The sequence below is a fragment of the Anolis carolinensis genome, chromosome 6 (assembly GCF_035594765.1).
Source record: "Anolis carolinensis isolate JA03-04 chromosome 6, rAnoCar3.1.pri, whole genome shotgun sequence".
NCBI lineage: Eukaryota > Metazoa > Chordata > Lepidosauria > Squamata > Dactyloidae > Anolis > Anolis carolinensis.
Genome location: NC_085846.1, coordinates 74787793 through 74931971, shown reverse-complemented (window position 1 = coordinate 74931971; position 144179 = coordinate 74787793). Strand labels below are relative to the sequence as shown.

Genomic DNA, 144179 nt, shown 5'->3' with positions numbered 1-144179 from the left:
TGGGTGTCACTGTTTCTTTTAATTTCCTATCATTTTGTTGAAGTAGCCTATCTTACTCTTTTTTATTGCCCATTTTCTAGTTAATATATCAGTTCATGTGCTTCAGATAGGGAAAGTTATGGCCAAATTGCCCTAGAGGTCACTATTGTTGGTATATAGGTACTCAGTATATATGCGAGGGAGAAAAGTCAAGACCAACACCAGTTAAATTCTAGACACTGACCTCATTAGGCACTTATGGTTTTGAAGGAGCTGGTCATAAATATCCCAGCAGTTCTCTTTCAATCCTAGTCCTGATATCTGTCTTATCTAGTTACTTGGCAGTACTCTCTTATGTTCCTGTTTTGTCTTGACCTTGGACAGGCTAGGCTACATTTTGAACTACCCTGCTTACTCTCTGCTCAATTTTGTACCTGGTCTTTTGGACTAGCTATCTCTTGTTTCATCCTGCATCTTGTCACTGACCAAGACTGGACTGACTACTCAACAGTTACTACACACTGCTTGCTTCCTTGGGCACTTGTTGACTCGTGTTCAGGTTAGACTAAAACAAACAGAATTAGGCCTAGATCAACAAATCAGGCTCTGATCCAGTTCAGAGGACCTGTGTAGTGTGCACAGGTCATGTATATTTCTGTTTAAATTATAGTATTTTCCATATACACAGTGTTCCCTCACTACTTTGTGGTTCACTTTTCGCGGATTCGCTGTTTTGCGGTTTTTCAATAAACAATAAAGGACTATTATAAATCATAAAAAATTACAATTTACAGCCTAACACACGATTGGTTGATAAAGACTTAAAATAGTGTATAACTAAAATAATGCATGAATATTAAAATATAGTGTCCCTACTCTGCGGATTTTCACTTATTGCGGTGGTCCTGGAACCTAACCCCCATGATAAGTGAGGGAACACTCTGTTTGTTTGTGTGTGTGTATGAAAAACAAACTACAAAGTCTTGCACAGCTTATGTGTGTGTGTATCTTGAAGGTTCGAATCTGGGGAACGGAGTGAGTTCCTGCTGTTAGCTCCAGCTTCTGCCAACCTAGCAGTTCCAAAACATGCAAATGTGTGTAGATCAATAGGTACAGCTCCGGTGGGAAGATAATGGCACTTCATGCAGTCATGCTGGCCACGTGACCTTGGAGGTGTCTACAGACAATGCCGGCTCTTCAGCTTAGAAATGGAGATGAGCACCAACCCCCAGAGTCGCACACGACTAGACTTAATGTCAGGGGAAAACCTTTACCTTTACCTATCCTTGAAGTGACTGGCTTGACCTTGAAGGAGCTGGGGGTGGCAAAGGCCAACATGGAGTTCTGGCATGGGTTGATCCATGAGGTCATGAAGAGTCAGAAGCAACTGGATGAATAAACAACAACAAAATATACATGCATACCCAAATGTTGTGCAAATTGGTGCATTCTCTGACATTAAGCGGTCACTTTAGGTAGATGTGAGCAGAAACAATGAGAAATTCCGAGATGTGGATATGGATATGCTCCCTTTGTATGGGTATTGGAACTAGATGTGATGAAAATACATAAGTATTACCTTGACTTGAGACACAAAGCGTAACCAACTGTATCAGAGTTGGCATTGGCTGAGACCTCAGGGAATTGCTGTCCTTCTTTGTGTTTCCCGGCAGCCAGATAAAGCTCAAGGTGAGCAGCACTGGAGGAAGAGAAGTTTTGATGTTTTTGTGCAAGCAAACTATAAAGCTTGAGCACCCATTTCTGCCCATTCCAGCTAAACCCGGGGCCAGTGCAAAGATGTTTGCTTAAGCATTGCACTTATGCAACATTGGTGCACTAAAAAGCCAGGAATGGGGGAAGTGGATTGGGGTAGAAAACGAAAATGCACGCTCTTGCCCAGTACTACAATTGGGAGTAACACAGGGAAATGAGTGCTATAAATGTGAGCTTTCTTATTATATACTAGCTTGGGGACCCGTTAGTGCCCAGGTTATTAGAAGAAGATATTATTTGCTTTGGGATGTTAGGTAACATCACTGAAGTTTGGTCCAGATCTGTCTAGATAAGGGTGAACTACAACTCCCAGATTCCCTGGGCAATCACTCGCAAACCCTGCCAGTATTCACACTTGGTCATGTTGGGTCTGTGTGCCAAGTTTAGTCTAAACCCATTGTCAGCTGGGTTCAGGGTTTTCTGGATAAGGGTGAACTACAACTCCCAGATCTGAGGTCAATCACCCCCAAACCAGGCCTGTATGCACAGTGGCCATGTTAGGTCTGTGTACCATGATTGGTCCAGATTTGATGTCAGCTGGGCTCAAGTGCTTTCTGGATGCAGATAAACTACAACTCCCAAAATCAAGGTCCATTCCCCTAAACTCTTGCAGTATGTTCAGCTGGTCATTGGGCTTCCCTGTGTCAAGTGTGGTCCCAGTCCATTGTTGGTGGGGGTCACTGTTTCTCTGGATGGAGGTGATCTACAACTCCCAGAATCAAGGTCCATTCCTCCAAACCCCTGCATTATGTTCAGTTGCTCATGGGGCTTCTCTATGCCAAGTTTGGTCCCAGTCCATTGTCAGTGGGGGTCACAGTATCAGTGAAGGTACTGCAAGTCCCATTATCTGTGACAAGTTTGGTCCAGATCCATTGTTGGTTGAGTTAACAGTACTCTCTGGATGTAGGTCAAGTACAACTCTTGTAAATCATGGTGAATTCTCCCAAAACCTCTTGTTCAGTTGATGATCAGTTCCTATGATAACTGTGTGCCATAGGAAAGGGTAGGAAAGGGTTAAGGTAGAGGCAGTGGGCAAAGTCATGCAAATTAAGGAACCCTGGGATGTCCATTCTTGTCAGGGGTTCCTCTTCTTCAGAAGAGGAAGGGGAGCAGGAAAGTGTTCATGAATATAAGGGTGAGTTGGAATCTGAGGAGGAGACTTTGCTAGCACCCTCATTCCAGGAAAGGCGAAAGGAAACAGAGCAGAGATGTCGTTCAGCTAGATTAGCTGCCAGAAATGCAGCTGAGTAATTCGGAACTGCCCTAGCAGCTGTGTGGAGATCTAGGGCTATAAAAGCCAAAGCAGGTGCAGCCAGCTTTTGCTGGTAACAAACTGACTCTAATGCCTTCACTCTCTGTGTGCCTGCTCCAAGTCTGCATCTGGATTTATGCCTGTTTCTTAGTCTGAAGTAAGACTTGCTGGCTTTCTTTTGCATTATTTCACTGAGTGTACTGTACTTTATGTTTTGCTGAAGTAAAGCAGTTTTCATTTACTTACCACAGTGTCTTAAGGCTGTTCTTGAAAAACAAAACAGGACAATTCTGGAGGAAAAACGGAATATCTAGGATGTAATTGTCCCACATGAAAGCCTTTACTTGGGTGGGGGCTAGAATGGTGTTTGTGGAGAATACTGGCAGGATTTGGGTTACATGTTCATGGCGCTCACTATAACCTGCATATCAATGGAGGGAGGGCCATTGGTGCCTCCTGTTCAGAACTAGAGCTGTTTGTGGAGGCAGGAGGCTGTCTGTGTGAGTGGACACCTCCTCCACATACACACATACACACTTTTATTATGTGTATAGATAATATATAAACTCTGGTAACAGCTACACAAATTCTCCAAGGGCTGACTGTGAACTTTCCTGAAGTTTCAGACCACAAAGCATGAAAAGCAAAGGAACAATCAATCTCATTAAAAAAAAGTTGAACAACAAGCAACAAATGATTGCTTATCTACAAGCCGTGGCAGATCAGATTTCCCTGCTTGCAAAATGTCTACCCTTGCTTCATGAAATCTATTCTTCTGCCTGAAAATCTTAGGAGACCACAGGCTTAAGATGAACAAACATACTACTTTAAGTACATATAAGGCCTTCCCATTTGCAAACACCTTTTGGATTTAGAAAAACCATCACTCATACATTTATGCAGCATAGTTTTAATCGGATTTGCACATATGACAATCTGCCCAAGATATTTCTCTGTGGAAAAAGAGCGAAGTGGTCCATAAAGGCTAGTTTTTTGCTTTATCCAGTTACTGCAAATGCATATATAAAAATTCAGGTTTATTTTAAATGCCTGTCAAGTAAACCTCCAGTGTGCTTTGTGCTACTACATCCTTTCCCATGCAGTCTGTGATTTACAGCTCATTCTGTTGAAATCTTTGCTCGCCTCATCGAGGAAATGAACAGGCAGCTTTCTTAACAGCATTAGCAAAAGGTCATTGTTTAATTACAATAAAAGATGGGCCCAACGGTAATGCCTGCCAGCTCAGTTGTCTCGGGGGAACATACATTTTCCTTTTATTCTCATGACTTATTGCTGTTTTTTTTATGCTGGCCAGTTAAAGGAAAAGCCTTATTCCCAACTCAGCTGGTTTGAGATGACCAAATCCCTTATTAGACCCAATAATCTCATGTTTTTTTGGGCTTGGTTGCAAAATAAGCTCTTTGGTGATTTCATTAGAAAGAAAACAGTGAACAAGTAAATACCTTGTTTGAATGTCTTGCTGCATTAAGCTCTGCTTAAGCCTGAAACATGGTGATTCTTTTGCCTTCCCCTGCTGTTCTTTCTGGCAGCCATGAAGGGACCTGGCCTGGGTTCAGGTTTCTGTTTATTGAATCATAATCAGGATAATGATTCCCCTTTGAAAACCTGTTACAAATTAAAAGCAGAATAGATTTCCTTTGCTCTGCTATTAAGCTACAGCTATTGCAGTATTGATAGAGTGCTGTGAAAAGAGCACAGCAGTAAATTAGTCCCCTTTGCTAGCAAGCTGCCTAACATAGCCTCCTTCTCACGTAAACAAAGCTTGGAAATACACCTTCAGTATCATTTGAAAACCATTAGCTGCCAGTATCAGCAGCTAGAGCAGAAATGCTGGATAAAGTTTCATGTGTTTACAAGTGGGATTTTAGGTGATCAGTTCTGCTGGCCAGGCTGAGCCCAGACATTCTTTTCATTGACTGAGCATGGCATTCTCCACATATTCAATAGGTGGCATCAAATGTGCATTCCCAACAACTGTGTTCATGTCAATGGGAGCTGGTGGCTTCCATGTCAATAGGCTAGATAATCCATTCCACAGTTTGGTTTGAACTTTAAAGAAATATCCAAAAAAAGCCAAAGCTATGGGAGTTAAGGTTCTGGTCCTGTAGTCTAGACCAATGGGAACCAATATTTGGTCTGGCAGATCTTTTAGACTTCAGTTCTCAGAATTCTTAACAGCGTTGGGGAGATGAAGCCATAAATACATGGAAGACCAAAGGTTGGAAACTATTGCTCTGGACCAGTGGTTCCCCAGGTGTTTTGGCCTTCAACTCCCAGAAACCCCAGCCAGTCTACCAGATGTTATTATTTCTGGGAGTTGAAGGCCAAAACGTCTGGGGACCCACAGGTTGAGAACCACTGCTCTAGACTAATATTTGAGATGAATTGAGTGTCCCTCAAACACAGAAGACATCATCCACCACTCAGGGTTTCCCACTCCTTACTTTCTTCTGAATGCGGTAGAGATCAGGGGTGTAACCAAGAGATATTGGGTTGTTGTTGTTGTTATTGTTATTTTATTCATTTATATCCAAACTTCCCCCAATACTGGGACTCAAGATGGCTTCATGTGAAAAACAAACAAAAACATTGGTAAAACATGTATAAATATATTTTAAAACTAAAAAATGAATCAATAATTTGTATAAAGTTATTAAAAATAAACAGAACAGTTGAAATGTGACCTCAAGTATATAGACAATGTCTGAAAAAATCTGACCTTGCTATGAAATATAAACCTGGTTTTTCTCTATGCGATGGGACCCTTAGTTCGGTCTACGTCTCGTAGTTCAATTTAAGTCTTCCTTGCGTGCTTAAGCTTCCTTCCTCATAAGGTGTTTATCAGATGGTTTTTCTGTTTTTGTTTTCATACTATAATAGACTAAAATACCTCTCTAAAGGTTAGTTAGTTAAATTAAGAAGGTTGAACTAAAATGTGGTAATATTTTGGGCTCTGTTTTTTCTTCTTGGGTTATAGTCCCCAAGATCTTTTGGCACTTGAGCTCACAAAGATTTCCCATCCTTACAGCAGCATCTACCTAGAACTGCCTCTTCCTTTATGTTTTGAGGTGATGTAACGACTGGAGTGTGGTCTACAGATCTAAGATATTGGAGTTTTGACTGCTAATTGGGAGATCATGTTTTAAAAAATGCCTCATCAGAAGAAAAATGAAAACTATGACAACAGGGAATGTGTTGAAGTAGAATATATCTCTCTAGTGTGTAATTTTTACTTGCAAGGAATTTGCTGTTGGATTGGGGCTTCAATTCAAAAGTGTTCTCTCTGCCTGTAGTGTAAAATTATAGAATTCCCTCTACAAGCACAGGTATCTTACCATCTTGTTCAATTTTGGGGACAGTTTTTCATTTTATATAACAAAAAGGAAGACAGAAATAGCATTGCATGAGTCCATTTGCTTCTGCAGCTAAAACTTCATACCCATGCAGTAGGGAAAAAACAACAGTAGCCATATTGATCCCTGTGTGTTTTCTTCCATGGAACAAACAGCAGCTTCTTGGGGGATTTTATTGAGGAAAATAGAACGGGAACAGCAGGTGTACATCAGAACTGGCCTTACTAGATCTAGCCCTGCTATTGGGGTAAATATAAAAAAAAAATCTGCTACTATAACCATGCAAGGGGCCTGCTAGTATAGATAGCAAACATTTCATTTTATTAAAAAGTATAAAATTCTTAGTTATCCATTTTTTTTCTTCCAGGAATGGACAGAACTTTGAAAGCTAGATTTTTCAATTGGCTAGAGCAGGGGTCCCCAAACTAAGGCCCGGGGGCCGGATGCGGCCCTCCAATGTCATTTACCTGGCCCCCGAACTCAGTTTTATAATATAATATTTTTATATCAGTTTTAATAATATAATATATTGTATATACATATAGTATTGATAAAAATATTATAATGTTATACAATATAATACCATATAATAATATTAATTATATGTTATATATTACATATAATATTACAGTATAGTGGTATAGGTCAATCTAGTAATATATAATGCTAATATTGTGCTATGCTAATAATATAATATATTGTATGTACATACAGCTGCTCTGAGTCCCCTTCGGGGTGAGAAGGGTGGGATATAAATGTAGTAAATAACGTAGTAAATAAATAATTAATTTTAGACTTAGGCTCGCCCAAAGTCTGAAATGACTTGAAGGCACACAACAACAACAACAACAATCATAATTAACTTGACTATCTCATTGGCCAGTAGCAGGCCCACATTTTCCATTGAAATCCTGATAGGTTTATGTTGGTTAAAATTGTTTTCATTTATTGTATTGTTCTTTAATTGTTATTGTTGTATTGCACTACAAATAAGACATATGCAGTGTGCATAGGAATTTGTTCGTATTTTTTTTCAAATGATAATTCGGCCCCTCAACAGTCTGAAGGATTGTGGCCCGGCCCTCTGCTTCAAAAGTTTGGGGACCCCTGGGCTAGAGGATTCTGGCAACTGTAGTCAAAAGGAAGCTTTTATAAGCTCAGGATAGGAAGAGGTGCTCGCTTGAATAATCTGCTTCAGGTGCAAAATGCCTTAGTCGAGCTTAGGTGTTATATGGCTTGACCTTGACTTTGGGAGCAAGGAGATAATTTAATATTTTACCTCAAGGGAGTTCCCTCTCTGGTTGTGACCAGCTCACTGACTGTCTCTATCGATTTTGACTTTTGTTTTAAATCAAAAGTCAATCTGAAGTCCCATCTGATTTAGCACACAGACAACATTACCAGAAAGTCACAACAGCTTATTTCTGTCATTACTAATAATTTACTATAGACTAAGTAATAGCAAGGATCTGAACCATTTTCTTATAGCAGTAAAGCAGCTGTTATGGCTTAGTTGGGCATGTTATCTGCTTCTGTATAAAACAAAGCATTAAGTTTGTAGTTTTTAGCTCTGCTTGGCTTAGCATAGCTCAGAGCTGGTAGGGCATAGAAGGTGGCTGTTTTGTTGCTGGGAGCTGACATGCGGCTTTTGGAAGCTGGAAACAGAAGCTGAAGTCAACACCAAGAAAGACTACTTATCTGCATGGCAAGTCAAGGACATCTTATTTTCGACAAAGTAGACAAAAAGAGAACGATTTACTACATTTCTTTCCTGTTGTAGAAGAACGAAGACTCATTGAAGAAAGTGTTTATTGTTATACTTTGGTGAGATCAACTATTCCGATTTGCTTTGTATCATTATTGAACTAAAGTGAATGAACTATTTTCTTTTCTGCTTGAAGCCACAACTGGCTCATGTGTATTTTTGAGTTCAGGGTCACACTACATTAAAAGGGGCTGGAATATCTTTCACAGGATATGGGCATGCTTCCGCATACTACTATCACCAGTCTGGCAATTTCCTGGTGGGTGGGTCCTAGTACAACCAATCAAAGGACATTGTGCAGCCATTCTTTCTTTCCGCTTTTTAATGGATATTTGAGTTATAAAAAGTGATGGGAGAAGTGAAAGGAAAACATCAAAGAGTGACCAATAGAAAACAAAGGTATCTAGAATTCCCATTCACTGTCCCATATATGAAGCAGGATGCTTAGGTTTCCTATATTATATACATCCTGATCTATAAAATAGCTTAGTGAATCCCAAGGGAAAACTGCTTGTTCACTCTCTTTTGAAAAAAATTTATCTATAGTATCTAATTATCATAACCAATTCAATGCCATGACCAAGATGAGCAATACTTCTCATGCATCTTTTAAAAAATGTAGGCAGGCACTCTTATAAACAGAACAGACATGAATGATAGTGTCTGAATCACTGCTATATAATATATGTTAGCATTAGCCTTCATGTAATTTAAGTTGTTGTTCCTAGAAGCAAATTTATAAGCAGCAACATCTTTCTTTGTCTATGATAGCCCCTACAACATTATCAGACATGTTGCTGTTAAATCTCTATATACAACACTGGAACAAGGAATGCAGTAAATCTTCAACAATACCATTACCACAGGTATAGACTCTTAAATTATGTGGGAGGTTTTTTCACCCTGTAGGCAATCTTGAACCAAGTGTGGTCATTTATAAGGTGTCATCAAGGTGAATAGCTGGGAGAGCTACATTTATAGATAGTTGTAGATAGTAGGTTTATAAATAGTCACTTACAACAGGACACATAACATGTGTGGTAACACAGGGACAAGATCCTTCCAAAAATCCAGAACTCTGTCCCCATGTCTACTCTGGCAGCAATATTACAGGGAGCAATATCATCATCCACATCAGAGGAGCATTTACTCTCTCTTCCTCCAATGTGATATATGCCATCCTATGCCAGCAATGTCCATTTTTGCTCTACATTGGACAAACCTATCAGTCTTTATGCAAGAAGATTAAGGGTCTGTAATCTTCATTTTGAGCAATATGATTGAAAAGGCAATTGCCTCCAATTTCAGGCAGTCTTGAATGACACATACTTCCTTGACCCAGTTCAAACCAGTTTCAGAGCATGATACAGAGATGAAACTGCTGTAGTTGCCTTAGTGGATGATCTCCACCTTAACACTGACAAGCGATGTATCTCTCTGTTGATGTTTTTAGACCTCTCAGTGGTTTTCATTACCATTAACAAATCTGACATTAAAATGGCAATATCTAAAAAACAGCTACAAAATATTTCAACCTTATTTTCCTTTTTTGGGTTTTTCACCCACTTACATTGCCAAACAAAGCATTGCATGGCATCTACTTTCAGGTCTGGAAACTCTGGAAGGATTGACTAAGCTTCATCTCAGAAACTACCTCAAACAATGCAAAGATGCCTGACTGAAATCAAGCTTCCAGCCATGTCCAAATCTAATACATATTACTATGTGCAAAGCTTCATGCTGTTTGTAGTCTCAAAAGAGTGCCATTTCTTTCCAGGAGATAATTTGAGACCTATTCACAAACAGCATGTCCGAAATCTACTGTGCTATTCCTAACTTTACAAATACATTTGACATAAAGCTACCCTAGTCACCATCTTGGACTGAGTATGTATAGTAGGCAACTCATTTTCTCAAAATGCCAGCTTAATGCATGCCTAAATAATTTTTTGTGTGTGTCAGGAGTGACTTGAGAAACTGCAAGTCGCATCTGGTGTGAGAGAATTGGCCATATGCAAGGACGTTGCCCAGAGGACGCCCGGATGTGTTGATGTTTTTACCATCCTTGTGGGAGGCTTCTCTCATGTCCCCGCATGGAGCTAGAGCTGATAGAGGGAGCTCATCTGCACTCTCCCCGGGTGGGATTCGAACCTGGCAGCTTTCAGATCAGCAACCCAACCTTCATTTCACAAGGCTTTAATCCACTACACCACCAGGGGCTCCAATAACAACAATAATAATAACAATAATAACTACTACTACTACTACTACTACTTTGTTCTTATACCTCACCACCATCTTCCAAACAGACTTGGGGCAGCTTACATATGGAACAAAATGTCCATGGACACAAATACAAACAATCCATCAAAGCAAAACACAAGGTTAAAGTAAAAACATCATTAAAAATATCAAAACAATTAAAAACACAAATTCAATAAAACATAATATAAAATGACTGTGTAACAATACTCAGCAAAACTAGTTGCTGTAGTACAATGGGTGTGATCAGGATATACAAGGGCTGGGCATGGGATAGTTCAAGTAGCATAGATAGGGCCAGGTATTGGATAAAGTGAAGAGAATAGTATATTCTGTGGAACCTAGGGACTGGGCATTTGTGACTAGGGACTAAGTGTTGTCAAAAGCAAAAGCTTGTCTAATTTCCTGAGCAAGGGAGTTCCAAAGCCAGGGAGCCACCACTGAAAAGGCCTTCTCTCTCTCACCCCCACCCACCGTGCTTGTGACAGTGGTGGGAGCGAGAGGAAGACTTCTCCGGCATATTTTAGAGCCCATGCCAGTTCATAGGGGGAGATGCGTTCTCGAAGATAAGCAGTACCCAAACCGTTTAAGACTTTATAGGTCACAACCTGCACTTATCATGGCACTGCAAGAACAGTGTGTAGATAAATATGTAAATATAAATATATTTGATAGCCATCTTCCTTAATATCTAAAAATTTGACAGTGATCTGCTAATGGACATTTTAGGAAGATAGGAAGCTGCCTTAAACCAGGGTCTCTTTTACATGACACAATCAGAGTGCTATGATTCCCACCTTAATGAACTGCCATGGCAACATTTTATGGACTTCTATGATTCATTGTTTGCTAAGGCAGTAGAGGTATATAACTGAGAATTCGAAATATCCCTCCCTAAATTGCATCCTATGGAAACCCCAGGATTCCATAGGATGCTACCATGGCAGTAAAAGAAGAATCATAGCACTGTAATTGTATAGTGTGATAGGGTCCAAGTTCTGATTATTTGTTTATCTGGTTTTACTATTATCTGTACTGGCAGTACCAATATGTTTAGTAATGTCCAGCCCAGACATTTTCCCAGTTGTACCTGGAGGTGCCAGAAACTGAACTTGGAACCTCCTCCATACAAAGCACGTGCTCAGCAGTGAATTCTGTTCCACTCCTTAGCAAAACGATTCCTAATTTCGTAAACAAAATTAAGCAGAACACTAGGGGGAGCAACATTATCATTGTGACAGGTGTACCTATGAATTACATTTCCCTATGTTATATCAGAGAGCAGAAAAAAACCCTAAGATTAAATTGCATCTGCAAAATGTATAGTGGTGACTTTGGTGGTATTATGCAAATTGGCTTATATTTAGGATTTGATATATACACTTTTCACACAAAGGTTTTTAAGCATTTATCTTACTAACAACATAGGAGCAAATTGATTGTACAACATGGTGTGAGCACTGTTCCCATAGCAACAGCTTCACTGGAAACTAACTTGTGCACAGTAAGAAAATAGCTCTTGAGTCAGGCGGACAAGCTCAGTTTCCCAGAGTATCTTCCATCCCACCATGAACTGAGTCTAAACCAGTTTAGCTTCAGCCAGGGTGCTTCATAGCAGGATCCTGCAAAGATTTAAATGACTGAAGTGGGCCTCTTAGCCACAGCATACCAGCATGGAGTCTTTCTTTATAAGTTTCCTCTCTTTGTAAGTTCTCAGAAAAGAGATAATGTGGTTTTTCTGCTGCAGTTGGTGCAAAGGCCTGGGACATAGCTGTAATTATAAGGAAACAGGAGATACTTAGCTGCTAACCTTAGAGAAGAGGTGACATGATGAGAAGATGCAACTTCAAGTTTTCGTACTTCTAGAAATTTGCTTGTGGTGCAAATCTATCTAATTTGATATAAATCCAAATTATCTGGCTATCAGGCATCTTTCACAGCCTTAAAATGTTGGAAGTTGTTGGAAGTTGTGATAGTCACTATTTCTGACTCACTTGTGAGATAACTTAATGAAGAGCTCTGCCTTCCTTGGTGGAATCTACTTCTTTTGATGTCTTTAAAATAGAGACTGGATGACCGTATGTCAACAGTGCTTTGATGGAATATTTGTGCATGACTGGATGGGGTTGGACTGGATGATTCTTGTGGTTTCTTCCAATTTATACAACTCTATGATCTCAAAATTCTTGTTTAAATCTCTAGATTTCATGGGTCACCTCCAGGTAAGTGGCAGAAATTCATCTTCTCCAGCTTTTATGCAGTCACCTCCAAACAAGAGGCAAAGGCTATAGGCCGGTGGTTCTCAACCTGTGGATCCCCAGATGTTTTGGCCTTCAACTCCCAGAAATCCTAACAGCTGGTAAACTAGCTGGAATTCCTGGGAGTTGTAGGTTAAAACACCTGGGGACCCACAGGTTGAGAAACACTACTATAGGCAAATCTTCTGATGAGAGCTCTCTGCCCATCATGAGCCTATGTTTATCTTTCCTTGGAAAATATAAACACTTTTATCTGCTTGTGTAGTTTACTTTAGTTTGTGAACCCTAACTGATTTCAATGAATTTGTTGCAACTTACAAAACTTAATTTTATGCCACCCCATAACATTGGCAGGAACCATTTCAGCATTTGACACAGCATTTGACACAGTCGATCATAATCTTTTGACCCACCGCCTTGACGTTGTTGGAGTCAGGGGGACAGCTTTAAATTGGCTGGTCTCCTTTCTTCACAACTGTGGACAGCGAGTGGAGAGGGGAGGCCTGGTCTCTGAAAGGTCCCCTCTACATTGTGGGGTTCCTCAGGGGGCCATTCTCTCCCCTCTGTTGTTTAACATCTATATGCGACCACTTGCTCAGTTGGTCCGAGATTTCGGGCTCGAGTGTTATCAATATGCTGACGACACTCAGCTTGTGTTAAAGATGGAAGGCCGACCGGATTCTGTACCCGACAATTTTCATCAGTGCCTCAAGGCCATTATTGGATGGTTACGTTCCAGTAGGTTAAGGGTGAATCCAGCAAAGACGGAGATCCTATGGCTGGGCCGACCGGGCAGTGGGGATATCCAGTTGCCAATCCTGGATGGTGAAGCGCTATGCCCATCTTCACTAGTAAAGAGTCTGGGAGTCCTCTTGGACCCTTCACTGACGATGGAGGCCCAGGTCTCTGCCGTTAGCAAAACCGCCTTTTTTCATCTTCGGCAGGCTAGACGGCTAGCCCCCTATCTGTCTAGGGACAACCTGGCTACGGTGATCCAGGCTACGGTCATCTCGAGACTGGACTACTGTAATGCCCTTTACATCGGCCTTCCTGTGTCAGTGATCCGGAAGCTCAAATTGGTGCAAAATGCAGCTGCCTGGCTCCTTGCGGGAGTCCCGATGAGATGCCACATAACACCAATCTTACGGCAGCTGCACTGGTTACCAATTGAGCACTGGATCACTTTCAAAGTGATGGTACTTACCTTTAAGGCCTTACATGGTCTAGGGCCGATGTAACTGAGGGACCGCCTCACTCCCTACAAACCCCAGAGATCCCTCCGTTCTGAGGACCAAGACCTGTTGGAAGTCCCCAGTTTTAAGACCTTGCGTCTAACAACAACCAGACGCAGAGCCTTTTCAGTAGTGGCGCCATCTCTCTGGAACACCTTGCCACCTGAAGTCCGTGCCTTGCGGGACTTGTCGGTTTTCCGCAGGGCATGTAAGACACACCTGTTTCGGCAGGCCTTTGAGTTCTGTTAGATGTTTTAAAAGGTGCTTTTAGGATGTTTTTAAGATATTTTTAAAGATGTTTTAAAGATGTTTTAAGATGTTTTTAAATTGTTGATTTTAGCCGGTTCTTGTAAGCCGCCCCGAGCCCTAGGGGAGTAGCGGCATATAAGTTTGAAAAATAAATAAATAAATAAATTTCCACTTCTTATGTTTGGGCCAGGAGATCTCAGGGTATGGGATTATTCTGACCTGACAATCCTAAATCTGAATCAAAAGGGGTCAGTTAAAGTAATCTTCATGCAGAGGTTGGATTCTTAAAAATAATATTTGCTTTTTCTGCAGTACAAGATAGCTGAGAAATACTATGTACAGGCAGTCCCTGAGTTCCAGACATCTGACTTACAAATGACTCATAGTTAAGAACAAGAGTGAGACAACAGGAAGTGTGAGAAATCTACCCCTCGGAAGAGAAATTCACTCCTGAAAGAGTTATCATGGGGAACAGGTGTCTCAACTGAAGCTTTATCACCAATCCTTGTTTCTGCAACAAGACTATTTTTTCAAAATCCAATTATCACAAGGACAGAAAGTGAGGTAAAATCTTCTGAACAGGGATGCAGACAGTAAAACAAAAACTTCAGGGGTGTTATACTTTTAAGCTTTGGATAGCTTAGGGAAGGGCTATCTTTTTTGGCTGGAGTTACACTTAAAAAATGTCCCTGTTCTGACTTACAAACAAATTCAACTTAATAACACACCTATATAACCTACCTTGAACTGATTCTGTATATAGTAATTGATTGATAGTAGTGATAACTCTTCCACCCATGTGGAGATTTGAACCACTGAGATGAGCAATTATTTGTCATCTATGTTGGCAAGTGAAACAGTTTTTAAAATAGATCAACTATCTAAAGTGTAAAAATAAGCATCTTGAAAAACCTAGCATTTCTTTCGGATTTTCTTCTTGTACAAACCAATGAGAATCTTGGAATAGCAACGGATATTAGTTTATTATGACAACTGAATAACCAAAATGGAGCTAATAAGAAGAAAGAGGTGCAGAGGTCGGCATGCTTAGGGAAACACCATGCTCTGTAAAAGATGCCAAAATGTATGTAGAGAGAAAAAGATCATTAGCTGATGTGGACAAGCTACTGGGGCAAGTAAGAAAGGCAAACTGCTTTCTTGGTCCCTGCTCCTCTTGGCTGGTCGTTGGGGGGGGGAGGGGGGAGGAGAAGCAATTCAGTCTCAAATACAACATGTATATCTCAGGGAAGGGAATTTTCCATCCTGCTTAAAAGAAGCAGGAGTTAGACCACTGCTAAAAAAGCCCTCCCTGGATACCCGGACTTTAATAATTACAGACCAGTCTCTAACCTTCATTTTTGGGCAATATGATTGAGAAAGCAGTTGCCCTCCAATTTCAGGCAGTCTTGGCCCTTTTCAAACTATCTTCAAAGCAGAATATGGAGTTGAGACTGCTATAGTCACCTTAGTGCAGTGGTTCTCAACCTGTGGGTCCCCAGATGGGTCCCCAGATGTTTTGGCCTTCATCCACCAGAAATCCTAACAGCTGGTAAAGTGTCTGGGATTTCTAGGAATTGTAGGCCAAAACACCTGGGGACTCACAGGTTAAGAACCACTGCCTAAGTGAATGATCTCTGCCTTAACGCCAACAAGCGATGTGTGTCTCTGTTGATGCTTCTAGACCTCTCAGTGGCTTTCTTTATCATTAACCATGGTATCCTTCTGGAACATCTGGAGGGGTTGGGAATTGGAGGCACTGTCTTGCAGTGGTTCTGGTCGTACCTCTCAGGCAGGCTCCAGCTGTTCTATCCCCAATGTTTTTTTAATATTTACATGACACCACTGGGAGAGATCACCCCGAGGCATGGGATGCCTCAGTATGCTGATGACACCCTAATATAGTTCTTGATGCCTTTAAAAACAGCTTCAGCTAAAAGTAGTGTGTCTCCTCTGAATGAATGCCTGGAAGAGGTAATGGACTGGATGAGAAAAAACAAACTGAAACTCAATCCAGACAAACAAAGGTGCTTGTCATCAAGGATCCTAATCTGGAAATGGAGGTATGTCAATCAGTCCTGGATGGGGTTACACTCCTCCTGAAAGACTGCAGCTTGGGAGTGCTCCTGGATCCGTCTCTCCAAATGTCAGCCCAGGTAGATGTGACGGTCAGGAGTGCTAAATAATATCAACTTCGGCTGATATGCCAGCTGCTCCCCTTCCTAGATTTGGAGACATAAAGATGGTAGTGCATGCAGTGGTAACCTCAAGGTTGGACTTCTGCAATGCACTTTACATGGGGCTAACTTTGTACCAAGTTTGGAAACTCCAGTTGGTTCAAAATATGGCAGCCAGATTGGTTACAGGAACATCCAGAGGGAACATATTACACCCATACTAAAGACACTCCACTGGCTGCCAATTAGTTTCCAAGCAAAGTGCAAAGTGTTGGCTTTGATCTTTAAAGCCCTACATGGTGTGGGTCCAGTTTACTTGAAGGATTGCCTTCTTCTGTACAATATGCCCCAAACACTTAAGTCCTCTGGGGGATGACTACTTCAACCAGCCAGAACCCGACTGATGACTGTTACCCAGAGGATCTTTTCACCGGCCACCCCAAGACTGTGGAATGACCCGCCGTAAGAGCTCCTAAAGCTAAATGAGCTATAGAAATGAAAAATACATTTGAAAACCTATCTCTTCTGACAAGTCTACCCAACCAGTTTTAATCACAAATTCTAAACTTGCATCTTATATTTAATCTTTGTTCTATGTATTTTAATATATATTTTGTAGAAATACATTTTGATATGTGTATTTTATTGAATGCGTTTAGGTGATTCTGTGTTTTGAGTAATGTTTGTAACCCACTATGAGGATTACATACCTAAGGTAGATTCATTCATTTGAAGTGTGTTGAAGTCTGTATCAACTTGTAACATACAAATTTGCATCTATACACCTCCTTTAAAGTATGTAATTATTTTGCAAATCTCTGTCCTATTTAATTTGCCTAGTTTTGCGGTGATGCATTTTTAAAGCACAGTTCAAGCAATCATTCTATGAGAAGATAGATATACCAGACCAGAAGCAAACAAGCCCAATGGAATGTGTGTATTATCTGTGTTTCATTCTAGGATTTGTTTACACTTCAAGAAAAGAGAAAGCTCCCTACCTCAGATGTATTTCCTCTTCACTATGCTGCATGATTTTGAACCTAATACACACTGCATTTCGGAGAGAATGGATGAGATTATATTGAAGTTACTACTCCAATTCTTAATACTTTTTTTTGCTTGAAGGGGGCTCATGAATAGGCAGAACACCCTACAGCAGAGCTTTCCAAACTGTATGTCACAACACATTAGTATATTGACTGCAGTGTGCGTGGCATGAACGTAACAAGAAATCTCTGAATCTATGTGAAATAAGCAGTAAATCATATTAAAAATATGAATTTTTTTCTTGAGATGTGTTGCATCCCCACACATTTGATTTATGTCTGTGTCCATATCTCTTATAAGGGGTTGGTTTGACCTCCAGTTTGCTAGTCAAATTGAATTACTGTGTCACAAAATGATGTATGTCTAAAAAGTGTATTACCAACATGAAATGTTTGGAAAATTCAGTTCTATGGGTAGGCAGTAGGCCTCCTAATGGCAACTATTGACCCCCTGATGCTAGCCTTTGTCACAATTCTTATTGCATATCTTATAATTGTCTAATTTGGCAGGAATCATTCGCCATTACTTCTCTGCAGCCTACCTCTCTTCTTCTCCCTCTGTCTTTGGCTTTGTTTTACTCTTGCAAAATGAGTTCAAAGTTAAAATAGTTTGCACCCAATTAACTCAGCAAGAGGACAGGAGAGGGTGGAATAAAGCTATGCTTCAGCTAATGAACTAGATATGTTCCCGGGTATTATTTCTTTAATAGAAAAATTGGTACCAGTGGCAGAAATAAAAGTGAAAGATTGGGGATATGTTCTTACTCCACAAATAAGAAAAGCAGTTCAATATGTTCCAGCAAACATTTTGCTCAAAATACACTCATGTGGAAACAAACAGGTCAAGATTGCCATGATTAAATAAAAATAAGAACATATTGAACCTTCTAGAGATTACTTGAAAGTTTCTTCTAAAACCCATCCAGAGATATTTTTTTTCACTTTCACCAACTTCCATTTTGCCTATGACTTCCATTTTGATAGCCAAACTTATAAACATATGCTTTTGGGACATGCTGGGGGAAGCTAGTAAGATAGGTTTATTCATATTTCATAGTTTCTTTCTTTTGGTGTTAATGAATGTCCAGTAAGAAATTCTGGAAGCAGTTGCTGTTTTCATTCCCTGTTGTAAGCAGGCACCCACAACTATAGTGGGATTGGTTACAAAATAATCCCTCAACCAAGTACAAGCTTTATGGCATTGATTACTGATACATTTCTGCAACATGGCACTGAAAGTTTCTGATCCCCCTGCCCTCCTTTGCCATTCTCCTCATGCTAAAGAAGAAAACTTTCAAAAGTGGGGTTAGGGAATGGACAAGCAGTAAAAGCCTTTGTAAAAAGGAGATATCTGTGTCAAGGTAAAGGTAAAGGTTTCCCCTAACATTAAGTCTCGTCGTGTCCGATTCTGGGGGTTGGTGCTTATCTCCATTTCTAAACCAAAGAGCCAGCGTTGTCTGTAGACGCCTCCAAGGTCATGTAGCTGGCATGACTGCATGAGCGCTGTTACCTTTCCACCAAAGCGGTACCTATTTTTTAAAAAAATTATTTGATACATCCCGACAATTAACAAACTTTTGCCATAAAGGACTTATTTCAGCATACATTATTCCAAAAGTAAATATTCCTTAAATGACATTTTAAACGTTCCATAGATATATACATGGTTCCCAGGTCCCAGGTTCAAATCCCGGGAGTGGCGTGAGCGGCCGATGTTAGCTCCAGCTCCTGCCAACCTAGCAGTTCGAAAACATACCAATGTGAGTAGATCAATAGGTACCGCTCTGGCGGGAAGGTAATGGCGCTCCATGCAGTCATGCCAGCCACATGACCTTGGAGGTGTCTACGGACAATGCCGGCTCTTCGGCTTAGAAATTGAGATGAGCACCAACCCCCAGAGTCAGACATGACTGGACTTAACGTTAGGGGAAACCTTTACCTTTTACCTTAGATATGTATCACCCCCCACCCCCGCCCTCCCCCCCATTCCCCCCACCCCCGCCCTCCCCCCCATTCCCCCCCACCCCCTGGAACAGCAATTCTAAATCTTGTCATTGCAGCAGTTTAACCATGTGGAAAGCCTGGTTCAAGGTACTGTATCTGTTGTCTCTGTCTGTTTTGTCAATTATCCTTTGATTGATGAAGTCATTAGTTATATATTCTGATATATAAGCCCACCAAGTTTCTAAATCCCACTTTTTATCATCTCTCCATCCTCGGGCTATCACGGCTTGTATTGCAGCTGTCATATATTTTAGGATCTCTGTCCAAGTATTGTTACCTATTGATCTATTCACATTTGCATGTTTTCGAACTGCTAGGCTGGCAGAAGCTGTGGCTAACAACAGGAGCTCACCCCGTTCCTCGAATTCGAATCACCGACCATTTGGTCAGCAAGTTCAGCAGCTCAGCAGTTTAACCCGCTGCACCAGTGGGGGCTTCCCGTGTCAAAAGGCATCACTAATGAAGGCATGCCTGTATTGCCTTTTCCAATAGATTCAGACAAAAGCAAACTACTGCAGCCTCTCCTAGCCTGTATGTTCTTCCTCATTAATAACTTTTACCTTCTTGTCCATATTCTGATGTTGGTGGGCACCATGTACTCCAGTTTTCATTTGTGAAACATTGGATAGTAAGCTATTGACTCATTTATCTTTCCTTTAATTTTCATTTAATTAAAAAGCCTTTGATTTCTAATTAATAGAGCATACTTGTTTTGCTTTTGATGGCACTAAGTTACCATAATTAAATTGAAAATCTGTTATTAGATCATTTGTTTTTTAAAATCCCAAACAAATGGCCAAAATCCAGCAGATAGTCTTTACTAGAACAGATGTGTTGACTCAGTGGAATTTACAAGTTTGTTGACTGCCAAGTTTGCAATGAATGTAGTCAGACCTAGGTTTACGCCTGAATATAAGAAAAGCAAGTTGGCCCCAGCTATTTAAGACTTATTCTTACAGGCATATCCCAGATATAAATAACCCTTACAAAACTGCTTTTAATTAGAAAGTAAAAACATGTGTGGAAGATCCTGGGATCTTTTATTTTTCCTCTAAAAATGAATAAGAGGTATAGGGGTAGAGTATAGGAGAAAGATGGAAAGGATCAAGCATTCAGTGTCCATGTGTCTTTTCTGTTTTCTGACTGTAACCTTCCTGGGTTATTGTTGTTATTTCTTTATATCTCTCTTCTTCAGATTGGCTAATGATCTACACAAAAGGTACAGCAGGACTTCCACTGTCACAGAACTGAGGTGTAAAACTCCAATAAAAGTGGAAGAACCACAAATTTAAAAACAATTAAAAAAAATAGAACACTTCTCTAGGAATCTTCAGATCTTCCAGAGCAACTCTGCAATTAGCTTCCATCAAAATATGATTACAAAATCACACTGAGGGACCTAGAGGTTCTTAGAGATGTGCTCTCTCTATTAATCTCTATAGACCGCATCACATGAAAGTGGGGAAAGTGGGGGAAAGCAGAGGAAATTGTCTTCTTTTGTTCCCTACCATCAGGTCCCATAACTTTCCATGTTCAGGAATGGCAGCCAGCCATCCCATGTCCCTTCCTGGCTTCTTCCTGACTTCTCCTGTTGGGAGTTGGGTAGCACCCGACTCCTGAAAATGCAGTCTTCCCTCTGTTTCTCTGTGCTGCTGCAACAGAGTCCCATGGCCAACCACGGGAAGTGGCCTTCTGTCATGTGATGGCTACCATGGGATTCCATTTCAGCAGCACGGAGAAACAGAGAAAAGACTGCATCTGATGGGGTCTGTGGTCCTCAGGGGAAACCTGTGGTCTCTCTGGTCAGCAGCCAGCAAACATCATGCTGGAGGACCTAGAGATCCCCAGACAGAAAATACTAATCAAATCTGCAAAAGTTAAACCTGCAAATGTGGCATGCCAACAATACAGTCAAAATGAATATCTAAAATAATAACAAAATTAGTGCCAGCAAAGAGCAATAGATGACAAATCAAACATTTATTCCATGAAAGCTTGTACCAATAGATAAGTTTTGAGGTGGTGCCTGAGGGAAAAAAAGACTGTGACGGGGGACCAACAAGGGGCAGTTTATCGAACGGGGTAATTTAAGCATCCTAGGATGCTTCCATCCTGACTTGGAAACGGAGCCCCATGCTATGTGACTTCCGGTGGAGGCCCCACCCCAACTGAGGTGGAAGCATCCTTGGATGCTTCCCACGCAACATGAGAACCTGCTCGTGTTTTGCTGGCTCCAATGGAGACATCACGGGTCTTTGCCTGGAGGGAGATGCTCCCCACATCTGATGTAGGAAGCATCGCCTCAAGGGAGTGGTGAGTGGGGTGACAGATTTGCCCCTCTGCTCCCTCTGTCCGGCGGTGAAGTGGGATTATTTGCCTGACCTTTGCGATGAGGTGGTAGATCTTAATGAAAGGAAATTCCTTAACACATGGCATGTGTTTAAGTCATAACAGGATACTGCAAGCAGGGCCTGGAAATGCTTTTTCCTTCCTCTGTTTTTTCTTTCTCCTAATAATAATAATAATAATAATAATAATAATAATAATAATAATAATAATAATAATTTTATTTTTATACCTTGCCCCATCTCCCCGGCGGGACTCGGAGAGGCTTACATGGGGCCATGCCCGACATAAAAATACAATAACAGCGATAAAACAGTAAAAACAATTTTACACATCAATAAGACATCAACATCAGTAAAACAGTCATAAAAATCAATATACTGCATAAAATATTAAAAAACTGGAGGCTAAAAACAGATCTGGGCCAAACTCCTTCTCTTCTTCATCCTCCTTCTCCACTGCCACATTCTCTGCCTTTTCTTCCTTCTTATTCTGAAGGAATATTAATTCTTATCAATTCTCTACTGCAAGTCTCCTCAGGTGATTTCAGCAAGCTGAAATCAGAATTTTCAAGATCTCTTCACAGAGCTGTGGGGAGCATCTTGGAACTGCATCCAGAAACAAAGAATGGCTAAGGGCAGGTCAAATTTTTGAAGCTTTGTTTCTTCCCTTATCTCCTAATTTTTTATGCCATCATGTCTGAATTTTGGAAAACACCATAGCTTGCTCCACCAACATTTTATTGGCTTGAATAAAAGGTACTGTTCATTTAGCATCCTCTCATCCTTTGCCCCCTTACAAGACCACATATATCTTTCTTTTTTTTTCCATTTTTCAAAGTCATTTGATATGGATTACCCTGCAGCACATACTGGGGAAACTTTTCCTATTGTTGGATTTCATTTGTCTGCCAAACAAACTCCCAGAAGAGATGCTGAAAAGGGGCTGTTGCTTGAAACAATCAACTCATTTGACAAGAAGCCCTGCCAAATAGGCTGCCAGCAACAGGCCTCTGCTATCCTGGGAGTGTGAACTGATCTGTTGATGCTTTTTTTTTTTTTTTACTATTTGTTTCAAAAATTTCAGGAGGCAGATTTGTATGAATAACACATAAAGGAAGAAGGAGCAAGTAAGCTGCTTGTTATGTTTTCTTTCCTACAGAACTTAATACAATGGATTTCATTCAATGAAAAGGCATTGGCAAAATGAGACATAGCAGAAGACGCTTAAGGGAAAACTATTGTATGCATTATGCAAAATAAGACGGAAAATTGAGGCTACGGTATGACTATTCCTAACACATTATACAGGAAGCTGGCTATTTTTAAAATATTCTTATATTTAAGAGGTGCCCCATTTTTAAAGTTTTTAAGTTGATAAGAATTGTACCATCTCAATCATTCTGCGTAAAACCTAGAATGACGGTAAGAGTTGGGTTTGGGCCACTATAATTATGATACAAGTAAATCTGTAATTGATCTTGCTCAGAAAACCGGGGTGTTTTTTTTTGTATGTGGCTAATCTAAATGGAGAGGCAATGTAGGTTTGGGCAGAAATTAACCCAATTTCAGCTCTAAATCATTATTTGCATTCTTCTCCTATGGAACAAATAGTTATGTAGGCTTGTGAATGATTTTTGATTAGAAAAATCACCCAGGGAAACTCCCAATTCTTTCCATTCTTCGCTCATGCTGCGCACTTGATCAAACAAAGTAAATGGGAGATTAAACATGGGACTCCATTCATAGGACTTTATCACACAGAAGTAGCAAACTGTCATAGAAGCAGGTTTACCACCTTTGGTTACAGTCCTTATTTATGTATTTATTTATTTCATACATTTATATCCCATCTATTTCACACACACACCCGGGGGAGGGGGACTCAGGGTGGCCTTATTGTATGATATTGTGCTATACCCGCTGCCAGCCCCCTCGCCCCATGACAAACCCCATTACCTTCTATTGACAGGAAAAACCTGTCAATACTATGTTTCCCTGGAAATAAGACAGTATCTTATCTTAATTTTTGCTCCCAAAGAAGCACTAGGTCTTATTTTCAGGGCATGTCTTATTTTTCCATGAAGAAGAATTCACATTTATTGTTGAACAAAAAATGAAAAATTATTATATACTGTACAGTAGTTGTCATCACAAACCAACATAACCAGACAAACTGTGAATCCTATCAAGAATTTCTTGTTACTACCATTATTTCCATGTACAACCATCTAGGTACGTACATTTACCAATCCTGCATGCTCTGGTGTTCTGTTTGGTGGGCATGCTTCCAAACAAAAACTTTGCTAGATCTTACTTTCAGGGGAGGCCTTATGTTTAGCAATTCAGCAAAACCTCTACTAGGTCTTATTTTCGGAGAATGTCTTATTTTCGGGGAAACAAGGTAGTGCTCAATCACACTACTGCTCCTAGACTTACCTGTTTGGTATGCTGGCATAAAAGTGATGTTAAGGAAATAACAAATCCCGCTAGTCTGTGAAAAAATGAAAAAACTGACAATGGAATTGCGGGATGGCAGAGTTCCCTCCCAACAGGAAATTCAGCTGTGAGACTTACTGAGAATGAAGCACTGCAATTGCAAAACTATGGAAATGTGATAAAAGGATGAGCATCTTGGTAAGTTCCCAGGATTAGCGATGGCATCAATGCACTGGGAAGCTCTCTGCAATAAAGTTCCAGTTTAGTTTGGGCCCTTACACTGATAGCATATGAGAAATTTTGTCACAGCTCCTTTCTCCTCCATCCCCAGGCAACAAGGCTACTGTCAGGAGACTCAAAGCTTGTGGCATGTATTCCCTGGCCCCCTTCTCTCTCTTGCTGTCAACAACACTCCATAGGATCCATAAATGGGACAGGATCAGGCCATTAAAAAGGAGAAAGTTAAAGGGAAAACAGCATGGTCTGTACAAAGGAAACAGAACTGCTGAGTTTGCATGAAGTTACTGAAATAATGGGCTTCAATTTAGCACAGATATTTCCCAAGCCCATATAATGTGGAGCTGATACATTTCAACCTATAAGTGGTAATACACTTTGTAGACAAACACAAACACACACACACACCTGAACTCAATATAAAAAATAATTTTCACCTCTGATGAAAAGAAATAAAGGAATCAAGGTTTGTTTTGGGTCCCCTCCCCCTCAAATTGCACAACAGCAGGAAATGATTCCATTTTTTCTAATGACTCTCTGTGGGCTATTTCAAAGATATAGAAATGGTTTACTAACATTTTAGTGAACACTCATATGGTAAATTCTTAAGAGCTTGTAAATTCTAAAGACCTTATCTGTAATATATCATTTCTATCCACTTTATTCTGCCATTACCTATAATGGGATTTCTGTATTAATGATGGCATTCATGATGCTTTGACAGTCCAAAACTGATGGAAAAACTATTTCACTCAAAAATGCATGTTTTATTGTATGTGTTTTGCCTTTTTGGGAAAGCTTTCAGGTTAGAATTCAAAAGCATTTCCCCCCCAAATGCTAGCGGCTGTGGCTACTTCTTTTTGACAATTTCTCCAGGCACTTCTTTTATTTCACTTGGAGAAAAGTGTAATAGTTCACCCCACTGCATGCACTTTCTCTGTAATGAAAAAGGAGTTCATATTCTATAAATATATTTCAAATGTCAGGACAAATCAGATGCATTCTTACAAAGAGTTCTCTAAAGGTAGGTAATATATCCCCACTTCATTATTTTTTCACAGCAGTGGGATGGCAACTCATAATATGCTTAAGCATTATTTTCAGACATGAATGTTTTGCATCAAGGTGGACGGGTTTGTAGTCTGGTGAGGCTATAGGTATATATTTTTAAAGATTGGGAAAAAATCAATCCCGCTGCTGGTGTCAAGATCTAATCATGAAGCCCTTGCACTGTGAAAACTCTTATTAAACACTAATGTATGTCTGGAGTGAATAATAAATGCTGACAGCCCATTTTTGTAATACAGTATTAAGATATCCTGTATTGTTGTTGCCCTCTTGATGAAAGACCATTCGGTTAAGGTCTGTCTCATGTAACAAATGTAACCCAAATGATGGTGCTAGAAAAGCCAATCTACTTTTCTGCTTTTGAACACAATCTTCATAGAATTGCTCCACGAATGAAGTGAGCAGGATTTACTTGGAAGTGTAGAATACATACCCTATAGTTACTAAAGTTGATCTTGGAAAACTAAGCATGGTCACCCTTGGTTAGTACTTGGATGGGGGACCATCACTGAATACGGGTACTGTAGACTGTATTTCAGAGGAAGAAATTGGTAAAATCTCTGGATATTCCTTGCCTATGAAAATGCTATGAAATCCATGAGATATCTATATATATCTCTATCTATCTATCTATCTATCTATCTATCTATCTATCTATCTATCCATCCATCCATCCACATCATGGATATGAGACCTAATTAGCAGAAAGCTAATGCGGAAACTGACTGGCAGCGCATGGGGTGCAGACCCACAAGTAATAAGAACATCAGCCCTGGCCTTGTCTTTCTCAACTGCAGAGTATGCCTGTCCTGTTTGGCACAAGTCTGCCCATGCAAAGCAGGTGGACATAGCATTGAATGAAACATGCAGAATCATCACGGGATGCCTTAAACCTACACCTGTTGATAAACTCTACAAGTTAGCTGGCATTGCCCCTCCTGACGTGCGACGGGAAGTTGCTGCTAACGGTGAGAGAAAAAAGGTCGAACATTGTGAAAGCCACCCACTGCATGGCTATCACCCTCCTCCCACCAGACTCAAATCAAGGAAGGGCTTCATGAGAACCACCACTCCTCTTGATGTTCCTCCAGCAACAGCAAGGGTGTCTCTCTGGGCAGCTAAACCTGGCAATTCTAACTGGATGGCCCCCATGAGGGTCTTCCTCCAGGGGCAAACCAAGAATGGGCAACTTGGAAGTCCCTGAACAGAAGTGGAGTGGGCAGATCAAAAGACAACTTGGCAAGGTGGCACTACCTGGAGGAATCCTCCAGCTTGTGTGACTGTGGAGCTGAACAAACAACTCAGCATATGTATGCTTGCCCACAATGCCCTGCCTCATGTACGGAGGAGGAGTTGTTTAAAGCTACAGACAATGCGGTTGCTGTTGCCCGCTTTTGGTCCAAAACTATTTAGTTGCTTGTGATTTCTTTTTTTTATTTCCATTATTTGAAATGTATTTGTTGTACAATGCTTTTGACACGAAATAAATAAATAAGCAGAAAGCAGTGGCAGTAGCCTTCTTCATAACCTAACATAATGGAAATTAGGGTGTATATATATATATATATGTGCTTTTCAATTTTTTTTATCGTGTTTGAAGTGACTTGAGAACATACTGCAAGTCACTTCTGGTGTGAGAGAATTGGTCGTCTACAGAGATGTTGCCCAGGAGACGCCCGGATGTGTTACTGGGAGGCTTCTCTCATGTTCCTGCAAGCTATAACTGACCAACAGTAGCTCACCCCATCTTGCAGATTCGAACCGGCAACATTCAGGTCAGCAACCCAATGTTCAGGTCATCAGTTCACAAGGGTTTAACCCATTGCACCACCGTGGCTCCTGTGCTTTTCAAATAACAACAACAACAACAACAACAACAAAATAGAAGCCCAACAGTTCCCTCATAACGTGAATAGAGAGCTGATTTGCTGTTCTTTGCATTATGCTAATTCTTCTGTACTACAACAGGGTAATACCTATAGATGTCTATACTGTTTTCCATCTATAACAGCATCAAAAACTGGAGAACTGAGTTTTTCCAAAAAAAAAATAATTAAAATCATATACTTTAAAATTAAGCATTAAAATCATTAGATTAAACCACTGGCTAAAATGTAGTATAACTCCTTTATCTATGGACTTGGTATTCACTTACCAAAACTTCAGAAATTGTTCGGGAATATCCCGCCTGGAAGTGTTTGTAAGCTTCTCTAGGTCCTCCAGTGTAATTTTATGGTGTGCTCCCAACCTGATATAGTTAAAACATAATATTGTATATATCTCATGAGCTGTAGATAAAATGACTAATCTTGTTTCAGAACTACGTATACTGTACTGGCCCTAGCTGGCCATGGCTCTTTTGTACCTATATATGCCAATTGAATAAGCAACACAAATTAATTGATCATGACGTTAAGCTAGGTTCCTTTTCCTGAATGTTGTGCCATCCTTGCCAGATGAAAAAGACAGTGAGATTTTTTGAAAAACAAACTAAATTTGTGTATCTTCTGGTTGACCTAATAAAGATTATCACCAATGTGTATTTTGGAATTCAGATTTTGTTTAATGGTCAATATGGCTCCTCTTGCTTTTTTAACACCTTCAAATAAATCCAGTGAATTATTTTTTTGTGATTTCCTCCTCTCTCTTTTTTTGAAACCTAACTTGTCATGTCTGAATTCAAGGCTAAATGTAATTTCTGTTATGGACACAACCCAGCAAAGATTTGAAATAAGCGAATTTCTGTTTTTAATTCAATTCTGAAAAGAATGGGTCAATGAAATATAAACTGAAAACAGTTTTGAACATATTCTAGATATTTACTTCAAAACAAGAGACTGGACTGAATGATTCAACTTTTTAAAGTTTCCTTTTAATTTATTTTCATGTGGTTTATTATATTTGATATAAGTTGAAAACCAGAAATATGAGGTATGATAAATCACTCAAGAAAAGAACAAGCCAAAATATTTTTCTTTTTTATTTACATCATGTTTTAGAGACTTTCTTGGCTATAATGCTGCCTCATGTTTGGCCCAAAGTAATCATAATTAGAAATAGCTGGGTAAGAATTAATGTAATTTCTAATTAGCACTGAAACTAATGGTGCGATAAGCATGGGCTTGAAATCCTATTAATGAAAGACATCTTCTTTCCTAACAGTGTTTTTCTTTCCTCTAGATATCTGAACACTGACATATAACATGAAAGAATTAAAACTTCCTAACACACCATCTTAATTAATCTCTCTTTTTCTCTCCCCGATGCCAAACAGCTTTAAGAAGATGATCAGATTGGAGATGCCACAGTGGAAAAACAACTTTTTCTCTTGTGAAATAAGAAATGTTGCTCTCTCATCAATCTTGGAGTGAGTAAAGATTTTCTTAGGGGATGTATTTGTGAAACCTGTTACCAGAATTACTCAAGAGAGTTTAGACTATGGATTAGATTAATGAGGTTCTAAGGAAAGAGAGAGAATTATTTATGACTTTTTCTTCCAAGTAAGGTTCTAGGAGGTTTCTTTCCCCATAGATCATTGGGAGATGCTTATCTAAAAGTGGGTTTATATGTAAACCAGCCCATGATGAAGTTCACCAGATGAGAAAGCGTGATAACTTCTGGTGCAGTGCAATGTCATAAAACAGAAAATAATATCCGTGCAAGGACGTAACACTGCAGATGTTTGTTTAAGGACAAGCTTGTATACATTTTAGGATTTCATTGCACTTGCAAGTACAAGAGTGTGAAGACAAGATACTAGTCTTTTTAACAACTGTTTGTTAACTGATGGGTTTATGGACCATAATAAATTGTTGCATGGTATGGGGATGCTAGACCAGTGGTTCCCAACCTTTGGTCCTTCAGTTGTTTTGGACTTCAACTCCCAGAAATCCCAGGAATTATGGGAGCTGAAGTTGAAAAAAAAAAACACCTAGAGCACCAAAGGTTGGAAACCACAGTACTAGACAAATACAGGCCTGTAGCATATCTGGACTTTTTACATCACACAATTATAGCACTGTAATTTCACTTTAAACAATATGATTCTTATAGATTGTTCATTTGTACAATGTTTGTCTAGTTCAGTGGCTTTCAACCTGTGGGTCCCCAGGTGTTTTGTCTTACAACTCCCAAAAATCCCAGACCGTTTATCAGCTGTTAGGATTTCTGGGAGTTGAAAGCCAAAATATCTGGGGAACCACAGGTTGAAAACCACTGGTCTAGTTCTTCAGTGGTATAATGTTTTGAATGGTGGACTATGATTCTCAAGAAGAGGGTGCAAATTCCCTCTCAGCTATGGAAAATAGGAAGATAAAGGACTCAACCCCTCTCAAATAAATTCTTGCCAATAAAACCTTTATGATGGGAGAACCATAAGTCAGAAATGTCTAGAAGGCACACAGGGCTTTCAACAACATGGGAGCTAGGCGATGCTACTGTTTGGTAGAATTGTAATTGATTGGTTGACTGAACCCAAAGGATGCTCTCCAATGGCTTCACTTCATCCTGTAGGAGCAAAGTTTGAGAAACACTGTAATAGAGTAGGCAGATGATATCAAATTAGGATCAGTAGCTAATATCCCCAAGGACAGAATCAGAATTCAATATGATCTTAACAAATTAGAGAGCTGGGCCAAAACTACCAAAGTGCATTTCAACAGGGAAAAATGTGAAGTGCTTAGGCAGGAAAAAAAAAATCATGAAACACATTTTTCTAGGAAGCTGTCCCTTCCAAAGGCAGGACTTCCTAGATACAAAAACAAAGGACTTAGGAACGCATTGGGAATTTTTAATGGGTTCTCTAAAGTGCCATTGACATGACTAACCACATCTCAAGCGTGGTTGGTGCGGGCCTTCTCCGTGACCACTCCTTCCCTCTGGAACTCCCTCCCTTTGGAAGTAGGAACAGCTTCCTCACTCCTCTCCTTTAAGAAGCAATTAAAACACACTTCTGTATATTGGCCTTCAGAGAGGAGAATGTTTAGCTTTTATTAACGAAGCCTCCCACAAGGATGGTAAAACATCAAAAACATCTTGGGCAACATCCTTGCTGATGGCCAGTTCTCTCATACCAGAAGCAACTTGAAGTTTCTCAAGTCGCTCCTGTCACGGGAAAAAAATGCTTCTACTCTGCCTGATGAGAACATATTGCCCTAACTCATAGCACAGCCATATTTTTATTGTTCATTGCTCATGTTGATTCTATACATTCACTATGTTATTTATGGAACTTATTACCTGTTTTAACAATTATTGGGTTATTTGTGAATGTTAATTGCTTATTTTAATTGTTTTTTTTACTGCTGATTATTTCTATTTTGTTTTTGTCTTTGTAAGCCGCCCTGAAGGGAAATAATAATTATTATTTCTGATGCAAAAGGATGGGAAAACAGGAAAGGGTTAAAGTACTGTTGCTAAGGTTTCTGAAGTATTTTTAAAAAGTGTTTCGAAAATGCAAGAGAGCTCTCTAAGGCCATGCTCTTAAGAGATACCTTTGGGAGTATTAGGTACGAATCCATGCAATTCCAATTATGTTTTTGCTAGTGCTAAATATTAAATTTTTCATAGTTGATGATGGCCATAATAATTTGTAAACAAATAAAGCATCTTATTAAAATAGGCATTTAATATAAGTTCCATAGCTCTAATTTCACTGAAATTGGAATAATGCTATGAACTGTTGGTCTGAAACTGTTATTGTTCTTGTGATGATGATGATGATGATGATGATGATGATGATGATGATTTCACTCCTTCCCCCACCCCTTAGTGGCTCTGATACTATCCAGAATTTGTAAATGGATTTGTATAAAGCTAGCACAATTTGACATGGAAATACCATAAATACAAAACAGAGGCAACTCTGTGGGAATACATTTATGTGCCTTTTCCAGTAGTCTATTCAATTTGTCAAAATATAATAGTACCGAAAAAATTATGTATGCCCTTACAATTAACTGGAGTAAAGAATCCTTTTTCCATTCATTCCGCAAACTGTGTTTGCCATCTCCCCTTTTCTCCTTTTTCCTTTTGTTCTAATCAAACCCACTTCAGTCCAACTGCGAGTGAGAAACTGAATTTGCTTGCAAATGGAGGGGGACTGACAGGCGTTATCCATTAAAATGCTTTTAATCAAGATTCAACATCCTTTACAAAATGGAAAATCACTACAAAAGAACCCCGAAAAGAGACTCTACATTATTAAAATGTATATCAAAAGACACTTGCATTCAAAAGAATACAGTCCCTGTTTGTTTTTAATGGTGAATTATTATATAATATTGAGACAGGCAAAGGCAGAAGGAAAGGGTGAATAAGATGGTGACCTAAACTACAGAGAATTTACTAATTTTTGTCATTCTGCAACACCATTCTTCCAGAATGATTTCAGTTATATTCCATTTCAAATCTTCATTCGTGGATTTGAATGTGTAGATCCCAAAGGAGCCCCCAGTGGCGCAGTGGATTAAACCCTTGTGCTGGCAGGACTGATGACTTGAAGGTTGGATTGCTGACCTGAAGGTTGCCAGTTTGAATCCAACCTGGGGAGAGTGTGGATGAGCTCCCTCTATCAGCTCCAGCTCTATGTGGGGGCATGAGAGAAGCCTTCCACAAGGATGGCAAAAACATTGAAACATCCGGGCATCCCCTGGGCAACGTCCTTGCAGACAGTCAATTCTCTCACACCAGAAGCAACGTGCAGTTTCTCAAGTCGCTCCTGACACACACACACACACACACAAACCATTTTTCTGTATCAGCTACAACTGGAGGTGGGTGGGCTTGTACTATATTGATGTTGTGCACCTTCACGTTGCCCAACCTAGGCTGGTCCTAAGGTGAACTTATCACAGGGTTTTCTGGGGCTTAGAGTATCTGACTTGCCTAGTGTGTTTCTGTGGATGAGCAGGGAATAACATCATGTTTTCTAGAGCTGTAGCCCATGTAAAGGTAAAGGTTTCCCCTGACGTTAAGTCCAGTTGTGTCCGACTCTAAGCCGAAGAGCTGGCGATGTCCGTAGACACCTCCAAGGTCATGTGGCTGGCATGACTGCAAATACTTAACTAAATAGCCTCTCTTGGGCCCAACCCCTCAAACTTGATGGAAAAATCATTCAGCCATCACGAGCCCTGTAAAGTCATGCAATAGTGTCACAATCATGATTACAGAACAATTACAAAATAATTACCTACAGAATAATTGCCTACATATATTTCCCTGAAACTGCTCTATATCCAGAATCACTGTTTAGGATAATTGTGACACTATGGCCACTATGCTATTGCTTTCAGACTACTTTCCCAGCTATCAGCTGCATGGAGAGAATTGCATTCTGCCAGTGATTAGAGTGTATGAGTCATGCTAAGTTTACCAGCTGTATTGACGGCTTTCCTGTAACAACTGTATCTGTTAAATGTTTTTAAATATGTTTATTTATGCCTTATTGTAAATTTGGTTTTATAGGTTATTGTTATATTGTATGTTGACTTAACAATAGACATTGACAAAATTACGATCTGCCAACTGCAAAAGGCCACCCTACTGGGATCTGCGTGCATCATCCAAAAATACATCACACAGTCCTAGACACTTGGGAAGTGTTCGACTTGTGATTTTGTGATACGAAATCCAGCATGTCTATCTTGTTTGCTGTGTCATAATAAATAATAATAATAATAATAATAATAATAATAATAATAATAATAATACTGTGCATTATGTTTCCATCAGGTTTGTCAGGATCAGGACAGGAGAGTGCAGAGTTAATTCTCTCTAAATACCAGAAAAGGGGATCTTAAGGAAGGATTAGGTTTGAATTCTGTCAGGCTGAAATGGTATGAAATTTTCTGCATTATTTTAATTTCCCTGGTTGCTCGATAGTGGATTGAAATAACAGAATAATTAATTAGGGTGCAATTGAGAGGAATCCCTTCCAAACACAGTACGGTTTAATTTTGAATAAGCAAATCTTTACTCTACTGGTTTGAGTGTTGGATTAGAACAAAGTGGACCTATGTTTAAAGCCCTGCTCAGTCACCCAACCCTATAGGATGACCTAGTGTAAGTCCTACTCAACCTAAAAGGCAGGCATTGGTAAACTCTTGCTGAACAAATATGCTATAGTCAAAAATGACTTGAGGGCACTCAATGACAACAATAGACACACTTGTGCTGTTTCGGTGGAATTTTCTCTTTTCTATGAAAAGAGTTAAATGCATACTGTATACCATTCTGAAAGTTCATACAGCATACTTAAATGTTATAACTGTCAAATCATGATAGGGTTCAGACATATGCCTAAATTCAACATGACATTCATGGCAGAGTCAGACTTTTCAGCTTCATGGAAAACTCTCTCTTCTTGGCAAGTTTTTTTAGCACAGATAACCTGGTCTGGAAAGTTTCACAGCTCTCTGGGACAGGTTTAACCACAGCTGTAGCCCAATGTCCAAATCTTTCATCAGCAAGGCTGATTTCATTCTGAAGCTTCCATTTAATTGCCTTTTCTAAGGCTATCTCTGCAAAGGATAGATGAAAGAGTCTCGTTACTTTCTGTATGGTTACAATTTTTCAAGCAAACATGAATTCTATCAAATTCCCCCTTCAGTTTGTGATCTTTCTGCGTGAAAATTCACATGTATTTCCCTGAACACATGTGAGATTATGCACAGAGTTTCCATTCATACACACTAATTGGTACAGTATTTCTTTTCACATAAGATTTTGCTTTAGCAATATTTGATTGAAAATTTGAACATGTGAAAAATGAAGTTTAATTGTCCTCCATATTAATTTGAGAAGAATGTTTTAGGATGGTTTGGGAAACTATGTGGAACCATCCCCTCCCCTTTTGGGGGGGGGGATAAACTCTGCATCTTGAGCTGTCTTCTCCAAGTTCTTTGTGTAGGATCAGAATATTTTTTTATCTACATGTTTCCTGCATTTCCTAAACACAATGACTGGAATCATGTATGCATCACTTAATTAAGTATATAACTAAGTAATTTCTTCTGCCCCAAAAGAATTGGTGAGTGTAGATCCACCCTAAGTCTAGGTAACTGTTCTGCATTAGCAATAGCTACTTAGTCATGATGGTGATGCTATTGACACAATTGTAATTCCCCTCCATAACTCCCTTTCCCAAGTATTTTAACTGGCGTCAGCTACATGAGGAGGAAATCATTCTTCCAGAACCTGGGAACAGGTGGATGATGTTTCTATTAGATGCGGGGAGGTTGGGCAAGGAGAAATTACTTAACAACTAAGTTTAAAGTATAGTTAAGAAATAATAAACAGGCCATACTATTAAAATAATTTTAAACATTCATTTAAAAACATTTAAAAACCTATTTAAAACACAAAGGGTAAAGTACAGCTCACCCCAATGTCCTCATCACACATTCTGCTTAATTCCTAAAGCAATTCATAGACACTGAAGCATTTGATGGGATAACTGGCTCCTGCTGCTTTATTTTTCAGCCAACTCTATTTAATAGTCCCATGTTTAGCCAAACACATCAATCAGGAAGTCAGGTCTCTTTGGCTAACCCTCATGTTGTATATTTTGGAGAAGCTCTCTTACAAAAGCAAGTGAAAAATACTCCTTAGTGTCTTCTAGAAGAGGTCAATGAGCCTCACCCAAAGATGTAAGCAATTTGATTTTTTAAAAAAAACAAAAACTATGGCTAGTTGCAGCTTGTTCCAACAACCAAGGTTGGCACAGCTAATATGAACTATTAATAATATTTGGTACTCACAAATTATTTTAAAATTAGAGTACATATTTACTATTACCATTCTATTGTATATTGTGTTTAGCATTAACTCAAAACAACAATGCAGTAAGCCCTACTGTTTTAGCTTTGTCAAGTTTTCAGAAGTATCTGACTTTAAAAACATTGAATCATATTTTTCTCCTTGTTCAGATTTTCATATAATAATGAAATCTATGCAATCTAAGTAACACTAGGGGTGCTGGCAAAAAAAAGAAAGAAAAAAGAATTAAAGATTCAACTTTATGCTGATCTCCTTTCGTGAGCCTAATAACTCCATCTTGACAATAGGTGACATCGCCCCATGGCCTGTACCGTTTGCTGAGCCCTGTCATTTATGATATGCTAGAAATGCAGAAACTGCAATATTATGTGCCCAGGGCCATCAACCTCATTAACAAACAAATTCTTGATACATGCTGTGCTGGCTACTTAGGCCTCAGATAAGGGGTTTACTATGTATGCATACAGAAAACAGTTTTGCTCATGTGCACTTTGTCATTGTCTACACAACTCAAATGCTCTATAAAATGCTAATGCAGGAAAGAAACTTTATTCATCTTGACCAGTGTTGTGAGTGGATTGGATTGAATCTTGTTGGATCCTTTGACCAAATGTATTGTTTGTTGACTTTTGTCTTCCTTTTGAAGTTCAGAGCTCATTCCAGCTCCGTGTCCCACCTGGGAGATATAGTATGGTTGATATTGCAAGCCGATCGAACAGAGGCAGTGGGATACAATCTTATTTTTGTCTACTTGGAGGTATGTGCTATTGTTTTTTGACAGAACATATTTCCACTTGTACCTAGACTAAATTTAACATGGTATTTGAAAGGTTTCAATGTATTTGTAAATCTATGATTGTTATCTAAATTTTGTATGCTATCACTGTCAAGAGTCAGACGCCAATTAGCGAACAAAAATAGAGTTTATTCAGCAGATAAGCCAAAAAGTAATGTTAACACAGAAAAAACCTTGAAACACTTCACTATCAGTGCTTCAAGAGCAGTTCAAACAAAAATATAATTCAGCAACACAAGCAGGTAAAAACAAAGCTAAACAAACTTAGTGCAAACTGCACTTTCTGAGTCCAAGCCCTGCCAGCCGGCTCTGTAGTTTTCAAAGGAACAGTTCCCAAAAGAAAACACCAAATTGGTCAGGAAACAAAGAAACAAACTAAGAATGCAGTAGACTGCTTCCACAATGTGGATAAAGCCGAAGGCTCCAAAAGGATGGTGAAAAGACATTGTCCGGGATTCCAAGGTCAGGTCAGGAGATAACAGCGGTGTCCAAAGAGCAAGCCAGGAGTCAAAAGCCGATAGTAGTCATCAATCACAGGGCGAAGGCAGTAGCAAGGTCAAATTCCGATCCAAGGTCTGAAGAGGGTGCAGTCATCCAAAACAGGTCCACGATAAGACACAGCGAGAGCCAAGCTAGGTGATAACAGCAGATTCAAATCATAGTCCAAGTCCAGTCTTCATGGAAACACAGAGATCCCAATGGCGCCTCAGCAACACCTTGCCACACGCAAAGTGCAGTGGCCAAACATTCCCATTTTATTCCCCTTCCTCCTGGGTGACCAAACACTCACACCCAAACACCAGGTGTCCCAAATCTACTCAGAGTCTGAGCTCCACACAGCTAGAGCTCGTGGATCTGGAGTACCTAGCAATTCGTCGGAGTCTCAATCATCCTGCCCACACTTAGCCCCATGAACACTTAAAGAACCATCCTCCCTTCTCCAAGCATCCCAATTGGGATCAGCTCCTGCAGAAACCCCAGGTTCAGAAGTATCCATAGACCCCAAATCCCCAGACATCTCCGGTGGCTGTGCCCATTCAGTGCCCGCTTCCCCAGCCACCACCTGTTCCTCAGCATCCATCTCCCCATCTGAATCTTCCTCAGAAGATCCCCCATATAGCTCTCTAAGTCGCTTCCTGCGCAACTCCTCCAGTGAACCCTCATCACGAGGGTTTTTTCTTCCTCTTTGAATTCCATCCCCATCAACCATAATCCCCGAAGGCGCAGTCACAACAATCACTGTCCAGGCAATGGAAACACTGATGTGTCTATAAAACACTGTTGCTATAAAACACTGGTGGCCACACAAATACCAACATCCTGCTATTAAAGGCAACCTCAATAGTATTTTTAATGACATAGACATTTGCCTAGATAACAAGAATGACAGATGTCTAGAGTAGAGGCAATATGCATTCTTGAGCCACCTGTTTGTATACTGAGTGTATACTAAATAATGTTATATTTTGTATCACTCCAGAGAAATACATAAATAAAGATAATACCTTATGGATATTTGCAATCAGAAGTTCCAGCTGTTTGCTCTTCATCATACCATGTGTATACATTTTATAATAGGAGCTGAATAGAGTCTAGCTTAGTTATTTAAAATGTTTAAATTTAAATGTTTAATATGGTTGATAGATTGATTTGCTTTTTGAGCTCATCATCAAAACTTTTGCTGCAACTTTGATTGTTGTTAAAAACTCAATCAAGCACTTCATAATTCTATGGAGAAACATCTTGATTTACATCACTACATTTGTACTTGCCTAAAGAGTAAAAAAAATCATGATAGCCTGTTGGAATCAATGTATTTATTAAGAAAGTATATGATACATATTCTGCCTTTTACCTTAGCAGCCATTATTGTCTTTCTAAAGAGTTATGTCATCTCAGTACAACATTCTCAATTTAGTTGAGGCCCCATTTATCTGTCTTTTTAGCAGTACATGGCATCCACAGAATTCTTCTCTAGCACCACATTTAAAATGAGTTGATTGTTTGCCTATCAGCTTTCTTCGCTGTCACTACTTATACCCAATACATAGAAATCAGAAATACAGTGGAATTGACAAGCTTAACTTTAGTAGTTAATAATATATTATGAGTCTTGTCTAGTCTTTTCTAGTCTTTTGATTTCTTTACTACAGTTTCCATTCTCATTACTGACTTGAGCCATAGGACCTCTGAGAGGAAAAGATGGGATAATGTTGACAGGGGATAGGGAAAAGGCAGAACTACTTAATGCCTCCTTTGCCTCGGTCTTCTCACAAAAAGAAAATCATCCTGAACCTCAGCAACATAGAGTCAATGAAGGATTAGGGGAAATCCAACCCAAAATAGGGAAAAAAGTTATGTAGGAATACCTGGCTGCTCTAAATGAATTCAAGTCCCCGGGGCCAGATCAACTACATCCAAGAATATTGAAGGAACTAGGAGAAGTCATTTTGGAACCACTGACAATCATCTTTGAGAGTTCTTGGAGAATGGAAGAAGTCTCAGCAGACTGGAGGAGGGCAAATGTGGTCACCAAATTGTGAAGGATAGCTAATACTCCAGAAGACAGGAGCAGAATTCAAAATGATCTTAACATATTAGAGAGATGGGCCAAAACTAACAAAATGAAGTTCAGCAGGGTCAAGTGCAAGATACTCCACTTAGGCAGAAAAAATGAAATGCAAAGATATAGAATGAGGGGCGCCTGGCTCGATAGCAGTATGTGTGAACAAGATCTTGGAGTCCTTATGGACAACAAGTTAAAAATGAGTCAACAATGTCATGAGGTGCCTAAAAAGCCAATGTGATTTTGGCCTGTATAAATAGGAGTATAGTATTTAGGGTCATGCTACCCCTCTATTCTGCCTTGGTCAGACCACACCTGGAATACTGTGTCCAGTTCTGGGCACCACAGTTGATGTTGACAAGCTGAAATGTGTCTAGAGGAGGGCGGCTAAAATGATCAAGGGTCTGGAGAACAAGCCCTATGAGGAGTGGTTTAAAGAACTGGGCATGTTTAGCCTGCAGAAGAGAAGGCTGAGAGGAGACATGATAGCCATGTATAAGTGAGGGGAAGTCATGGGGAGGAGGGAGCAAGCTTATTTTCTGCTGCCCTGGAGACTAGGATGCAGAACAACAGCTTCAAACTACAGGAAATCAGATTCCACCTGAACATTAGGAAGAACTTCCTCACTGTGAAGCTGTTTGACAGTGGAACTCTCTGCCCAGGAGTGTGGTGGAGGCTCCTCCTTTGGAGGCCTTTAAGCAGAGGCTGGATGGCCATCTATCGGAGGTGCTTTGAATGTGATTTTCCTGCATCTTGGCAGGGGGTTGGATTTGAAGGCCCCTGTGACCTCTTCTAACTCTAGAATTCTATGATTCTATGAGCCAAGCTAGAGAAAATCTTGAACTATTTTAATGTCTTTATTGTCTGCTTTAAATACTAATAATCCATGGTCAGTATTTTTGTTTTCTTAATGGTTAACTGTAAACCTGTATTTGCACTTTTGTCCTTAACTTTCTTCAGTAATCATCACAGACCTTTGCTATTTTCTGCTAGTAATAGGGTGTCATCTGCATATCTTAGATTGCTAATATTCTTTCCTCCAATCTTCAAACTTCCTTCCTCTGAGTCTATTTATTTTCTTGTGACCTCTAGATGCAGCTGCAACTTGTGTTTAGGTTTCCTTCTTTTCCAAGAAGTGTGTGTGTGTGTGTGTGGGGGGGGGGGATCTAATATTTGTCCTGGAATGGTTTTACAAATCAAAACAAGCCAGATGTCTGCCTTTGGATCTCAGCATGTTGACATAGCCAACTCCTGCTATAGACTTGGTTTCAAGGCTTCAACCCAAGAATGGAACGTCTTCACTCCAGGAGTGGAATTTCAGTCATTGAATATGTTTTTCTATTGCAAGCAGGAAACTTTGGGTTCAAGCAGTCCTGTTTATGTAATGCGCTTATTTATAAATGAAAAGATTGAAGACCTTGGAAGCCTGCAAGCCCATAGATTTATAGTGCATGTCATTCTGCAGAATTAGTCCCCCCAAAGCAGTCAGAGAACTCTGGCAGCTCCCTAAACTATTTTATAGGCAGTATACCAAAGCTGTCTTATTCTCTCTCTCCTCCTTTTTTAATATAATGCAAAGTATGTCCCTCCCTGGCACAATTGTCTGAAAGATAAAAAAAATATTATTTGCCCCTTGAGAGATGGGTTGTAAGCTGATAAAAATGGTGAAATAGTCTGAGGGTACACAAGAAATCTCATTTTAATTGTTAAATGCCCTCTCCTTAAGCAATTTTTAATATGTTTTCTTATCTGTTCAAAGATTTTAGGTCACATCTGCCTGGAGGAAAATAACTTTTTAATATTTTGGTCCCCTTTTAGTCATTTGTGTAACCTTAATCCTGTGTGTCATGAGTAGTTATGGCTGCCAAAGTGAAAACTGGAAATCATTCTTGCTCATTTAATGTTGCTGTACTAGATCAGTGGTTCTCAACCTGCAGGTCCCCAGGTGTTTTGGCCTACAACTTTCAGAAATCCCAGCCTGTTTACCAGCTATTAGGATTTCTCAAAGTTGAAGGCCAAAACATCTGGGGATCCACAGGTTGAGAATCACTGTTCTAGATGACTGTACCAGGTGCTACCCAGTTGCATGATGAACAACACCTTCAGAAATTCTATAGGTGACATATATATCGAGATATAGATAGATAAATAGACAGACAGATAGATTGTTGAAATGTTGAATATATTTATCACCAAGGTATCTGAAAACTGCAAATGTTGTGTATCCCAATTACCAATAAACTCACTTGTTAAAAGAACAACCTCTTCTTAATGGCCTTTAGAGGTTTATGCTTCTCAGAAAAAAGGTTTGACCCCAAATGCGTTTGGAGAGGGCATCATGCCAAGGAGACTCTTTTAAAATTACCCAGCAGACCCTAAAAACATAGCAAAATGCCCTCCAAGTCCCCCGGCCTTTTCGGGGCCAAAATACTGCAATTTCTTTTAACGAGAAAGCACAAAATAGCTTTAAAATGCCCTGCAGAACACTTTGCCCACCCCAACTCTAAGTGGTGAAATTCTAAACAAAGTACGTAAGTAAGTAACTTTATTTTTCTATCCTGCCACCATCTCCCCGCAGGGACTTGGGGCGGCTAACATGGGGCAAAGGCCCGAAGCAATAAACAAAGTACAACAAATAAAAACATACTACAAAGCTCCAGCAAAAGAGAAGTCCATGTTTTCCCCAAGTACTGGAGAGGCAAATGAACTTATACTAGTACTGCAACAGCATATGCAAATCATTAATTCAATTAATTTTTGAATTTCAGTTGCCATGGCAATGTAGGGCACATTAATTTCAATGAGATTTTATTGTAGATTGACTCAGATTAGAGTACAGCGGACAACGTGTGGCCCTCCAGATGTTGTGTTTCAACTCTTCTTTTCTCAGCCTTGACCATGCTTTCAATGGCTGATGAGAGTTGTCTAGAAAGTCATAAGCTATCCATATATGAATAAGACCCACACAGTGCTTTAGTATACCTTTCAATTGATAAGTCATGTGTAACCATCAGATGGGACACTGCTCTTCCCTAGTTTTATTTCCAGTTGGTTGGTTTCCTTTTCTGTGGCTTTCCTGTGTGCTGCATGGAATGCTTTTGAAAGGCACCGCACTTGTATAAGCAAGCTCCCAGTAGCAGCCAATGGAGTCCATGTCAGCAGAGCAGGAATCCTAGCCTTGGCTTTAGTCTGATTTTCAAAGTAGCTAGCCAAGTTTCACAACAGTTGAACAACTTTAATACAGTGGAGCAACTTTCATAGCTTCTTAAGTCTCCAAATTTAATCCAGATAGGACTTAACTGTTGCTCCTGTGAAATCACACTGATCTGGGCTTAATTTGTTTATGGGACAGCACTGAATAGACCTGTATCCCCAGTACTTGAAACTAACCAAGATGTATTACTTTGACTCTCTGTGGGGAAAGGTCTTATTTGGGGCAGACCAATCAACACAGTCAATAAGGACTTTCAATGAGCATCAGGTGGCAGTTCTGTTTGCTCTTAACATCAATTTCCTAAGATTGAAAATTAATATATACACTAACTTGTTACACAAACCAGCAAACAGCTGGTTCCAAATCTAATTTTAGCTATGGTTTGCCTCAGGCCAGTTGCCAACACCCAGTGTCTGCCTGCAATCTCCTATTTGACAGCGGGTTAAATTGTTTATCTTCTTGTTGCAACATCTGAACTGACATCCTCCCTTCACACTTCTGTATCTTACCTTATCCTATCAGCTATTCTGATGGAGAACTTGGAAAAAAGATTTTTGAACTCACAGAATGCCTACACAGCAAGGATTGGAAGGGATTCTGGGAGCTATAATCCAAATACACACACACACAGAGGCCTAGCATTCTGAAGATGTCAAAAAATTTCACATTTTTGGTGGCATTCTGATTGGTTCTGATAAAGATATGATTTAACTATAGATTTGGGAATTTTAAAAGTTGTTTGTCAGTAATTCTCGGTCTTCTTTGACTTACAGGAATGTTGCAAGAATTGTCAAACAATATACCTAATTGAAAAGTTCAGGTAACCATTGCACATTAGAGATAATTTTCAAATTTATTATCTCTACTTCATGTATACCAGTCTGGCTAAAAGTATCCCTCTAACTAGTCCGTTCTCCTTGACTGCACATTTTGGCAACAAGAGCTGTAGACCTAATAAAAATAACTGAATCTATTGCTCCTCCACTTTTAGAACTTGCAATCTTTGACAAAGGGACTTTCCTGCTACAGCAGATGTGATTGTGCTGCAAATCAAATCTACAAATTACATCCTGTCAAAGACAATGTGAAAAAGAAAGATGCAGCTGAATTGTGTGCAGGATTACAACCCGGGTGTCTTACTGTATCCTTTTTGAAGATTTTTTTTTCACCATGTGTTCAACAAATCTGGTCCAACTCTTCTTTTTGTTCAGCTGGCTGCCTGGCTTCCCCTTCTCTCCACTATATTACCCCAGCAAAAATTACCAACGTTCCAGTTTTTCTCACAGGGTGATTTGTCAGAATGCGAGTGGATGTAGCTCTACATGAAGAGCCCTTTAAGGTGCACTTTATCTTCAGATAGTTTTCTACAAAAACAATTGTCTCTTTCTCCAGTGTTCCAAATGGGTAATTGGTACTATTTAAAGCTGCCTGTTGCCTCAGGAATATATCTTAAGACTCAAAGTTTTTAAATTATTGCTCAAGATTCACCCTTTTTTATCAGCTTGACTATTTTTCATGTTTGTCGAGATCGCTTTATCAGTGGCAGAAACACATTCCTTACTTGATGGGCTATTGTTCCTATGGCTTTGTATTGGTTGTTGCTGCTTTGGCTGCATATTTCATTTATTGGATTTATATGTTAATTTGCTCCCAACTGATAGACTGAAGCCAGCTAGAGCAACTATTAAGTACACTATAAGCTCTGCTGGCAGCTCCCGGTTGCACAGCGGGTTAAACTGCTGAGCTTCTGAACTTGCTGACCGAAAGGTTGGCAGTTCAAATCCGGGGAGTTGGGTGAGCTCCTGCTGTTAGCCCCAGCTTCTGCTAACCTACCAGTTTGAAAACATGCAAATGTGATTAGATCAGTAGGTACCGCTCCAGCAGGAAGATAACGGTGCTCCATGCAGTCATGCCAGCCACATGACCTTGGAGGTGTCTTCAGACAATGCCAGCTCTTCATCTTAAAAATGGAGATGAGCACCAACCCCCAGAATCGAACATGACTAGACTTAATGTCAGGAGAAAACCTTTACCCTTATAAGCTCTGCTGGACATTAAGCTGATTTCATTTCAATGTGAATCTATGTATTCTATTTATAGGCGATGCAATGTACAGATTCACATATTCTTTCAGTTTTGTTGTAAACGCTAATCAAAGTTATTGTTATATAAACAACAACAGCAACAACTTGTTACAATCCTAAAGGCTCGAGGCAGGGTGCAACACAGTGAAAACACATAGGTACAACATAAAATGTAAGTAAAAATTCATTAGTTAAAATAGACTGGATAGGCCTGCCTGAAGAGATAGGTCTCTAATTCTGTTTTATATACTCTCATTCATAAGTAACAATGCTTTTAATGATTTGCAGAGGATTAAACATAGTAATCTGTGGATATGAAAAAAAATGTCTTGTGTCTTGTGTCACATTGATGTATAATAAATGTATAATGTAGTAGGTTTTTGTGACTACAGTTCACTTCATCACATGCAAAAGTCTACCTTGAGTTATAGTACAAATACATAGGTGTGCAGTATAAACAATGTGACATTTTCATGTTTTTTCTTTTGTTACTTTTCATTTATTATTCCCAAAATTTAAAAGAACTTCCTTAGGGATGATTATTTGCTTACCGTCGATGGCTTTCTGAAAATGTGCAATATTTTTATCTGGTAGGGTTGTGTCAGGTGGCTTATTGGTTTTCAACATCCCTGACATTTATTAATAACTGAAATTTTGTCTGCCTTTGTAAATTACATTAACTGTTTTTCAATGTACTTTTGCTTCCAATAGAGCTGTTCCTTTAACAAAATAAAACACCACACATTCTCCTGCATTTGGATATTAGAATATTTGAGACAAAAATAGAGGATGCAATTACTAGTGCTACATTCAAGCTGCTACATTGAATTGGCATGAGGATCAAACAACACATTATGTTAAATGCATGGAGCGTAGCTTCCTAAGCTCAGGGGATTCTGGCTCAGATTGGAATGGTCTTGTAAAGGAAGAGGGGTTTAATAGTCTCTCCTAGCAATTGCAGTTTGATAGTGCCTTTTGTACTGCTTTTGGTAGTGATTTTGCACATATTTGTTTACATTACTTTATTATAATTGTTGCTATCTTTGTGTGACTTCAACTATGGTGACCCTAAGACAGACCGGACCCATCACAGAGTTTTTTGTGGCAAGATTTGTTCAGAAGAGCTTGCTATTGCCTTCCTCTGAGGCTGAGAGGGTGTGACTTGCACAAGATCACACAGTGGTTTCCATGACTGAGTGAGGATTCCAACCCTGTTCTCCATAGGAATATTTATTTATTTATTTATTTACAGTATTTATATTCCGCCCTTCTCACCCCGAAGGGGACTCAGGGCGGATCACATTACACATATAAGGCAAACATTCAATGCCTTGACATAGAACAAAGACAAAGACAAACGCAGGCTCCGAGCTGGCCTCGAACTCATGACCTCTTGGTCAGAGTGATTGGTCTTAGCTGGCTGCAGCTGGCTGCTCACCAGCCTGCACCACAGCCCAGGCCTAGTGCAACCCTTGGATCACTACAACACGCTGGGTCCCTCACATTATCTTAACCCTCTTCAAAAGGATATGGGTTATGTAAAAGAAATATGTAAATATATTAAAAGCACAGATTGAACTGACATACACAATTTCACTTATCCATTGTGTCACTTATTTACTTAGGAGCCCCTGGTGGCACATGGGTTAAACCCTTGTGCTGGCAGGACTGGTGACTTGAAGGTTGGGTTGCTGACCTGAAGGTTGCTGTTTCAAATCCAATCTGGGGAGAGTGCAGATGAGCTCCCTCTATCACAGGCATGGGCAAACTAAGACCCAGGGGTCAGATGCGCCCCCTTAGGTGCTTACCTCAGGCCCCTCCCCATTTTCCCTGCCTCTTGGCATAAAGCCACAGCAGCCTGCCACATCTTTATGCAGAAAGGATGGAGGAGGAAGGCACGCAGCAGTGGAGAGCCCTTGGGAGTGCTCTCAGCCACTGCGTGTCTCACCTCGTGGCATAAGGACAATGTGAGCAGCCTGTCCTTATGCAGGAAGGATGGCTTGAGGAAGGCATGCAGTGGTTGAGAGCTCTCCAGAGCACTCTCGGATGTCACCTGTCTCACCCTCCCTAGCATAATGCTGAGAGAACAGCCCAAAGATAGAGGGAAGAGTATTGGGAAGGAGGATCGGAGCAGCAACCACATGTCTTTTTTTTCCTCCCGGCATTAGGATGGGATGAGCACCCCGCCCTTATGCCAGGAGGATAACCTGAGAATGACCTACCCCACTCCAGGCCCTGCCCTCTCCCAGGCCCTCCCATTCCCAGGTCTATCCCACCCAGCGTGTGCCTGGCTACCTTCTTTCCTGGCCTTTCCAGTTCGCCTCACAATGGGCAAACCCAAGGCAAAAAAGTTTGCCCATGCCTGCTCTATCAGCTCCAGCTCCATGCGGGGATAGGAGAGAAGCCTCCCACAAGGATGGTAAAAACATCAACACATTCGGGCGCCCCCTGGACAACATCCTTGCAGACGGCCAATTCTCTTATGCCAGAAGTGACTTACAGTTTCTCCACTCCTGACACACACAAAAAACCTTATTTACTTAAGGCCTCCTATTTAAACTTCATATTTTTGTGCTACCTCCATCATTAATCCCATTGAAAAGAATACAGTTCCACATGAAGACTGGGAACACATCCCCCATAGACATGGGATTCATACTATAAATATTTTAAAAAGTGAATATACAGACAGCAGCAGTTCTGCACAGGAAATATATACTGAAGAAAAGGAAACTTTCCAGAATTTAAATTTGGGAGATGAGTAGATGGGTGTGCATAAATGTCCAGTGACTATAATAACAATCCACTTTACACATACACATATTACCTATGTGTACACATTACACATAATACACATAGGTAAATGTAAAGGTTTCCCCTGACGTTAAGTCCAGTCGTGTCTGACTCTGGGGGTTGGTGCTCATCTCCATTTCTAAGCTGAAGAGCCAGCGTTGTCCGTAGACCCCTCCAAGGTCATGTGGCCGGCATGACTGCATGAAATGCCGTTGCCTTCCCACCGGAATGGTACCCATTGATCTACTCACATTGCATGTTTTCAAACTGCTAGGTTGGCAGAAGCTGGAGCTAACAGCGGGAGCTCACTCCACTCCCCAGATTTGAACCTGGGACCTTTCGGTCTGCAAGTTCAGCAGCTCAGCGCTTTAACACACCGAGCCACCGGAGGATGTGTTTAATGACATCCCATGCAGGCCACTTCAGTTTTTCTTCACATAAACAAAGATTTTGGCCTACATTGTTTTTATCAAATCTAGTCTCAGTTTCATTAAAATAAATGGGATTTTTTTCAGTATAGGCATGTCAGTAGGAAAATCCAAGCCATTAATATATCCACTAGCATATGAATTTTATAGCACTATTAGAAATGAACAGATTAATTCTCTGTTAAGAAGGAATACATTTAATGGCTCGAGAGAAGGTCATTTGGCACCTCTTCACAGATTGGAGGTATGGGCCATATTTTCTGACTTTTACACACAAACTTATGAAAACCAAGGTGACTGAAATGAATGACCTACACTACTTAGTTGCCTAATTACCCCATGAAATAATTTAATTAATATTTATTCATCTTTAAGGATCTGATATCATCGACACAGTTACCTGTATATTTTAGTGGACCAGAGTACTTGCAGACAGTTATAGTGTGCATAAGTTTTATGACTGATCCTTAAATATTTATAAATACTAATTAGCATGATTTTGATATAAATTTACAGCTAGGAAATTTGCTCCAGGCCTTTTTTTTCTTTTCTTATAACTATATGTAGCAGGGTCAGTGCATACTACTGCTTATCGCTACACTGTGAAGAAAGCCTGGTGACCTTCTTTTGATCCATTAAACATACATTTTTAAATGTATGCTCAATTTTTATTGCTAACAATGGCACAAAATTTCATCCTTTCTTCATGTGATAATGAGCAACACCTTGCAAGTTTGAAAAAATGTAACTGGTTCCTGGGGTTAAAAGATCATGCTGCTTTCCCACATCCAACAAAAACTCACTTTTAACACAAAATGGGAGACATTTGGTTGAGTAACACCCAGAACACTCAGCAATCACATCATAGTCTGTGCACATATATGGATAGTTTCTGTTATGAACCCTCAGTGGAGTCATCTTTTTTGATCAGGCTTGCAGTCAAGTACCAGAACAACCACAATGCTGACTGACAAACTGACAAAGCCATATCTCTTCCTTTTCCATTTGGCAGTGCAGGCTGGCAATTCTAAAGGCATCTCTCCTACAAGAAATGGCTTTCAGGTTTTTTAGGACTTTATCACACAATTCGCTATTTCAGTATAGCTTTGTTATTATTGATAGAAGATACAAACAGAGTTAAGCATCTTCATTATTGCACCTCTTATCATTAGTGAAATTGCACATTAGTGAAAGTGCCCTAACACATAGAGGTAAAATTCCATCACATATTAAACAATGATAACATCAGATAAGATAAAAAAAAAACACATTACAAAAAGTCAAATTTAAAAATCAATACTTCTGCACATCCTTGAAACCTTGCCTTCCTCTACTACTGATGTTCCTTAATTTTTTTAGTTTTAGCATAATTGTATAATTCCAGCATTTAAAAACAGAAAAGGGGCAAATATAAATATAATATAAAGGGAAAACAGCTTGGGAAAAGTGAGAGAGTGGATGGAGGGGGTCAAGGAGGACAATCGCATCCCCTGATGTCACTTTATTGCTGGCACAGAAGTGGAAGGGCCCCATCGCACCTAGGAATGTCATGGGATGGAAACTATAAATAGTTCCCTGTTAATAGCTAGAAATGAGAGAATCATGGGAGGGAGGCATTAAATGTTTGCCTATATGTGTACTTTAATCCCTCCAGGGAGATAAAGTAGCATAGAAATAAAGTGTAAGGAGCCCCTGGTGGCACAGTGGGTTAAACTGCTGAGCTACTGAACTTGCTGGACGAAAGGTCAGCAGTTTGAATCCTTGGGAGTGGGCTGAGCTCCCACTGTTAGCTCCAGCTTCTGCCAACCTAGCAGTCCGAAAACATGCAAATGTGAGTAGATCAATAGGTACTGCTCTGGTGGGAAGGCAAAGGCATTCCATGCAGTCATGCCGGCCACATGACCTTGGAGGTGTCTATGGACAACTCTGGCTCTTCAGTTTAGAAATGGAGATGAGCACCAACCCCCAGACACGACTAGACTTAACGTCAGGGGAAAACCTTTACCTTTACCTATGTGTATTATGTGTAATGTGTACACATAGGTAATATGTGTATGTGTAAAGTGGATTGTTATTATAGTCACTGGACAACAATGGACCTCCAGATTGTTGGTAATAAATGGGACCTGGAAAAAAACAAAATAACCTTGTAAGTTATTGCTTCAGTGCTTCAGATCAAGTTTCCAAATCCAAACCTCTGCCTTGGTTTTCCAGGTTTCCTGAACCTTGTCTAAGAGTGACACAGCACCGCATTCCTAGCTAGGATGCTAGTCAGTTCAGTGTCAGTTCAGTGTCTTCCCTCTATCTTAGCTTTTCCCTGAAAACTATTTTTATATTTTTCAAACCTCAACACCCCCTCCCCAAGTCTTCTGGTGCCTGTCTTTTCTGCATGGAAGATGTTGTTTCAGTTATGGAAACATCAACAGTCAAGAGAACTGATTTTGCTACTGGCATATGTGATAAATTTAAGTAGATAAATATGCCAGACATGGAAAGCATGGCGTTTCTATTTGTCTGCCACAAGTCTCTAACACAGATACCACTATTCGTTTACTAGATGCAGTTGATTAGATTGTTCATGCGTAGCCTCAGAGGCTATGTTTATATATGTTCTGACCTTTACATCTAACTATGTGGCAGCAGATTTCTCAGTCCTGCTTGGAGATGGCAAAGGTTGAGCCTGGGTCCTTCTGTATGCAGTGTGTGCTGTACCTCTGAGCAAAGACTTATGTCTTTGGGATTATATATTCTTTTTTTGCAAGAATATCATGGGGGACCTTGCCAAAGGCCTTACTGAATTAAGATATCTTACATCCACAGCATCCACTTTATCTTACCAAGCTTGTCACCATAACAAAACAAAACAAAAAAAGAGATATGATTAATCTGGGTGGTTCGTGACAAACCCATGTTAACCTTTAGTGGTCACTGCACCCCTAAGTGTTTTGATGATTTAACAATCTGCCTTAGAATTTTTCCTGGTATTGATGCCAGGCTGACTGGATGTGATAATGGTTTGGGTCTTCTTTTTACCCCTTTTTGAAGATGAAGACAACACTCTTCTCCAGTCTGCTGGGATTTCTCCTATTCTCCAAGAATTATCAAGAATCATTAATAGTGGTTTCTTCTCTCAGTTCTTGTAATACTCTTGAGTGTAATTCATCTATTTGATACTTGAATTCATTTAGAGTAGCCAGGTATTCCTGTACTATTTTTTTTACCTGTTCTGTGCTGCATTTCCCCTAATGCATTATTTGCTCAATTTTTCCTAGGCTGAGCACTACTTTTCCTTTTGGAGAAGACGATGCAAATAAGGTGTTGAATTGTTCTGCCTTTTCCCTATCCCCTTGTTAGCAGTGCTCCATTTTCCCCCACTTAGTGGCCCTATCATTCTTCCTTAAGCAACAGACAAAACAAAAAAGCCCTCATTGTTTTTAACCTCCCTAGTAAGCCCCTAATGGTGCAGTAGCTTAAACCACTGAGCTGCTGAACTTGCTGACTGAAAGGTCGGCAGTTCAAATTCAAGGAGCAGGGTGAGTTCTTGCTGTTAACCCCAGCTTCTGCCAACCTAGAAATTCGAAAACATGCAAGTATGAGTAGATCAATACATACCGCTCCAGTGGGAAGGTAACAATGCTCCATGCAGTCATGCTGGCCACATCACCTTGGAGATATCTATGGACAATGCCAGCTCTTCAGCTTAGAAATGGAGATGTGCACCAGTCCCCAGAGTCGGAAACGACTATGTCAGGGGAAAACCCTAGTAAGCCGGAGTGCATTGTGTGCTTTAAGATATCTAACTTTCTCCCATACATGCTGGCTATTTTCCTCTTTATTAAAATTATTTGAATTTGTGCCTTTAATATCTCATTTTTTTCCCATCAATTATGAATTCCTTTCACTTTTAGTATTAATGACCATTGCTGAGCACACCCACTATTTCCCTAAGTTTAACCAAATCTCCTTCCTTAAAATCTAGCATGTTTCTGATTACACTTGACTTCTCCATTCTGGTGTATAGCAAACTCCAGGAGAACATGGTCACTCCAACCTAAGGATCCCACCACTTCCACCCCACTGACCAGGTCATTTCTGATGGTTAGGATCATATCTTAAATAGCAGATCCCTTTGTTGCCTCTTCCACCTTCTGGACCAAGAAATTCTCTACAAGCTAAGACAAGAATTTGTTGGAACTTGTATTCTTAATGGGTTCCTGAGTCAACTCAAACACAAATGACCTCCTATATATACAATTGAAAATGAATCAGTTCAGTAAATAATATATCTGGCAAATTAATATACTGTTTAAATTCACAGTAATATCGAACACCATCAAATGGATTGTCCCATATACATAGAAATGCAGTCGGCGTTAAATTCACAGTAATAACAAGCAGCCTCAAATGGATAGTCCAATATACATTGAAGTGCAATCGGCGTTGTATATTCTATTGCCGAGAAGAGTAAGTTCGCCACGACCGGTTTCGGCCCTGCATCAGGCCTTCCTCTGGTGGTCTGAAAATAGTTACGTACACTAACATAAGTAACAAAATATATCCATAAAACATCATCCATTGCCTAATACTAACATGGTTCCAAATTTAACACTTGTTCTCTTTAGAGATACATGTCATTTACATTATGAAATGTATATCAAAGACACCAATAGTTACATACACAAAATATAAGTAACTACCTATCCATTGAATAATAACTATAAACAACATTACAATATACTTACATAGTTCCAAATTTAACACTTGTTCTCCTTAGAGATACCTGTTTTTTACAGTGGAATCTAGGTCAAAGGAACAAGGAGTGGCCATAAGCATTAAAGAGTTACAAACATCCAAAAATTTGTTTTTAAACAAATTGTATATTTCTAAAACAGTATATACTCACGGGATACTCTGCTGTGTGTTAGGTTCTAATTGCGAGTATGAAAAGCATCAAGGGGTTGCCTCAATTTAAAGGGGAAGATGTTAAAGAAACAGAAAGGTTTATATGAAGATATAGAAGAAATACCACCAGATGGTGCTATGAGTACCCTTATTGTATTGGGTGTATTCAATTAGGGATTTATAGTATGCTAAGGTTCTATATATAACAACTGTATGAATTTTGTTCATTTAAGCCCTGTGGATGTTCTGTCCGTAATCTGAAAATCCAATATGTTTCCCTTTGCAAAAGTTTATTATTGAAGTCCATATGTTTGGATTGTGATACTACTTCTAGTATGTGGTATTTGAATGATTCAGGACTATGCTGTAGATCACAGAAATGTTTGTACAGTATGGATTCTCTGACATGATTTCGTATTTTGCTCCTGTGCTCTATGTCAGAGAATGTTTCCCTTTTGCAAAGGGAAACATATTGGATTTTCAGATTACGGACAGAACATCCACAGGGCTTAAATGAACAAAATTCATACAGTTGTTATATATAGAACCTTAGCATACTATAAATCCCTAATTGAATACACCCAATACAATAAGGGTACTCATAGCACCATCTGGTGGTATTTCTTCTATATCTTCATATAAACCTTTCTGTTTCTTTAACATCTTCCCCTTTAAATTGAGGCAACCCCTTGATGCTTTTCATACTCGCAATTAGAACCTAACACACAGCAGAGTATCCCGTGAGTATATACTGTTTTAGAAATATACAATTTGTTTAAAAACAAATTTTTGGATGTTTGTAACTCTTTAATGCTTATGGCCACTCCTTGTTCCTTTGACCTAGATTCCACTGTAAAAAACAGGTATCTCTAAGGAGAACAAGTGTTAAATTTGGAACTATGTAAGTATATTGTAATGTTGTTTATAGTTATTATTCAATGGATAGGTAGTTACTTATATTTTGTGTATGTAACTATTGGTGTCTTTGATATACATTTCATAATGTAAATGACATGTATCTCTAAAGAGAACAAGTGTTAAATTTGGAACCATGTTAGTATTAGGCAATGGATGATGTTTTATGGATATATTTTGTTACTTATGTTAGTGTACGTAACTATTTTCAGACCACCAGAGGAAGGCCTGATGCAGGGCCGAAACCGGTCGTGGCGAACTTACTCTTCTCGGCAATAGAATATACAACGCCGATTGCACTTCAATGTATATTGGACTATCCATTTGAGGCTGCTTGTTATTACTGTGAATTTAACGCCGACTGCATTTCTATGTATATGGGACAATCCATTTGATGGTGTTCGATATTACTGTGAATTTAAACAGTATATTAATTTGCCAGATATATTATTTACTGAACTGATTCATTTTCAATTGTATATATAGGAGGTCATTTGTGTTTGAGAGGAACTTGTATTCTTGCCAGAGTATGACTTCCAACAAATATTAGGATAGTTAAACTCTCCCATTACTCCTATAACTTTTTGAATGTATGCTTGCCTACTCTAGGAAACCTTCATCCAGGAATTCAGTCTGGCTTGAGAGTCTATAGCAGTATATTTAGCAAAGGATCTATATCAGTTACTTGACTGAGTATTATCACCTGGCTTGATCCTCCCATTCTTTTTTACTGGGCAGAAGCTATTGTGAGCAACAGCTGTCTGTTTTCAGTCAAGCATGACTTGCATTTCCACCCCCTACTGTGAGCAATCTTTGGTGCAATAATCAGAAGCAGGATCCCTGTTGCAATTTCTCCTCACATCTGAGATCGCTTGCAGGAGAAGGGAACTGGAAACATCACTCTATTGTATCCCAATTGACAAGCGAACAGACCCTCATCACCTGTAATAGGCAATGTAGGTCAGGACTGGAGAATTTTTTCAATCCTTATATATTCCTTGCACTACTGACTGCATAGGGACCCTGAATACAAATGATTTATGAATGAGTAACCCTACGTTATGTATTCATAGCTGTGATTTTGACTTCCAGGCATAATTAATTGTAGTTTCCTGGCTTGTTTACTCATTTACATGAAGAGAGGAGCAAAATGGGAGCAAAGTGGCCACATGTGGGTGCAAAGAGCTCATGCATATATATGCTCATGACTTATTAAACTGAGATTTAAATGTGTAACATTCTGGGGAATTTGTATTTTTAAGCAAAAAAGCCCATCAGTAATATATGAAATCATTTACTTTTTATAAAATTAATCATTTCCTTTGCCTTTTACAGGAGAAAATCAAGCAAAAATTAATGACAGACCCTTTTAAGATAGTGCCTCTCTAGCTATTGCATGTTGCGTGCCTGCTTTCCCCTCTTCAGGGACCAGTATCATAATTGTGCCCGCTGGCAGCTACATTTTCTTTCCAGGAAACATCCCAGGAACTTCCATGGATCACCACTTTAGCACTGTTTTAAAAATATATTTCTAGGCATCAATTGCTTTCACACCCTTGCTTGCTTTTGCTTGCAACCCTTTGTTATCTGCTAATTTACCCCCTGGTGACAGAAGAGGCATGCTGTATCTCTTTTGTTTCCCGATTTCTCATTCTAAAACAGGTGCCAGCAGTTAAAACACACTGACAATATTTCTTTCTATTGGGATCACAATGACCACACCTTCCATGATTTTGATAGAAAATGACAAAGTAAGCATTGGTTAATGGTAGATAAATTTAGAGCCCAAGAGAGGTGGTGTCAGTCCAACACTCACTACCACTGACTTCATCAAGCCATTTGAATTGGATGCTCCAAGAGCCCCAAGACATTTTTGGAGTGAGCACTCGGATCACTTATTTCTAAATGCAGGCTGGCTAATGTTGTCTAACCTAAGAGAGAGAGAAATCTATTGCAGATACTAAAAATGTGAGAAGTGGTCAAGCCAGGAGACAGTGCCTGTGTTTTCTGAGATACATTGCAAAGATTAGGCCAACTTCTTGTCTCCAAGCAAAATTCCACCTCTATTGTAGCCATACAATTTGTTTCCAGGGAAGTCAATTGGAGCTACAGGATTCCCTGTATCGTTTAGTTGCCACATTTGGAAATTGTTGTGGAAATATCAATAATACAGCCTATAATTCATATCAAAAAGCTATACATTAATGGTTCTATGGTGCAAGATGTTGAAGTCCAACAGCATTTTGAAAGGAGCAGATTAAGTTGTCTAGTTAAAGTGGCAAGAACCTGGCAAAACTAGTATTTAGGCTGTATAAGATAAATAGTCTAAAATGATCTAATCTGCTACACACCACTGTTCTGATGCTCATTAAATTTTAGTGGTTTTGTTTAATAGCTATCAGAGTTAATTGGAGTACATCTGATTCTGTTATTTCTCACCATTCCTGCAACTATAGTACAACTTCATCTTGAGTTTGGTAACATAAATGTGATAGAAGAATGCCCTTTTACCACAGGACTGTATATTCATCTTGATAAAATATATTATTTAAACATTATCCCACAAGTATTTAGTATGCTAAGTTTAATTTCTCCCTGGATCACTATCATACTCCACTTAATAAGTTTACAGTAATTATTTTCCCACCACATGAATTGGTTCCTAGAGAGTATTGTATTTGTTCCTGACAGGACAGTTTGCTTTCCAAAAGGCTACCCTTTCTGAATAGTAAAACAACAGCCATTTTGTTTTGAAACTGAATCTAATAGTTATCTTATTGTTGACAGTAGCCTTCTGTTTTAATATTCCATGTATGCAAGTATTTGGAAACTAGACTGATCTGATGAATAACAATTACGTATATACTTATGCATGCAAGTATTTAAGCATACAAAGCTTCAGCTGCCATGTGATTGCTTCTCCTGACAATAAGAAATAGCATAACTTCATAGGTAATATTGAAAGATGCAAAGGATTCCCTGGGAATTCTATAACAATTTGACTTCTTTACCTTATGCAAATACTGTGGGCCCTTAGTATCTGCTGGAGACCCACAGGGGATACCAAAATCCATGGATGCTGAAGTCTTATGGTATATACTGGTATTGTGAAATTGTGGCCTTTATATAAAATAGCAAAATGAGGTTTGCTAGTAGGATTTTCTCTTTTGGGGGGGGGGGCAGGGGGGTTGAATCTATGGATGTTTGAATCTATGGATGTGAAGGTCTGATTGTGTCCTGGACAGAGCACGCTGGAAAGAGCTTAGTTCAGTACCCTGGACAGCACTCCATTACCTTTGCTCTGATGGTGTTGCTTGGACTTCACTGTTGATTGTGTCCCATGGGATTAGAGTACAAAATCCACGTTTCATTAAGGAAGCAGCATGTGTCTATCTTGTCTCAGTCACACTTCCAGAAATCTTGTGTCCCCTTCTGTTTAACCTAGAAGAAATGAACGTACTGGGGTCTGAATTAATGTGCCAGGAGCATGCTAGCTATTCTCAGCCGCCTGCTATCTGTACAATGTAACCACTTAAAGACAGAATAGACTTCCCATAGAGTACAATTGTATCTAAAATAATAGAATGCGTCTACAACTTGGACTTCATTGTGAGAACAAAAACATCTCCATCTGCACAAGTAGTGTTGTTGTCCTCAGCTAATGGTAATGCAAGCTTCTACATTTACTGAAATCAATGAATGAATCGTTCCTCTTGATTTTTAACTAAAGCAAGGTGAGTGAGCTGTGCTTGAGGTGGGGGAAAATGTTGATCAAAGACAGGTAGGTGCAAAGTTTTTGCTCCAAAAGCACAGACTATATGGCTGTTCTGGCATTCCAAGGCCTCTCCCCCTACAATGTCAGACAGCAAAAAGAGGAGTCTACAAAGGAAGGATAGGTTGACTTCAAGAATCAGATATCACTAATGTTAACACGTTCCCACAGTTCTTTGGACTTCCAGATGTTGTATTCTAATTCCCAGCAGCCCCAGTCTGCATGATCAAGTTAGGAAAGCAAAGTCCAAGAACATCTGGAGAGTCAAGAGTTTTACTATGCTATAAATTCCATAAGTTTACCCTATTATTTTTTAATTTCAAGTATTTTTTTATTTTCTTTCAATAGACATACCTTGTTGTATCTTTAATGGGATTTTCTTTTTCTCTCCATGCATTTCTATTTTTATTCCAACACTTTGGACTGGGTGAGTGTAGTGCTGTGACTTATATTACAGTGGTTTCTTGGTGAAATTTATTCAGAGGTTTGCCCTTGCCTTCCTCGGAGGCTGAGAGAGTGTGATATGCCTGGCACCACAGAGCAGGAGTTCAAAATATGACTCAGCGCCCCCTGGAAAGGGGGGCGTGGCTTAGAGGGGTGGGCGTGGCTCCTGCTCAAGAGCGTCTCCCCTAGTCAAGGATGCAGGGCTGCGAGGCGAGGTGGGCGGGGCCACAAATGGGCAGCCAGGACTGGGATGGGTGGAGTTATGAGCTCTGAGGCAGGGCTGAGCTTCTATCCCTGTCCTGTGGAGCCTGCCAGGACACAGGAGGTGGGGCTAGAGGAGGAAGTGGGGCCTCTTCCCAAGTGCCTGTCAGGGCTGAACCTCTATACCCTGCCCCCGTGTTCTAACAAGTGCCTCAGGGGAGGTATACAGAGGCTCAGCTTTGTCTTGCGCTCTTGGGAAGAGGCCCTGTCCCCACCCCTAGCCCCACCCTTTAATCCTAAAAAGCCTCTCAGGAGAGGTATAGAGGCTCAGCCCTGTCTCAGGCTCTTGGAAGGAGGCCCCGCCCCTCCTCTGCCCCCCCCCCCCCTATGTCCTAATAGGTGCCATCACTGCCCCCCTGGATCGCTCCAGCGCTCACTGGGGAGCGGTAGCACCCACTTTGGGAATCACTGGTTTAACTAGTTAAAATTCATGAGTAAACCAGGGTTTTTTAAAACCTGAAAAATTGAGGATTTTGTATTGTTGAAGGCTTTCATGGCCGGGATCACAGGGTTGTTGTATGTCTTTTGGGCTGTGTGGCCATGTTCCAGAAGTGTTCTCTCCTGACATTTCACCCACATCTATGGCAGGCATCCTCAGAGGTTGTGAGGCACGAAGAGACTAGGCAAGGAAGGTAAATATATATCTGTGGAGAGTCCAGGGTGTGGCAAGAGTCCTTTGTCACTGGGAAGCCAGCATTAATGTTTCAGTTAATCACCCTAATTAGCGTTGGAAAGGTTTTGTCTCTTGCCTGGGGGACATCCTTTGTTCAGTCATTAGCCATCCTTGGAGCTCCTCTGCCCTCAGAGTGTTGGTTCCCATCTACTGTTTTGATTTTAGAGTTTTTTAATACTGGTAGCCAGATTTTGTTCAGTTTCATGGTTTCCTCCTTTCTGTTGAAGTTGTCCACATGCTTGTGGATTTCAATGGCTTCTCTGTGTAGTCTGATATGATAGTTGTTGGAGTGGTCCAGCATTTTTGTGTTCTCAAATAATATACTGTGTCCAGGATTTTGCTCATTTTCATTGTTTCCTCCTTTCTGTTCAAATCTGACGACACATAGAACCGATCCTGTTTGTAACTTGGAGGTCGCCTGTATATCCTACTGTGAGAAAATGGAGCACTCATATCTGCTAAGAGGAATATATGAATACTTAGATGTTTTGTTGCGAAGTCATGTTCTGTCAGGGGGCTTTCCCATCCAGGGACCGAGTTACCTCAGTTGTCGTCGTCTCACTCGTTCAGTCATTTTCGACTCTTCGTGACCTCATGGACCAGTCCACGCCAGAGCTCCCTGTCGGCCGTCACCGTCCCCAGTTCCTTCAAGGTCGAGCCAGTCACTTCAAGGATACCGTCCATCCATCTTGCCCTTGGTCGGCCTCTCTTCCTTTTTCCTTCCATTTTCCCCAGCATCATGATCTTCTCCAAGCTTTCCTGTCTTCTCATGATGTGACCAAAATACTTCAACTTTGCCTCTAATATCCTTCCCTCCAGTGAGCAGTCGGGCATTATTTCCTGGAGGATGGACTGGTTGGATCTTCTTGCGGTCCAAGGCACTCTCAGGATTTTCCTCCAGCACCAGAGTTCAAAAGTGTCTATCTTCCTTCGCTCAGCCTTCCTTATGGTCCAGCTCTCGCATCCATAGGTTACTATGGGGAATACCATGGCTTTCACTATGCGGACCTTCGTAGCCAGTGTGATGTCTCTGCTTTTCAGTATTTTATCGAGGTTGGCCATTGCTCTCCTCCCAAGAAGTATACGTCTTCTGATTTCCTGGCTGCAGTCTGCATCTGCAGTGATCTTCGCACCTAGAGATATAAAATCTGTCATTGCCTCCACGTTTTCTCCCTCTATTTGCCAGTTGTCAATCGGTTTGGTTGCCATGATTTTGGTTTTCTTGACGTTTAACTGCAGCCCGGCTTTTGCACTTTCTTCTTTCACCTTGGTGATAAGGCTCCTCAGCTCTTCCTCACTTTCAGCCACCAGAGTGGTATCATCTGCATACCTAAGGTTATTAATGTTTCTTCCAGAAATTTTAACTCCAGCCTTGGATTCGTCAAGACCCGCATGTCGCATGATGTGTTCTGCGTACAAGTTGAATAGATAAGGTAAAGTATGCAGCCCTGCCATACTCCTTTCCCAATCTTGAACCAGTCTGTTGTTCCGTGGTCTGTTCTTACTGTGGCAACTTGGTCTTTATACAGATTTCTCAGGAGACAGTCAAGGTGACTTGGTATCCCCATACCACCAAGTACATGCCACAGTTTGTTATGGTCCACACAGTCGAAGGTTTTAGAGTATTTATTTATTTATTTATTTACAGTATTTATATTCCGCCCTTCTCACCCCGAAGGGGACTCAGGGCGGATTACAATGAACACATATATGGCGAACATTCAATGCCAACAGACAAACAACATACATTAGACAGACTCAGAGGCATTTTTAACATTTTTCAAGCTTCACGATTCCGGCCACAGGGGAAGGTGTTGTTTCACCGCCCAGTAGTGGCTGTACTTCCTCATTCCTTTCCTTGTGTTTTGCTGGCAGTTTTATGGTGTTGTAAATTAGCCTCCCGCATAAAGCGTCCCTAAATTTCCCTAATTGACAGGTGCAACTGTCTTTTGGGCTGCATAGGACAACAGCAAGCCGGGGCTATTAATGGTCGGAGGCTTAACCCGACCCAGGCTTCGAACTCATGACCTCTCGGTCAGTAGTGATTTATAGCAGCTGGTTACTAGCTACTGAGTAGTCAATAAAGCAGAAGTAGATGTTTTTCTGAAACTCCCTGGCTTCCTCCATTATCCAGCGGATATTGGCAATTTGGTCTCTGGTTCCGCTGCCTTTTCTGAACCCAGCTTGGACATCTGGCAGCTCTCGCTCCATGTATTGCTGAAGTTACCTCAGACTTCCTCACAAAAGCAACCTCCTTTCCTTTTTCCCCGCCCAATTATTTCCTAATGCAGCTCCATGATGACGGGTTTAGGTGGGGGGCAGACCCCCTGGAAAGGGGAAGGCTTTCATTCAGCCCCTTAAAAGGCAGTCTCAGGGAAAACTCCAGCAGGCCAAAGTGTTCCGCCTTTGAGTGGCCATTGTTCTCCTGCTCCTCCTCCCTCTTTGCTCGTGCCTGGAGAAGGCGCGAGACTCCGACCACGGGAAGCCAATAGCCCATCGCCGCCTGTTGCATTTCCTGACAGGAATGAGCGCGCCCATTTTATTCCTCCCCTTCCTTATAAAGCCCCCTCGGAGAGCATTTGGACTCAAGGGGAAGGTGCGCGGGTGCGCGCTTGGATGGGTGGGAGCACCAGCGTCCCTTCTTGCCAACCACACCGTTGCCTAGCTATCTCCTCCTCCTCCCCGCCAAATACATCCCTTGAAGTTGCTGTTTATTGACCAAAATGGAAAGCAAGCAGGGAGAGGGAACGGCGATGGGCGGGGGCAGGGGGAGTCGTTCAATCCGGGCTGCTCAAAACGTTGCAAGGAAGGAGACTAAACCCTATCCCTCCCTCTCTCTCCTTTCCTTGGAAACCCGGATTGGAACCGATCCGCCCGGAGACAGTGTTGCGTGAGCGAGCGAGCTCTCCAAAAGCCCCCGCTCGGAATAGCAACAGTTATGCTTGTATTCTTTGCAAAGTGACGCGTGTGGACGCCGGAGTTCTTGCTTTCCTCACCATGCGCACACACATCCTCATGGGGAGACAGGGAGGATCCCAAACCAATCTGTGCAGACAAGCAGGAGCAACAGGAGTTGGTGGGAAAGCCGGGAGGAAGAAGAGACCTTACCCAAAGAACAAAACAAGCCTGGGCAAACATGGGTGGCAGAGGCAAACGTGTGGGGTTTCCCTTGCCTGGTTTCCAACATACAGTACCTCATAACCTCTGAGGAAGCCTACCACAGATGTGGGCGAAACTTCAGGAGAGAATGCTTCTGAAACATGGCCATACAATCTGGAAAACTCACAGCAGCCCAGTGAGAGGTTTTGCCTGCCCCCCTAAACATCTTAGGCTTCAATGTGTTGTCCAAGGCTTTCATGGCCAGAATCACTAGGTTGTTGTGAGTTTTCCAAGCTGTATGGCTATGTTCCAGAAGCATTCTCTCCTGACGTTTTGCCCACATTTATGGCAAGCATCCATAGAGGTTGTGAGGGCTGTTGGAGACTAGACAAGTGAGGTTTATACAGTAGAGTATCTCACTTACCCAACGTTCTGGATTATCAAACACATTTCTGTAGTCAATGTTTTCAATGCATTGTGATATTTTGGTGCTAAATTTGTAAATGCAGTAATTACTACATAGCATTAATGTGTGATGAACTACTTTTTCTGTCAAATTTGTTGTATAACATGATGTTTTGGTGCTTAATTTGTAAAATCATAACCTAATTTGATGTTTAATAGGCTCTCTCCTTATTATCCAACATATTCGCGTCTCCAACGTTCTGCCGGACCCGTTTATGTTGGATAAGTGAGACTCTACTGTATATCTGTGGAAGGTCCAGGTTGGGAGAAAAAACTCTTGTCTGTTGGAGGCAAGTGTGAATGTTTCAATTAATCACCTTGATTAGCATTGAAAAGCCTTGCAGTTTCAAAGCCTGGCTGATTCCTGCCTGGGGGAATCCTTTGTTGGGAGGTGTTAGCTGGCCCTGATTGTTTCATGTCTGGGATTCCCCCTGTTTTCTGAGTGTTGTTCTTTATTCACTGTCCTGATTTTAGAGTTTCTCTGGACCCACCCTGGACCTTCTTGCTGCTGCTGCTCAGTCGTTTAGTCGTCTCGGACTCTTCATGACCTCATGGACCAGTCCACGCCAGAGCTCTCTGTCGGCCGTCACCGTCCCCAGTTCCCTCAAGGTCAACCCAGTCACTACAAGGATACCATCCATCCATCTTGCCCTTGGTCGGCCTCTCTTCCTTTTTCCTTCCATTTTCCCCAGCATCGTGATCTTTTTCAAGCTTTCCTGTCTCCTCATGATGTGGCCAAAATACTTCATCTTTGCCTCTAATATCTTTCCTTCCAGTGAGCAGCCGGGCATTATTTCCTGGAGGATGGACTGGTTGGATATTCTTGCGGTCCAAGGCACTCTTAGGATTTTCCTCCAGCACCAGAGTTCAAAAGCGTCTATCGTCCTTCGCTCAGCCTTCCTTATGGTCCAGCTCTGGCATCCATAAGTTACTATGGGGAATACCATTGCTTTGACTATGCGGACCTTCGTTGCCAGTGTGATGTCTCTGCTCTTCACTATTTTGTCAAGGTTGGCCATTGCTCTCCTCCCAAGAAGTAAACGTCTTCTGATTTCCTGGCTGCAGTCTGCATCTGCAGTGATCTTCGCACCTAGAAATATAAAGTCTGTCACTGCCTCCACGTTTTCTCCCTCTATTTGCCAGTTATCAATAGGTGTAGTTGCCATGATCTTGGTTTTCTTGACGTTTAACTGCAGCCCGGCTTTTGCACTTTCTTCTTTCACCTTGGTGATAAGGTTCCTCAGCTCCTCCTCGCTTTCGGCCATCAGAGTGGTATCATCTGCATACCTAAAGTTGTTAATGTTTCTTCTAGCAATTTTAACTCCCGCCTTGGATTCCTCAAGCCCTGCATATCGCATGATGTGTTTTGCATACAAGTTGAATAGGGAGGGTGAAAGTAAGCAGCCCTGCCGCACTCATTTCCCAATCTTGAACCATTCTGTTGATCCGTGATCTGTTCTTACTGTGGCTACTTGATCTTTATACAGATTTCTCAGGAGACAGACAAGGTGACTTGGTATCCCCCATACCACCAAGAACATGCCATAGTTTATTATGATCCACACAATCGAAGGCTTTAGAATAGTCAATAAAGCAGAAGTAGATGTTTTTCTGAAACTCCAATATCTAGAGGATATTGACAATTTGGTCCTTCCACAGATATATAAACCTCCCCTGCCTGGTTTCTAACGGACCTCACAACCTCTGTGGATGCCTGCTACAGATGTAGGCGAAAGGTCAGGAGAGAATGCTTCTGGAACATGGCCATACAGCTTGGAAAACTCGCATCAAGCAACCCAATCTTAGGCTTCGCTTTCGAGGAGAATTCTCGGGAAGCGGGATTGAGTCGCCAAGAATGCCTGACGGAGGGAGTGTTGTTGATTTTGTATCCCACCCCTTTTCCCTTCCTGGCGGGAGGCTTCTCGAAAGGTGGGAGGGGAAGGAAGGCAGGGCAGGGAAGGGCGTGTGGCGGGGCCTCCTGGCTTCTTTGGAGCGGCGAGGGCGGGGGAGGCGCCAGACTGTTTCCGACCCGCACGTCCCAAACTCGCCTCAACGGGAGAGGCAGGCAGCTGAGGCGGGAAAGGCGCTCCGCGACGCTCCTCGCAGGCAGCCTTGGCGGGCCCCCAGCCCCGTCATTTTTTCCTCAGCCGCGCTCCTTCCTCCTGCCTTGATTGCGAAGGCGCCACGCCCGGGTTGCAGGAGGACGCGCGCGGGTCCTGACCGCCATCCGGGAGCCCAGAGGGACGGCGGCGGCGGCGATTGGGACGTGCCCGCCGCCGCCTGAGCACCATGAGGCGGAGAGGGAGCGGCCAGCCGCCCGGGACCGCCTCGCCTCGCCTTGGGACGCGGCCCCACTGAGAGCCGGGGAAGGAGGGAACCCGCGAGCCCGGCCGGCGCCCCTCCATGCCTCCTCGGCTCCCCGCAAAAGGCGCGCAACAAATGGCAGCCGGGGCGCTCCTCCGGGCTGCAGTGGCGGCGGCGGCGGCGACTCCCAGGTGAGGCGCCAAGGCGAGGCGTAGCCGGCCCTCCATTCCTCGCCTCCTCCTCCTGAGTCACCCCCGCTGCACCCGGTAAGCCCCCGTCTTTCCCGCCTGTCTACTCGCCTGAGTCCCAACTTCCCTGTGCGTGGAAGCAGGGACTCCGTTGTCGCCACCGTTCCCTTTGCAGCCCCTCTTTTGTGTGTGAGTGTGTGTTTGTATGTGATGCTGGATGTCTTGGATTGGAAAAGAACAAGGGAAAAAACGGTCATACTGGCTCTTGACCTCCAGATATGGACACTTCTATATTGCTGTGAGTTTTCCGGGCTGTATAGTCATGTTCCAGAAGCATTATCTCCTGACGTTTATGGCAGGCATCCTCAGACGTTGGGAGGCATATTGCACTAGGCAAAGGAGATTTATACATCTGTGGAAGATCCCGGTGGGAGAAAGAACTCTAGTCTGTTTGAGGCAAGTGTGAATGTTGCAATTGATCATCTTGATTGAAAAGCCTTGCAGTTTTACGGCCTGGCTGATTCCTGCCTACGAGTTCTTTCTCCCAACCTGGACCTTCTCTCAACCTGGACCTTGCCCCACCTTGGACCTTGCCCCACCCTAACCTGCACCTTCTCCCAACCCGCAACTTCTCCCAACCTGGACCTTCTCCCAACCTGGACCTTGCCCCACCCTGGACCTTCTCCCACCCTTCAACTTCTCCCACCCTGCAACTTCTCCCTCCCTGCACCTTCTCCCAACCTGCACCTTCTCCCATCCTGGACCTCCTCCCTCCCTGCATCTTCTCCCTCCCTGCACCTTCTCCCAACCTGGACCTTCTCCCAACCTGGACCTTTTCCCTCCCTGCACCTTCTCCCAACCTGCAACTTCTCCTTCCCTGCACCTTCTCCCAACCTGGACCTTCTTCCTCCCTGCACCTTCTCCCACCCTGAACCTTCTCCCTCCCTACACCTTCTCCCACCCTGGACCTTCTCCCAACCTGGACCTTTTCCCTCCCTGCACCTTCTCCCACCCTGAACCTTCTCCCTCCCTACACCTTCTCCCAACCTGGACCTTCTCCCAACCTGGACCTTTTCCCTCCCTGCACCTTCTCCCAACCTGCAACTTCTCCTTCCCTGCACCTTCTACCAACCTGCACCTTCTTCCTCCCTGCACCTTCTCCCACCTTGAACCTTCTCCCACCCTGGCCCTTCTCCCTCCCTACACCTTCTCCCACCGTGGACCTTCTCCCAACTTGCACCTTCTCCCACCCTGGACCTTCTACAGACATATAAACCTCCCTTGCCTAGTTGAAGCTGCAAGGCTTTCCAATGCTAATCAATGTGATCAGTTGCAACATTCACACTTACCTCCAACAGACAAGAGTTCTTTCTCCCACCCTGGCCATTCCTTGCCTAGTTTCCAATATATCTCACAACCTCTGAGGATGCCTGCTATAGATGTGGGCAAAACGTCAGGAGAGAATGCTCCTGGAACATGGCCATACAGCCCAGAAAACTCACAGCAACCTGGTGATTCTGGTCAAGAAAGCCTTCGAGAATTGTATATTCTTAGTAGAAGGAACTGTATTTGTGTATATTTTCATCTGCTATCAGCACAGAGATCCCTCACCCTTCGGAAAAACAAAAGTCCATAGGTGTCGATTATTTATTTATCTACAACCTTTAGGTAAACAGTTGACAACTATCTACTACATTTAAGTTGGGAAATGGCTCTACCAAGTCAAGTGGAAGAACTTCCTGATAGTACAGTAGAGTCTCACTTATCCAAGCCTCGCTTATCCAAGCTTCTGGATTATCCAAGCCATTTTTGTAGTCAATGTTTTCAATATATCATGATATTTTGGTGCTAAATTTGTAAATACAGTAATTACAACATAACATTACTGCGTATTGAACTACTTTTTCTGTCAAATTTGTTGTATAACATGATATTTTGGTTCTTAATTTGTAAAATCATAACCTAATTTGATGTTTAATAGGCTTTTCCTTAATCCCTCCTTATTATACAAGATATTCGCTTATCCAAGCTTCTGCCGGCCTGTTTAGCTTGGATAAGTGAGACTCTACTGTAAGAGCCTCTCAGCTGCTTCTGAGTCTGGTGGAGTCTCCTTCCCTGGAGGTTTTTAAGCAGAAGGTGGATGGCAATCCATCCCAGCTGCTTTGGTTCTACTGTTCCTGCCTGGCAAAGACTGGGTGGCCCTTCTAGTCTATATGATTCTATGATTTGAAGTCTTCATTTCTCCAGCATTAGCTCAACTCAAATCACAAAAAATTATGCCAAATGCACAATGGAGAACCTTCTTACAGTGACATCAGAGACACTCAAAGTAACCAGCTTCTGGTCAGAGGAAATTTAGTATAATGCCAAGTTTTAAACTCTGTTTTTTTTTATACATTATCACTGTATTCTCATTTTGCTTCTGACATGATTTTTTAAAATCCTGTCAGAAGTGACTTGAGAACATATTGGAAGTTGCTTCTGGTGTGAGAGAATTGGCCGTCTGTAGAGATGTTGCCCAGAGGATGCCCAGATGTGTTACCATCCTGCTGGGAGGCTTCTCTCATGTCCCCACAAGTTAGAGCTCACCCTGTCTCGAGGATTCAAATTGGCTACCTTCAGGTCAGCAACCCAACCTTCAGGTCAGCATTTCAGTGAAAATTAGGGTTTAACCCATATCTGACACCATAAATAAATAGCTTAACTCAGAGAGGTGGTCAAGACCTTACAAAAGGACAATGTCATGAGGTAAAGGAGATTCAGCTGTTTATATTTTAAGGGCGAGAGGAAAATATATTATTGTTGAAACTCTTGTAAGAGGGGGTCATTCTGGATGGATATCATTTCCATGTCTTGCAAAGCGCATGCTGTTGTGGCAGGGTGAAAATGTGAAATTGTAAAAGTTAGCCAAGATGGTTAAGATTGGATTGTGTGTTTAACTTTACTTGCAGTTCCCACAACTCTTCCATAAATGACAGTTCAGGTTTAGATTTAAGGAAACCACAATGTTTTCTGATATTTCTGTATTGGTTCTATATTTGATTAGTACGCATCTGATTCAGAATCATGGAAGGGATATTTGGACTTGCATTTCTTTCCTTGTTAGTGGTGAAAGAAGAACTAAGGAAGGTGGGATCAGGTCCATGAATGTGAATCTGTCATTGACATTGGGAAGATGTGGCTGGCATCCAAAATGAAATTTGGATGTAATCCTCCTGACCTCTGAAATCAATGAGTGATATATCACATTTGACTTCCTACAGGAAAGAAACCTAGCATCCGTTTCAGTCTAAATTTTCCTTTCCCTTGTATTGCTGATAACTTAGACTTTCCACATTTTAAAGTGTTTGAGGCCTTCAGTAATCTTGCTTTTATGTAGTATTAAAATAAATAAATAAATAAATCAGCATTTAGTTTTGTGATGCTGAGAAAGATGATTGCTGGTGAACCACATGCAGTGCCAGAAGGCCAAATATTGAAAATGAAAACTTACATGCAATAAATTAAATGAGCATATTTTCAGGTAATTAATTCGTAATGAAATAAGTGGCAGTGGGCATATGTTCAGATGAAGAAGGATTCTAGTAGCGGGTTGGTAGAAGACTTAACTAGCACAGTTGCATTTCTAGCAATATATATTGAATTTATGCTGAACCTTTTCCCATCCCCTTAAATATCAGGCATTTAAAACTACTTTGGAAAGCAAGGCTATCTGTAACTGATCCATGATCCTGCAATCACAGCCCACTAATTTACTTCAGCTGTTGGTTTGTTTACACATTCAAGGGATGATCTGGAGGATGAAGTGTGTTGTGGAAAATACAGTCAGGAGCTGTTGACTTACTGCCCTTTTAACCCAGAAAAAGTGATCCTATCAACAACACTGTCCAAATATAGTGGAGAGCATCGTTCTGTGCAAATGTCACAAAAATGTATGAATAACATAAAATAATTAGTAAGAGTGTTTTGCTGAAGCATTTTCCATCGACATCACAGAATTCCACGGCAACAATCCTTGAGTCAACACCTTCAGGAAGTTCTGTGGCATCATTTGAATTTTCATCACTGTCTTGAAGACAAACACAAGCCCAAATCATAATTTCTTATCTGAAGACAGAAACATTGCAAACCACATGAAAATTCCAATTTTGGTCTAAATCTAAGAAGATAGCATATGATTTAACCTTTCATGTGCTTTTCCTTCTTTAGAATTCACATCTCTGTGTTCTGTCTTATTTATGGGGAGCTTGCATAAACTTGGGCAGGCTTCGTTAAATGACCAAATAAAGATGTATGTTACAATATCTTTTCAGGAAAGCCTCTGTATTTTCAAATACGAATCCTATTAGTTTTCATGGAAATAATGAAAGTGTATTATTAATCATTTGGGACTTAACTTTGAAAAGCTGTGCATGTTTATTCAGTAGAAAGCTTCACTACGTTCAGTGGGATTTACTTCCAGTTAACGAAGTGTAGGATTCTAGTATTGATTCATACCACCGGATTTTCTTTTTGTGTGGAGAGAGAGGGAGCAATACTTTCAGAGAGTTATTAGTGTCAGTTTAGAAGTGCTTGCTCATTCCTTCATTAATTTGAATTCATTAGTTATAGATTGATCAGAATTTTTCAATGGATTTCATTGCACTTTGTAATTGATTGGGTTCATGAAATACAAAGACAGATCTGATTTTTTAAATCATAGATGGTTACTTTACAGACCCACAGTGTTTAGTTTATAGAGTTCATGCATTGCTGCCAAAGTCAGATTTAGCATGGCTAGAATATAACCATGAACTCAATTGAACTTATGTTAGCTGTGACTAAATTTCTGCTTGCTTATTTTCTTCAGTTCAGTCTGAAGATTATATGGTTGCTTCTGCACATTTTGGCTACAATTATTGGAAGGTAAAGGTATGTTCCTTTCTAACCTTTTCAGTTCAAACTTTATTGAAGCAAATTGATCATGGTAACTTTTGTCTGCTGTTTGAAATGTGAAGGAGGAATTGCAAGCTTTAGTTTATCCCAAATCAGAACTGAAAACACGGTTGTAAAACTATTGTTTCATGAACTTTTATTTGCTGCAACCATAGCTTGTCATTTTAGATGCAATGCCGGGTAGAAGTTATAATAAGCCAACACAGAAAGAAGGACTAGAGCATGTGTGAAGTGCAAGGCCCATGGGCCGAATCTGGCCTGCCATGTCAATTTATGTGGCCTCGACGCTTTCAATGTCAGGGCAACATAATTGCATTTATACAGTCTTATAATTACAAGTGGCCCTTTGAATGCAACCATAAGGCAGATGTGGCCCTACATGAAAATGAGTGTGACACCCCTGGACTAGAGCAAGAGAGTCAGCTCCACCACCGGGGTCAAATGCTGAACTGGGAGTGTTACAGCTAAATAGATATTTTGGTCAAAAAGATGCAAGCATAAGTGTATTCACAAGAAAAAGTATTTATTGAGTGATATCCTTATGGAGGAATAATACAAATAATTGCCTGTTGGGCATGACATACAAATCAATGCCTGTTGGGCATTACAGGTGATCATTACAGCTTGACTTCATGTAGTACATGTTTTATAACATCAGGGATGATCAACTGTAGCCCTCCAGATCTTTTTTCTTGCCATATAACCCGCATAACTCATTACTATGCCTGTTTGAGTTCCTAGTGCATATAGGCCAAAAACACCTCAAAGGCCACAGTTACCTGCCCTTGACTTAGTTGAGTTCTCTGTAAGAAACTATGCATCAATGTTAGAAAAATGTGTATGTACTCACTATTTTCCATGTTTCTTATGATCCTGCATTAACTGAAAAAATTCAAAGATTTAATTTAAGTGGAAATGCAACTTAAAACTTGTGCGGCAGTTGCACCCATACCTAGAGAAGCCAGACTTGGCCACAATGCTTCATGCTCTTGTTACATCTCAAATAGATTACTGCAGTGCACTCAGTGTGGGGTTATCTTTGAAGACAGTTCAAATAGATTTCTCACCGGAGGAACCTCCACTGGCTGCCAGTCTGCTACTAAGCAAAATTCAAAGTGTTGATTTTAACCTATAAAGCCCTAAACAGTTCTGACCCAGCTTACCTGTCCGAACGCATCTTCCTCTATAAACCATCACAGAGGTTAAGATCTTCTGGGGAGGCCCTGCTCTTAGTCCCACCTCCTTCACAAGTGTGGTTGGTGGAGATGAGAGACAGGGCTTTCTCAGTGGTGGCCCTTTGGCTCTGGAACTCTCTTCCTAGTGAGATTAGATCAGCACCCTCCCTCTTGACCATTAAAGGAATGCAGTGGAAGAAACAAATAGGAATATGTGCAATTGACCATTGGGATGGCCTCGGGTTACGATTTTGGATCATGTGATTTTAATGTTTATATTAGGTGTTTTAATTCTATGTCTCAATGTCTAAATGTTGCTTATGTCTTATGTTTTAATGGTCTTAATGATTTTACTCATAGTTATATGCTTATTGTTTAGATATTATGATTTGGTTTTTTTTACATGCTTGGCATTGAATGTTGCCATTATTATGTTGTAAACCATTTTGAGTCCCCCCAGGGGTGAGAAAAGCGGTATATTAATACACTAAATAGGAGCCCCGGTGGTGAAGTGCGCTAAAGCACTGAGCTGCAGACCGAAAGGTCCCAGGTTCAAGCCCCGGGAGTGGCGTGAGCGGCCGCTGTTAGCTCTAGCTCCTGCCAACTTAGCAGTTCGAAAACATGCCAATGTGAGTAGATCAATAGGTACCGCTCCGGCGGGAAGGTAACGGCGCTTCATGCAGTCATGCCGGCCACATGACCTTGGAGGTGTCTACGGACAACGCCGGCTCTTCGGCTTAGAAATGGAGATGAGCACCACACCCCAGAGTCAGACATGACTGGACTTGACCTCAGGGGAAATCTTTACCTTTAATACACTAAATACATGAATAAATACTAAACTTCTACATAGTGCAATTTATAACATTTTTACACCACTTTGGCATCCATAGTTCCAGCCTATGGAATCCTAGAATTAGCTGTTTAGGAATTTAGAATTATCTGCTAGGGGGATTTAATTTTGTAGTTCTAGGACATTTTCCACCAGGCCTCAAGCAGGAGTTTTAAGTTACACTCCAAACTAGGAATTCTAGGATTCCATACAAGAGAGCCATATGGGTTAAAATGGCAGCAAATTGTGGTGTAGACTCCTCCTTAGTTAGTTGCACATAGTTTCCAGTTGAAATCAACAGGACTTATAAATCAATGGGACCACAGTGAAACTACAAACTATCTAACTCATACTTTGCATGGGGTATGGGAATGAATGGAGAGAATCATACGGAGCCATTGAAGCCTGGTTTGCTGATGTCTATGAATTTGTTACAACTTTTCAGTTTTATTCTTATTTTATTATATAGCAATGAGATATTTATCCTGGACTCACTTCCCAGAACTGACCACTTGGATGAAAAACACTGATTCTAGGCATCTTTTTCCCATTCCCAAGGAGGCGATTGGTGCTGTCAAAGTTGACAGTGCCATCTGTTTGACAGAGGAAATTCTTGCACACAGCAGCATGTGTACAATCTGTTGTTGTACATGAGGATCTTTGGATTTAGCTCATTGTATTCAGTGAAAGGGAGCACAAAGAATAAATAGTTGCTCATATGTGATGTTATAAGTGTTAGTAATTATGGAATACATTTTCCCATTTTACAGACAAAAAACCTTCATGTTAAAATATTATTGCTTTATGTGAAATGAATGACTAGGTACAAATGCCTGCTATTTTGTCTGGGTTTTTTTGTTTTAGATTTTTTAATTCCTTCTTCTTTCAGTTAGAGCATCCAAGGATCTTTAGCTTGTCTAAAGAGAGTTATATAGTTTCTCAAGCTGAATTCCCAGATAGTGTTTGAACGTAGCTTTTGATTTGGAGGATTGTCAAGCCCAGAGTTTGTTACCATGTTATTTAACCATGACTAAGGGGGAAACTCTTAATACACAATGCAGTAGTTGTTTCTAATTATGGCCTGATGACTCTTTGTGCAGTACTGTAGATTGAACTAGTCTGCAATGGCTGGTATTTGGTTGAAATGGAACTCCCCTGCTTTGATTTCTGCACTGATTTTCTCTCTCTTCTGCCTCTCAGAAAGATAATAATTATTGAATAAATAAATAGCTTTTAATCTTTTACATGTCATGACTTACTATCATTAAGGCATATCGCCTTTATAACATAGTATAATCACAGCTCCAGCACACTAAATTCCAAAATTGAGTTCAAGTGGTGCAAATGAAATGACTGCTTTTTTTTGTACAGAGATCATTTGAAGGATAAAAGAAGTAAATATAAGAAGGTGGTGTCTTTAAAAAAAGAAGAGTAGATGTTTGTTTAAGGAAAGAAATAATAGGTGCAGCATAACAATTGTCCTTATAACTAATTATCATACTTGTTAAATTCCCTTTTCTTGGTGTTAGCAGTTTGAGGATGATGTTTCTGTACTGATTATCTGACCTTAAATTAGGACTTAGGTCAGCATCTTCCAGTAAAGCCTCACAGAAAAAAAATAGTCATTACCAGTCTTCCAGTCATATGGGGTTGATATTGATGAAACTTGGAGCAAAAGCTGTAGGATCAAAGCCACAAGTGAGAAAATCAAAGAGAAGGGAATCTGTATCATGTTAACTGAGAAGTCACTTCACCTCACTGCCAAGCAACCTATTTTTCCAGGTCAGGATGTACAAGAAATTGAAAGGACATATTTTGTTTCTTACTGCTCCATCTTTCTTTGTTTAGGTGGTCCTAGTGCTCCTATTTTTTATTCTTTGTTGGAGAGAGAAGGAGAGAATCTAAATAACAGGAGCAAAAAAAGAGTCATTTTTTTCCAGGAGGCATCATTCTTAGCCAAGAGAGAAAAGGGGAGATGTTTTGCAGTAGATTCATGTCTTGGTCTTTCATCTTTGTGTTGAATGCCTCCATTCAACCCTGGAACAAGTAGAGAATATGGAGCAGTTATCCTTGTCCCCACTGGTGTAATTTCTCTTACACTGGTTCTTAAAGGGCCAGGGGATGTGGCTACTAGGGAGACTTGAACCACATTTCTTTTAAAAAATAGATATTAATTCCTGACTTAAATGTTGCAGTATTTATTGCTGTTGTAATGCTCCTCTGGCAGATGGCTTACGCTTCAGTCATGCTGTGGCAGAATGACAGAATGTTCTGCTATTGTGGATCGAGTCATATTGCTGTTTGCTGGAGGTCACTCTGCCTACCGTTTTTGACAATGGCATACAAAAAACTTACTTTATTTAACGTATGTTTAATGAGGACAACCGTGAAGACCAGAGACTACTTAAGCAAAGATAAGGCATGGTGCCCAAAGAAACTTGGTGGACGAAAGAATACTATGCAGTACAAATGTTGTTTATTCATTTTCTAGTCTTGAGAGTATTTCAAATGTTGCTCTTTATGGAGGTCCTGTAAAGCTTTTGATCTTTTTTGTGTGTCAGGCATGACTTGAGAAACTGCAGGTCTCTTCTGGTGTGAGAGAATTGACCGTTTGCAAGCACTGGGCGTCCAGATGTTTTACCATCCTGTGGGAGGCTTCTCTCATGTCCCTGCATGGGAAGCTGGAGCTGACAGACAGGAGCTCACTCCACTCCCCGGAATTGAACCTCTGACCTTTCAGTCATCAGTCCTGCTGGCACAAGGGTTTAACTCATTGCTCCATCAGGGGCTCCAGCTTTTGACCTGCCCATTCCTGAATTTTACTATACATGTTTGTTTATACACCATTATAGACTGGATGGACGGTATCCTTGAAGTGACTGGTTTGACCTTGAAGGAACTGTCGGTGATGGCCGACAGGGAGCTCTGGCGTGGACTGGTCCATGCAGTCACAAAGAGTCAGAGATGACTAAACGTTTGAGCAGCAGCATAGACTACATTACACCATTTGTTTGCTTGCTTGTTTGTTTATACACCATTACAGACATATATGTTAATACACAATTACAGGCTCCTACTACTCCATGGTCTAGGAATAAGCCCTTCCAAAATACAAAGAACACATGAAAAATTTAGCCCAAATATGCCAGATAAACAGTTTTCTATTATGGTCATGGCTTATTTTGTTGTAGGACTGAAAGTTATCTGATTGGTAGAGGTAGGTGAGAAAACAGCAGATTTTCCAAATATTTAATGTGTCATTTTGGATCATTTAGTTAAGGCAGCAGAATGTCCTTATAGGAAACAAAGGTGAGATCTCAGCTTTTCCAGTAAATATTTATTTATTCATGTAAAATCTCACTTTTCTTCTCATATAGGATTCAAGGTGGCTTGCAAACATATTAAAAAAGGGTACAGATTTTTAAAATTACTCATGCATAAGTTAAGAAACGGTTAAGTCAGCTAAAAGGCACAAGATTAAGCACAATTAAAGTAAGCTTTCAAAAGTACAAAAGCAGGTTAAAAAGATAAAATCAGCTTCATGAAAAACATTTTGCCCCATAAATTATAAGGCAAATATCAGCTGGTGAACTGAAATCAACAACATATAGCAAAATGGCAGTGGAATAGTTAACCATGAAAGTTGGTCCACTTACGGAAGTGAGTGAGAAAGGAATAAGTGATTTAGTACCATGGAGGCTGTGAGATGGTTGCTTTGGTGTCTACTAATAAGGGATGTGTGGAATGTAGATTAAAAGATGACCAGAACACAAGGAGGCAGAAGTCTCTGGCATCAAAAACACCCACGATTTTTCCTTAGCAATTATAAAATTTCATTGGACACACACAGAGAGACCATTCACACTGCAAAACGATAGTAGTTTGACCTCACTTTAACTGCCATAGTTCCATTCTGTGGAATCTGGGGAATTGTAGTTTCATGTGGTACCAGACCTCTCTGACATATTACAACGCATACAAATCCCAGAATTACATAGCATTGAGTCATTAAAATTAATGAGGTGTCAGACTGCTATAAGTCAGCAATGCAGATGTAGTGTCAGTCTGCTATAAGTGGCAGAAAGAACTTATAGCCACTGCTAGCTCCAGATTAGGGAATATTCACAAAGCTTCTTGTCTTCTATAAAAAATGTGTATGAAACCATCTAAGAAAAAAAAATGATCAACTGCTGTGACTCTGGATCTCATCAGATGGGTTTAGGGCCCCTTCTGGAAAAAGAGACCCACAATGAGTCCACGGAGGCCATCACATGATGTAAGGGCACTTCCAGAGCCCTACATCCATCTTTAAGACCAGAGAAATGCGGGAGGGGGGGGGGCATGAGCAACAATGCAGTAAGATCTAGGATAGCTGATGAAGTCCTTTGACTGAGACACAAATGACAATTATTTTGTCAGTGATAGAATAGCAAAATTGTTGTAAGAAAAAACCCTTTGTGAAATGTTCACAAACAGTCACAGAAGCTCTGGTAATCTCATCAAACATAGAGAACTGGATAGATTCAAGTTTAACAAAATTACATCTTAGATTGTTTTCCAGTCCTTAGGTTTTAGGTGATTGGACAGAGATGGTAAAATTACTACCCACACTTTTATATGAGGAGGATTAAGCACATTTGAGTTGTAAACTTTAATCTTTAATGAAGCTCAAGGACACCTCTGATCTAGTTTCCTTGAAGCAAAACTTTAAATGAAGATAAGTCAGATATTTTTCATGATGTTTCCAATAGGTTTTTAAAGCAATGGGGTGGAAAACTACACAGTACTCTTGTGTGTTGTCCAGCTGGGTTGACATCCCTCTCATTGCCAGACATCAAGCAGAAATAGTAAGTATGTAGAAGTGCTCATGAGTTATATTCAATCTGATAGATCAAATGTTGTCCAAGTTTGTATTAAAAATGTAATGAATGCAGGTGTGCGGTACTATTTTCAGCTCACAGGGCTGCTTGAACCAGAAGGTCCTAAACATTTTGTTACCCAGTTCTTGTATTCTGTTTAAGAAATGTAGATGTACAAAGTAACAAGGAGGAAAACTCTCAGTGCACAGGACCTCTACATCATTCAGTGGTGAAACAAAGAGTATTACAATCTCTTGCTTTAATATATATTTGCTTGATGCACAGTGGACTTTCCTTAAAGGTGAACAAAACATTGGTTTTCAAAACAAGCTTGCGATAATTCTCACTATCGGGGGAAAATGCAAATTTTCAATGTTCTTGGTTGTCAGATACTGTGTGATAATTTTTAAAGTGTATAGATTTTCAGTATTTAGAATTCTTTGCATGTAATATCGGTACAGTTCTAGCAGCAAGGATTGTAAAGTCAATATTTGTAGCCTCATGACAGATAGCAAAGCTCTGGTGTGTGCAAGTGCATGACTGGGCAGAAGTTTGAATGGCTGAAAGACAGATTTCCAATTTATACTCTTAAAGTAGCAGTGTCTATGCTGCAACTCCCGGCACCCCTCACCATGGTGTGATGGGATATGCAAACCAACAGCGGAGAGCTGCGTATTCTAAACTCTGAGTAGAATACTAGTGATGAATAGTTCATTAGTTCTATTTAACGGCATGTTAAATAGGACTAATGTTTCCCATTAGTCCTATTTAGTTCTTATACAGTGTTTCCCAGAGATTGGGAGGAACTGTATAAGACAGTGTTTCCCAAACTCTGGTCTTCCTAGTGTTTTGGATTTCAGCTCCCAGAGTATCTGAATATTGGCCAAGGCAGCTGAGACTTCTAGCAGTTGAAGTCCAAAACACCGGGAGAACTAGAGTTTGGGATTCATTGCTGTAAGATTTTAGCCTTAGTTAAAATGTTATTGGAACAGTTGCCTTGGCTTCAGTCTGTTAGGAGATAAGAAAAATGTGGTCACACTAAAGTTGTGGAGAAGAGAGCTTGGCCTTAATTTTTTCCTAATTGACTCAGTGATTGGTTGATAGATGTTATTTATTGGTTTTAAAATTATTACTTCTGCCCTTGCATGTTGGTGTTCGCAGTGTACAATCACTTGCTGGAAATGGAACTTGCAGCTATGAGAATTAGATTGTCCAAGGAAAGATCGCTAGCAGATTGGATATGAGCCATTCTCTTACCATTGAAGCTGTGGATAAATCCCCTCTCCCTGCCCTACACTGGAAAGGAAAATTGCTGCCTCTCCCCATGACATGGGAGTTGGTAAAAATGTGAATTTATGTTTGTGCATGGATGGTTGCAAGTGTTAGAGGACTGTGTGGGTGGTTGTATATTGAAGGAGAATAGTATGTCCTATGAAAAGTCCTCTCTCTGAATTTTTTTTCAGTGACGTCACCTGTCAACAGTGGTCTCTTGACAGTTTGCACTGGATCCAATTTGAGCCTTGAGTATGATGGTTCCCCAACCCTGTTTTAGGGAGTGAAAGGTTTTTAACATGAGGAAATATTGAGGTACATGGAGATGGAAACAAAATTGCTTTATGCTTTTTTGAGTGTGTAGTCTGTACTGAAGACCATACTTCAAGTCTTTGTCTGTAAGTCTGTCAGAAGTTGTCTCAAAGTAGGCGTCTGTTACCCCAGGTCCTCCTTTAAGTTAAAGCTTCTTTGTAAACTAGTCTTTGCCCTAGAGTTTTGTTTATTTCTTTCCACATCCTCATTACAGTCTTATCAGCTGTATCGCTGTTGTTAATTGGTCTCTAGGTAAAACTTCCTCCAACAATTTTTTTTATAAAGGTGAAGAGATAAAAACCGATTTTAAATTCAATTTTTAAACTGAAAATTTCATTATTTTCAAAAAACTTTTAAACTATAGGGTGCTGCTTTGTACTCTCTAGGAGAGCAGAGCCAATTAAAAATATTTCTCCTGTGTTGTTTTAGGACTAAAGTAACTGCTTTTAAAAAAATGACTTTCAGATTACTTCCAGTTTTGAAAAAAAAAAAAAGACCCATCTCAGGCCTAAACCACATCAAAAAAGATTGAACAAAATGACATCCCATACTCCTAATGGTCATGAGGGCCTTTTCAGTATTTCTCCCCAGTAAAACTCACTCATTTTAGGACATGCCACCACAGCCTCACAACCTCCTCACACTTACTGTTCTGCCCCCACACTATCTTAACTATTTGGAAGGTGAACTGGCTGTGCAGGGAACAGATCGAAGATTATATAGTTAAATTTAAAAAGAATTTATTAACTGACAAGAATTTTAGACTTTCCTCCTTAGTCTCACTATAAAGTCTTTATGAGGAGAGGTGAAGTATTTGAGATATAGACACTATTCTGGCTGAACTGTGGCTCTTGAATCTTTATTTCTTCTTATTGTCTCTTTCTTGTATGGCGTTCAACTGTCTCTAAGATGGTCCCGATATTTAACTCTGACTGGACTTGAATACAGCTCTGTCTGGACTTGAATACAGTTCTGGCTGAACATTCTATTTTGTAGACCTTCCAGCCTTCCGCTCTCTTCACCTTCCAGTCACAAAAAGGCTGACTCTCCCAAGAACCAGAAGAGTCCTGCTAGAGGTTCTGCCCCTGAAGTGAGTCTTAAAGGGGTAGGGCGATGGAGACTTCAAATCCAAAGAAGCTGTCTAGACTGACCCCACAGAAACTGTACATAAAATATAAATCCCTCTAACTAAAAAGGGCTTAACTAGGGATAAACAGTGAGAGCCTTCATGGGGCATGTCACTTACCTAAATTAGCATTCTAGCATACTTCCACTTTGTCTTGGGGATGAAGTCCTACTCCAGCCATCACATGATATTGTGTGACTTCTGGATTGGAAGAATTGTTTGGTACTTCGCCCACAATATGGGAGGCTTCCTGTGTTGTGCTGGCTCCAATGGAGACAGCACAGTTCCTCTGCAGAAGGGCGATGCTTCTCATGTGTGATGGAGGAAGCGCCCCTGAGAGGGAGCTGCACGTAGGGGTGACAGATGCACCCCGTTGCCCCTCTTTTCTCACCAAAGACAGATGAAGTATGATACTTTGCCTGGCCTTTGTGATGAGGCCCTTAGAGGTGTGTCTCAGACTCTGAAAGTTGGCCGACTTCAATCTAGGATAAGGCGGTTGAAAGATCTTGCTCAGAAAGGCTCTCCTGAAGGCAGATACTAACATTTAGTTTTCTGAAAGTACTGTGACTCATTTAAATAAGGAAGATTTTGATGATGTTGATACTGTATTCTGAAATAGGATAGTGAAGATGGAGAGGAAACTTGGATTTGGAAATAAAAATGAGATAAAGCCTATAAATATTTCCAGTAGCATAGAGAAAAGTAGTTGCTGAAGGTAACTGTCATGGGCAGAAGGCAGCTGGACGTAAACACTGTTATATTTTCTTTGCGTTTAGTGAAGGAGTTTAAAATATAATAATCTCTTTTCCACTAAAATCAGTGAACTGCTTAACATTGACTGGAACAAACCCAATGTATTTTAAAGCAGTGGAATAGTGGAATATAGTTATTCCATGCATATTGTTATGACCAAGGGCACGTTTCTTTTGGTTTCAAACCTCTTGTAATTAATATGTGCTCCACAGATGGCAGTTTGTTGTTGTGACAGACTCAAGGCTTTTCCAACCTGGTAGAAGTCACCAGAGTCTATGCTTTGCTGAGATAGGTTTGAGTAATCAGGGTCAATTTCATGGCACAGTATTGTATCCAAATAAGTATTTGTGCAGTTGGAAAAGTAATAGAACGGAATAAATCAGATATACCCTTAGGTCAAATACAAACTAGGAGAAATTCTTCCTAAGTTCACATCACCAAGTCTTCATATAATTTTGATCTCTCTGGAAAATCTGTCCAGATTCCAAAAAAGAGAGTGTTATTTTCTTTAAGCTGCTGTATACATCAACTAGGAAGTAACTGTGGGTCTTTCAGATTTTATTTCTTTCATATAGAATCTATGGAATAAAGCTAAGCAAATCTACTAATCTTGTAATGCAGGTATTTTAGTACTCTACAGAGATATTAAGCCATAACATTACCACTTTGCTATTAGACATATAATGAGTTCTCTTACAATTTTCTTAACTGGAAGCTCAACCAACAGTTCTCTTATGGCAATAATCCTATGTGGAGATAGGAACTGTGTATTTTCCAAGATTCATGTTCTGGCAGTTATTTTTGAGCAGAGACTAAGACAATTAATATTAAGATAGAACTAAACTGTGATACTGTGATATCATGTAAATTCCATAAAAACCTATGTTGATCATAGTTTTACTCTTCAGCCATTTATAAATTCCATCTTTCCTGTGTGTTCATTGAGTGTGTGAAGGAGCAAGTAGGATTAACCCCATGATTTCACTCCCAACTTCAGCTTGTCTGGCAGAAGATCTGAAAGAGACCTCTATACTCTTACAGAAGAACGGTACATGATAGTTTCTGATCACCTGAAGAACCTCAGTGCATTCATCTGTATCTCATACAGGATAGGGATTTTTTTTCTTCCAGGGAATGTACAGGAGAATAATAATAGTTCTCATTCATTTCAAATTTCAAATTCATGGATGGAGTTAAACATAGAAATAGCTACTGCTTTAAATGCCTGCTGTATAACCTTCCGAAGATTTTTAGGAATCATAAAGTTGGAAGAAACCACATGGGCCATCTAGTCCAACCCCCTGCTATGAAGGAAAAGCACAATCAAAGCACCCCTGACGGATGACCATCTACCTCCATTTCAAAGCCTTCAAAGAAGGAGTCTGCACCACACTCCAAGGCAGAGAGTTCCACTGCTGAACTCCTCTTACCATCAGGAAGCTCTTCCTAATGTTCCGGTGGAATCTCTTTTTCTTGTAATTTGGACCCATTGCTCTGATTCCTAGTCTCCAGGGCAACAGAAAACAAGCCTTCTCCTTCTTCCTTATGACATCCTTTCAGATATTTAAACATGACTGTCATGTCCCCTTTCAGCCCTCTCATCTGCAGTCTAAACATACCCAGCTCTTTGAGCTGCTCCTCATAAGGAATGGTCTCCAGACCTTTGATTATTTTAGTCGCCCTCCTCTGGACTCCTTCCAGCTTGTCAATATCTCTCTAAAATTGTGGTGCCCAGAACTGGACACAGTATTCCAGGTAAGGTATAACCAAAGCAGAATAGAGGTACACCATGACTTCCCTTGATCTAGACACTATACTCCTTTTGATGCAGCCCAAAATCCCATTGGCTTTTTTAGCTGCTGCATCATACTGTTGGCTCACGTACCACAAGGACTCCGAGATCTTTTTCAGATGGACTGTTTTCAAGCCAGGCATCACTCATTCTGTATCTTTGCATTTCTTTTTTATGCCTAAGTCTAGTATTCTACATTTGTCCTTGTTGAAATTCTTTTTTGTTAATTTTGGGCCAGCTCTCTACTCTGTTAAGATCATTTTGTATTCTGATCCTGTCCTCTGGAGTATTAGCTATCTCTTCTAATTTGGTGTCATCTGCAAACTTGATAAGCACAGCCTCTAAACCTTTATCCAAGTCATCATTGGTGCGTACCCTTTAGTTTTGGCTGCTCAATCAATTACAAATTCACCTAACAGCAGTATTGTCTAGCCTATACATTACTAGTTTGTTTGCAAGAAGATCATGGAGGACCTTGTAAAAGGCCCTACTGAAATCAAGATATGCTACATCCACATCATTCCTTGCATCTACCAAGCTTATAACTATTGAAAAAAAGACAAAATTAGTCTGGCATGACTTGTTCTTGAGAAATCCATGTTGACTTTTAGTGATCACAGCATTCTTTTTTTAAGTGATTACAGATTGCCTCCTTAATGATCTGTTCCAGAATCTTTCCTGGTATTGATGTCAGGCAGACTGGACAGTTATTGCTTGAGTCCTCTTTTTTTCCTTTCTTGAAGACAGTGACAACATTTGCCCTCCTCCAGAGTTGATAAAAGATTGCATATTTAAAAAAATATGCTTTACAAAAGCTTTAAAATAAGAGTTTGCAAATGAATAGGTTATTTATGACTACTAACATATTATTACTAATATTTAGGCCTTGTATTTTATTAGCATTCAATTCCTTCCTTATCCATAAATCTCTGACTTTGCATTGGGCATTTTATTTTAGCCCAATTCTTCATGGGATTATTGTTGTGAGAGTGAAAAACAAAGCTTGGAAAGATTGCTTGACAAGCTACTAAAGCTCTCAGAACCCTGTTAGTATGGCAAGTTGCTATATTGGTTAGGGAATTCTGAGAGTTCTAGCTCAAGAAAGTAAAGGTTGTTGTGTGTTTTCCGGGCTGTATAGCCGTGTTCTAGAAGTATTCTCTCCTGATGTTTCGCCCACATCTATGGCAGGCATCCTCAGAGGTTGTGAAGAAAGTAACTTCTCCAACTCCAGTGAAAAAGAGTAGCAGGGTTGTGGTATGCTTGTCAGCTCCACTGGTGAAGAACAGAACAATAAAATTATTATTTTCAGTCCTGCCATTAATTTCCACTTCAGTAGCTATCTGGCATATTTCCTCCCCCACTTATTTTCCTTCTGTGCTTCCTCTTCCTATTATGTTGCTAAGACCTATAAATCTAAGTCTTCCAACCTGCAAAGCAAAGGAAGTAATTAATTAATTCATGTCGGAACATAACAGTTACATATTTGCCATGCCATGCCATCACTCCACTTGGCTCTCTGATTCTTTATTGAGGCCAAATAAAGAGCAACTCAATAGTCATAGATTTAAGTTACAAGAAGTATACTCATTCCACTTTTGTATGTCTGTTTTACATTCAGGATTCTTGCCCAAGGTCAGTTGCAGCTCTAGGCAACCAGAAAAGTGTAAAATTATGCATGTGCTCTATTGCCTTTTAAAAACTGTTTCCCAGTTAATTGCTTACTAGAAAGGAGGACTGATTTCCAGTTGTTATAATGAATCTTATTTCCAGACAAGGTTGGAGAATGTAATGTATATGAATTGGGAAAGACAAAGGAGAATATCGGAATCTAAAAAGTTGCTTTTTACTGAAGCAAACCACTTGTCGATATAATGCAGGATTGTTTACTAAGTATCACAAGTTCTTGCAGGATACCTTTTGAGAAATCTTCCCGGATGGTTTCCATCCAAGTGTTCACCAAGCCTAAGCATATTTAACTTATGAAAATAGGCAAAAGTTGGAGTACTTGGGGTGGTGTAGTTGTACTTTTCTTGATACTATTTTGTTAGTTCCTTTATCCAGTGTTGGGTAAGACATCCACAAAACCACTGGCAAGTATCAGTATCATGCTGTTTACAGTATCATGCTGTGTAAACATCCTTTCATAATCCCAAATGTTACTGAATATAAATAGGATGCATTGTCTTTTTCTCTTGTTTGTGTATTCAAGAAGATGAAGTGCTTCATAGAAAACGATAATACACTGTCTAGATGAAAGTTTTAAAAATACTTATTTTGCAATTTTTGCAAGGTGGTGCCAGTTGCAGATTCCTGTTGTGGGAAACTGCAGTGAATCTGATGTGTGCGTTCCTGTCCTAAACATGTATAAAACGCATCATTAGTACATATCAATTTCTCTCCTCTACAATTCTGTTCAGGTACTCTAATGTGCAAGTTTTACATATCAGGAGAAGTACAGACATAAGCCCATTTAATGTTGCTTCTTTTTTCCTGTTCTTATCAACATCTACATAAGGAAGAGAACTTTGTCTGTGGAAGGTTTCTAGAATCTAAATTTCCATTGTTGCAAAATATCAAAAAGAATCTCCACAGATTAAAAATAGATTTTCCTTTGTATAAGTTATAGAAGGAGTCCCCAGTGGTGCAATGGGTTAAACTGCTGGGCTGCTGAACTTGCCGACCTAAAGGTTGGTGGTTCGAATCCATGGAGTGGGGGGTGAGCTCCTGCTGTTATCCCCATCTTCTGCCAACCTAGCAGTTCGAAAACATGGAAGTGTATACGGACAATGCCGGCTCTTTGGCCTAGAAACAGAGATGAGCACCAACCCCCAGAGTTGAACACGACTAGACTTAATGTTAGGAGAAAACCTTTATCTTTACCTTTTTAACTTATGGAAGGCAATGCAAATGAATATAGAGTGGAGTTTTCTCATTGAGCTCGGCTTTTCTTTTCATAGAATCATAAAATCATAGAATAATAAAGTTTGAAGAGACCACATGGGCCATCTAGTTCAACCCACTGCCATGCAGGAAAAACACAATCAAAGCATCTCCGACCGATAGCCATCCAGCCTCTGTTTAAAAGCTTCCAAGGAAGGAGCTTCCACCACACTCTGAGGCAGAGTAAATGTGTAGCATTTACTCATGAGTATGTTGAGGGTTGTAGAAATAAATAAATAAATAAATAAATAAATAAAAGCTTTAGCACAGTTTCTGAATCAAGATAAACCCTGCCGTATAATAAAAAATGGCACTTAGGCTTGTGTAACAAGTAACAGTGTCTTTACTTCCGTTCAAAAGTTCAAACAGGGCAACAATATATATAGCAGTCTTTCTGAATTTGCACAGAGAACAGAGAGAATAAACAGTCCCTTTAAACAGTCTAAATAATCATGCTTCAGAGAGTATGGCAGCCATTTCCTTCCTGACCAATTTCCAATCAGCTGCTCTCCTCCCTCTTCAAGATGAAAGTGGCAGTTAAAACCGGTTGCCTCAGCACCAAGCTAGAGACAGCAGCTAATCAGAATTCTGGCTCCTGACTGGCTCAGCCAATCAGCTGTCGACATATTCCCTTTCCAGTCAACTCACCACATCATGGTGCCTCTTTTACAAATCCTCTCACTCCAGACTCTGTTTAAAAGCTTCCAAGGAAGGAGCTTCCACCACACTCTGAAGCAGAGTAAATGTGTAGCATTTACTTGTGAGGAAAACTCCAGAGTACACCTTACATAAGAGTTGATACCTTTTAGGAGGAATCGCTTAGGAGAACTTACCCTTTGTGTCTGCAACATGAGCTTGTCCTCAGGTGCCACAGAATGGGTGTGAGAAGCAGTAGGTAGTTTATGAAGTGACCTGTGCTGGGCTTTATATCTATATAATCAATTCATAAAGATTTTAAAGCTACAAAGCTTAATGTACATTGGGTCTGAGACAGTCTAATTATATCAGTCAGTCTAATTATATCATAGTTCAGACAGGAAAAAAGATGACCGAAACCCCCACAATCTGTAGGCATGTAAAATACGGTAGTGTACTAATGTAGCAAGTTGTTGGAATCTGATTGATCCCAGTGTAATTGGGTGGATGCAGCTTAATTGAGTGGATGTATACATAAGGATGAATTGTTTAGTCAATTAAGAGCCATGCCTCAGAAAAACCTTTGCCTCTCTTTGTAGTTGGCCCCCCTTACATGTTTATGTAATTCCCATATTAGCTGGGATTAAGGTTAATCAGAGTTTCTTTAAATAAGGATCTGAAACTGCTATTTTGTTATTAAGTAAGAACCTTTTAAACATCAGTTTAAAAGGTCTATAACAGTGATCTCCAGTGATAGGTTTATATCATTTTCATTGTAATTGCTTACTTACACTGATAATGAAAGGTTTGTGAGTTAATTCCAGTTATTTGACCCATCTATCTTGAACCCATTGAATTAGTGGCATTTATATAAGTGTTTCAAGAAGTTCCTGTTGATTCAGTGATTTGGCTTTAGTTGGGTCTGGCAACTGAGCTCAAACCCATATTTTGGAGTCTGACTAAACACCATTTCTGTTACTGTAAATACTGACATGCCTAGGTCTTTCAGCTCATATCATCTTAATGTATTTTTGAAAGTGCAATTCATCATATGGGATAATAAACTGCTGCATGACCATTGTATGATCCCAGTATGAGAATGCATTAAACATGCATTCACAGGCTTCCCTCTTTTTTATTTTTATGCAGATCAAACCACTGGCTTTAGATTTTTTAGAATCTTGATACATGTCTGAGTGAAATATAACTTTATCCTTGGAAAAGGACATTCTTTTTTTCTGTGGAAAGACTCTCTCTCTCTCTCTTCCACTCTCTTTGGTTTCTTTCTGTAATTGCATTGATCATGATATATGATTGGATATTTGGACATAAACAGAGGTCAGCTTCTGGGTGGTGTCCTTGTTCTGTTCCGTTTATGGAGTCTGCCAGCAAAGCTGTTTTTAATTAGCCACAACAAGGTTACTCCAATGCAGTGAGAAACCATTTGGAGACAAGTAATGGCAATCGGGATGCATGGTCACTGTAGCTTCTTCTGGAGTCCAAGGATAACAGTGTAGCATAGAGGAAATGCAGGATTAATTCTGTTTTTTGTAGGTGGAGATATGATCTCTCCTCCTGCTTTTATTTTATTAATGTCTATAATTTGCAGTTATATTATTTTTAAAAATGTAGAAATTGTATGAAGTTAGGGTAAAAAAAATTAAAAAGGGCTATGGGGTGAAGTGGCTGTGGACTTCGTGTTGAACAGCTGTAATGATCCCTTGTAATTGAATAGGCACAACTCAAAAATGTTTGGTAGGTGGTACATTCTTCATTCATATTACAAAGTCAAATTAAATGTTATATAAAAGCTAAAATGGAGCCCCAGTGGTGAAGTGTGTTAAAGCACTGAGCTGCTGAACTTGCAGACCGAAAGGTCCCAGGTTCAAACCCCAGTGCGGGGTGAGCGGCCGCTGTTAGCTCCAGCTTCTGCCAACCTAGCAGTTCGAAAACATGCCAGTGTGAGTAGATCAATAGGTACCGCTCCGGCGGGAAGGTAACGGCACTCCATGCAGTCATGCCGGCCACATGACCGTGGAGGTGTCTACGGACAACGCCGGCTCTTCGGCTTAGAAATGGAAATGAGCACCAACCTCCAGAGTCAGGCATGACTGGACTTTTTTTTACTTATAAAAGCTAAAAGGTATCTTAGTTAGTAAAGCATCTTTCTTCTACCTTTTTTAAAAATTCCTGAGATCAATATTCATGGAATTACATGTATGTTTCTATCCTATTCATTTTTATTTAGATGTGAAACCCACTGCATTTAATGCCACTTTGATGTTCAGATACAATCTTTTTGACAGGAAGATAGAAGAGTTTGCCCATTGGTCATTATAAAAGAAGTTTCTTGATCTTTGTCATAGCTAAGGTCAAAGATATAATGCAATTGATGCATTTTAATAAGAATATTAAGAGCCAGAGTGGTTTGAGTATTGAACTACTTCTCTGGGGACCAGGGTTTGATTCCCAAATCAACCGTGGAAATCTACAAGATATACTCTCTCATCCTCAAAGACAGACAAAGGAAAAACACCTCTCAACAAAACCTGCCAAGAAAAAATTGTGATAGGGACATTTTAGTAAGTCAGAAATACCTTGAAGGTATTCAAGAACAACAAATTATCTAATTCCAAAAATCTAAATTTTCCATGTGCAAAATAGTTGTATAACAAATAATGGGATGTGCATTTTCACTGCTACTTTAACCTGCAGGGACGCCAAATCAAATCCATGGCCATTATACGACATATGGAGCTGATTTGACTTAACACAACCTTGAACTGGATATTCTCAAAACTTCAAAATATTCAACAACTCTCTAGTCAGGAAGTGGCTTCCATCCCACTTTGCCCAGGTTTAAGCACCCTGGGGACAGGGAATGGTTCCTATCTTGACCCCCTCAACATGTTTTTGCATTACTTACTGGGCACAAAAATGGCATTAGACACTGCTAGGCACCTGAAGTGATGATATCTAGAACACAGAAGTGATTAGATATTGGGGGGGGGGGAGAATGGTTCCTTGCATCCCCCCTCCCTTGTTGCTTCATCACTCTGGATCTCATCACTCCAGGTGCCAAGCAGTGTCCACTGCGATTGGTGGGTGCCACAAGAGGAAAATTGAGGTGGGGGCAAGGTAAGGGTTTGTTGGTGAGTGGGGCTGAACTGTTTTGGTCCCAATTTGTCCCTTGACCTGTGGTTCGAGGGCATGCGGTGTCAGCCCCATGCAGCTCCTGAGTTGGCTTTGGGGTAGACAATGTAGCCTTCGTTTATATTGATCACCGTTATCATGACTACCCTATCAAGATGCGCCCTAGGAAATAAAATTTACAAATCATCCTACTGTAATGCTCTGGGCTGTTAGTGAAGTATAACACACCATGATTTCTCTGCAGACCTGCAGAGAAACTGTTCACTTGAAATATCAGCACATATGTTACTTTCAAAAAGACAGTTGCTAAATTTGCTTTTCACTAATGAAGCACTGAATGACAGTATGGTGTCAGAATGTGTCAAAGTTGAGAAAGAATTTTTCACATAGCTATATAGATCCTTAAAAGCATATAAACTGTACATGTATAGAAATGAATGTTTTAGTAAGACCCTGAAGTGTTTGGATTTTGGAAGATTCCACCATATCTCCCTTTCCTCCTTCTTTTATGGATGTCTTAAGTTATCTTTCCCAGTGCTCAACTGCAATGCTAGAGAATTTGAGAATGAAGGAAAATTTTATGAGAATACAAAATTCTTCTTGGGGAAGGCAATATCTTCATTTGACACACTGGTTATTATTTATACCCAATTCATCTCATTCTGTTGTCTAGTACATATTTACCAATTTATTGCACGATGGGAAGTTTCTGGTGATTGGGTGGCAGAGGCAGCACTACATTAAGGAAGGGAAGCAATATTTCCTTATTTTGTTTTTGCACATTAGAATGGGAAAAATAATATTTCCCCCCAGCTTGGCTAATTACAGGTTATTGGATTATTTTTTTGTTTTGCAAAAATATCACTTGAGGAGCAAATGTAGAAAGTTTTTGCTCAAGATATTTGTGTATGTGGAAAACAGTTCTTCGAGTAAAGTAAATAGTCCCTCCAACCCCCAGAAAATGCATAAAAATAATTATCTGGACACAAAAGTATTGCTGAAGAACATAAATAACTAGTAGTAGTTGACCATTTTCTTGCTGACTGTCTTTTCAGTGAGTGTCATATTGTGTGAAAGACTACTTCTTCTTCATTCACACAGTCGTTTCCGACTCTTTGTGACCTCATGGACCAGTTTACGCCAGAGCTCCCTGTCGGCCGTCGCCGCCCCCAGTTCCTTCAAGTTCATGCCAGTCACTTCAAGGATACCGTCCATCCATCTTGCCCTTGGTCGGCCTCTCTTCCTTTTTCCTTCCATTTTCCCCAGCGTCGTGATCTTTTCCAAGCTTTCCAGTCTTCTCATGATGTGGCCAAAATACTTCATCTTTGCCTCTAATATCTTTCCCTCTAGTGAGCAGTTGGGCATTATTTCCTGGAGGATGGACTTGTTGGATCTTCTTGCGGTCCAAGGCACTCTCAGGATTTTCCTCCAGCACCAGAGTTCAAAAGCGTCTATCTTCCTTCGCTCAGCCTTCCTTATGGTCCAGCTCTCGCATCCATAGGTTACTATGGGGAATACCATTGCTTTCACTATGCGGACCTTCATTGCCAGTGTGATGTCTCTGCTTTTCATTGCCAGTGTGATGTCTCTGTGATGTCTCTCTATTTTATCGAGGTTGGCCAATGCTTTCCTCCCAAGAAGTAAACGTCTTCTGATTTCCTGGCTGCAGTCTGCATCTGCAGTGATCTTTGTGCCTAGAAATACAAAGTCTGTCACTGCCTCCACATTTTCTCCCTCTATTTGCCAGTTATCAATAGGTGTGGTTGCCATGATCTTGGTTTTCTTGACGTTTAACTGCAGCCTGGCTTTTGCACTTTCTTCTTTCACCTTGGTGATAAGGCTCCTCATCTCCTCCTCACTTTCAGCCATCAGAGTGGTATCATCTGCATACCTAAGGTTGTTAATGTTTCTCACCCTCTCTCAAATTGCAAATATTCCATGCACCACTATACCAAAGGAACTGTATCCTTTGGTGGCAGAAAAAAAATCCAGTTGTTTTTCCTTTAAGGCAAAGATAGTCTCTTCTGTGCCTTGGGCTTTATCATTCCTGGCCAACATAACAAATGATAGGAATTCTGGAAGTGGCAATTCAACAATATCTGGAGAACTTCACATTTCTCACCCTTGTTTTAAAGCAAACCTTAATGATCCGGGAGGAAGACAGGGAAACTTGCATTTTAAAATTGTGTTTCTCCCTCTAAACAAGGTTCATGGGGAGCACATGGCCTTTCTTTTAGTGTTTCTGCTGTGGTGGCAAATTTAATAACAGGGATCTAGGGCAGAGGATCTTCAGATTTAGCTAAGGCAGCACATTCAGCCAGTGGGCCAAAGGTTGCTCACCTCCAACCAAGAAATAAATCTATTGTCCTTATTGGAGCATACTTCTGGAAAGGCATGTAAAGTCACCACCCTTCTATTTTATGAGCCATCTTTTCAAGCTGTTTTATGTATTTGAAATATAGAGGGTCTTATACTCTGCATGGAACTGAGCATACCTCTTTTTTACTGCCTGCCAGAAGTTGACTATAATTTATTTCAAATATGTTGTGCCATTTCACTATTTACTTTGAAAGTTTTGTTGCTGTTTTAGTTTGAAGAGATCATTGGTGCGTTAAAAGAATCCTGCTCTTTAAGTCAAAAACGTATTCTTCATTTTCTATGGGTGGTGTTCCTGTTCAGACAACAAGGCTTATTATGAAAGGTGATGAAGTGAAACAAAGGTTATTATAAGAGGCAACATAGCAAAACTGCTGGTACCAGCATGAATAATTTTTTATTCGGTTTTTGAAAGACATCCAAAATCTTGCTTCTTTATTTATATCCCTCCCCATTCCAACAACTTGAGCTAAATCACTTGATAATAAACTATATCTTACTAATCCTTCATTAAAACTACAGAGGCAGAGGAAGAAATGTGCAAGTTATAATTGAATTATTTATAGTTTCTGTTTTGTAATTATCATCAAAGAAAGTCATTGCTTGTCTTTCTGGGTTGTTATAAGGGCAATACTTTCATAATATATGTGAACTGTTTCAAACACTTAAGATCAGAGATCCTTAAACTTTTTAAACCAAGGGGGGGTGGTTCACGATTCCTCAGACTGTTGGGGGCTGGACTATAGTTTGAAATAAACTCAAACGATTTCCTATGCACACTACACATATCTTGTTTGTAGTGCAAGAAAGAGGAAAAAAGCACACTATTTAAAATGAAGAACAATTTTAACCAACAACAACAACAACAACAACAACAATAATAATATGCTTTATTTATATTCCGCTCTATCTCCCTGAGGGGACTCAGGTGGATTACAGAACACATATATGGTAAACATTCAATGCTGTTATACAGTTAACAAGGACATAAAATACGTAGACAATACATAGACAGAGGTTAAGGCTTTTCCCATCTTTTCTATTTCTGGCATCTGGAGGCTGTGCTTGACTCTGGCCACGGGGGATGAGGGTGGGGGGCTGTCGCTCCATATTCTATGCTGAGGAGCTTTGTCGTCCTTAGACGTTCTCTGGATCAAATTTCTTATAGGAGCCTTTTATAACCTCCCAACTTTTAAAGCAGAACCTATTTATCTACTCACATTTCTGCTTTCGATCTGCTAGGTGGGCAGGGAGCTGGGGCTGATGGCGGGTGCTCAATTTGACCTGGCCTTGAACTGCCGACTTTAACATAAACTTAAATTGTGAGTGTGGGTTTATTTTTGGCTGATGAGATAGTCAAGTTAATTATGATTGTTGTTTTGTGACTTTAACTCGTTTCAGACCCTAAGTGTAATGTTTAGGGTGGAGGCCAGGAAAATGATCTTGGAGGGCCACATCCAGCCCATGGGCCTTTGTTTGGAGACCACTGTTTAAGATATACAAGTTGTCATTGTAGTGAATGTTGATAGCCAACCTGTGCAGAATTTGGCTTGAAGTTTTGTGAATATTTGTATGTGTACATGGTGGGGAAAGTAGTATTCTTATTTTTTTCTTGCTGGAATTAGTTATTCTAATAAAGTAGAAGTAGCAGTAGTAGTAGTATTTATTTCCCACCTTTTCACCAATCTGGGTTGCAAGCTGACTTATAGAACTTGAAAGAGATGCAGCTAAAAATTAAGTCATGCAAAAGTAAACTATAATTATTCTACTCTATCAGGCCCTTTTGCCTTGAAACAAATGTTTGCCATAATGAAAAGATCTTCAGCTGCCTGTGAGAAGATATAGCAAAAAAAAAAAAAAAAGCTGCCAGTCTAATCCCTCTAAGATATCCAGGACTTTGGAGTAGCCACCAAGAAGGCTCTTTACCATGTTCCCATTAAATCTACCTAAGAGTGATAGGGTAGTGTGAAGGGCCTTCCCAGAAGATTTCAAGGCTTGAACAGGCTCACGGTACACCTACACTATAGAATGGATGCAGTCAATAACAGTAGTGATGCTGTTTCCCATTTGAGTTTGTACTCTGCTTAATTTAGGGGCAGGCAGTGGGGGAGAAATGTTTATCTGATTTTAATGTGAACTAAAAGTTAGAGTGATCTATCCTTTTATCTGAAGAAAATTTGTTTATTTCACGTATTTACATTACTTTTGTCTATACAGTAGAGTCTCACTTATCCAACACTCGCCTATCCAACGTTCTGGATTATCCAACGCATTTTTGTAGTCAACGTTTTAAATACATCGTGATATTTTGGTGCTAAATTCATAAATACAGTAATTACTACATAGCATTACTGCGTATTGAACTACTTTTTCTGTCAGATTTGTTGTATAACATGATGTTTTGGTGCTTAATTTGTAAAATCACAACCTAATTTGATGTTTAATAGGCTTTTCCTTAATCCCTCCTTATTATCCAACATATTCGCTTATCCAACATTCTACCGGCCTGTTTATGTTGGATAAGTGAGACTCTACTGTACTTTCTCCTGATATAGGGATTCGAGTCAGCTCTAGAATAATTTTGGAAATGGTAGTCTTCCTCTTTTATGTTCATAGGAATCAATGACAAAACAGACCCAGACAGAGGATTTACTTTTTTGGCAGTTGTAGCTCCCAGAATCCCTCAGCCAATATAACTGGACATGAAGTCCAAAAAAGTACCTTGTCAAACACTTTCTGTGTTAAGCTACCAGTGTAGCTGATATTGTGTGTGGGAGTATGACTCTGGGGACCAGGGTTGGATTTCTTGTTCAGCTATGGAAACCCGGTGTCTGACCTTGGGTGGGTCACATACTCTCAGCCCTAGAAAAGCCCTGGCATTGCCAGAAGTCAGAAAAAAATTGTAGGCACATAACATCAACAAGCAATTGTTTTTGTCAGAAGTAAGATAAACTTTTCTGTTAGTCATTTTGAAGTATTTAGCACATTTTTAGTACAAACCAACTCTGCCAACTCCCTAAGAATTAAATGAATACTGTGATGCCTTGGGTACAAATGTTTTTACAGAATAAATGTTATCATATTTTTATTCAAGATGTTTTTGTCCAAACAGAACAGCATCTGAACAACAGATTTTATTTGTGTTGATATCTTGCAATCAGCAATGTTCTGAGATCATTACTGTAAATGTGCTTGTAACTTCAAACAGTCAAAACGTACATTCATTTTAAGGTTGTTTTGCCCTGCAATTCTGCAGAAATAATCCCTTTATCTCTTAATGTACATTCGTCTAAAGTTGTCTTTTGTGAGTTTGTTATGAATTATGTTATAATAAATGGAATCTTTCAAAAAGATGACTTGGCAAAAAATGCAGAAAGCAGTAAACTTAGAATTCTCTGGATCCTGCTTTATTCTATAAGCCTTTCCATCTCTTTTCTTTGGCACTCAGTTCCTTGCACTGAGTAAAGATGCCTGCAGATGATATTTCTTTGTGGTACTTCTGTAATTTGATTTCTAGCTGCAAGTAAAGATTTTGTTTGAGAATTGAAATAATTAGGTTCTAGGATAAGTCCTTTCTCTCTCTTTTTTTAAAAAAGGAGCACAAGATGGAAGGAGTGAATAATTTAACATAACGAACAAGTATGCCTAAGAATAAAAAGGCAAAAAAAATATATCACTGTTAGAAACGAGATGTCAGTAAAATACTCAGTCTCCATTTTTAAGCCACTTCACAAGTACATTTGTTGGGTCTATGGCTAACAAATAAAAGTGTGAATGCTATTATCTATTTTGTACTTGTGTGCCTCCCTGTTTGCAAATATATGTGTAGGATGCTTCCCAGTAAAATGTACTGTATATGATTAAATGCTTACACTGTATATAATGCAAACAGTTAAAACAAAAATATTAGTACAGTAGAGTCTCACTTATCCAACACTCGCTTATCCAACGTTCTGGAATATCCAACACATTTTTGTAGTCAATGTTTTCAATACATTGTGATTTTTGGTGCTAAATTCGTAAATACGGTAATTACTACAGAGTATTACTGTGTATTGAACTACTTTTTCTGTCAAATTTGTTGTATAACATGATGTTTTGGTGCTTAATTTGTAAAATTATAACCTAATTTGATGCTTAATAGGCTTTTCCTTAATCTCTCATTATCCAACATATTTGCTTATCCAACGTTCTGCCGGCCCATTTACATTGGATAAGTGAGACTCTACTGTATTTTGTTTTCAGAGCAGCAGTGTGGTTTAGAAGTTTGTGTGTTGAACTGAGACTTCCTACTCAGCTGTGGAAACCCACTGGGTAATTCTGGGCAAGTCACACTGTCTCAGCCTCATTGAAAGGCAGTGGCAAACTCCCTCTCAATGAATCTTGTGAAGAAAACTCCTAATTGAGTTTACTTAAGGTCACCATGATTCATAACTTGAAGGCACATAACATTATACTGACATACTTGTATATAGATTCCAGGTTGTTTGCTGTGATAAGTGAATGTGTATTTGTATGAAATGTTTTCTGTGATACAATGAGATAAATTATTTTTTACATAAAAATAAATTAAAATGTCCTTGCATTAATCCTTGTAGAATATTCTACACTTGGGATTTTGGTTCTAGTACAGAGGGAATGTAATTCCAAATGAAATTTTGAAAAGGAATTATGGTATGCTCTGATGCTATAACGTAAGGAAGAAATGTTCAAGTCATTTTGAAATAGTCATATGGTTGTCTGTGAGTATGTAGCCTCATTGATACAGTAAAAGGAGATAGATGGAAAATTGTGGGTTTTGCATAGTTGGACTAAATTCTCCATCAGCTTGATTGGCATACCCAGTTGCAATGGATGTGATTTGCAATTTCACCAGAAAGCTGAACAAAATGTGATTGTTATAGTGGTGGTGATAATAAAAGGACATTTCACATATTTTAGATGTACACAGCTTTTTGATAGACCTTTGCATTTTTCAAAGCCTCCTTTGTAGCCATGCCATCTATTCCTATTTTCAATGCATGCTTGCTGTTTATAAGCTGTCCTAGTTGAAACTGTGGGTGAGGGCTCATGATTGATTGATATTCCATACAACCTCCCCAAACACTCCCCACAAAGCAACTCCCACATATTTTTTTCCCTTTTAGCTGCATATAGATTATCTGTCAAAGGGTTGGCAAAGTTACTCCTTCAAAAAACATGAGTTAGTTTGAAAAACTGAGAACATAAGTTAATTTAATACTGTGCAGATATATGTTCCATTAATGTAAAATGGGTCATAAACCAGAAGTACTCTTTGAAGATCAAGAGTGTCAAAGGCTTAAGCAAAATGTAATATGCATATCTCAGAAGAAACTGTTGAAAAACAAAATGTATGTGTTGAGAGTATGGAGAACATTGGTCCTCAATTCAGAGAAATCCATAGGATCCAAATGTGACAGTAGAAGCTGATCCCAGGTAGGCATTTGTAAAGTTCAACCTCACAGAGGTTCTTCTACTTCCACCTTGAAAATTCCATTTGTTTCAAGTTTCATACATTTTTGTGCTGCATAGCAATCCATATGTGTTTTTCTGTTCCTTATTTCACATATACACATTTTGTTTGTATTATTTCAGGTGTAATTAATTCATTCACTCAGGTTTGATTGCTTACATTCTAAAATTAGGCACATTTTGTGTTATGCATTTTCAACTGCTGTATATACTTGATTATAAGCCTAGTTTTTCAGCCCTTTTTTAGGGCTGGAAAAGCTCTCCTTGGCTTATACTCGAGTGAGGGTCCTGGCTGGCTTCTATTCAGGTCAGTTTATACTTGAGTATATAGGTATTCAGAGTTGGACAGTATTATCTTATTAAAGTCTTATTATTATCTTAAATTACAGTTTTATATAAATATTCAAAAACATTTAACCTACTGATGCCTCAAATAATGCAATTTTATTCATATCTATTTTTATTTTTGAACTTGACCTGTAGCTGCTGCATTTCCCACCTTCGTCTTATACTCAAGTCAATAAGTTTTTCCAGTTTTTGTGGTAAAATTAGGTGCCTCGGCTTATATTCGGGTCGGCTTATACTCGAGTATATATGGTATGCTGTAGAACACCGTTCTCTTTCTTTTATGTAATGCAGCGCAAACTCAAAAAAGGAAAATTTGTCTTTGTAGATGCCCTTTTGTAAGCATTCAGTGGGAACACTTGCAAAAGGGCAGCCTCTTTTGAAGTCAGACTATGGAGTATTTGTGCATTTGTCTGTCTGATGTCTTCATTGAATGAGCTAATACCCAGCCTTCTTGGAGAGGTACAGATCTTGAGTTAAATCCAAAGCTGTGCAGTCTTGAGCAGCTCCAGGAATTTGATCCTAACTGCTACAGTAGAGTCTCATTTATCCAACCTAAATGGGCTGGCAGAATGTTAAATAAGCGAAAATGTTGCATAAAAAGGAGGGGTTAAGGAAAAGCCTATTAAACGTCAAATTACATTATGATTTTACAATTTAAGCACAGAACATAATGTTTTACAACAAATCAACAGGAAAAGTGGTTCAATCCATGGTAACATTATGTAGTAATTACTGTATTTATGAATTTAGCACCAAAATATTGCAATGTATTGAAAACATTGACTACAAAAATATTGGCTACTAACAAATTGACTACAAAAAAAGATAGAATTGCATAAAATGAACTTACAGTAACAACATTGTTGGAAGTTAAATCCATAAAAAATTCAGTCCATGCTGCCTAGAGAAACAGTTGTGGATCTGGGTGGGAGGCAGACTGCTTTGGATAATCCAGAATGTTGGATAAGCAAAGGATGGATAAGTGAGACTCTACTTATTTAATTTTTTCATAGTAGCTTGGAGTGACATTGATTTGGGAGCATTTTGGAAAATTTATGAATCAAGCCAGCTGTCTTGCTTGCCAAACTCAACCACTGTTAGCATAACCAGCCAAAGATAGTTTTCTGCCTAAACTGGAAACAAATGAGCTGCCTTTTGCTACTCACTTCCCAAGTTTAGAAACATATTAACTAACGTTGTGGGGACTGGTGGTTCTGTTCAATATGTGGAACCTTATTCCACAAAAAGGTTCAGCATTTTGAAGTCTAATATGTTGAAATCATTCCCCGAGTTAAGTGCAACACATTTTATATAGAATCATAGAATCATAGAGTTGAAAGAGACCACGTGGGCCATCTAATCCTACCTTCTACTATGCAGGAAAAGCACAAAGTACCCCTGACAGATGGCCACCCAGCCTCTGTTTAAAAGCTTCCAAGGAATGAGCTTCCATCGCAGTCTGAGGCAGAGAGTTCCACTGCTGAATAGCTCTTACAGTCAGGACGTTTTTCCTAATATTCAGTTGGAATCCCCTTCCCTGTAATTGAACTAATTGCTCCGTGTCCTAGTTTACTTGGCAGCAAAAAACAACCTTGCTCCCTCTTTCATATTGCATCCTTTCATATATTATTACATGACTATCTCCTATCAATCTTCTTTTCTGTAGGCTAAACATGCCCAGTTCTTTAATATGATCCTCATAGGGCATGGTCTCCAGAACTTTGATCATTTTAGTCGCCCTCCTCTGGACACCTTCCAGCTTATTAATAGCTCTTTTAAATTGTGATGCCCAGAATTGGACACAGTATTCCAGGTGAGTTCTAACCAAAGCAGAATAGAGGTGGACCATGACTTCCCTTGATTAGACACTATACTTCTTTTGATGCAGCTCAAAATCCCATTGGCTGTATCACACATCCCATTGACTTTTTAGCTGCTGCATCACACACACCTTCTGTATAACTTTACTACCGTAAACCTCTGTGATCAGTATCCATTAGCCAATGCTGATTAAATTATCATGGTAGTTGAGAGAGAAAATCCCATTTATTTATTTATTTATTTACCTTTCTCTGCTTTATCAATTTATGAAAAAGAGTGGTAATAAACTGAACATCTAACCTAGGCTTGCTCAAATAATTCGATTTCCCCGTTACCCGTTATTAATTCGTTATTTTCGTTAGTTTTGAAGCAATATACGGCCTTGATTGTCCACACGTCTGGATATCGCGGTTTCGAATCGCAAGAGGCCGTTTTTTCTTATTTCGTCGTTTTTTTCGTTAGAAAAAAAAGCTTTTGCAAATCACCCAAACTCCCACCATTCAGGCCCTTTCCTTTTGCCCCTCAGCAAAAGGGGCGTCATGGGCTCAGCCAATGGGAGGGGGCGAGGGGGAAGGAGGCCGAGGAGGAGGAGGAAGACGGAGGGGGGAAATGGCCGCCGCCGCCGCCGCCTCGCCTCAGCTCAGGCCTGGAGAGACCAAGAGAGACAGAGAGGGGCCCGGCGGTGAGGAGGAAGAGGCCCGGGATGCGAGGGGGTGTGGGCCAGGCCCGTCCTCGGCTGCTCCCGGGGAGGGAGGGAGGGAGGACTACGACTCCCAGGGGCCCAGATTCGCACCCTCCCTCCCCCCAATACAGGTCTCCATACCACGCTACATGAACTTGAATGGATACTGTGGTTGTGTTGTCGAAAGCTTTCATCACTGTTGTGGTATGTATTCTATGGCCATGTGCCAGAAGCATTCTCTCCTGACGTTTCACCCACATCTGTGGCAGACATACTCAGAGGTTTTGACGTCTGTACGAAGCTAGGCAAGTGGGGTTTATATATCTGTGGAAGGTCCAGGGTGGGAGAAAGAACTCTTGTCTGTGGGAGGCAAGTGTGAATGTTGCAATTGGTCACCTTGATTAGCATTGAATAGCCTTGCAGCTTCAAAGCCTGGCTGCTTCCTACCTGGGGGAATCCTTTGTTGGGAGGTATTAGCTGGCCCTGATTGTTTCCTGTCTGGAATTCCCATTTTCTGGGTGTTGTTCTTTTACTGTCCTGATTTTAGCTTTTCTGTAGCTAAAAATGCATATAAATTTGATTCTATAGGGAGGATAAATGATTGGATTTCAACTCCTACAGCTTAGCTTTCTCTGCCAATAATGGTACCATATCAAACTAAACCTCCCAAGATTCTGTAGCAGTGAGCCATCTTGGATATTGTAAGGGATTTATTATTATTATTATTATTATTATTATTATTATTATTATTATTATTATTAGACCTTGCTCCCAGGAAGGTGCCTTCGCTGTGGCTCCCAACTTATCTATCTACCTTTCCACATATTCTCCACATTGTGTGTATGTGTATGTATATTATATATACATGAGCCCCGATGGCGAAGTGTGTTAAAGCACTGAGCTGCTGAACTTGCAGACCGAAAGGTCCCAGGTTCAAATCCCGGGAGCAGAGTGAGTGCCCGCTGTTAGCTCCAGCTTCTGCCAACCTAGCAGCTTGAAAACATGCCAATGTGAGTAGATCAATAGGTACCGCTGTGGCGGGAAGGAAATGGCACTCCATGTAGTCATGCCGGCCACATGACCTTGGAGGTGTCTATGGACAACACTGGCTCTTGGGCTTAGAAATGAGGATGAGCACCAACCCCCAGAGTCAGACATGACTGAACTTAACGTCAAGGGATACCTTTACCTTTACCTATACACACACACACACACACACACACACACATATGCAGGGACTATATATATACACACAGTATATATCACACACACACCAATTTAACAAAGTTTCAGCCACAAAAACAAAGTTTCTGAAGTAGAACAATGACTTTCACAGTAAAGACAACCCAATTTAACAGGAAATAAGACTTTCAAACCAGGAACAGATTTCTGCTATTATTAAATAATGGTTTATTATAAAAGCTATGAAAATTCTCCAAAAATCAGAGGATAAGGGAAACGTTCCAAATTTTGGTGAGCTATCAGTGTTAAATGTGTTCTACCACTGTACCAAGTTTGAAGAAGATCACTCAAAAAATGAGGGTGGGAGAGTCCTGTAAAGTCCTCTCCCTCTGTGCTGTTTTTGGGAATTGCGCATGCGCCTCCGCCATTAACGAATTAATTTAGAAAATAACGAATTTTCGTTAATTTCGAATTTTTTTGGGGGCAAAATTCGGAAATACCTTCAGAAACGAAACGCTGCCCCCCTCTAGTTTTGAAACGAGTTTAGAATCAAATTTTTCGTGGATCGATCAAGCCTAATCTAACCAATTTTAGTTACTGTCCCTTGTGGTGACATTCAAATCAGCTAACTTATACCAATTGTAGGCTTGAATCTGCAGCTAGGATCCACTAGAGCAGTTATGGGCAACCCCCCCCCCCCAGGTGTTTTGGACTTCAACTCCCACAATTCCTAACAGCCGGTAAGCTGGCTGGGATTTCTGGGAGTTGGAGTCCAAAACACCTGGAGGGCCTAAGTTTGCCCATGCCTGCACTAGAGGGAACTTTGCACAGTGTTAAAGCATGGCAGATGATCTTTGTGGGGAAAATCAAGGCTGGCCCTCTGGGCTATTTGGAACTCGAAGTAAAACATAATTGTAAATAAATGCCATTTTAAATACTTCAGCTCAGTAATGGTGGTAACACATGCTGCTGTCAGTCCGTTGATAACCAAATCCATGCTGAACTGATGGGTTTTAATCTCCTTTGCCCCAACTCTCACTTTTCTACTCTTATCAAGTAGTGTTTAGAAATGCTGTTATATCTTTTTACATAGTACAAATGCTCCATGAATAAGAGGGCTAAACATTTATCATTGTATGATCATGATTTTGACTTTAAATCAAGTTTTGCAGAAAAGAGTATCCTGCAGTGTTTTTTAGGTTTCTTGTTGATAACAATTTACATTTTCTGTAGCCTTGTATTTGGGGATCATGTCTCTTCAATTGCCAAAATGCCTTGAATGAATATTGACTGCTATTCTGACCTTTGCTATGTAATACTCATAGACTTTGTGTTTGTGAGGGGAAGGGGTTTCCTTTCCTTTCCTTAACTTGTAAAGAGAAAAACGGACACTAAAACAGTTCTATATTGTTACAGAAGAACTGAGTTGTTTGGTTTGTAAAATAAGAATTTGCCATGAGCTGATTAAATTCCTCTGATTGTTCATTGAGAACCTTAGCCCCTGGATTTCAAGCTAACATGCATAGGATTTACCTCAGGGGTGGATCCAGAACCCCTGGGTCTCTCTGTGGGCAGTGGGATTGAAAAAGGAGGTCTATAATTTAACTTTTGGTTTTGAAAAAAAGCTTTTTTTTAAACGTAAATCAGTTTGAAAAGTTACTTTCTCCTCCCGGAGGCTTCCAGCAGGTGTGGACCAGTCTTTCAAATACTGGACGGTAGGGTCCCAATCATTTCCCATTCCCTCAGTTTGACTAAGGACTCCAATCTGAATTTTTGTCTTTAAAATAGTACTCTACCCTGCTGCCATTTGCCCCTGCTTCCTCACCCCCAGTGCAATTTGTAGTAAATAGCATTTTCAGAATAAAACAGCAGCTAGGATGAAGTGAATTTCACCAGACAAGTGGTGCAGATCCATACTTACGATCACATGCTGGATGGAAATCCTCCAACTCTTCACTAATGTCCTGGGGTCAAAGCTATTCAACATCTTTATCAATGACCTGGATAACAAAGTAAAGGGCATACTTATCAAATCAGCAGATGACACCAAATTGGGAGGGTAGCTAATACTCCAGAGGATAGGATCAGAGTTCAAAATGGCCTTAACAGAATAGAAGGCAAGGCCAAAAATAACAAATAGAAAAATGTAAGGTATAATTAGGCAAAAATAAACAAATAAAAATGAAATGCACAGATATAGGATAGGTGACACCTAGCTGCACAGCAGTACATGTGAAAGGGGTCTAGAAGTCTTCATAGACCATAAGCAGGCCTTCAACCATGATTAGATAAGCCTTCAACCATGACTAGAATCTTACGTTTAAACTCAAGGATTTAGTTGATTTGCTTCACTTTGGCACTTTGGATTGATACTTGAATATGGCCTATTTAATGTCCGCAAGCATTGCTGCATTTTATGGAATTTCAAATTTTATTAATAAGGGCTTATATGATGTTTTATGTAAAATTGCTGTATAAACTTATATTGTCATTTTTATTGCTTATGTATTTGTGTATTTTAGGTGTGTTGCACTGCGGAGTGCTTTCGTGAGCTGCCCTGAGTCCCTTCGGGGAGGTGGTGGCGGGATATAAATAACGTGTTGTTGTTGTTGTTGTTGTTGTTGTTGTTATTATTATTATTATTATTATTATAAGATAAATAAGAGTCAGCAATGTGATTTGGCAGCTTAAAAAGCCAATACAATTCTAGGCTGCATCGATAGGAGCATAGTGTCTAGATCAGGGGTCCCAAACTAAGGCCCGGGGGCCGGATGCGGCCCTTCAAAGTCATTTACCCGGGCCCCGCCCTCAGTTTTAGACTTAGGCTCGCCACAAAGTCTGAAATGACTTGAAGGCACACAACAACAACAATCCTACTTAACTTTGGCCAGAAGCAGTCAAACTTCCTATTGAAATCCTGAAAGGTTTTCAGTATGTTGGATAAAACTGTTTTTATTTTTAATTATTGTATTGTTCATTCATTTACTAATATTGTGCTATGGTAATAATATAATATATTGTGCATACATATAATCTTGATAATAATATTATAATGTAATACAATATAATACTTATTTATTTATTTATTACAGTATTTCTACCCTTCTCACCCAATAAGGGACTCAGGGCGGCTAATAATAATAATAATAATAATAATAATAATAATAATAATAATAATGCAATATAATAATATTGTATAATATAATAATATTAATTATATATTATATAGTAAATGTAATATTGCTAATAATATTATGGTATAGTGGTATAGTACAATATATTCATATATAATGCTAATATTGTACTATGCTAATAATATAATATATAGGCGCCTCCGGTGGCCTAGGGGATAAAAGCCCTTGAAGGTTGGGTTGCTGACCTGAAGGCTGCCAGGTTCGAATCCCACCCGGGGAGAGTGCGGATGAGCTCTCTCTTTCAGCTCTAGCTCCATACGGGGACATGAGAGATGCCTCCCACAAGGATGGTAAATACAGTAGAGTCTCACTTATCCAAGCCTCTGGATTATCCAAGCCATTTTTGTAGTCAATGTCATAGAATCATAGAATCATAGAATAGTAGAGTTGGAAGATACCACATGGGCATCCAGTCCAACCCCCTGCTAAGAAGCAGGAAATCGCATTCAAAGCACCCCCGACAGATGGCCATCCAGCCTCTGCTTAAAAGCCTCCAAAGAAGGAGCCTCCACCACGGCCCGGGGAGAGAGTTCCACTGTCGAACAGCTCTCACAGTGAGGAAGTTCTTCCTGATGTTCAGGTGGAATCTCCTTTCCTATAGTTTGAAGCCATTGTTCCGTGTCCTCGTCTGCAGGGCAGCAGAAAACAAGCCTGCTCCGTCCTCCCTATGACTTCCCCTCACATATTTATACATAGCTATCATGTCTCCTCTCAGCCTTCTCTTCTGCAGGCTAAACATGCCCAGCTCTTTAAGCCGCTCCTCATAGGGCTTGTTCTCCAGACCCTTAATCATTTTAGTCGCCCTCCTCTGGACGCTTTCCAGCTTGTCAACATCTCCCTTCAACTGTGGTGCCCAAAATTGGACACAGTATTCCAGGTGTGGTCTGACCAAGGCAGAATAGAGGGGGAGCATAACTTCCCTGGATCTAGACGCTATTCCCCTATTGATGCAGGCCAGAATCCCATTGGCTTTTTTAGCAGCCGCATCACATTGTTGGCTCATGTTTAACTTGTTGTCCACAAGGACTCCAAGGTCTTTTTCGCACACACTGCTGTCAAGCCAGGCGTCCCCCATTCTGTATCTTTGATTTCCATTTTTTCTGCCGAAGTGAAGTATCTTGCATTTGTCCCTGTTGAACTTCATTTTGTTAGTTTTGGCCCATCTCTCTAGTCTGTCAAGATCGTTTTGAATTCTGCTCCTGTCTTCTGGAGTGTTAGCTATCCTTCCCAGTCTTCAATATATCGTGATATTTTGGTGCTAAATTCATAAATAATAATAATAATAATAATAATAATAATAATAATAATAATAATAATAATAATAACTTTATTTTTATACCCCGCCCCATCTCCCCGAAGGGACTCGGGGCGGCTTACATGGGGCCAGGCCTGATAAAACAAACAAAACAGTAACAAAGCAATAAGACAATAAATACAGTAATTACAGCATAACATTACTTCGTATTGAACTACTTTTTCTGTCAAATTTGTTGTATAACATGATGCTTTGGTGCTTAATTTGTAAAATCATAGCCTAATTTGATGTTTAATAGGCTTTTCCTCAATCCCTCCTTATTATCCAAGATATTCGCTTATCCAAGCTTCTGCCGGCCAGCTTAGCTTGGATAAGTGAGACTCTACTGTACATCAAAAACATCCGGGCATCCCCTGGGCAACGTCCTTGCAGACGGCCAATTCTCTCACTCCAGAAGCAACTCCGGTTGCTCCTGACACGAATATATATACATACACACACACACACACACACACACACACACACACACACACACATACATATATATATATATATATATATATATATTGTATGTACATACAACTTGTAAGCCACTCTGAGTCTCCTTTGGGTTGAGAGAGGGTGGGGGTATAAATGTAGCAAATAAATAAATAAATAATTGTTGTTAGGTGGGGTTTGCACTACAAATAAGATATGTGCAGTGTGCATAGCAATTTGTTTTTTTTTCTTTTCCAAATGATAATTCGGCCCCTCAGCAATCTGAGGGACCCTGAACCGGCCCTCCACTTAAAAAGTTTGAGGACCCTTGGTCTAGATCAAGAGAAATAATAATCCAACTGTATTCTGCTTTGGTCAGATCTCACCTGGAATACTTTGTCCAGTTCTGGGCACTTTATTTCAGAAGGGATATTGACAAGATGGAATGTGTACAGTGGAGGGTGACCAAAATGATCAAAGGTCTGGAAGCTACACAAGATAAGGAGCAGTTTAGGGATCTGTGTATGTTTAGCCTGTGGAATAGAAGGTTAAGAGGGGACATGATAGTCTTGTTGCAATATTTGAAAGAATGTAATGTGGAAGCTGGCCAGGCTTATTTTTTTGCTGCTCTGGAGGCTAGGATACAGAGCAATGGATTCAAACTGCACCTAAACACTAAGAAGAACATTCTGACAGAAAGAGCAGTTTAACAGTGGAATATGCTGCTTCGGGGTGTGTTGAATTCTCCTTCTCTTAAGGCTTTTTTTAACAGAGACTGGATGGCCATTTGTCATGAGTGCTTTGATTATGTATTCCTGCATGGCAGGGGCTTGGACTGAATTCCCCAGCTCTATCATTCTATAACCTTAGCCCCCCTCCCCCAAGTAGAAATGACCAGTTGAGCATTTTTTGTTTCAAGTATGTCTCTAACGTTGTGTGGAAATAGTAGTTTTCCAGTCAAAGCATGCACAGTTGCTGAAACACTTACGATACGTTTTATTATTTTTTATTTCATCCTGGGCAGTATGTGTATATATTTTTGTGGTTGCTATATAGATTTCTTTCCCAAAGGTGTAATTTTATGAACTAGTTTTCATTAACTGCTGTGCTTACTTTGCTCTGAAAATACAATGCGAACTGTTATTCAGCAAGCAGACTGATGACTCACTCCTTTGCTTTCCTGCCTTTTTTGGCATTGATTCTATCTGCGAACATACCTAAGGTCTAATAAGTATCTAATGAGATGTTAAAAACGTCCAAGGGTAGTTTTTGTACTGCAACAGAGCGAGTTCTTTTCTCTGGAATGACACCAAAAACATAACTCCTTTTGTCTTCCATAGTCTGCACTTGTGTCCACTTTTGGCAATGGGGGTGAACGAGATATGCTTCTTCATGCATTACAAAATGGAAAAATAAATATGAGGGCACACAAGTCACCTCCTTCCATTATTGAGTCTACTTAGGTTGGATCTACACTACCCTATATCCCAGGATCTGATCCCAGATTATCTGCTTTGAATTGGATTATATGAGTATCCACTGAGTATCCACTGCCATATAATTTGGAATAAGCAGATAATCTTGGGATATAGCAAGTGTAGAAGTACAGGACAGTTTTTGTGTAACAGGAAAGCCTCATATATTTATGAAAGTTCTCCAACCAATTGAGAGAATGGATTTTCCAGCCTTATCAACTGTCATGGAGAGGCACCAAAGAAGAATTCCTCTCCGAAAAAATGGTAGCAGAAATTACAAGGGAGGGACAGAGGTCTTATGCAACAAAAGTTGCCTGCTATTATTACCTCATACCTTCCTCCTGTTTGGACAGAATACTTAGTGCTGCATATATAACATGTTTAATGAGAATCTATATCTGGTTAGAGTCTATGTGGAAAAGATTGCAATCCTGTATCTTCCATTGAAGTATATTGAGCTTTTCTGAGTAGACTAATACAGGAGTATGCTATTGGTCTTTTAAAGTTCTTCTTATTGCAAGTAGGGTTTTAAGTTACAGGGTAGGAAAAGCAGTCCACCACGAGGACCTGCATTTTGAAGAACAAAAGGACGTGCTCACTTGATGCTATTTGCATGAAAAGTAATATTACACTTCATTATTTAAGCAAAAAAAAAAGGCAGCCAACCTTATTTATTTTGTAAAGCCATGCATGGCTAAACCATGTAAAGGAACATTTTTGTTAATACTGCCCCCCCCCCTCCCAATTTTTTGATGTATAGACCTTACAAGCTAACGAAAATGTTTTGGAAGAGGCTTAATTGAAGGATGAAAATAATTCACATTACTTGCTTCAGTAATTTTTAATTTTATTGCCTTGCTCAACACTCCTTTGTAGCTTTGGTTGTTTGATATTGCAAGTGTTTCTCCGTGGGGTTTGTTTTGGCATTATTTATTCGTTTTCAGATTTCTTGTAGTGGTATGAGCTGACCCAGTCCTGAAATGACATCTGATGAACTCTCACAACATTTAAGCTACACTGTATAAACTGGTTCTTTGACAAGATTGCTCCCTCAATAAATAGGGCCTAAATGTATTTGCACTCCTCTGTTTTGGTAGGCATTCTGGAAAACCGGGTAGTTGTTGATAGAGATCTCTGAAATTGAGTGTGAGAAAGAAAAAGGAATCAAACCTTCTTGTGATTCTGGGGCTTCAGAAATGTGAATGTGTTTTCATAGACCTATATTTCAAGCACCACGAAATACAGAACATTTATTGTCCCCCAAGGAGAGCAGCAAACACACATAGCACCTGATGTATTGATTCCTACTGCATTCAAAGAAGAGGGCATCAGAAGTTCACATGTAGGGTTGTAATGTTTTCATGTTGTACTGATGCAGTACTATTTATGGTGATCCTGTACACAGAATAAAAATAGTATTTGCTTTCATGTTTGAAGTGTTGGTGACCTGAGTTTGAAAGGACTCTTTCCCTTCGTGCTAGATGCTTGGTGCAATGGTGACCTGTGCTATCCTTATGGCTGGTTGACTAGCTCAGCACTAAGAGGAGATTAAGAAGGAACATTTTAGTAATGCATCTTGGTTTTAGCTTCTCTTTTCCAAGTTACTAAATAATTGTGGATGATCCTCAAGAATATCATTTATATCCTTCCTACTGGCATATGTTCAAGCATCTTCATACGTTTTAAATGATTTTATCAGGAGCAAATTTGCACAGTGTGTAGGAAGCCACAAAATCAGCTCTGTCACTGTTTTTCTTTGTGTGTGTGTGTATGGGAAAAAGAGAGAAGCAGCATTGTGTAGTGGCTTGAGTATTGGATTTGTGTAGTGATTTGAATGTTGCATCAGGCCATAAAAATATCCTGGGTGACCCTGGGCAAGTCATATTCTTTTAAGCCTCAGAGGAAGGCAATGACAACAAATCTTGCCAAGAAACCCTGATGGGAGGGTCTCCACATTTGAAGTTGAAGGCATGTGACAACAGCAGCTGGGAACATACTTCAAATTAGAAAGGAATTGTGATACTGGAAGGGTTGTGTACTTTTTTCTCTCCTGCACCTGTTTTCCTGATACAGTGTTCCCTTGCTACTTCGCGGTTCACTTTTTGCTTTCACACTGTTTTACGGGTTTTCAATTAATATTAATGTACACATTTATTGTGATATTTTTTCTGTTTCGCTAGTTTTTGCTGTGTGCAAAGGGTTTTGAAAGGGGGGAAAGGGAGAAATAAAGGGAGGGGGGAGGGTAGGGAAGGGTTGGAAACAAAAAAGGATTATTTAGTTTCCATTCTTCTTCTCTGCCAGTGTACTGTATATTGTAACTGCTAAAATAAAGAACAGACTGCATTGTAGTAAGTGGTCTGTGGTTTGCTCTTCTCCGTGCTTAGAATAAATAGTGTCCCTACTTTGTGGGTTTTCACTTATTGTGGTTGGTCCTGGAACGTAACCCCCGTGATAAGTGAGGGAACACTGTACATGCCTCTCAAAGCAATTGTTAACTCTTTGGCTCTGTGAATGTTGCAGAGTATTTTTTATCTTTTTTATTGAACTTTTTATTAGCTCGTGTACAATTGGAAACAGTACATTGGATGTTTACAGTATTTATGTACTTAACTCAAGCAGTCCAGGAAATAACAAAGAAAGGGGAAGAAATATCAACAAATAAAGGGGGGGGGGAGATGAACAGTCATTGGACTAGGAAGATGGGATGTTTTATGGTCAAAAAACCCTCATTTGAGCAAAGTCTGTTCTCTTATAGGAGACTTTTAGTGATCATTTGAAGCATCAGTATTGTAGCCTAGAGCCTCCCTTCAGAACATTCTCTCGTGGTCTGGAGGTTGATGTTGAGGATGTTTATTTACATATTCAATAAAGATAAACAAACCCTCCTGAAATGTGTTACTTCTCACTTGTCAGTCACATTGTTTAGTGGTGTAGAAAGGTTTTTCCATTAGCCAGGTATTCTAAATTCTTTTCTACCAGATGTGCAGAATAAATCTTCTTGATTTCCAGCATTTTGGCTATTCAAACGGGCAGCTGTGATAAAGAAAGCCATTAATTTCCTGTCCTTTAAATGTCTATTGTTATCAACATATACCAAAAGTAGAAGAAAGGCAGAACAAAAAAGATAGATTTGTTGCAGGATAACATTTCAGAAATCTAATACTTTGGGACATGCTAGCCACATACGTAGGTGTGAGCCAATGGCCTTTCCAACAATAACAAAAACACAGAAACTATTGAAGTACTTTCTACAGGGAAAATGGCACAAAGGTAAAGTTTTAATTCCTCATTGTCCACATAATTTATTGAGCCAAATTAGCAGTGGTGAAGTGCAAATTATGGTGACATTTTGCACTATGGCCAGAAATGCTTTTTTGCTCAAATATCTTTGCAAGGTATTCAAGATTTTGGTCTTTGTAGGTAACATTCATTAAACCTCAGGACATGGACCATTTTAAGTATAATGACCCTATATTTAAGATGTGTTACAGAGGAAAGAAAGGGAGAACATTTTTGAGGTCAGTCAGATTCAGCTAAATTCTCTCTCTCTCTCTCTCTCTCTCTCTATATATATATATATATATATATATGTGTGTGTGTGTGTGTGTGTGTGTGTGTGTGTGTGTGTATTAGGAATGCTTGTAATTTATATTGAAGAAGATATGTAAGAGTCACCGAGTGCAATTATCCCTGTGGAACCGACCTAGTTCTAATGTTTAGGAAACTTTCCCTTGTAACCAGTATTACTAATGGGTTTTACATCCATACCTAATTTGTCTTTATGACAACCTGGTAAAGTAGAGTTTGTTTGTTTAACATCCTGCCTTTCTCCCAGGACAAGGTTCAAGGTGGCTTGCAACCATTTAAAAACACAGTTCAACTAAACAGCTATTAACATAAAAGTTAAAACAGTTAAACCAGAGCAGTTTCTAAAGTGAGGGTATATGCTTCCTATAACCTGCTCTAATCAGCAGTCTGTTTCGGAAAAGTTTCCAAAGGCAGCCCTGTGTTGAGTACCTCACAGCAATCCAAGCAGGGTGTAATCAAGGTATGTGCTGTTGTGGCAAGACTGGATAACTTCAGAAAAAGGCACAGCTGATAAAGCTTTGCAAACATAGTCTGGGCCACTGCTAGAACCTTTCCATCCAGGTTCAAGCCATGGGGTTGAATGGGAATCTCGCAAGACCATCTTCTTAATTCTCCATACAAAAAGGACTGGGAACACTGCAAAAAAGGTTCCCAATTCCCATTCCAAGGGATGACCTAGAAGGACACTATGATGATATCAAAAATCACTGAAGTGTCCCCCTAGAATTTGTATAAACTACAGCATCCAGGTTGGCCTGGGTCCCAGTAATTTTATCTGCAAAGCATCAACGGTGGGCTGCCAAATGAGAAGCAGGAGCCAGAGTTTGGTAGCTCTCTTTGATGAAACTATGAAGATGTAATTGTGACAGAAAAGAATATTTCTTTGTTGTTACCCCCATCACCATGAACTAGCCTTTCCAGTGGACACTTGCCCATGTTTAGTTGGACTTTCTACAAGTTTGTTTGAGTTTTTTTATGGCAAAAACAACAACAAACCGGGCCGCCAAGTGGGCTAGTTTTCCGCTTGTTTCCATCACACTTGTGACATTGCCACCAGTTCCCTAGTGAAAAATAAAACATATTTTCAAAGATAGGAAACCAAAAAGGAAAGGAAATTAAGCGGGGGAAGGAGGAAAGTATGCAGGATATATGGATATGAATGCTAGGTGCATACAAGCTGAGTCTGCATTCAGTTCAAGTTTACAGAAGCAACATTTCTTATGTGGTACATTATTCACATAGATGTGCATATTTTTGTGGTTGAGCATGCACATTTAGTTGCATGCTTGGCTGTGTATTCAGTTGTTTAGTACTGCCATTTCAGTACAAAGGTCTTGTATATCAGTTAACAGGTCAGTTTATCTGTGGAGATACATACAAGCCAACCCTGATGGTGGATCGCAGACATTATGATTAGATACTGGTTGCAAGACTTTTCTATATTTATTTAGTAAAGACCTATTTGGGGGTTTCTTCTATCTTATGCTGACAAAATCTGGCTGTGTGGAGCATAACTGTGAAGTGCTAGCGATCCTGGGCTCACCTGTACCAGATGAGGCCTTCATTGATAGACCTCCATTGTTTGTTAACTTTCCTCAAAGCAGCTTCAAGTCCTTAAGAAATGTCTGAGAATTATATGCTGAATTAATTTGCATGTTATAAATATAAATGTTATACACTTTGCTTTTGTCTCTGTTAACAGCATGAATTTATAAAGAACTTTGTAGCAGCCTGCCTAACTAAATGAACATGTAAAGTCAGCTTGCAGAAAATTGGCAGGAAATTCTTGTGACAATTTTGTTGAATAGACCAATCACTTAATTATTTTTTTAATTTAACAAGAACATTTGAAGAATGGTGTGCTGGCTACAACATGGACTTGATAATTATACAAATAGTAATTATGTATTTTGACTATCTAGTCGTGTTACTACATAAATTAAAAGTACTGTATAAACTATCTTCTCATGGTGAATGTTCATTTCAAGTTAGCAATAAAATATAGGCCTTTTCATCCCTTGATTTTTGTGATTTCAATCCTCTGTTTATTGAAAGCAGGAGTAGTAATTAATTGGTCCCCGATATTGGCTTAGAAGACAAAGCTGCTAGGATTTATAGGCTGAAATCCAGTTGGTTGATTCCAAATAGACTTTTCCAATCAATTATTGAGTGATGAATCAACACATAGATGTATTCAACTAATTCAGTGGCTCTGCTCTGGCTGGGACTCACAATAGGATTTAGTCCACAGTCTGGAGATGTATAGAGGCCTATGTGAGTCCTCATCCTAATTAAAGGAAGAATGCCCTTTATTCTGCTTTGCTATCAGTTGGGTGCTTTCTGTAGAAACATCCCAGTGCAGCATTCCCCAACATAGGTCACCCTTGTGGATGATTCTTTGTGATTTTTGTTACTTTTTGTAACAATTCTCAATTAAATACTGTATTGCATTTGAGTCTTAGAGCAATACAGAATCATAACATTCATTCATTCATTTCACTGCATTACTTATGAAGGTTTTTGCTATTTATTTCGTATGTTATGCTAAATATTTCCTCACAAGTATTACAGAGAATATGAACTTTGCATCCATTGAAATGATGAAAGCTAGCATCAAAAGGGATTCACCAGTCTTAAACCTTTCAGTTGTTCCATGTTTGTTGTGGAAACTAAACATCTTTCCTTTTAGCTTCATCAGTCTAGTTCCTTGGTCAAAATAATGGCCCAACTAGAAGCAGTCTTTTAACCTGGTATACTTTACCCTGAAAGCAGGCATGTAGCCGGGGGGGGGGGGGGAGGGCTTGAGGGCTTCACCCCCCCCCCCCCAAATTCTCAGAGTGGTCTGCGAGAGGCCTTATATTTATTATTTAAACTGTTACGTTTATTCATATCATGATCTGATGACCATGCTCAATATATCCCATATGCATTGGGGTATTGGGATAACGATGCAAAAGATTTGCTAGGGTAGATCCTCTTCCACCCAGACTCAGCCCCCCCCCCCAAGCAAAATCCCAGAACCCCCCACCCCCACCCCCCGAAGCAAAATCCTGGCTACGGGCCTGCCTGAAAGGACAAGAAACTGATCCCCACTTAGACCACAAGCTGCCAGTGCCTTGCTTTAAATCTCATTTAAAGCATCATATTGTTGTTTTAATAATGGTTAAGAATTTGTTTATATTCCATGTTTTCCCCAAAATGTCTTACAAAAAATAAAACCCATACAGATAAAACCCATAAAAGGACACGCAAGACATAAGACAAATGCATCACTTATTGTTAAAATGCCGTGAAATTATCCACAAAATTGGGAACATTTAAAACATTTATTTGAAAAATCTAAAGTAAAGTCAATAAAGCAGCACAGTTTCTGAAATACAGAATGAAAAAGCTTCTAGCAAGGAGCAAGCCAATCCTACACTGCCCTTGGAGAAAGTTCCAAAGTCTGGGAACAGCTAGTAAAAAGGTTCCCTCTCTTTAGATGAACCTCTAAATAGACAGAATAACAAAAAGACCCATCTTCTCTATTTGTTTTCCCTTCCTGCTTTACATGTTAGATCTCAGATCAGTAAACAGTAATGTCGAGCAGTGATTTCTTGTTTTGTGATAAGAGAAGCAAGTCACTTTTCAATGTAGATGTGAGCATTTAGAACTAAAACAGTAAACAATTGCAGTGAAAACTTCAATGAAAGACTGCTGGTTGAAAGCTTTGTTCTGTCTTTATGTTTTCTCATTTCATCCTCTCACAAAATCCTTGAAACTTCACAGTAGATTTTATTAATTTTATTAATATAATTTACAGTAAGATTCCCTTTATCCATAAGAGATGTGTTTCAAGCCTTCCCTCTCCCGTGGATACCTGAAACCACACTTGGTGTCTAGGCTTATATTATAGTGTGGTTGACTGCTTAAACCCTCTTCTATAAGAAGGCTTAGAAGCAAGTTTCCTGTCTCTGGGAGGAGTCCATCTTGCTTGCTGGAGGCAGGGAAACCAATCCATTTTCAGCATTCTTCTCATCACTTTCTCAACAGATGCTTGCACAACAGTTGAAAGGTGGGAAATCAACTTCTGGCCTAAGCGTAATACAGTATCACACTACAGCAGAGCTTTCCAAACTGTGTGTCATGACACATTAGTGTGTTGGCTGCAGTGTATAGGTGTGTCACTCAAACGTAATGATATAAATGTAAGGTTTTCAAGAGATATGTTGTATCCCCATAAATGTCCTTATTACAGTTTATGTATGTGTATCTCTTATGAGAGCAGGTTCACCTTCTGGTTTGCTCATAAAACAGAATGACTGTGTCATGGGATAATGCATGTCTAAAAGGTGTGTTACAAACATGATAAATTTGGAAAGCTCTGCACTAGAGGAATGAAAGTTGCCTATAAGCACTTTCATTTTCTTCATAACAGCCACTGCAAGTAAATGTGGAAAGCGGACCTGCAGATGAGGGGGTCTTACTGTATTCTGGCTGCTTACTGTATGAGTTAAAACTGGAGCTTCCTAGATTATTCTTCCTAGATTACTTGAAGAACCCACCACAGCCAATAGCTCGTGCATTTTTATTCAGAAATAAGCTAGGAGATTTGCTTCCAAGTATGATTGCCTTGTGTGCTTGAAATGGTGCCAACTGTGCATGTATGTACAAGCCCTGCAAAATAATACGCTTCTAGTCATGATATTTGGATTTAGGGATGCCAGGGTAAATGCCTTTCCATTTTAGCTGCTCTTTAGGGAACAGTCTCCATTCCATTTTTCCTGTTGTGCTAACCTGAATTCCCTGCTTGCAAGGGATCCTCAGGTGGCAGGTGGTGCCATCTTTCATTAATGATTTCTGCTACCACAATGAACCAGTTTCTCCAGGTACCATGTCCTGGGTGTTCCTTGCTAAATAGATCCCTCTGGTGCTTACGTCTTTTCCACCTCACTGACTTTATTATCAACATGTCTTCCTTAGCCTAATTACAGTGATGCCTTCTTCAGTGTTTTCTGCTCTGAATTACTGGTATGTGCAACTCCTTCATTATTCTTTCCAAACACTTGCTCTGTATAAAACATGTGCTAATTAGGGAAGGCTACCAGGTGCTAAAGTGCTTCAGGTCCACCTTATAACTTCACTGGGTTAGCTTCTTTATACGTTTTCCTTAATGTCACACAATCATGCATTGTTTTTGTGAGTCACTACCGACTCTGGTAGGAATTATTCTTAACTTTTAATTCAGTGTCACTTGAAAAAGGCAGGCAAGCTATTTCCTTGACTATTTCCTGCTTTATCCCATTCATCTCTAGAAATTTTGCATTTTCCCCCTGTAATCAGTCTAATGCAACAGCGCAGAATTCAGAGAAGGTACAAAGGAAGACAGAAGGTAATCACAAAGAAAAACTGATGTCCACAAACAAAATTAGAGAAACTCTTTCCTCTCTTCCAAGGCCCTTACTTGACCAATGCATGCTGTTAATAGATGTGACCAATTCTAGAGGTGGATAGAGCTAAAAACCGAAGTCACGTTGCTCCATCCTCCATTCCCAATTTTTGTCTCTATCTTCTTTGTCTTTTCTTTGCTTTGAATAGATAGCTCTCTCCAGAGGAATGCAGTAATTACTCCCAGAGGATTACAAATTACCGATTCTGGTCTAGGAGAAAAGTTCTAAAATAATTCCTCAGATGTAAGACTTTTGTTTTCATCCGAAGAAGTTTGCAGGAGGTGGCACATCATGACTGCATACAATTAAAATTATACTTTGTAGATAGAATTCACTCACCGGATGTGTGAGTACACCCTAAATTTATGGATATGATGACATTGATCATAAAGATGAACAACAGAGCCAGGTTAGGGGTGAACATGCTTGATGCAAAAGCTGCATTTTGAATCATCTTTTCTGTCTTCCTCAATATGAGTTGAACAGTGGTGTGCAAAATTGAAACTTCTGTTTGTGGCAAGCATAATCTGGAATTGCTAATTGCAAAAATTGAGCTAGGTCCATCCAGGAGGATGAAAAGCCTAATACATTTCAGTGTCTCTGCTTATTTTTCTCTCCCTGTAAACATCAAGGTTAGGAATGGGGAAATATGAGAATGAAATTCTTAGTATGATAACAACATCATGATCTGCATTATTCAATCAGTATGTTTTGGCTTCATGTTACTTTTATATCTTTTCACTTACAATTCTCTTCTATGCCATTTTTGAAATATTCTTGAAAATAAAAAAATACATAGACACAATAAAAATTAGTTAAAATTTTCTGTCAACTTTTCTATCTCCCTTGTTTCAAAACACCATACACTTGCTTTTCTATCCTTCTGTTTTAGATTAGAAAATAAATGTTCTTTTTCTCTTTTGTTTTTTAACATCATGTAAACCTTTCTTGTATCAGATAACAATGGAAGAAGATATTGCAAGATGTCCAAAAAGGCCCCTTTCTATATCCACTCTTGTACCCTTCCTTATCCCTCATATATTTGCAATGAAAATTATATGAAAAAAAACCAAAGCAAAATGTACATAATATAAGTGTGATACAGGTTTTGAATTGAGATGTCTGCCTAAGCATTTAGAAAATAAAAATTAATAGTTCATTTCCAGTCTATATTCTCTCCAGGAGTTGTGAATCAGAGCAGCTTGTGTATGAATTCTCAAATATAGGATTCCCCAAACATTCCTAGTTCATGCTCTCAAAACTGCATGGCAACAAGCACTGTGGGTGAAGGGGCATTTTGATGATCTCTATGACTAGAAACTAAGATGACAGCAGCCTGGCATGATGTGGCGAGGTTTGACAAATTCAGGTGATGGAGCCAAGGTTATTTCAGGCCAGTCCACTCCCTCATGATCCTGTTTTCAACGGACAAAAAGGTTGTTAGAAATTGTGGGAGTTTAAATCCAAAACACCTGGAAGGCCAAAGTTTGCCCATGCCTGATGTAGACAAACTCTCAGTCTCAGATCTAGCCCACTATGACTCGCAGCCAACTTTGTCAAGCTTAAATCTGTGACCAACTTCATTGGAGCCCCCGGTGGCACAGTGGGTTAAACCCTTGTGCCGACAGGACTGATGACCTGAAGGTTGGGTTGCTGACCTGAAGGTTGCTGATTCAAATCCAACCCAGGGAGAGCGCGGATGAGCTCCCTTCATCAGCTCCAGCCCCATGCGGGGACATGAGAGAAGCCTCCCACAAGGATGGTAAAACATCAAAACATCCAGGCATTCCCTGGGCAACATCCTTGCAGACGGTCAATTCTCTCACACCAGAAGCAACTTGCAGTTTCTCAAGTCGGTCCTGACATGAAAAAAATCCAACTTCATTGGCATTTCCTCACCACACTGGGCATCAACTGTATCTGTAGGGTTTTTTAAAAAAAACCCACTGAAAATTTAAAAATGAAAATATTATCTTCATGATGGCTCCATATAGCATCTGGCATTTAAACTGAGATGCCAAGGACTCTCTCTTTCAGGCCAGGCAGATCAATGGCTAGTTCTCTGTCACTAGACCCTGGGATGGAAGGGGAGGCTGAATGGACTCTTCCTGACTCCAAAATGGGCAGAGATTGACTTCTTTTTTTTTAAAACAGATTTTAAAGTGTTAAGTTGTGCTCCTGGAAGCTTCCAGAAGAAGCTATTGAGCTTTGGGGAGCAGGTAGGTGGTCAGAAAAATGAAATTTGACAAGTATGAAAAGACTGCATTTTTCTGCAAAGCTTTGTATTGCCCACTTCTGCTCGAGGGGTTCTTACAGGTAATGTCCTGAAGCAATGCCTTGTGAATTTATGGTCACTATTCAGTTATCACTGATTTAATTCTTTCTGATTTAAAAGTATATAGAAGAGAAAGGCAGAGGTAGGAAGGGCAATGCAACAACAATTTAAAATTCTAAGGGCTTCATTATTATTTTTGTATACTTTCCTCTATGCCTGTTTATTTCAGATGTTCTGTATATAAAAAACAGAAACTATGTATTTTCATTTAAACCGTACTTTGAAATAGAGGAGATGAAAGAAGAAGGGAATATGTAATCCCACCCTCCTGCCTTAGAGCTGTTTATATGTGCTTTTGAAGTTTTATTAATTATTTAAAAATATTTATAGACGAATTTATGACTTGAGAATTGGGAAGGGAAAGCCAAATGCTTTTTTAAAAGATGAAGTTAACTCACTGATTGGAAAGTGCTGATTCACTACCACATAAAGTATAATTAAGATTTTAATCTACAGTGTATTCCGTGGTCACGCAACCATTCTATAATTACAGCTTTAAATGTTCATGTAGACTCTCTATATACAATTTTACAATTTCATAATTGTTGGAGTTAACAGTTTATGGTGTGATGTCATTAACTCTTTCCTGCCATTAGCATTTCCAGACAACTAAACTATTTTCAGTACAGTAGAGTTTCCAGAATTTCTTCTCCAAAGAAATCCCTTGTCCTTCTCATATGTGACCCTTATACTGAAGTGTCATGGCCTATTTTATTAAATCATGACTGTGTTGTATAATTTGAAAGCAAGACTTAGTGATTAACGATGACATCTCTATTATTCATTGAATTAACTGATCTCTTGAACTTCTTCTTTTCTGCATAATCTCCTCTTCGCTTTTAAAAAACTATTGCTCTTTTTTCATTAATGTTCTGTCCTTCAAGGTGTTATGGTCATTCATTACAAGTTGATGGCACTTAGTACTTTACAAAGTGCCACTCCGAATGGGGACACAACTTAATGTCTGTCTCCAAGCCCAAACCACCATAAATCTTATCAAACTGTCATAACAAAGTCCAGCTTTTACATTTCATGAAATAAAGTACAGGTCATGGGTGTATGTTTTTTCAAAGATCTTGTCTGGATGTGCAGGCTGGGGAACTCACAGAGTTGCAGTCTGGAAAAAAAGCAACTATTCTAACTTCTGATCAAATGGGAAGGCTTTTCTAAATTGTATTATTTTTGCTATGTAGAGTACATGTGATAGCTTTTTGTTCATATCTTTCCATATGAAAGCAGCATATATGTTTATCCCTTATTTGGAATTCTGAAATATTCTAAAATCCAAAATCATCTGAGATACTGACATCTTTGCTCTCTGGTGCTTCAGTGTACACAAACTTTGCTTCATGTACAGAAATGTTCAAAATATTTCAACATCCTGTATTAATGTGTATGAGGTGTATATGAAACATAAATGAATTTAGTGTTTAGACATGGGTTTTATCTTCATGCTATCTCATTATCTACATATGTTCTAACATATGTATTTTAAAATCTAAAACACTTTTGGTCTCAGCCATTATGGAAGTACAGTAGAGTCTCACTTATCCAAGCTAAACGGGCCGGCAGAAGCTTGGATAAGCAAATATCTTGGATAATAAGGAGGGATTAAGGAAAAGCCTATTAAACATCAAATTAGGTTATGATTTTAAAAATTAAGCACCAAAACATCATGTTATATCACAGATTTGACAGAAAAGGTAGTTCAATACACAGTAATGTTATGTTATAATTACTGTATTTAAGAATTTAACACCAAAATATCACGATATATTGAAAACATTGACTACAAAAATGGCTTGGATAATCCAGAAGCTTGGATAAGCGAGGCTTGGATAAGTGAGACTCGACTGTACATTGAAATGTGTACTCTTACTTCTAATTTATAAGTGGTACAACTTAGAAAAAACTTTATCTTAATTCTGCTGAGTATATAGATTAGACCTACTCAATGAGGACTAATTTTTCCAGCACTGTGTATTGTTCATTGTCTAATCATATGCATTGCCATATGATTATTTAAATTATTTCCATGATTATTTAAATTATTTCCATGATGTGAAATTTCCTCTAATGAATATGCAGGGTGCAATTAATTATGACAAGGGAGGTGCATATTTAAGATACACTGTATTTTAAAAAAAGAAAGATGATACCAGTAACAAAGGCCCCTTACATTAAGTTCTGATCTTAGGATTCTAGCCAGCGATATTACTTCACTTAATGCAAAAATTGTGTCATTTGCTGATGCCATATTCTTATCTTTTTGAACACCAAAAACTATACTTTCTTTCAGATTTTATACATTGTTGTCTAAGGCTTTACACAAGTAGTTTGGCAACACTGTCTGATTTTATTATCCTGGATATGTGTTGTACTAATAGTTTTACTAGCTGAATGTGAAGTTACTGGAAGGAGCAATTCGAGTCTTTTAACTTTTTCCTTCAGCATCTTGCTGGCTAGGAAAGGAAATAATTTCATACCTTCTCTCTTTTGTCAGCTCTATAATGTTTCCCTTTGGCTTACAGTGAACATATTGGTACCACAGTATTGCGCCAAACTATGCTTAGAAGGGAATAATATTTAAATAGAGGGTATTATAAGGTTTTGCTTTGAAAGAGCAAAATTTGAGTGTTTTTTAATAGATCATATATTACTTTGGAAACATTGTTGGCTAAAGTGCAGGATGGAAAGTCATAAAATGAAATTAGTGTAGTATTTCCAATTCTTCCCTACATTAGATGTGTGAACATTGAAATGTGAAACTAAAATGTGAATATGTTTAGATATTTTTGTTACTTGACTTTTTGGACACATGCATCCCTTCATTCTAAATATTCTGAAATAGAGGAATTCCTTCTGAACTTTTGAGTTTCTAGATAACACTTTTAAAAACAGCATGAATATTATTCCCTGTATTTATGACATGGTATTCTGATATACAAGTTCAGATTTCCCTCCCAAATACTGTTGTATTCTGTGAAATATTCATATCTTTGCAGTTATTGTGAGATTTTTTTAAAAAATAATTCAGTCTTGGTTTGCTTGCAAGCTTTTTAAAAGCAAAAACAGTAATTTATTTGAGATTATAGATTGAGGTATAAACTGAGGGGATTTTCCCATAACTTTAAGGAATGGATTTAACATTATACTGATCATTTTGTACTTTAAAGTTATAGAATTATTTCTTCCACACAGAAATTAGAATAGATTAACCAGCCGTTTCTCTAATCAAACAACCAGGATGTAACAATAAAATAGTAATGGAATGGGCAGAATTATCTATCAGAACACCATGGACAGGATAGTGAGGCTTTGATAGGTGGCTTTTGACTGCAGAATTGGAGTCAAAGTTTTTGTCTTAGAGGCTGGATATGCCTCTTTCAGAGAATAAGTAGAAAGGATGAACTATGCAGTTAGAGTGCCATGGCTCTATTTTAACTAATGTAGTTCTATCCTATTGAAAATAGGATTTGCAGTTTAAAAAGGGGTAATTGAAATTTTCGATCCAAGACCCCTACAGATGCATTGATTATGTAAAGTTCAGCTAAAGTGGAACTACTGTGCTATAATTAGATGGTATGAAAAGGCTCAAGATATTTGCTCATTGGCATGATAACCAGTCAGCTGCCACTGACAACACGAGTAACATGAAACATAATGAAACGCACACTGTCATTCAATTACAAGGTAGACTAATTTACCCAAATTAGTAGCATGATCACCCATGTCCATCCTAAAACTGGGGAATCAGGTTCCAAACCCCTACTCTGTCACTGAGGTCAATAAGAGAGATGTGCCAGGTTCAGATTACCCAACGGGGTTGTTATAAAGATATAAACATGTGGGGAGAACCTTCATATTCTATGGAGGAAGGGCAGAATAAATATATAATCAATGAAAGAAATAACCATGAGAAAAGGAGGTATTGCATCATTGTAAGGAGATATTCTGGGACTCACTATCATTTGAATAGGTTTCATGTTCTATTTCTATAACCTGATGTTCCCTTTGTCATAGAAAAGACAAAGTGGTTTAGTAGATCTGTTATTAAAGGGCATTCATCTTCTGCTATATGTTTGAATAAAGGTAATTTCCCAAAGTTCAGTATGTTCAAATCAGCACGTTGAAAATATTGTCCTTAACCTGACAGGGAAAGATTTTGATTAATTGATGGGTACACTTTAATATGCTCACCGTTTAGAATAGCTTTCAGGGTAAGAAAACATTGCAGAAGTTGATTGAGGTCAAAGGAAATATTAAGCATGCTTGCACTTTGGGGGTTCTGGGTCTAGATTTGTTTTTAATATGGTGAGAGCATAAAGTGATAGTTCTATTTGTTTTCTATTGCTGGGTTTTATTTAAAGTTCTATTTGTTTTCTTTGCTGGGTTTTATTTAAAGTTCACCTTAAAATAAAATATGTAACAAAAAGAAGAATGAGATTTGTTTCTGAGTTGCATCTTAATATTTGTGAAATCGTAGAATCATAGAATCATTGAGTCGGAAGAGACCTCACGGGCCATTCAGTCCAACTCCCTGCCAAGAAGCAGGAAATTGCATTCAAAGCACCCCCGACAGATGGCCATCCAGCCTCTGCTTAAAAACCTCCAAAGAAGGCACCTCCACCATTGTATTTCTTTACAAACTTTGAAAGAATATTGAGATTTTTTAAAAAAAAATGGTTTTCCTGATTATTTCTGTAAATATAGACCCAAGTATGATTTTGAAGACATTTGACAAATTCAAGGGGAAATAGTATACATTTAATTTTAGAACTTCAAATTATGGTCAAGCTGGATAAGCTATAATTGAGTTGTCAATTAAAATTTCTATGCAACAGTAAACAGGTTTATTGTACATTACTCATTTTTCGATCCCCTTCTCTGATGTAGCTTTTCATGGTCAGCTGTCATGCACAAGTCTGGAGCCAGGAATTGCTAGTTTAGGTGGAAACTAAAAAAGATTAGGAACTGACCCAGAAGACCTAGAAAACTGGCCAGAAATCCTGGCCATCAAACAAGACCAGAAGTACAAAATAGATCAGATAGATTGAAACTTTTTCTTCTAGGTAGAGTCAGTGGTGAATCTTCTTTGGGATCAGTGCAGAATGAAACGTTAAGGCAGCTTATGACAATTTGCAGTTCTTGCCTTCCTTCCTTCTAGAATAGGCATGGAGTGACATGTGGCTACTGTAGGAGACCATCATGTTATCCACAAGAACATCCAGTGGCCAAGTAGATAAAAAGCCTCGTGACTTGAAGGTTGGGTTGCTGACCTGAAGGCTGTCAGGTTCGAATCCCACCCGGGGAGAGTGCGGATGAGCTCCCTCTATCAGCTCCAGCTCCATGTGGGGACATGAGAGAAGCCTCCCACAAGGATGGTAAAACATCAAAACATCTGGGCGTCCCCTGGGCAACATCCTTGCAGACGGCCAATTCTCTCACTCCAGAAGCAACTCCGATTGCTCCTGACACGAGAAAAAAAAATCCACAAGAACTGTATTATGGAACACTGGTTCTAAAGAATGAGGCTCAGTTGTTGGTTCTGCATCAGAATAAAATTATTCAGTAGAATGAACACTTTGATAGCAACTCTGTGTGTGTGCATGCAGATATATTTCAGCTTACAGCACAGCTTAGTTTATTATGTGTTTGCTTAATGTGCTGTGTTTATCCCAGAGTGGGACCCAACCTGGCTCAAGGATGAAATTAGTTAAAACCTAACAATACAATAAAAAATTTTTTTAAAACATCTATCCTATCTAGATGCTCTAGAAATTTTGGTCCAAAATTCAAGTCGAAGAACTGGATTGACTTATTGATGGGTCAGCGTGAGTTCTGTTTCTCACCTCTTACCATCCCATTCTTTGAATAGAGCTGCTAAAGAAAAGAGCTTAGTCTATCCCAGGACAACCTAAAAGAAGCACCAACCTTCTCTCTATGCTATGGTGTCACTTCTGGCCTTTCTGAATGCCAGGATGAGCAAATGGCAGTGTTGGCACAAGGTGTGGCTGACCCCCCGATGTAGCATTGGTAGCGTTGGTGCTTTCCCCCTCCATGGGATGATCTTCGATTTATCCATGGGTCATATCAAATCCATAATTTTGGCCCCAAAATTTCCCTTGACTTACATATGAAGTTGACTTATACATGAATATATACAGTAATTTAAACACTATAGATTATTTTAAAAGGGTATGAATATTCAAAATATAAAGCAAGCATGTACCCCAGTATGAAACCTCTTTGAGAGTGATTATGTATTAAAAATCTGTTTGAATAAAACAGCCTTTGCCTCCTGCCAGCTTAGCCTCTAATAGAAAGGCGTGCCAGAGGGTGGGAGCAGTCACTGTGAAGCCTCTCATTCAAGTCTAACCAAGTTTGTGATGGTGACAGGACCAAGAGAAAGCCTTCCCCTGAAGTTCTATGGCTTTGAAGCTATAAGTACAGTTAAAGTTTGGATGAACCTGTTTGTATAGCTCGTTCTGCGGCATTCTCAAAGTAATTCAGTCATTCTGAGTTTTTCTCAAACCTAACAGAATCATCTTACTAATGACCATGTGAACCTATATGAACCATTAACACGAGTATTACAGTATGATGTTGAGAGACTGTGGACCACAGGTTGGATAGAGCCCCCAAACCCACCACAGAAGTTACCTGAGCCCCTTCCATTTTTTAAAAGATGATTTTTAGTTTTCTCAAAACACAAAAATATTGCAGTTACCCTCCAATTCCCCTCATATTCAGTTGGATGCACCAAAATGTATTGTAGAAAGTGATTTGATATTAATTCCAACACATCAAGATGCACTCGTGTGACCTGTGAAGGGGGATTATGGAAGTGAAACTGCCTTCCATGCAGTTGCCCTTCTCTTGCATTCAGGCAATGGACCAGTGAAGAAACTTCCTCTGTAACACATTTCACCTCATTATATACTATAGAGTTAATTTGTCCTGCACATTTTAATGGATTGTGAAGAATCAAATATGTATTATGTACTAGTTTTTGCAGAGCAAAGAAGTATGCAGTCTTAAGCTTTTATTCCTCTATAGTAAGGACATTTCCAAACAAATAATACACAGGAATACTAGTTTGTTATCTTCCTGTCCATTGCATAAATAATTGTTAGTGCCAAAGAAGCTAAAAAGCTGATCTGTGGGATTGAGCCACCTGCAATTTTATCACTCTTGGATCTTCTTGCTTAGAGTGGTATAAAATAATAGCTAAAGTGTGGAAGTTTAGCGTATTCTGTAGGAAGATAGTAAAACTAACTTTATTGCTTGAGGAAGATGCTTAACAATGGCAATACAGAAATATAGGTTGCATATCCCTTATCTGAAATGCCTAGGACTAGAACTGTTTTGGATTTGGATGTGCATATGTATCCATCATGAGATATTTTGGAAGTGGGACCCAAGTTTAAAAATGAAATTCATTTAAGTTTCATATGTACATTATACACATAGACCAAGAGTAATTTTACATATGACATTTTAAAAATGTATGCATAAAACAAAGTTTGTATACACTGAACTACCAGAAAGCAAAATATGGCATTATCTTAGTCACCCATGTGGACAATTTGGGGTTTTGGAGTATTTCAGAATTCTGGATTAGGGATGTTTAACCTATAACCCATTTGCAGAAATTGATCTCTTAGAAAGCGACTGGTTGGATCTGTTAAAGGGAAGAAGGATTGTTGGCTTCTGTGCTGGTATGCAAGCAAGGTGGGAAAAACCAGGATCATTTTTAAAGTTGTAATTTCATGTTTTGCCAAATCAGGAAACTATGATTAACAGCTTCAGAAGGCAGAGTATGAAGCTGTGGTTTGAAAACGGAGTAATTTTGGTTCCAGAATATTAACTCAAGATGCAAATATCAGAACCAGTTTATTGAAACATTTCTTCACAGAGATCCTCAGATTGATCATATAATCCTTTGTTCCTTTACATTATTAGCAAATACACTTTATGGTGAATATTGTGATGAGTTGAAACTTCTCACCCTAACTGAACCTTCTGCAATTTTATCCATGTTGATTTTCCTTAATATTTCAGAGCCATTTATCATTGCATTTAGATGATGCCAATCTGTGCTCCTATTGCTGAAGTTATTTAATAAAGTAATGTGTGTATGGACACATTCTATGGTGTTATTTTGTGATAAAACATTTTTCAGTTGGTTCTGTTGCTTTCTTTTAAGTGATTGAACTAAGCTCTTTTTGTCTATGCAATTTATATATTCCACTGACTGTAATTCCAATTATTTTTCTGCTATGACCTAGGAAGGAGAGAAGAAGCAGACACAGGTCTAACATGCATAGGCCAAGAAGTAGATTAATGCCCCCTTCCATCCCAACTGCCACCACACGGGTCTCAAATGAAGAGAAGAAGCTGACATAGTTTTGACATTACCTAGACCCAAAAACTGATGAAAAGCTCTCATTCCATCCCAACTGCCACTGCCCTGATCTCAAATGTAGAGAATAAGTTAACATCATTTTGACATTACCTAGGCCCAAAAACTGATGAAATACTCTGACTCCATCCCAACTGGCACTGCCATGCACTGGAAGGAGCAAAGTGTAGACAGTATCTGCTAGCCTTAACCCACCCCCACTCTGTCATTTCTCTTTCCTTTTGCGTCATCTTTATTAGTATTGTAAACCTGCAAGCAGGGAATTGTTGTTCTTTTACTTGTAATGTGCCATGTACAGTAATGGTGCTATATAAATAAGTGATGGTAATAATGTTGATGCTGCATAATAGAAATGAGCATTCTAATTTCCCTGACTTAATTTAATGATTTTGTCATCATGGATATGCATTTAAACAGGCCTGTAATGGATATTCCTGTTCCTAATTTGTGTTATCCCAGACCCATATGTTTTTGTCTTTTGTATTTTTGAGTAATGGAATTATCACATTAAAATGGTAGTACTAAAAGCTGTTGTAGTAAATAATTTGTATATGAGAAATAATATTTTCCAAAATCACAAATGGCTATCCAAAGGGGTAATATTAGCTTTTTAATTTTATTTTTGAAGCTTTTTTGTAGGTTGTATTTTTTAGCTACGCACCTATACCTCCATTTTTGGGAGTAAGTCAAATGGAATTAGATAGAATCCATATATAAATGACAGGGAAAAAATATAATGATAGGTAGGATTCATTCAAGATGTATGATATTACTTTATTGAATAGAAAAAGATAATTATTGAACTAGTAAGACCTTTTTCCTAGTACAGATTGATTATCCCTTATTCAGAATTCTGAAATTCACTTGCCCCAAAATTGTAGGTGTGATTGGCTTTCTGATGGTTCAATGTACATAAAGATTGTTTCATGCATACAATTATTAAAAACCTGTGTATAATGTATAAAATTGTCTTTAAGCTATGTATCGAAGGTGAATATGGAACATTACTGCATTTTGTGTTTAGACCTGAGTTCCATCTTCAAGATATCTCAAGATGTTTAGTATTCAAAAATCCTTCCTGCCCCTCAGTCTGAAATTTAGGACACTTCCAGTTTCAAGTATTTCCGATAATGGCTACTCAACCTGTAAAAAGCAAGCAGATATTTACTGTGCAGCACTGACTGTACTTGTTCTTATCCATCATTTTGTCTCATCTGTAAGAGAAAACAAATATTTCTGTGCAGTTTTTGTCTCATCATATTGTGTTCAAAGAAATTTTTATGTACAGTAATACATGGATGTTTTTGGAAATCATTTGTCCCACAAAGTATTGTTTTGTTCCATCAATATGGCCCCATCACTTGATGTTAAGACTGAAACACTCAGGAAACAGTGCTGTGGGTCCATGTTTTGTTGTTCAAAGAAATATTCAGCTACATGGCCATAAGCTAATATGTACATGCAGCATTTTAGACTGTTTCTGAATACATCAAATGATGATTCACACATTCCTTTTGCATTTTTTTCCTTTCCAAGTGTTTTATTTTGGAAACGACTAATTTAAAAAGACATCAGAGATGATTTACTAAGTCAGGTGCTTGCCCAATAAATGATCGAGCTTATATAATGCTGAACTAAAGTGCCATTTAAGCACAAAAAGTGGTGTGTTTCCATGTTTCTTTCTCTATATGTCTAGTCCCCTTTCACAGCCAAAAAACTATGCCTCGTTTTCATTTTCCCAAAACCTGGCTTGTTGTTATGTAAGAAGTGGGAATCATAGTTTAGAACAAAATTAATTAGTTGTATAAACTAGAGGTGTGCATTTTTTCGTTTGCCTTGTTATTCAGATCAAATTCATTAAATTTTGTACTTACGAGGCAATAGCTGATACGTGAGAGTAAGAATAAAAACATACCCCATACTTTTTTGTTTTAGTTTTGTATATCTTGGAAGACTCCCAAAGTCAGTTGTCTTTTCAGTGCAAGGAAGCAAAACAAAGCCAAAAAGACTGCCTTAGTGCCTTGCCATGGAGTGCCAACATTAAGAGCGGGAAAAAGAGAGAGCAGTGTTCACTGGGAACAGCACAGAAGTCTGGGAAATGTAGTTTTGGAAGGGAGGAGCTCTGTGCCAGAGAATTCAAAAGACCCTGCCCTAAACTACAGTTCCCAGAATGCATCAACATTAGAAAATACCAATCAGGGAAGCAGAGAGAAAGAGTTGTCCCTTCCAAAAAACAGCAGCCAGCAAAAGGTCCAAGGAATGGTTGAATCTGCAAAGAGGAGAACTGACGTGTACTTCTAGTAAGTAAATCTCTGTGCTGGGCTGGGAAGAAATCCCTAAATAAATAATCCACATACTATAGGGGAAGCATATTAATTACTTTAGAGGCTAGATGGCCATCTGTCAGTAGAGTTTTGATGTTACCCTTCTGCCTGGAAGAAGGGGGTTGGACTAAATGGCTCTTAGGGGTCCCCTCCAACTCTAGGATTCTATGAAAACGTAGAATTGGTTAATAATTGGTTTCTATTGGTTAGTATGAGAGGCATTCAATGAGATAGCTATTGTGGATTTAAAAACATTTTTGTCAAAATGTTTTTTTAACATTGGGCTAGGGCTAAGTCGTCTGTTACAAATAAACTTTGCTATGAGAATTAAAGGATCTCAAATTCTTCTTTTGTTTACGTTCATTCAAAATGTATATTTTAAGCCTCACTGTAAAATGTCTTTATATAACAAAACATATTTTGGAGAACTACAGAATACAGTAGAGTCTCACTTATCCAACACTCGCTTATCCAACGTTCTGGATTATCCAACGCATTTTTGTAGTCAATGTTTTCAATCTATCATGATATTTTGGTGCTAAATTCGTAAATACAGTAATTACTACATAGCATTACTGCGTATTGAACTACTGTTTCTGTAAAATTTGTTATATAACATGATGTTTTGGTGCTTAATTTGTAAAATCATAACCTAATTTGATGTTTAAAAGGCTTTTCCTTAATCTCTCCTTATTATCCAACATATTCGCTTATCCAACGTTTTGTCGGCCCATTTACGTTGGATAAGTGAGACTCTACGGTATATATGTTCCCTTTGTGCACATTGAGGCAAGGTGAGGGGGGGGGGAGAGAACAGTGCAAACTCCCATAGTTTCTTGAGGATCTAGCCTGCTATTTTGAGATCTTTTGGGGAACTATTATCATAATGTCAAGGTCTTAAAAGTCATCAACAAAATATATGTCAAATTGAAAATTATAAATAACATTGAGTTTGGATTCCATGTATGTTTTATTTTTGTTTTTTAGAATAATTATTACGTTATGTTTCAGTATATGAAATGAACAAAAGATAAACCATTTTGCGTAACCTTGTCAACAAACATGTTTTTTCTTTTTGTTTCATAGACCTCTCATCCATAAAATATGAGATGGCATCATGTGATTCATTCAGCAAGATATCGTTCTACCTCTTTGACAGAGAAAAGGAGCATCTTATGAGGATACCTATGAGGCTACCTGACAACCTCCAAGGCCCCTCACCAAAACATCAGAGCTGCCTAATTTGACAGGTTCTTTTACTCAAAATTTTATCTCTGGATTTACTTGATCCTAATTTCTATCTATCTATTTATTTATTTATTTATTTATTTATTTATTTATTTATTTAAATGAGTTATGTGCTGTATCACAAAATGTAGTTTCAAAGCCCAAGTATATTTTTTCATTTTAATAGTATAAGAACTAATAATCTGATTTTTTAAAAAATGTACACCATCATTTTACCTCTGCTACATTAGGGCTGAGCCAAAAGTTGTTTGGAGAAATTTTCAGTCTAAAATGAGATTTTTATGAGACAGGGTAAAAAAAAATCAAGCAAACTATTTCTCTTTCTCCATTTGAATTCCACAACTTGCTGTCATAGGATGCTAGTTGTTATTTTACCAGTAGTATACTGGTATGAAACCAAACCAGAGTGAAGGAAAGAGTAAGAAACAACACAGCTTGCTTCTCTTTGGTCTGGACTTCTGATCTGTAATCATTGAAGAAAAAATACATTTGCCAGCAGTGAGGGACCTGAATGCCAAAATGCTTGCACTTTATCATCCCTGCTTACCTTTGTCCAGATGTTGAAATCGATTTGTGACTATATCCTGGAAACTTAAAACAAGCAGTTTTCTGAAACATACATATGTATATTGACACACGTAGGTGGGATTCCCTAGCTTACCTGGGATTTCCCTATTTGATTGCCAGAGAAATCCTACAAAGGAAGCTAGAATAAAGTAAATTAAAATGAAAGATACATTTCCCATGACCAGCTAGAAAGCTTAATGAGCATTATGGAGTTGTACCAATATCTGCCAATGGCACTCATATGGTTGTATTTCAACCATACAATGCAGGATATATGGAGCAGAAGAAAGAGTTCTTTAATTCCAGTAGTATTTAGATCCTGTTTTAAAATGAAGATTTTCCTGTTTTTTTTAAATAATTGTATTGGGAAATACATTCGTTTCGAGGAGAAACTGAAAATTACTCTTCCCTGCCTTAACCAAACATCCTTGAGATATAATTCAGTGCACTCTCTGAAAGTCAACTGCAGAGTTTTGAAAACTGGTTGAGTCAAATTTTTTAAAGATTGTTAGACTGGAGTGAAGAAATAAGTTTAACACAGCAAAATAGCACTTTAGTAGTGTAGAAGAAGGAAAAAACACATAATGCCAGACTACCAGAAAGAAGTGTAATCTTTCATACATGCTTAATGTGAATGAGATCATTATATCCCATATCCCCTTCACTCTTGTTCTCTGGTATTATATTTCTTAAAACAAGAATTCAGAATCTTTTTGTATTCTTGAATTCATGTTTGTTCTCACCCAGACAATTACATTTGTCCACTCCTCTGCATGTATTGTGAAGTGCTCACGAACATCTTAATGCTTGTGATTCAGTTCTTCTAGGCACTTCAGTATAGCTCACATTTCTAGACATTGTTTATAAATGTCTGCAAAATTGCAACATCTGATACTGTCTACATTGTGAAATTTTGAGAGAAAGATCTTACTATTACCCCTGCCATTTTGGAATGAATTTAGTGAAAACAATATTATAAGGTGGTTAGACTGGCTTTCTGGAGCACAGACTCAAACTCTTGCATTATTTCTAGGGGTTTTATCCCAAACTCTGATACAACGATGGAGATGTATGGTATGGTTATAATCATAAGCAATAGAAACACAAATGTCAAACTTTTGCAGATGATATAAAATTCCAGGTTATCTCTATGTAATTTTTATAAAAGTCAACTTGGAAGGCTATGGTCACAATCAAAACAATAGTGTAATAGTGTTCAAGAGGAGCTGGTTTTTATTTCATCTCCTGATTTGTTTCATTTTTTATTTCCCCATTCTATCATTTGTTTTTAAAATTTACACCTTAGGTTTGCCACTGCTTTTGAGTGCAGTTGCTTCCACCTTATGTGTATTTTCTGTACATCATGTAGTAATAGTATATTATGGCCTTTTTTCTTTATTACAGTGTCATTGGCATATGAAAAATATTTTAAGAATAACCTTTCCATTTTGAAATGGAAGTGAGTGTTCACAGTATTTTATCTCTTTTGCATTATTTTTATTCCCATTTTTTAGATGGGGAAACTAAGGCTTAAATTTTGTGATACTGAAACTCATTTATGGCTGAGCGTTGAAAGAGAATATAAAGACATAAAGGAATCCAGTAGCACTTTGAAGGCTAACTGATAAAAAGGAAATTTCTAGCATATGCAGTTGCATGTCTGATGAAATGAATTGTAGTCCATGAAGGCTTTTGCTACTGTGTTTTAGGAATTTTTATAATTTTTGCAATTCTTACAGTTTTATCAGTTGGGATTTTATGTGTTGTTTTTATACTTATGTCATTGTTTATGCTTATATACTGTTGTATATATGCGGCACTTGAAGTGCTTGTGTGAGCTGTCCCATGTCCCTTCGGGGAGATGGTGGCAGGGTATAAATAAAGATTATTATTATTATTATTATTATTATTATTATTATTATTACATTTCCTTTTTTCAAAGGTGCTGCAAATTCATGTGCATCTTGGGAGTTCTCAAATAAAGATTTCTCATGCAATAGACCAGTTCTTAGATTAAGAAGACAAATGATATATGAATTGCCCCTCCTTTAGTTCATGAACACCGAATGAAAATGACTCAATTTCATTATTCTCCTGCAAAATTCTACACCTCACATTATAGAATTTAATCAGCATTAACTTCCCTTTATGTTAAAATAAGATTAATTTATATGTAAATACAACTTGGAAGGGTATGCAAATATCTCTGTTTCTAAATGAAAGAAAACATATATTGAGATAAATAGACTTGCCATGAGTGTAAAATGGATTGTAAATTCTTAATAAAGAAGAAAATTAAAGAGATTGTGGGACTTAGTGTTCCACAGTCTGCCTTTATGTTGTATTTCAAGTTCACAGAGAAGGGAACTACATGAATTACCTCACTTGAGAGTCTGTGGCATTTAAGAGAACTTTCTGTTTATTGTATAAACAAGGTTTCTAAGATCACATCAGGGGGTGTTGTGGTTTAGGCTTTTAATATGTTTTTAATCTGTTTTATGGTTTTTAAATGTTAATTTTTGATTAATACTGTTGATGTTGAATTCTATTTCAATGTGTGTATATTTTTGGATTTTAAATTGTATTGGAATGCTATTAATGTAAACTGCTTTGAGTCTCCTTTGTGGAGAGAAAAAATGGTGTATAAATAAACTTAAATAATAATAAGTACTATAGCCTATTCTATCTTTGATTGCTTTTTGATATTTAAAATATTATAAGAGATTACTGCCAGACATGTAACAATATGCATGGTGAAAACAAACAGAAGTTGGGAAAGATCTGAAGTTAACATAGCTTTTGAGCCAGGAAATCAAGAAATATTTAGTTTCTCTTCATAATGTGTATTATTCTAGTAAAAATTCTTCCTCTCTAAAACTGTTTAATTTGACTTTAAAGTGTTACAGAATACTTTTAAGCAAGGTCATTAACCACAAAAATGCTTGCCTAATTTGCTCTATCTGCTAGAATCCTACTGTAAATCTTATTAATGTGTCTGCTACTGTATAAGAAAGAAAGTAATTAAGTTTTATTACTATTGTTCGAAAAACCTGTGTTAGAAAAAGAAAAATTCCCTCAAAAAGTTGTCATAATAAATTGGGATGATGTCTGTTCTCTTTAAAATGCAAATGTCAAATTTGCATGATTTCACTTGAAAGTTAACAAAATTGTAAAACTTTCTATAATTTTCAGTACTCTGATAAGTCCTACTGAAATCCATAAATCTGCATTGTAAAATGCATTCAGTTTGGTTTTCTAGCCTTATAACAGACTCTTTTTTTGTTTTGTTTTAATTTTCCAGGCATGCTGTTTTAAAAAGAAGTCGACACATCTTTCAATGACATTGCTAAAGAACATGAGTTTAGAGTTTTGTGCCTGAGATCCTTTGCACCACTGTTGGGTAAATGAGAAGTGGCTGTGTGATTATGCTGACATCCCAGTATGCATTTGGTAGACCTGTGGTTAACTCGCTCCCTCTCCATGTGTCTGCTCTTACAAAGCTTTGTCCTCATGATACTGTGCTTTCATTCTGCCAGTATGTGCCCCAAAGGTTGCCTTTGTTCCCATTCTGGAGGCTTAAACGTCAGCTGCAGCAATGCAAACCTCAAGGAAATACCCAGAGATCTTCCTCCGGAGACAGTCTTACTTTATTTGGACTCCAATCAGATCACATCCATCCCCAATGAAATTTTCAAGGATTTGCACCAACTGAAAGTCCTCAACTTGTCCAAAAACATTATTGAGTTCATCGACGAACACTCCTTCAAAGGGGTGGCAGAAACCTTACAGATGCTGGACTTGTCTGACAACCGGATCAAAAGCGTGCACAAAAATGCTTTTAACAACCTCAAGGCTAGGGCTAGAATTGCAAACAATCCTTGGCACTGTGACTGCACTCTGCAGCAGGTCTTGAGGAGCATGGCCTCCAACCATGAAACAGCAAACAGTGTCATCTGTAAGACTTCAGATTTAGACGAACATGCCGGGAGGCCATTCCTTAATGCTGCCGACGCTGACCTCTGTAACCTTCCTAAAAAGACTACTGATTATGCCATGCTTGTCACCATGTTTGGCTGGTTCACCATGGTGATCTCTTATGTAGTTTACTACGTGCGGCAAAATCAAGAGGATGCACGCAGGCACCTTGAGTACTTGAAATCCCTGCCAAGCAGGCAAAAGAAACCAGAGGAAGCAGATGATATTAGCACTGTCGTATAGTGCCCAGAACCACAGGCATCACTGGAGATGGAGGTTAGATGCAAAGGACACAGAGGCCAGATGTTTACTTCTAACATTCGTTGTAAACCTGTAAGACTTTTTCAAATTAAACTGAATTCTACCACTGTCAAAATTTCTAACAAAAACAAGTTTTCTGTTCTGGGTGATACAGTACACCTTTATTGTTTCTCTGGTGATATTCTAAACCAAGTAAACTAATATGTAAACATTAGTTTAGACCCATTCCACTCTTTAATAATGAAATTTATTTTTTTAATTTAAAACCAAATAAAAGCTTAACTTTGAACCATGTAAATACTGAGTAGTTTATTAATCCAAAGCTTTGCCTGATTAGTTAATTGTGTTTGTGTGAGAGAGATAGAAAGGGAGATTGAGAGATAGGCAGGGAACTATATCAAAGGAGTGTAGAGACGAGAAATAGTATGATACATAATAGAATGTGCTCATCCAGAAAAATTTTACCAAATCTAAGTGGGTGGAAAAAAAAACATTATGCCATGCTTGTCACACTAAGGAAAAATGTGTTTCCCAAACCACAGAGCATCAGTTGCACATGATGCAACTGGATTCAGATCAGTTCACATACCCTTCTTCCTGCTTCCAGAAAGCTAAAGAGCTTTTGAAATATTGGAAGTCATATGTGATGCAAGCACATGGAGAGTCGGGGCTATCTTGGATGGACACCAACATTCAGAAAAGGTAAGAAGTATATGAATTGTAAAAGGGTATTGATTGTGTGTTATCGAAGGGATGTTCTGATCCTTTCTTGGCAGCAAATTCTCAAAATCTCAAGGTACTTTCTGCAATACTACATCATAAATGGTTGTGACACATATTTGAGACCGATATTAGAAATATTATTGTTTTAGTTCTGCAGAACTTTCTGAGACTGTCCTGTGGAAATGCCTTTTCAGGTGAACATAAACTGAACTCTCACAAACCCAAAATCTCCAAATAGCTCCCTAGCTACTGCATTAACAATTTTCTTCTTGCCTCTTGATACTGTCTCAGCCACACAGTCCATTCTTCCCACCTCACATATTCTGGTTCCTCAAAATTCTACACATCCTCTTTTATTTACTCTGTTTATACCCCGCCTTCTCTACCCTGCAGGGGACTCAAGGCAATTATTCCATGCCTTAAAACATATACAATTTAAGAATTAAAATTGAGATTAAAATCAGACATATTAAACATTTAAAAACATTACAATACAAAAGTTAGAAGATGCAGTCAAATTCTGCTATTACTACAACCCATGCCTAACATTCTGATGAATAAATCTCAATGTTCTTTCAGTACTTCTAATTTATAGCAAAAGGCACACATGTTTCTTTGTATTTTTGTGTAAAAGTCGCATGCTGTGTCCTAAACCATTGTTTTAGAAATATGCTTCAGTTGTGAAAATATAGATGACTGAAATGAAGGAACAGTAATAGCATTTTCTGACATTATTTCCAGATAGTTTGTGTGTGGAATGTATTATCTTCCTGTCATCTTGGTTCAGTTTATTTTAATGATTTGAATTACAGAATCAACTGAAGACAGTTTCGGAAGCTTATATCACTGAAGAAGACATCAACTTCGGAAATACATTGTTATAGCTTGAAAGAAGGGATTTTTTTCATACTTCCATATTGAATTAATGTTTCAAAACACATTATTTTACCAAGATATATTATTTGACCATCATAAGTGTAAAAAACTGTTTATAAATCTGTACAGTTTTAGTTTTATTGAGTTTAGAGCAAACTTTAAATATTGATTGGAAAAAAAAGTAAATCAGCTGTGTACTTGTTGCATCCTCTATGTTTTGGATCATTGCAATACTCATTGGAATTAGAATCATGTAGTAGACATCCATGGGGATGCTCTGGTCAGGGGAAGGGAATTGTTGCTTCTTGCTGTCATATTGTATATAATGTTCAAAGAACTTTATTTAAAACTTGCACTGGCTCTTGTGCCTAATAGTTGCTCAGGTTTCTGCTCATCCATACCTGCAGTTCAAACTGACAGAGCAAAATGTTCAAACAACAGAGCAAAACAGACAGAGCAAAACAGTTCAAACAACAGAGCAAAATGATTCAGGAACTTTGATGCTGGCTCCCCAGTCTTCCCACAATAATAGAGATGCCCAATTAAGATTTGATTTATTTATGGTCCCATAAAAAAGGAGATCTCAAAGCATGTTGTCAGCACATATATTGGAACTTGTGGATAAGTAGCTGGATTAGACAGTAGCAAGACATTGATGACTTGCTCTACAGTTCTTCTCAATCCTAAATACAGGCATATGTTGATTGGAGCAGATGGAAATTGAAATACTCTGGAAGACCAGAGGAAACTATAGTATCTATCCCTACTGCACAGGTGATGTATCTGTTGGCTTAAAATAGAACCAAAGCTCAATGTTGACCCAAGTTCTCAATCTTACACTAGTGCAAGTATCATGATGCAAGCTGCACTGGATATATGGAGTATAGATATCTCAATATAAGCAGTGCCTCCTATATTGTATGCCACAGGAGCAATGCTTTGAAAAACAAGTAAATTGAAGAGTATCCTTTCAGTAGCTTGCCAGTGTTTCTTGGCTTAATTCCCCGTCTTTTCCCAAACATTCTTTACTCCTCTGAGATCTACAAAGAAGATCTGGTGGGCATGGATTGGACTCAAAGTGTTGATTTGAAAAATGGACGTGTCATAATTGAAAGGAAGGTAAAGTGTATTTCCCATTTCAGGTGCAGAAAGTTGCTACATCCAAAACTGGTACTTCATAACTTTAGAACTACAGTATGGAATTTAAAAAACTACAATGTCATTCCTCCCTCACCCATTACCATATCTCATATTAGAAACCTAATGCTCTATTCAGAGCCATGTGTGAGTTAGACATATCTCTTTTTACCAGGCTTGGAATTTAATTAAACTGTTCTAAAATAGAAATGGAGATGAGCTTTTGTATTCTCTGAACAAAACTGAAAGATGTGTTTTGCCTTGAGAATAACCTAAAAATGTCTTTTTTGTTGTTGTTCAATGTGTGTGGGGGAGGAGAGGTTCCTAATTTCTTTAGCTATTTGAGAGTAAATGTTCTGTAAATGAAGAGGTAGAATTAGAATTGGAGCAGGATAATGAAATATCACAAAGGGTCCTATTTGGCGAAAAGGTGAAGTCATTGCAGTTTGTCAGTGGATTTTTCTTTAGTTATCTTCTATAAGAAGTGAGAGTTTGAGACCATGTGGAATTTGTTCAGGTTTTCCAGCACATTGAGATGGATGGCATGGAAGGCTTGAACATAGTGGGAAGGATAGTTTCACTGGATGGTCTTCAACAAAGTTTACTTTCTGTTTTGTTTGTAGCAGTAAAATGAGTGTTATAATGACTTGCTCCTTAATATAATAACATTCTTCTATTTGAAATGAGTATAGCTACTTAATGATACAGCTGTGTATATAAAAGGATCCTGTTGAGATTAATTTTCATGGGGACACACTGAAAATGAAAATGTATCAGACTTTTGTGGCGTTTTCTCTTGGACTTGAAATAAATGAGGGGGTATATTGAGGATGGTGTTGGACGCCATAAGACAGAAACTACAATTAGTTTAGTTTTATATGCAAACAGGTATAGACTAGTTTCAAGTCATAATCTTAAGAAATATTTTCTCCCATATATTTTTCATAAATTTCAGTGTCAAATGCCTGCTCCCTATTCTAATTTATAGCATGTCATTTGCCAGAAGGAAGTGTTAAAATGTAACTCTCATCAGTATGAAATGAAATACAAAAATTTCTGAATGTTACCCAAAAAACAGTTCTTGTTTTGTTTTGTTTGTTGAAAACTACCTCCTGAACTTCTGGTGTATTGTAAAATTATGTGCTCTTTTGCTCTCCTCCTCCCCTTAGGGAAATCTATCATTATCCCAAACTCAAGTATCTTTGCGATTGTGCTGATTTAAGGCACTTACCATGGTTACAATGATGTAGATGCAAGACAGTGAGTTTCTCAATAGTGGAGAAATCTCCCTGGAGGTTACAGTATTTGGATCGCTATTTCTTCTTGTTTTCTGAAAGAGAAATAACTATATGGCATTTTGTTTTCTTGGACAATTTGCTGACAGTTCCCAGCATCATCTAAAGCTTTTTATTTTCAATCATAAAGGGTTTTTTTATTGCAACAGAAAAGTCCTAAAGGGTCTTTTTCATCTGAGGTTTTCTTTGGGAAATCCTCCACAAACTATAATTCAAAGTCTTCTGCAATAGAGAGTATTTTCCCCTTTTTAACAAAGAGGCTCTATGCTCTAAGAACACTAAATCCCATCTGAATTTTTGAAACTAAGCAAGGCGAACCACCAATGAATACCATCTGCTTCAGACTATATTTCAAAGGAAGGAGCTGGTAAAACAATCTCTCAGTATCCCTTGCCTAAGAAAACTTTGAAATTCATGGTGCTGCCCTAAGACAACAGGCAACTTATACACACATTCCCCTCACAATACAGTGTCCCTCCATTGTAAAAGAGAAGTTCTGCCCTCCTCCAGTAAAAATACTTCTATGAATAATATGGGCTATTAAAAGACCAATAAATGAGCAAATCAAGTCTGAACTGTCCCTAGAATGAGAAGACGTGGCTCAATAGAAAGGAGTAGGAAAAGAGGATCACATTCCAGATGGATAGACTCAAGATTTCAACAGGGCTGCTGAAGATGACTTGGAGGTCTTTCATTCATGGGCTCCTTGACTACTTGGAGGCCTCTCATTCATAGGTCACCATAAATCAAAGTCAGCTTAATGGCAGTTAACAGCAACTCTGTCCTGTAGTAAATAGCCTCAGTCCCCTCCACTGCAATAGAGGAAGCATGCCCACACTTCCCTTCAGTGGAGGATTTTTTCTCCCCTACTGTAATAAAGGAACTCTGTCTCTGCTTTGCAGAAGTCTAGAGGAATCCATAGGATGTTGACCCAACAATCGGGATTGAATCAAAGAGCCATCATTGTGTAGTCTTAAAAGAGACCAAGGGTGAAGAGAGAGAAAATGGAATTTCATCTTGGCTGTCTTCAAGGACATTTATACCTTCTGTTGGATAGCAGTGTTACAGAAACACTGGAGACAACACAAAAAAGTGAGAAAAGTTGATTTAGAATCAGTCGTATTTTTTCTGGCTGAATATATAGTTTTTCATATGGTGGGTTGTGAAACTGAATTAGGAAAGCATTTAAAATATTCAAGGCCAGTATCAACTGCCAAGTTGAGATATCGCTCCTAGCAAAGCTGATGGACTATTGAAGTAATCAAACATCTATCCCAGATCTCTCACACTGCAGATATATCCTATTGCTAAAGAGGATTAAATCTCTAGATAGCTCCAGTTTTAGGTTCAATCAAATCCATTTAATATTTACTGCTTACAGGATTTAAACATTAAGAACCTTTACAAGCTGCAAGTCATAGCTTTCTTTTTGGAAAGAGGGAAAATAAATAAACCAGAATTGTCTTATTCTGTTGGCAATTGTAGCCCAATGTATCTTGTAGACTGTAGCATTCAGAGATGTAGCACAGATAAAACTGTGAATGTGAGTTATATTCTGATAATCTCTGCAGGTGCATCTACACACTGAATCCGTGCTATGAAATCATGGGAGCTGTAGTCTTAAAAGGTTGGTGCCTCACCAAGCTACAAATCCTGGGATTCCACAACATGTACCATTCAGGGTATTGCATGCAAGGCCAATCGAGTTGTGGTTCATGGCTTTCATGTCAATGAGACAATGACTCTCCTATATGTTTTTACTCAAAACTCGGAGGGAACCATGCTCCACACATAACTCATTGGTTTTCAACTTTTGGCTGAGGATCCACAAACTGTTGCACTCTGAATTGACATGAGACACCATAGGCACCAGTGCCTTTTCAGCTTTCTTTTTAGAAGGGCAAAAGAATGACTAGTTTGAAAAAAGGACAAGAGTAGATTGCACACAGGTGGGAATTCTGCATACGTCTTGTGGTGAGAAAGTTCATTACTTCACCCCTTCCTTCTTAGCAAAGCATGGTGCCTCTGAGCCCAATTTCCACTGTTATATGCTGTTTTGGGGACAAAAAATACTGCTAAAAGTCTCAAAAATGACTAGGAGTAATGAAATATCACTTTTGAGTACCCAAAGTAGAAGTGGCACTGGTGTTGGGCTCCTGGGCTTTCAACTGAACCAAAGTGATGTCCACCCCCCGAAATACAGGAAGACTATCTTTTCTCACCTCTACATGGTAAACTGGCTATGAAAGGTGGAGGGTCCTGTAATCTTCCCTATCTATTCATTATAAAGAGGCAATCAGTAAAGGTGACCAAAGTCCAGAAATAATTTAAATTGGGTTCCCTGTTGAACTTTTGACTTAAATGGAAATCCAGGGTCTGCCTGAATTGAAATGACCATAACTCGGGGGTGTTGTGTGGTTTCTGGGTTGTTTGGCCATGTTCTAGCAGTATTTTCTCCTGGCGTTTCACTTGTATCTTTATTATTTATTTATTTATTTATTATTCAAACTTATATAATAATAATAATAATAAAACTTTATTTATATACCGCCCTATCTCCCAGATGGCCCCACTCTCCTAGGGCTCGGGGTGGCTTACAAGAACAGGCTAAAATCTAACAATTTAAAAACATCCTAAAAGCATCTTTTAAAAACATCAATAACAGAAATCTGTGGTTGGCATCTTTAGAGGAAGATGTAGCTGAAACATCAGGAAAAAATGCTGCTGGAACATGGCCAAACAACCCAGAAACCACACAACACCCCTGTGATTCTGGCCGTGAAAGCTTTTGACAATACATTGACCATAATTCACTTCATGAGTCATGTCTCAGTGGAAAGCAACCAGACTGAAGTAGGCAAGGTTTTCAAGCACCATCTGTGCTACTTCTCCCCTTCCCTCATCTCTGTAGCAGAGATGCCAAAACTGATGACTCTAATGCCTTTTGCTTTAAAGGCTAACAATATAATTAATACAGCAGGAGATAGAGATGTGAGGAATACTAACCCTCACCAAGAACGGGGTGTATCCGACTGGTCTGTTGAAGAAAAAAAGATAAGAATTTTCACACTTCAGTACTTCGTTGAGAATATTTCAGTTGCACAAAAAACCCAGTGGTTTTCTTGCACAGAAAACATGAGCAAAACAAAGCATACACCTGTTTTATGTACCAAAATTGTTGCTTTTATTCAGAGAACACAGGTATGTATTTTTGCAAAGTGGGCAATTTTAGCACAGTTTGCACAATTTTAGAGACTTCTTCCTGTATGCAGATGATGCTGTGGATTCTGGCAGCTGGAGCAGACCCCCCCCAGAGGACATCAGTGTTTGGAGGGTGGATTGTACAAGAGAAGGCAATCCTGTAGGTAACCTGAACCCAATCGATGTAGGACTTTAAAGATCAAAACCAAGACTTTGTACTTTGTCCTGAAACTAATTGGCCAGTGGGGTGATTTTTAGTATAAGTGTAATATGTTTACTCCTGGATGTTTCTGTAACCAATCTGGCTGCTGTATTTAGGACCAACTGGAGTTTACGAACTTGATACAAAGGTAGCCCAATGTGAAGCACACTGCATTAGTCCAACCTTGAGATTATCAGTGCATGCACTACCATTTTTAGGTCCACCGGATCTAGGAAGGGGAGCAGCTGGCATATCAACTGAAGCTGATAATAAGCACTCCTGACCGTCACAGCTACCTGGGGTGACGTTTGGAAAGATGGATCCAGGAGCTCTTTTGTTTTTTCGTGTCGGGAGCAACCGGAGTTGCTTCTGGAGTGAGAGAATTGGCCGTCTGCAAGGACGTTGCCCAGGGGACGCCTGGATGTTTTTGATGTTTTTACCATCCTTGTGGGAGGCTTCTCTCATGTCCTCGCATGGAGCTGGAGCTGATAGAGGGAGCTCATCCACACTCTCCCCAGGTGGGATTCGAACCTGGCAGCTTTCAGGTCAGCAACCCAACCTTCAAGTCACTTAGTCCACTACGCCATCTGGGGGCTCCAGGAGCTCTTCTAAGTGGAGTGTAACCCCACCCAGGACTGGTTGATACTTCCATCCCCACATTAGGATCCTTAATAGCAAGCACCTCTGTTTTGTCTGGATTCAGTTTCAACTTGTTTTTCTTCATCCAGCCCATTACACACTATCCTTAGCTGAGGCTGTTTTTGAAGGCATTGAGAAATTTATTGGAGGAGCTACTGAGGATTGGGGTCAGTATGTGCAAATTCAGAGATGGTTGTATAGAAAAATTGTAGCTTTTGTGTGTGCTCTTTTTGAGGATTTGCACAGAAATCTGTTTATTACACACAAAATACATACTTTCTGCCTGGAGACATGTTTTGTATTCAGGAAAGCTATGTATTTTGTGGCAAACAGGGCTTGAAAAATACACAGAAAGCATGTATTCATACATAGTGGGGAGAAAATGGCTGAAATTATTTTGTCTTACAGGACTGAAGTACATGAAAATTTGCATCCTTATCAGGAGACACAGCCTTTCTCTCTCTAGATAGGCAAGCCAGGGTCTAGCTACATGCTTAGATTAAAAAGTGGGATATTCTAAACACCTCCATTTATTGTCTGGCTCAGCTCACAGACTTGGCAGCACCTTTTCTGGCTTCTTGGCAGCTTGCTCACTGATTCTAATCAGTGATGTGTGATTTTTCTTCATTACCTTCACAGTCTCTGGTTTTAAAATTGTAATGTTCAGGTTCCTGTATTCCTTTCAGGAGTGTTAAAATCGGTGAGTCTCTCTCTATCCCCATCTGTGTCTCTGTATGTATTTTAAATAAGTTGGCATTGGCAGATCAGTATTGGTAAACTTAAGGTACACAGGCCAGAATTCTATTGAGATTAAACTCTAGCAGTTGCTACTCTTCTGGTGTTGTCCAGCAATGGTGAGGAAAGGCAGACAATTTCTGTATTTTCTGGAGACTTTTCCTTCATGGCTGTAGTGCCATTGCTTTTGTTCTTCCTACCGGCATCACATACACCATGGGAGTTCATCAACAGTGTTCCATTCTCATTAATTTTCTGCTTCGTCATTCAATTATCTCTTCTTCAGCTTATGAAGCCATTTTCCACTATTCTGGTATCCTCATACCTAGGGAAGTCTTGCTAGTGGATGCAAGGCAGCAGTTTAGAAAGGGCAAAAAATTCATTTTAATGTAGGTGCATTTCATGTTGTAACTAATTTGGTACTGAGACATGCTTTATTATTTTTCCCACATTTACATCAAACTGCTTTATGATAATATTTACTGGTCCCAAACACAAATTGAATATAATGTCTAGGACCCACTAAACCTGTTAGTGGGATGTAAATTTCTGCCAGTTTCTTTTGAAGGCGCAAAGGAAGGACCGATGTAGAAAAGTCAGGGAATGACTGTAAGACAAAAGTAAAGTGGAGTGATGCAAAAGGAAGTGTATCAGGCAGTCTGCTTACATGATATAACGTATATTATATATCTGCAAAATACTTAATGCTCAGCTGCAAAACACAATTCTTGTCACAGGGAAAATAGTTGCTAGTGTGCTGACTACATGCATACCATTTGTTGTTGCCATTCTGTTTCTGAATTTGGTGCATTTCTGTCGTGCTCTTGGCAAAATTTATTCAATCTAATTCAAGTCTACTATATGACAGTCAGGCTGTGGTCCCACTGAAAACACAGTAATGTTTTTGTGAAAGGCTGTAAATCTGCCTTTTCAGCACTGGCTGACTCTTAACACAATGGCCATGCATGAAAATGGACAACAATGAGACGAGCC

The 144179-nt window shown here is 39.3% G+C and overlaps 1 protein-coding gene and 3 long non-coding RNA genes across 6 annotated transcripts in view; 2 read left to right on the top strand and 2 right to left on the bottom strand.

Moving 5' to 3' along the window:
- LOC134292585 (uncharacterized) overlaps positions 1 to 4743 on the bottom strand; it is a 16645-nt gene extending 11902 nt beyond the window's left edge. Inside the window, exons 1-2 of the long non-coding RNA XR_009999833.1 lie at positions 4468 to 4743; positions 1559 to 1678 (exon numbers count right to left, since the gene is read on the bottom strand). This is a non-coding gene — a long non-coding RNA (uncharacterized LOC134292585). The remainder of the gene's footprint in view (positions 1 to 1558; positions 1679 to 4467) is intronic.
- Positions 4744 to 51398: 46655 nt separating this feature from the next.
- LOC134292583 (uncharacterized) lies at positions 51399 to 52439 on the bottom strand. Its single transcript, XR_009999831.1, has 2 exons — positions 51858 to 52439; positions 51399 to 51631 (listed from the first exon to the last, which is right to left on the bottom strand). It is a non-coding gene; the product is annotated as an uncharacterized LOC134292583 (long non-coding RNA).
- Positions 52440 to 52475: 36 nt separating this feature from the next.
- LOC134292416 (uncharacterized) lies at positions 52476 to 53377 on the top strand. The gene is made up of 2 exons (XR_009999659.1): positions 52476 to 52918; positions 53145 to 53377. It is a non-coding gene; the product is annotated as an uncharacterized LOC134292416 (long non-coding RNA).
- A 10696-nt stretch (positions 53378 to 64073) lies between these two features.
- lrrc3b (leucine rich repeat containing 3B) lies at positions 64074 to 134676 on the top strand. Of its 3 annotated transcripts, XM_062983959.1 has the most exons (4): positions 64078 to 64216; positions 68988 to 69049; positions 129414 to 129577; positions 133444 to 134676. In XM_062983959.1, the coding sequence occupies exon 4, from the start codon at positions 133584 to 133586 to the stop codon at positions 134358 to 134360; it is 777 nt and encodes a 258-aa protein (XP_062840029.1). In that variant the 5' UTR covers positions 64078 to 64216; positions 68988 to 69049; positions 129414 to 129577; positions 133444 to 133583; the 3' UTR covers positions 134361 to 134676. The 3 variants fall into 3 exon arrangements, with proteins under 3 accessions (XP_062840028.1, XP_062840029.1, XP_003226498.1); XM_062983958.1 differs by lacking the exon at positions 68988 to 69049 and having other exon boundaries at positions 64074 to 64216; XM_003226450.4 differs by lacking the exons at positions 64078 to 64216; positions 68988 to 69049 and adding an exon at positions 127965 to 128303.
- Positions 134677 to 144179: the final 9503 nt, after the last annotated feature.

Bases quoted from the DNA above. Each gene is read 5' to 3' on its own strand.
- lrrc3b (XM_062983958.1), top strand. From the start codon at position 133,584: ATGCATTTGGTAGACCTGTGGTTAACTCGCTCCCTCTCCATGTGTCTG.